The following is a 144,179-nucleotide window of genomic DNA, read 5'->3' on the forward strand; positions in this document are numbered from 1 at the left end:
GTTCTGTGATTCCCAGATTTGAGCCTGAAAAAGCTCAAATGCTATAAAAAGTTATTTCTAATAAAGTGGATTTCTGGAAGCGTTTGAATTGCATGAGTCTATTCTTTCGTGATGTGTGGCACAGGTTCCCACATGCAAGGCTTTCCCAAAGCTCTGGCAAACATGTTTTTGACATATCTTCATCCCAAATAAGATCCTATCTACAATAAGACTGGCCCAGCTATAAAATATAAATAGAAGGTTTAAGGGACAAAAGTAATGTATTCAGAAGTTAATTCTTTTGGAAAAAAGCTTTTAAAATGGCAAGAAAAGTAAAATATAAAGAGGCAGAACACCCTCCAGCAACAGTGGAAACACTAAAAGGATTATTTATCATAGGTAAAAGACATTCAAAATGACATGGCAAAGCACAATAGCCCCTAGTTGCACAGGGACTGGGTTACCCAATTATGCAATTCATATTGGAAACAAATGGTATCTTATAATGCTCATGACATGTTAAATACTCAATTCTGAACTGCAAAATGCCTGAAGTTTTTAACTAGAAATGCAGCTGTGTCAATTAGATGCAGCACATAGCACTTACACTTTCTAGTAGTACAACTGGGGAAAAAAACCTGTGAAAAATAAGACTGTATGAAAATTAAACCAGCTGATAACTCGTGTACATGTGTGGCCTGCAATTTATCTTCAATTTAAAAGGTAGAAAAAAAACAAAACCAAAGCAACCCAAAACCTTTCAGACATTCTTGCATGTTTAACTGCTCTGAAATCACTTTCTTTATTCACTCAGCATTCAGATTACTTAATACTCTTCATAGCTTTTTCAGGTAATTTTTATATAAACATATAAACAAAACAATAACATTTTAAGGTTGGTTGACCTGTTTTCTTTGTCCAATAGTGAAACTGTTCATTTAGATCTTTCTTCAAACTCTCACTTTCTCACCAGAAAGGCAAAACACTTTCAATAAATCATTTGGGATTCCCGAAACTTGTGTTTGTTGTAACTAATTTCTGCAAACACAGAAGCAGGTCAGTTAGCTCAGCTGCCTCAGAAAGCTTCAGGTGTTCTAACATACAGGATGAGGTATATCCCTAATGTCCCATTTTTTCCCATCAGGCCTGTTTCCAGTTATTGCCCTGACTCCTGTTCCTCACTGTCACCATGTGTGTACTCCATGATGCTGTGTTACAGTCTAGGATGACTATCCATTAATGACAACACCATGGAGCAGTTGCAGCCATTATCATTAAAAAAAAACACTAAAAACAAACGAAACAATCTAAAAATTACTCTACTTAGGACTTATCTTGATGAGTAGCACAGATGTCATATTAGACATGTCATTCTGCTCATCCAGAGAAGGGAAAGACAGCTGCTGAAGGCTCTTGAGCACAAGTCTTATGAAGAGTGGCTGAGGGAGCTGGGGGTGTTCATTCTGGAGAAAAGGAGGCTCAGGGGCCTTCTCACTCTCTACAAGTACTTGAAAGTAGGTTGTAGTGAGGTGGGGGTTGATCTCCCAAATAACAAGAAATAAGACAGGCAGAATTGGCCCCAGGCTGTGCCAGGGGAGGTTTAGATTGGATATTAAGAAAATTTCTTCCCCAGAAGGGTTTATATATCCTTGGCCAGATTTCTGCTTTCTTCAGATCTGCTAACTGAGTACTCCGACAGCTGCAGTGCCTCTCCAATTTTATTCCGGAAAGGGATAGAGGAAAAAAACACACATACTTCTCTTCCTAACTACTGACTGGATGGTGATGATGCTCAGATCTGCCAATGGTGATGATCTGAGGCTGGGCTGGTATGCTGTCTCTAATTTATTTTGGCCATCTGCTTTTCCTCCTTCTAATTGGTGCATGTTAAGAGAGAAAATATTCTTAAAGAGCATTTAAGATGAGGATGCTCCTGGACTCACTAAAAGCAGATTGAAATGTAATATTTGTTTTTCATTGGGCAGATCAATCTGTATCTCAGCAACCATTTCATATTTGGCAAGACTATTCCTTTTGCATAAAGCGATTACATATACTAAGGTTGTTATTGGTATGAAGGATGCATTAGTAAAAGTGAGAAAAGATCTTTTTTAGCAGGTTCTCCACACTTGTAAAATATTTATGTTGTAGCCTGCATATTCTGCAGTTTCTTTGTAAACATTGAGCTTTATGTGTATTATTAATACTCAGGAGATGAAACGTGTATTGAAATAGGGGCCCTGAACAGGGATTTGTATTCTCTGATCCTTCTCTGAAACAACAGCCTTAAGGTTTGTCCATTGACTTCTCTCATCATCTCAGGGGATAGCTCAGGAAAGGTGTCTGAGGTTTAATCTGCAGTACTTTTCTGACCCTAGCACCATGGGTTTGTTCAGGGGGAGTTAATTTTATTAAAGCCTGAACTCTCATCGGAGAAAAATTTCACAGCCGGGAAGAAGTCTGCCTTCTGATCCACTGCCACTTTGCAGATTGCAGGAGTGGGAGACAGCTAAACATTGTCAAAATAAAAATAGACAATGTAATTTTTGTTTCCCCTGCACTTTCTGGGTGGGATTCATGTTTTCTAAGTTAACCAGCTGACAGTGCAGGCTGAACTGACCACCTAAACAACCTGTGTGAAGAGAGGGACATCCACACAAGTGACTTGATTTGCTCTCAGAGGTGCTTCTCTTTCTCTACCAGCTTCACACAGGAGTCTAATAACTACCTTAAACTAAGCTTTAAGGGAATAAAGCAAAGCAACACAAATTATACTTTCAAACAATTTTTTTTTCTAGTGAGGCTGACATGGGATTTTCAAGCAGCACCAGAAAAATCTCTTCATTCGAGTAGATAAACACAATTTAGCTTTTATTCATTTCGTATCATGAATATGCTTTTTTATGATATAGATTAATCAACATTTTCTGATGAAGGAAAACCTAGCCACCGGTCATTATTTTGTTGTATTGTCTTCAAATGTCATTTTCCCCAGTAGTAATCTTAGCTAAAATGTCTTGTAATAATAACTACACTCTCCTAGTAGATGCGGCATGAAATTTCAGTAGCACATAGTATTTCTCACTGACGCCGTACTTGCATTTCTTATTTACAGTATTCCTCAAAGAATTATGGTTTGTTTTGTCTTTATCATCTTACAGGACACTGGTAATAGTGTATGGATCCTGTTGGAGATAGAGTATCATACAAGTATTGGATGAATAGCAAACAGCCTTGCTGGTAAGTCGTTGTATTCTTTCTGCTCTTTTACCACATTTCAGGTCCAGCAATGTGAAGGAAGGTTTACATCCTGTTCAATATGATGTTTACTAAAAAACAAACAAAAAAGGGAAAAGCAAATTAAATATGTTTTAAATATTTGAAGTTCCCTTCCCTTTCACAAGTAGCTTCAGTATTATTATATCTTTTTTCCCTCCTCTCTTAGAGAAACATTTTCAGTTTCCACTTTGTGCCATTGTGTATCATGAGGCTTTGCAGGTTGCTTTATCTGCAGGTACTCCCTCATCAGAAATGTCCAAAGTTCAGTTTTACAGGCTAATACAAGAGTCATAAAGGTTCTTGCTATTTTTTTAATCCTTTTTTTCCTTGTTGGGCTTTCTTTTCTTTTTTCATTTTTGGATTGATCTTATTTTATTCACTGTAGATATTGTGCTTTTGGTTTGTTTTTGATGCTAAAGAGTGTTTGTTGGCCTATAAACCTCAATGCAGTTTTTATTTGTAGCTGATTAACATATGTCAGTTACTAAAGGTACTTGAATAGAGAGTATCTAGAAAATCATACATTTAAAAGATTAGTTATAAAGTCACTAGTCAAAACCACCCAAGCTATAGCCCTATTGGTACCTCTGGTTTATTGTATGATGTTGATTGAGTAATTTCTGAAAAGCAGGAACTATGTTTCTCTGTGGAGATACAGTAATGCATGTACAGTGGTGTATGAACTGAATTACTCTTCTTTACATAATTGGAGAGCTCACTGGGTAGCTGTTAAGAATGATTAAACTCCATTAGGCCTGTTAAAACCTATTTCTTCTTAAAATATTGCCAAAAATGAATAGTATAAAATATAACTTTTTGTTTCTAGTGGAGTTGCTTTAACTCTTGCATTTTCAATACTGTCTGCAATGCTGATTGCTACTTCCATCCATTGGGTGTAAAATCTGCACTTGAAATGCTGTTAGTTCTGGGATTTTGTATCAAAAATGTGGAAAAGAGACCAAAGGTGAAATCACCAGGTTTGAGTTGCTAGGTTGCTGTATGAAGATACACATTCTAAAGACTGATGAAACACAAAGGATATTTTATTTGTTGTTAGCCACAGTGACTGAAATAATTAACACTTTGAAATGTCTTGAGTTGAAAACAAATAGGTCTCCTCTGTTAAGTCTCTATCAGCAAGAAAGAAACTATCTGGAAAAAATATTAGTGTTGTATTTTCACATATTACCTGGATATGTACCAGGAGGAGGGAATCAAAATCTGTTCTTGGCAGAAGGGGGATTATTTCTACAGATAGTGTTCAAAACTCAACTGGACAAAGTCCAAAACAATCTCATCCAGTTAGACTTGCTTTTGAGGTAAGGATGGACTAGACATCCAGAGGTCCTTTCCCACATAACTTATCCTAAGGGTCTGACATTCTATGTAGCTGGGTGAGATGTATGATAGTCAGAAAACTGTTTTATGATCTACACACACTAAGGTACTTTACTTAATCTTCAAGAGAAATTGCATGATTTAATATTCAATGGATGAGTGCAACTGAACTCTAAAGATGCTGAGGGAAGTTGGGGAGCCAGAAGAAAGGAAGTGGGATTTCTTTAGTAAGGTTAGGATCCTGCTGCGGGAGATAATTAGGTACCTAATACCATAGATGTACACATAATTTGTCCTGTGGTTTTAAGATTTTCTTTTAAATGCTTTTGTTTTAGAGTATGACTTGCTCTCAGAAGTCTGTATGATCACTGACTGCTTTGATCACTGGAGGACACAGATTTTTACATGCTGAGCAAAACTTCAGCTCACTTGAGGAATCATGACTGATTTTACAGAGGGAACTCTGTCCAGTCTTCCTAGCAGGGGGCCATAAAACACACAGGGGAATATGAGTGAAGAATACTATGTTTCTGTAAAAAGGAAAAATGTCATTTTGCAATGTGGATAAAAGTACAGCCTGCAAAATGCAAAATAAACCACCTGCTATGCTCAGTTTTGTATTGGTACAACCTCAGGAATATCCATTGTGGGACACTTAAAAAATGCTATGAACAAACTGGACATAGACCTATGAGGAAAAATAAGGATGAGTATGAGAGGTTAATGAGAAAGAATGAAAAGAAAGGTGGAATTGCTTGAGCTGGTTTATAGTGATGAACTTCAAAGAAATTATAGGCTTTTAAATAAAGAAATAAATGCTTTATTGTCTCCATCAAATTCATATTGGAGAGAGAAAAATGTTGGGAAATTAAATTGAAGTCAGTTCAGGGCAGGTAGCAGCAGAGAGCTTGGACAGATTGTGAAAATATAGTGCTGGAATATGCTTGGATATATTGTGGAGGGCTTTTTGAATAGGTTGAAGAATCTTCAGTCAGATATAACTGATCCTTCTTGGGATGTAGGATTAAGTCCATCTCCTATGGTCTTTCCCAGCCCTACATGTCTCTGGTACACTGCCCCTGAATCCAGAGCAAAAATTACCACTCAAGGAAACAGTTGTGTAGAAAAGGTGGAGAGGGGAAGGGAGGCTGTGGATAAATCCACCTCACTGCTGTACGTTATAGTGGCCAAAAAATGCAACCTTTACCTGGTGAAATCTGTATTGTCTGTCTCAGGAGGAAAGAGCATCAGCTTGGGCTTGGTGGAAGCTGAATCCCTGACAGGAGACTCTCATTTACAATCACCTCAAACTGCACTCTCAGTGTGTTGAAAAACATAATGACAATATCTGGTTGCCCTGTTTGCTTTAAAATGGTGTGGCTTAGATACCCTAACTGAAACCAACAGCCCTTATATTCCATACATGATCGTATCACATTGACAGATCTACTGATTTGGGTTATAGATTGATGCTTTTTGCAGCAACCATTGCCATGTTGGGAATCTGAAGGCTTCTAAACACCCCACAAAATAGCTGTGATGGACGTACGCAGCAACTGTACAGCATGCGTGGGCAGAATATCTTTTGGGATGCACAAGAAATTATTACTGTGACTGGAGATGAAATTATTATGAACTCAATTACAAGAAGTAACAGTTCTGTTTCCAAACACTAGGAATCATAATCTTTTTAGGAAATAATCATGCTGTTTATATGCCTTACAATTAGGTGTATGGATTGGCACATGACACACTTCTCTGTATATCTCAACTATATAGAAATATAAGAAGTTACAACAGTTATTTTCTGTATGACTAGTAGAATCTGAACTCTTTTGAAAAAGGCTCTTTAGATCTGAGCTCCAGGTTTTTATATTTTGTGCTCTTTATCTGCACTTCACCAGCTTGAATAATACCAATTAGAGCTGCTGCTACACAGTCACCTTTTAATTTTCTGCTTCTCATGCCTTAACATACTCATAAATTTGGGTGTTGACTCTTCTGCTGGATTGTTTGAATAAGAAAAATCAATTTAAGATAAAAACAAGTGTTCTTTTTGTCTGCAAAAAATTCTGGCCTTAATACCCTTGATACTCATCCAGCACAGGTGCTCTACTATGTAATTATTGGAAACAGCTTGAAATAAAACACAGAAATAGGACTGGAAACCTTGAAAATATTGCCATTGCATTAGGTAAAGGCAGTTGCAAGATCGCACATGTATCATGTTCCAGTCTTTCACTCTCTGATGATGAAAACTAGCAGTAGTACAGCAAAAGACCATAAAATTGCTAATATCCACTCAAAAAACCTTTTATTGAGTTGCAAATTATTGTAGAGTCAAGTTAGAAGAAGAGATTCTCTCTGCAGAAATCACAGGCAGCCACACCCGAAAAAATTCCAGGACTGAATCCATTCATCAAAAAATTTACATTATTTCCATTTCCTCATGGGTTAAATAATAATAAATATTGAACAGAGAGACTCCAGCTGCAGCTGGAGCATTTTCAGTAAATAGTTAAATACAACCCACAGCAGAGTCTGGAAGCTCTCTCCAATACTTGAATACTGCAAGCTGGTTCCTATTTTATAGGAGACCCCAGGTCAAGGAGAAATAATTAATCCTGCTTTTGATGGAGAAAAACTTGTAGCTTATCCCTGGAAATGTTTAAAAATGCTGTTTTACTTTAGAAAAGTTACATTCATCATCACTGCTGTTTTTCTGGCATACATGGACATCTTCTGTCTGGTGTTGAACAATCGTTTTCTCCAGTCCTGAATCACCTATAGAAGTCAATTTTTATGTGAATATTTGTTTGGAATTTGACTCTTCGTAGCTCTCTGAAGAACCACTGCATTTGTTTAGATCTTGTGAGACCCCAATGTGAGTACTGCATCCATTTCTGGGGTTCCCAGCACAGGAAGGATGTTGACCTGTGGAGCGAGTCCAGAGGAGGGCCACCAAGACGGTTAGATGAAAAGCTAAGAGAACTGGGATTGTTCAGCCTGGAAAATGCTCCAAAGTGACCTAATTCTGGCCTTTCAGTACCCAAAGGGAGACTACAAGAAAGATGGAAAGGGACTTTTTGAAAGACCATGTACTGACAGGACAAGGGGGAATGGATTCAAACTGAAAGAGGGTAGGTTTGGATTACATACTGGGGAGAAATTTTTTCCTGTGAGTGTAGTGAGGCATTGGCACAGGTTCCGCAGAGAAGTTGTGGATGCCCCTTCTTGGAAGTGTTCAAGGCCAGGCTGGATGGATGTCAGAGCAACCTGGTCTAGTGGAAGGTGTCCCTGCCCATGGCAGGGGGGGCTAGAACAAGACGATTTTTAAAGGTCCCTTCCAACACAGGCCATTTTATAGTTCTATGATTCTAAATGGTGTTTAAGTAGAGAAAGTGTGCTGACAGTATAAATGTTGGGTTCAAAACTGAGCAGTAAGATGGTTCAGTAATATAGTTTCACCATTTTTTCCAAAGAAAAGTTTCTTGTATCTTCTGCCTTTTACCAGCTTCATGGTTAATGGCAAAAATCCAGATAATGAAAGTATTCATTCAACTTGGAGAAAATTGGGGTTTCGTATATTTTGATGGATTTTTTTTGCCAAGTAATAGTGAAACAAACTGTTCTTGGATGTGTGTTATCTATTAAAAAAATCTGAACTTTTGTTGCTCATGTTAGTCTTGTTAGTGTATGATAGGCGTAAGGTACAATTCCAGAATTCTTGCTTTTTTAAAGGTGTGTTTTAATTTGTGTTTGTGTCTTCTTGAAAAGAAATAGTTCATTCTGCTGAAAGCAATACAGCCCTTAACCAAGTACCTTCCAAGAGAATCTGGGAAACTATGTGTAAGGTGATAGTCTGCAAATTTTTTGGTTATCTTAAAAAAATGGTCAGTTTTTGCCAGAATTGCAAGAAATCGGAGCATTCCTTAAAGGAGAAGTGAAATAAGACAGGTTTTGTGTGTCTGCTAAGTGTTTTGCCTGTTTCAACCCTGTAGGAAGAAAAGGTAACCTAAGGAGAAGTGATAGTATTACATAGTGGTTCACATCCATGCAAATGTTTAGAAGAAACTGACTCCTCAGAATCATGCAAGACCATGTTGGTTTTAATAGTACCATTTTGTGGAGCATAGTCTAGAGCTTGGTAATCTGAGAAGCAGAAGATTTCAGTCAATGAACATGCTTTCTCCATCTCCTCCTGGAGATTCTCTATCCAAAATGAGGGAGGAGAAACAAAATGTAACAGAAATCTTCTTTAGATTAGATTTGTTCCTCCTGGGGAAAGACATATATTCTAAAGTGGTGCACTTAATACAGGAAGTCATAAAAATGTGCAGAAACTTACAAAAGAGAGTAAAGTGGGTTAGTGGTGTGTTGGATTCATGTGTTATGAATACCTACAAGTCTGTAGGTATTAGCTGAGATGTTAGGTTAATTCATAAGTAAGAATGGCTCAATCTCACAAGACATCTGTTTCTGAAATTAAAAAGCTAACAACTGCATGATTGCCCAGATAACAATCTTCATTTAATAGAGATCCATGATTCAAAGAGATATGCGAGTTAAAATCTTCTAGGGAGCACGAAGCAATTAATAGTTGGAACTTTTTATAGCACCTTTTACCCAAGGATCTCAAAACATTTACTGGCTTTAATTAGGCCTCACACTCTGCAATATCTGCCTGGAACAGAGAAATGTTATTTTTTAATTCTGCATATAGAGGAATATGAGACACAGAGGTTAAATGACTTGACAATGATCATGTAGAAGCAAATAGTAATGATAGGAATAAATCCCAAATCTCCTGCCTTTCAGTCCCATGTTCTATCCATTAGCCAAATTTCTTTCCTCTGCAATAAACTCAAGGCTTTTTCCTATCTGTTCTGTAACACATGTGATTTTGACTACAGGATCAAAGCCCAGGCAATTAGAAAGGCTTTCACCCTTTCCAGAAAGAAAAGAAAAAAAAATTGAAAAATCAGTAAAAGACCACTTTCTGCTCTTGGGTAGAGGAGAAACACTATTTACTGCATTGAGAGCTGTGAAAGATATGGAAGAGCAGACTCCAGAGGTAAACACGTTGTCTTTGGAGATAATGAATAAGGGTTTGTGTTTCTGCCTAAGAGGAAGAATAGGTTGGGCTGGGCTTTTTTTGCAGATAATATAAAATGTGAAGAATGCTTTCTGCAGTATACTCAGGAATTCAGTGTCAGAAAAAAAAAATCAATCTTAAGGCTGTGAAGGAGATAATCTCCTCGGGAAAGATAATATGGAATCATGTCACCCAGGTATAGGCCCTGTAGCTGGGAAGTGTTGCATAAGAGACCCAGGCATCTATACTCATGCAAACTCTTACATGCTAGAGTCCTTGGCAGGAAGCAGGGAGAAAGAAGGTCAATATGCTTAAATTAGCAGATAATAGAGATAATTCTGTTGTTGTGCTTCTAATAGCAATTTGAATGAGGATATTGGATAGATAATATGATTTGTTTCTTGTAATTTAAGGTACATTTTGAAAGTGGTAGGAAAAGGGAAATAAGTAAAATAACTACACTAACACTAGGAGCCTAAATAAAATCTGTGTGCTTTCACAGCAACCTAATTTAAAGAGCCTGAAGTTTTTATTTCTAGAACTGGTTACTTGTTAGATGCTGATAATGATTACTGATAAGGGAGAAAGAATTCAGTTCAGTCCTTATATAGAGAAAATCAGGTGGTTCAAGAAAACCATGATTCACCTGCCTTACTGGAGACATTTCTAGACTTATCTTTACATCAGACTTGGAAGTGTGAATCCGTTGTTTTTTTCCCTGTGACTCTCACTAATTTTGCCATCATAAGCCACAATAAACACTATAGCTGGCCAACCTGTGCAAATATTTTTTTACCATTTTTCAGCACCAGGAGATCCTAAGAAGTTGATGTATCATGGGAAGAAATGTTCAATCAAATAATGAGTTTAGAATAAATAATGAAACACTTCCATTGATTGAAGTGTCCGCCATCCAAGTGATCCTGAGAACAATTACACAGTCAGGTTATAACAATGTTTCCCAGGCAAAACAAGCCAGCACATCCTCATTTCAGAGGTGATGCTGTGAATTCACTCACAGGGGTTTGTTTCTATAGGTTATTTACCAAATGTTCCTTGGTAATCAGCTAAAATACTAAAGGTACAGGTTAGGAAATTAGAAACTGTTTGCACTGCACTTAGATACAGGAAAAGATGGCACTGAAGTGCTTTCACTGTTCACACTTCACAAAATCTGCCACACATAGACTTGACTTTTAAATAAATAACCAGTCTTTACAGTTCTCATCAGGCAGATGCAGCCATTGCAAATGATTTTGCTCTGTGTTACATTTGTCAAAAGCTGTCAGAATGTAGTAAAAAGGTGTTTATACAGAGTAATATGCCGCTTGAACTCCTGTATGTCTCCTAGGCTGGAGATTTTAGATTGCTGATCTGTAAGAAAGAAAAAGTTCCAAATGGGCCTGTTATTTCCAGGCTTTACTCATTTATATATGGTTCACTTCTACACATTTACATGTCCGCAAATTACAGTCAACACTCAAGCCTGAAAGCGGAACTGGATCAGATAGGAAAAGACCAATCTGCTTCACACTAGGCTACAGTTGTGTAGTTAGATAGTGGGAATTGTGTACAAAATAATCATTATTTTAGCCATGATTTTGCATGCCTTTAATCATGTCTAAAATAGTTTTGTTTAAAAACGAATTTTGTGTCAAGGTTGGAGAGAAAGGGGAGGATTTGGGCATATGCTAAACGAACAAAGTTTACAAAAAATTTTCATACACATACAAATTTGCAATTCTACTATTTTCTACATTGTGTCTCTGTTCCATTCATAAAGCTTACCTGACCATAAGAAAAAAAAAAAAGAAATCAAAACAAAACCAAGGCTATTGAGTTCTATATAATGCACCAATTTAAGGTGAACATTTAAGAAAACAGTATACTACAGTATTTTCATGCATAACAGGAAATACTATATTTGTCTGGAAAACGAATAAGAAAGTTACATCCTACTAGTGAGCAGCTACATGTTGGTCCTGTAGCTGACTAAAAGAATGTTATAGCCAACATAATAGTACAAGTTTAATTAATGCAAGTTTTGTGTGAATATTATTAACTGAAAATTATTTAAGAGCGCCATGAGGTAGTGTCAGGCAAACACGGAAAGAAGAAAACAATTGTCAGGAAGAAAGAGAGTTCTTACCATTATTTTTGGCAAGCTGGTTTAGTTGCAGTCATAAACATGTTAAATAAGGAATGAACTGGTGACAAAAAAATGATACCTTCAAGACCTTATATGAACCAATCTTCATTAGTGTGAAAAGTATTATATATGCACCCATGCTTGAAACTAGTATTTCTTATGTTTTATGGGATGAAGCATAAAAATGAAGACTCAAAAAAAGTTACTAGGAACTGAACCTGCTAACACAAATTTTTCTCTTCTAAAATTTGGAGCACAGGGAGAAAATTGCATTTGTCTTTTGATAACCTCCGAAGACACTACTTGATTGTCCTAATTTTTCTGAGAAAACCTTGACCATGTTGCAGGGGCAGAAAGGTCTCAGGAGTCCCTGAACTGCAAATTACTAGAGATTAGCAGTTCACTGTGGGATGAGTTCAAAATATTGGATGGATCTGCTCTATTTTTATATCTCTGCTCTAACTATGGTATGATGAACATTCATTCTCCACTGGAGAAATTAAGACTGCCTTCCATTTGAAACACTCACTATTCTCCTCATTTCCTTTGCCATTAGAAGAAATTGGCGAAGACCACATGGTCCAAAACCTTCATATTATAAATAAATTTCAGAAAGAGAATTATTTTATGCCATAAGCATAGGTCAGAATTCTATAACTAGATTTGTTTTGAGTTTTAGTCTTTGAAATGTAAACTGTATACTAGACATGAAAAATATAGACAAATGCTATTTTATCCTGCTGGATAATTTTTTTTTTTTTTTTTTTTTTTTTTTTTTTTTTTTTTTTTTTTTTTTTTTTTTTACTGGAGTAGAGTTAATTTTCTTCAGAGGAACTGGTATAGGGCTAAGTGTTGAATTTGTGCAGGGAAAAAGTTTTGATAACACAGGGATGATTTAGTTATTGCTGAGCAGTGCTCACACCAACCCAAGGCCTTTTCTGCTTCTCACCCCAACCCACCAGCGACGGGGCTGGAGATGCACAAGGAGTTGGGAGGGGACACAGCCAGGACAGCTGACCCTGACTGTCCAAAGGAATATTCCAGACCATATGGTGTCATGCTCAACAATAAACTAGGGGGAGACTGGCCAGGGGGCTGCTGCTTGGGGACTTCTTGGAAATTGGTCAGCGGGTGGTGAGCAAGGGTTTTCATTTGCATCACTTGTTTTTCTCTGTTTTCATTCTCATTAGAACAATGGTAGTGGTAGCAGCAGTAGTACTAACACCAGCAGTACTAGCAGCAGCAGCACTAGTAGTAATAGAAGTAGTATTCTATTTTGATTCAGTTATTAATCTGTTCTTATCTCAATGTATGAGTTTTCTTATCTTTACCCTTTGAATTCTCTTTCCCCCATTCTGCTGGGGTGGGGAGTGAGCGAGTGGCTGTGTGGTGCTTAGTTGCTGTGTGGGTTTAATCCATGACAGCTCTTTTTGACACCCAATGTGAGTCTCAAAGGGTTTGATTTAATAACAGGTTGACCAGAGTGTATTAGAAGGGATTTATACCTGTTAACAGTTTTGGGTCACAATATTGATTCTTCTGTTCTTGATATTGTTTTATCTGATCTGTACCCTGCCCTTTTTCTTGCTGTATATGTTAAAAGTTGGTGTTGGCTTTTGCAGTTTGCTGTGCCCTGTAGTGATTAGTGATGTTTTGCCAGGAAGATTTTTTATTAAAACATTGACCTTGAGCTTAATCTGGTATTTGGGCTCTGTATCATTTCATGGAGACAATTAACAATTATGCCTTTTCCTCATTTGTTGGGGTTTTTTAGTTTTTTTGGTTTTGTTTGGTTTGGTTTGTTTTTGTTTTTTTTTTTGTGGAGGTAATCTAGAATGACATCTTTGCTACTTTCTTCTATGAATGCCACAATAACATCTCAGCATTTTGAACTGAGAATAGTTAGAATACTTCTATTGATATTTCTTAGGAATACTGCTTTGGTTTTGCCTAAAGTTAACAAGCAATTTAGGAATATCACCCAGTCCTTATAGAGTATAGTCATGGGTGGCACAACATGTGGGAGAATATGGGCAGGGGTCTCAAAGGTGACCCCAAATGTTCTGAAACTTCATTCAGAAAAGCTACAGGATCCAGATAAAGTGATAGAATATTTGCAAAAAAAAAGGTTTTGGCTATTAGAAAGAGGCACAACACTGCTCAATATTATGCATCACCCTCAGTGAGAAGAGAGGGAAAACAAATCAACAAACAGTAGGGCTAAACCAGACCATAGACCAGTCACCTTTATGACTAAAAGGACGAAATGGAATCACAGAATGGGTCTGGTTAGAAGGGACCACAGTGGGGTCATCTGGTCCAACCTCCCTGCTCAAGCACAGCATCTAGAGCACATTGCACAAGGTTGCTTCTGGATGGTTCCACAAGATCTCCTGTGAGGGAGAAGAGGAAGGCAACTCATTTAGTAAGATATGAAGGAGGTTTTCTTAAGAGGAAGAAGGAGAAAGAACCAAAAGACACAGCCCTTTCTGCAGAAAAGCAGAAGGAGGAAAAGACTAAAATCATAAATGTAACAGAAACCACCTCATTCCTTTCTCTAAGCGAGCTGTGAGATATGTGAAATGTTAGTTACTGATGATGGAATATTGGGACCACTAGTCAGGAATTAGAGCATAAGGAAATCTGGCAGCTGGGATCACTTGATACGAATAAAGCCATTGACTAAGACAAAATAACAGCCCTTGTCTTCACCAATTAACAGAAGATAAACACAAGGTTTCTTAAGCGTTGTGGGTTTTTGGAGAATGCACATTCCAAATTACAGTCTGATCATAAGCCTTCTCTATGGAGTGACCCAGAGGATGTGTGACTTTGAATGGGCCTCTGAGCAGCAGCAAGCCTTTAAAAAAATCAAATGGGAGATAGTTGTGCAATAGTACTTGGGAGAGTCCAGACAAGGAAAAGTGTGAAATATGTGCTTTGCACCTCAGCCAAGGATAACAGACCCACCTGGAGCATCTGGCAGAAAATGCCTGGAGAGACTGAAGGTCAGCTGGTAGGGTTTTGGTCCAGGGATGTAAGGGATCTGAAGGTTGTTTGCTATTTTTCTTTTCATCAATATTATTATTATTATTATTATTATTATTATTATTATTATTATTATTATTATTATTATTATTATTACAATTCAATTATTAAACTGTTCTTTTATCAACCCATGAATTTTCTCACTTTTGCCCTTTGAACCCTCTTCCCCCTACCCCACTGCAGTGAGGAGTGAGCAAATTGTTGTGTTGCAATTGCTTAGTTGAAGACTGGAGATATACCACAAAACTCATATATACAATAAACCTCCAGAAAGTCTGCAAATTAATCTTTACAAAACACATCCATGTTTTATATTTTGTCTTCTATCATTGTAATAATGTGGGCCTTTTCAATTTCCCATGTAGCTAAAACGCACTACTTTGTGCAGTGATTGCATTTGAATAAATTGTTTTAAGGTTGATAGTATTTTTTTGCCATTACTCTAGGTCCTCTGACAGAGGATGATGAATAACATTGTTAAAGAGCATTTCATGATGAACAACCTCTTCAGAGTTTCTGTTATTTTTTCTTATCTTTAATGGGCGTGTTGCTGTTCATAATTTAACTCCCTATAGGGATGGGACCTGGATACATAAACTTTGTTCCACATTCCTGCCTTCTTTTGAGAAAGAAGTGAGTGTACATCTAGGGAATAAATTTAAATGTGATCTGCAGACTGGAGGGCATAGGCACCAGGACCAAAAATGATACTGCTGGTGAAGCCAATGTAACTGAACACAAGAGCCCACCTTCAAGATGGCCACTGCTGAGTCAAAATGATTTTTCTAAAATTGTGAAACTCATAAAATTCAATGCAGTCTTCCAGCTTGGACTGTTCTAATTTCACTGGGGTCATCAAAGCAAATTTTGGCAGTTCTAATCTCTTGCAAAGTCTTGCTGAATGTTCAGTTAAATCTGTCATTAGGGAATAATTAAAACATTATTATTATTGTATTGTCGTGAAGAGGCATAACTTTGAGTATCAATTTAAGGTTTCACACACACTCTAAAGCAGGAGCAAGCAGTTATTCTGAGGATTCATATGTACATTTCAATACTTCTAAAATAATGGGATTTAGTTCTGCGCTTTTTTTTATGCCAAAATCTAGAACTTTTATTAAGCTCAACCCTCAAATATAATTATGCTTCCAGTTCCAACTGATGGACTTGAAATCTTAGTTCCAGAGAGGGCTCTGTAGTCCCTTCAATGTAAGAAAATAAATCTTGGGTAGTAGATCATGTACAAGTGACAGAACCAGCGGCCTCAAAGTATTTCCATTGTAGGAAATTAGAGTTAATAAAGCTTAAATCTCCTCTATCCTTTGTAGAAGTTGGACCGGACAGTTGAGGAACCTGATGTACTTCTGCCTCATATTTCTGCAATGAGTACCAATGAAATAGAAATATGATGAGATGATAATTTCCTGAGGACTGGAACTGGATGACCTCAAAGCCTGTAGAACTTCAGTTTGCTACCAAACCTATGACATCCACATATAGTAATAGTCTCAGGTTCTCATCAGTCTTAACCATAATTTATTGATTTCTTATTTTCTTGAGCAGGATAGAAAGTTGTTCTGGGGTCTGAAACTGCTATTTCCCAAAGGAAAACATACCACACCTGTTGAGAAAAGAATAGGTATGGCAAGAACAGCCTTCCAGTACCTAAAAGGGGCATATAAGGAAGGCTGGAGAGGGCTTTTGGCAACGGCAAGCAGTGACAGGACAAGGGGGAATGCCTTTAAGCTGAAAGAGGGTAGATTTAGAATACATATCAGGAAGAAATTCTTTAGATTACATATCAGGAAGAAATTATTACTGTGCTGAAGCACTGGTACAGCTTGAACAGAAAAGTTGTAGGTGCCCACTCCCTGGAAATGTTCAAGGCCAGGCTGGATGGGGCTCTGAGCATCCTGGTCTAGTGGAAGAAATCTCTGCCCATGGCAGCAGGGCTGGAACTGGATGATCTGTAAATTCCCTTCCAAGCAAAAGCATCCTGTGAGTCCATGATTCTCTGAAAATTATCAAATACAATTGGATATATAATTACAACAGATATTCAGCACAGACACTCACTAGCAATAAATTCAACCTAAAATGTCACTTATAATGCAGTCTGTTTATCCAGAAAGTAAAGCAGTCCATTCTAATGGTGTGACTGTATGAGACAGCATTGTCCTCTTTGTCGTGTGTTCACTGAACATATCAGCTCATTTAGCTCATACAAACTCTCTGTTTATTCACTCCTTTGAAGCTTCAGTAGCACATTCAGCTGTAACATGCGTTTGAAACATGATGAAAGTATAAGGCATTCTTGACAGAAGTAAAAGTATGATTAAAGAGGTTGTGCAGTAACTGTCAGTCACATTTTGTAAAGTCATTATGCTGTTGCAGACCTCTGTTTAAGAGGCCTATCTCATTATGAAAATATACATAGCTATAATTATCTGAGAAAACAAAAAAGGAGTTGTTTTGTCTTTTGACTAATTTGTGTGTGTGTGTATACACATGCTTGAACACCTGTTTGTCCCTCTCTGTGTCCGCTTTTCTTTCTCAAAATGTAGTTGGAAATGCAGGTCTCTAAACCAACCAAACCAGTCCTAGACATGAAATAAATTCTACCAGATACTTGTGATTAAATCAGATTTACATGACCGTTTGTTGGATATTTTGATTATTCCAGATCATGGATGCAATAAGGAAAATATTTTTAAAATCTCAACAACTCAAGAAAATATTTCTTAAATAATAGTAACAATGAAAAAAATGTGAAAAGGCTATTCAGTGTGGGTATTTCCTTGAACAGCCACCCTTTGATACGAAGCTATACATGTTTAGATGCTGCCTTAGGAAGGGCTAAGGGTCAAACCAAAGCTACAATGTCTGCAAAGGCTGCACACAAAATCTTATCTGTTTAAACAAAGGCTATTAACAAGAAATCTCTATTTTACTACCTTTGTTGTTGTTCAAACTGACTTAGATTCTATCAAAAGTAGGGCAGAAAGGCTGCTTGGCTCTTTCTGTAGAAGAAAACCTGTCTAGCAGGCTGAATTTATCCATCTGCATTTCTCTGAGACAGATGACTGCAGAGGGAAAAGAAGTCATATTTTACATACAAATCTCATACAAATTTCAGACCTCCACAAAAAGTAGCTCAAAATGACAACACTCTGTAAAATTCTTATAGATAAGAAGTTAGAGCCACTCACAGGGCAAAGTGAAATGGAGAACTTTTCAGTTACCCTGGTGACAGGAAACTTCCTTTCTCAACAACCCACATGTGCATTATTCAAACCACAAAATAATGAACCACAGAAGTGATGTTTTGATGCTATTGTGAGGGACCTCTGGAGATAGTATAATTCACCCTCTCTGCTTAGAGCAGGTTGTTCAGGGGCTCTCCAGTCCAGGTTGGAATATACCCAACACCCCACAACTTCTCTATGCAACTTGTGTTCAACCATTGTCACAATGAAAATAGCATTTTCTAGTTTTTAAATGGAACTGGGTGTATTTCAGTTTCGGCCTCTCCTCCTCCTAGTGTGTAGGAGCTAATGAGAAGATCCTGGCTTCACATTCCTTACTACTCTCCTCACCCCAATCCGGTATTTATACAGATTTCTAAGATTCCTCTGAGCCCCCTTCTCCAGGTTGTGAAGTCCCACCTCTCTCAGCCTCTCCTTAAAACATCAGACTGTCCACTGTCTCAAGTCCTTTGCTGGACTTGCTCCTACATGTCTTTGTCTCTCTTGTACTGTGGGACCCGATGGACACTCAAGATGTGACTTCAGTAGTGCTGAGCAGAGAGGAAGGATGACTTGCCTCAATCTGCTGGTGACCCTTCTGCTGTAGTGAAGAGACTGGAAGGGCATATCACTAGCTCTCTTCAGACTTAGTGTCCACTCTGACTACCCAGAAACATTTCTGCAGACCTGCTTTCCAGGTCATTGGTCCCAGACTGCTCTGGTGCATAGGAATAGTCATATTCAGGACCCTGATTAGGCATTTCTCTCTGATGAACTTCATGAGATTCCCGTCAACCATCTCCCTCAGCATGTCCAGGTCCCTCTGGATGGCAGGACAATCCCCTGATGTAACAGAAACTCTTTAGAGTTTTGTATCACCTGGAAACTTGCTAAGGGTGAGCTCTGCTTCATCCAGGTCATTAATAAGGATGTTGAATACTGCTGGCACCTGTATCTACACCTGGAACAAACCAGTAGTGACTGGCCTCCAACCAGACTCTGTCTCTGACTTCAACCCTCTGAGCCTGGCTATTCAGCCCGTTTTTGATCCCTCTCAATGTCCACTTACCTAGACTATGCTTCATTAACTTTACCATGAGATTTTTAATGGGATATACTGCCAAAAATCTTATTACAATTAAGAGAAGCACCAACCAGTGTTCTCATCCACTGAGCCAATCAACATGTTATGAAAAAATATCAATCTGGTTAAGTAGGATTTTGCCTTCATAAATTGGTATAGACCACCCTCAATCCCCTTATCCTGGAAATGGAAGCCAATCACCTCAAGTATTCCTCCTTACCAACCTACAAATGTGATCCCCTATGTAATGGTAGTGCCTCAACACTGGAAGCTAAGAGTACGAATTTTATGACCTAGGATATGAATGTGTGATTTGGTGTGGAAAATCTTGGAAGGCACTCCACATGTTTAAATGTTAGTGTCTTGCTTTGGAGGTAATGCATTCAACATCCAAGAGAATGCAAGATCTATAAAAAGAATTCAAAAACTGGCAATTACCATGATCATAGACAAGTGGAGATAATGAAACAAGTTGTGTTTCAGTTTGGATCTGAGATTACTTTGGTTGGGGTACATCAGATAAACTATTCAGAATGTAAATCAAAGGACTTTTTCTTGTTAAAAATAAATGAAAAATTACTAATATTTAATCAATTTGGACTGAGTTTAAAAGCCTTTGTGATTCATGGTAGAATTTAATTTATCAAGATTTTTGTGAAGGACTGGATTGAAACCATTACTTAAAGCAGTGAAGACGAATTTAGTGTAACTACTAAGATGGGTAAGGAACAGGCTGATGGGAGAGTTATAAAAGGTGTGTTGGAAAAGGGGCTCTAACTGAGAGGAAACATATCCATGGAGTAGGTAGTTAGGGGTGTATTTTCATTTTGTAAATAAATTGATTGCAAGACCAGTCAGCAGGCAGAATATCGTACAGGGTAAATGGGATCATTCTAAGGATGGGAAAAAAAAAAAAAGGAGGACATTTGATAGTAAAAATTGAGATTTAGGCCTCTAGGAACTTGGAATATAAAGTCCACTTTAAACTGGATGCTTTTATCTGGAAGTCATAAGCAGAATTCTGCCAGTCAGTCACAGGACACCCTTCAGTACAATGTGTAATACGACCATGAAAAATACCAGACTTGATTCTATAGCCGCATGAAAGAAAGTACTAACACCACCATCATTTGAAAATTTTAGCACATTTGCAACAGGTATTCCTCTCCTAGAATATTGTGCATAGTTCCCAATTAGGACATTCATATTTAATAATTATCAATGCAATTGGAACTGAAGAAGAAATGGCTATGCAAACAATATATGGAACTGAGAAAACATTAGTTAGATTCATTGGAACAGATCTTCCTAAAAGTTCTGCTAAGGCACGTGAAGAACAGGAGGGCAATTTGAGACCAAAGTAACTTCACCAAGGACAAGGCTACCCTGGCCAGCTTAGTGGCATTCGACTGTGGAGTGACTACGTCAGTGGACAAGGGAAGAACCGTGGCTATCATTTACCTGGATTTCTGTAAGGTCTTTGACAAGGTCCCCACAATATCCTTCTCTCTAAATTGGAGAGAGACGGGTTTGATGGGTGGACTGTTCAGTGGATGATGAATTAGTTCGATAGTCACATCCAGAGGGTTGTGGTCAATGGCTCAACATCAAGATGGAGATTAGTGACAAGTGACGTCCCCTAGGGATCTGTACTAGGCCCAGTAATGTTTAATATCTCCACCACTGGCATAGACAGTGAGATCAAGTGGCATCCTCAGCAAGTTTGCAAATGACATATAGCTGAGTTGTGTGGTTGACACACCTGAGGGGCAGGATGTCATCCACAGGACTTGGACAAGCTTGAGCAGTGGACTCATGGGAACACTGTGAGGTTTAACAAGGCCAAGTGGAAGGTTCTGCATCTGGGTCAGTGCATTCCCCAGTATTAACCCAGGGTGGGGGATGAAAAGCTGGACATGAGCCAACAATGTGCTCTTATAGCTCAAAAAGCCAATTGTAACTTGGGCAGCACCAAAAGAAGTGTAGCCAGGTCAAAGGATTGTGCTTTCATGAGGCCTGCCTGGAGTACTGTGCCCAGCTCTGAGGTCCTCAGCACAGGAAAGACATGGACTTGTTGGAGCAGATCCAGAAGAAGACTACAAAAATGATCAGAGGGCTGGTGCACCTCTCCTGTGAGGACAGGCTGAGAGAGCTGGGGTTGTTCAGCCTGGAGAAAAGACTGCTCTGGGAGGGCATTTCAGTACTTTAAAAAGTGTTTATGAGAAAAATGGGGACAGACTTTTTAGCAAGGTGAGACACAGGAACAGGTGGCCCAAAAAGGTAGTAGATGCCCCATTCTTGGAAACGTTCCAGGTCAGAATGCACTGGGCTCTGAGCAGTCTCAGAAGGTGGAAGGTGTCCCACCTTATTGCAGGAGGGGTTCAACTAGATGACCTGTAAATGTCCCTTCCAACAATACCATTCTATGATTCTATGATATCATGAACTCTTTTATCTGAGTTTGAGCAATTTACAAAAGGAATTATAGAGCAGCCTGAAAGAGCAGGGGAAAAAAAAAGGAGAATCCAGTCCTATTTTGTATGCTTTTGAGGAGAATTGATCGAATCCTTCACTGAAGATAACATTACTTTCAGCAGTTCCCTGAAGATTTTGGTATCCTTCTTGTAAGATGTCCTGTCAGTTGATCTAAGGAATATAGCAGGAATGGACCATTCACTAAACTCACACAATAATTCTTGTGAGATAAAGATATTTGCAAAAATTTTAGTCATGCAGCTACTCATCAGTGTTGCTTTACTGTCTCCACAATTTTGAGCTCTGGCTATGATTTTGGGATTCACCAGAAGGATGGTTGACTTCCTGGGGTTGTGGGCTCCTTTTTCTATCTTTCTGATACATTGCGGTAAGAGCTCACGACATAACAGATACAGGAAAAGGAGGAGTTAGAGAAAAGAACTGGGGAAGGTTATAATATTTTTTCATTAAAAAGATAGGTCTGTACCTCTGCTCAAAGTTAAGAAAAGTCCTAACTGTCTTATGTTTGCACTGAAAGAGATCTTTCCATAAGAGTTTGTTAGTTTGTGTCAGGTGGACAGTCACGCAAGCAACAAAGCCCTGTTAGATCACTCGTTAATCTCTTTGATAATGTGGTATTGTTCCCTAATGTACAGTTACTCACCTTTTGTTCAGCCTACTTTTAAATGTCAAGAAATGGGGTTTATACTATTCCCCTTTGGAGATTACTCTACAGATTAATAGGTCTCAGTCTCTGTCTTCTTTTCCCACTTCTCCTCTCAATACTCAGCCATTATTTTCCATTTCTCAGTTTTATCCAATAACTCATAGCCATATCCTGTATTACACTAAATTAACTCTTACCTTTGTTTTTTTTTAAACTAAAACCTTTCAAATAGCTTCAGGCAGCTATCATTTTCCTCTCCACGTCTCAAGGCATGTTGCTATTCTTAAAAACCCGTGAATAGAACACGAATGGAAGAGAAACATGTAGTAATTAGAGGCCTCTGGTATTAGATTATTTTTTCAGATTACTATGTGTAAACTCGTGTTGTAAATAAGAGATGGTTTATGCAAAAAGTGAGAATGGAGATAATGAATTGCTTACAAAGGTGATTTATACAGTAACAACATGAAAAATTGCATTTTGCACATCTTCTACATAAAATTTGCACACATCCCATAGAAACCAGCTAGTGCATCTCAGCAATTTTGTCCTGACTTAATCAGCACACACAGCCTCAAGTGAAGACTTCCTGAACTTTTACCCCTTTTCTTACTACCTAATAATTGCAACATGTAAATTGCTTTGCTTCAAAATCTACTGTTGTCACAAATTTCTTATTCTCCTGGAATGAAATTAAAATCATTCAGTCTTAGTACATAAAATTCAAAATTAAGTAAGTAGAAAAACAAGCTACTACAATTTTCCCTAAAATACAAGCAGTTTCTAAATACTCTGCACACACATTGCAGTAAATCCTAACCTTTTTTTCTTTCAAATACAGATGGGGATGTATCATTGTAATCAACGGGAGAGTATTTATTTTGCTTGTTTGGTGAGGGTAAATATATAATAATATATTATATTATATTATATTATATTATATTATATTATATTATATTATATTATATTATTATTATGTATATTTTATAAACCTAATTATATTATAATAATATATTGTAATATTATAATTATATTATATTACGTTATATAATATAATTATATATAATATACATAAAATTCTTCTGGTAAGAATACAACACCTACCACCACCTTTTGCAACTGCCCTCATTTTTTTTCCTACAGAAATCCCTGCTAACACTCAGGCCTTCAGATGTTATAAACCTTTAATAGGAAAGCCATGTTATAGTCTTTTTTTAAGGAAGCATAGGATTCTTAAGTTGTTTTCCTTAACTGTCTTCTGTGGAAAGATGACCAGAGGTGACAAAATAGCAGAACCAGCATCTATCTAAATATATGTTTATACACAAATATAGATGTGCATGTGCTGGTGCATGCATATATATACATATATATATGATGTAATACTGTATGCAATTTTAAAGCCTGATTCTGTTGATTGTATAAGCTAAATCAATCTCCTCATTAAATCAATTTCAAAGGGAAATGAATATATTTAAAGAGTGAGACATGTCTAGCACTTCTCTTGATGAGCTAAATCCATTTTAAGTATACTAAAGTCATCAGAGTTACTGTGGGGATGCAGTCATCTCAGTGTTTGCATAGGATTATAAATGTATCGGGCATTTGTTAAGTATTGCTCCAACTAATTACACTCACTACTTTTCACTTGCAAATGCTGGAATAATAAGCTGTGCTCCAGCACTCAGAGATAATGCTGCCATTGGTTTGGACTCTGTTCCTGTGGATATATGTGCCATAAGAATGAAGGATGTAAGCAAAATATATTTTTAGGTACTGAAACAAGCTTTGAACAATAGGTTTTGAGGAATGTATATACCAGGAGCAAGATAATCTTACCCTACCAAATTCTTATTCAAGTTCGTAGGGAGGCAAGAGCCTTTTGACCTTTACATGCCTGCCTTTTCTACCGCTGTATAGAATCATAGAAGGTTTTGTGTTGGAAGTGACCTTAAAGATCACCTAGTTCCAGCACCCCCTGCCATGGGCAGGGACACCTTCTACTAGACCAGTTTTTTCTAACCTGTATCCAACCTGGCCTCGAATACTGCCAGGGATGGGGCATCCACAACTTGTCTGGGCGACTTGTGCCAGTGTCTCACCACCCTCACAGTGAAGAATTTCTTCCTAATATGCAACTTAAACATAACCTTTTTTAGTTTAAACTCATTACCCTATTTCTTTTCACTACATCTGCCGCTCAAAAGTCCCTGTCCAGCACTTTTGTAGACTTTTTAGGTACTGGAATTTCCTATACGGTGTTCCCAGAGACTTCTCTTCTCCAGGCTGAGCAGCTCTGACTCAGCCTTTCCTCACGGGAGAGGTGTTTCATCCCTGTAATAATCTCTTTACTTCTCTTTACTTCATATTATCATGCTTGTATTTTGGTGGGGATGAGTGATGGTCGTAGTTTGTCAGCTGTTACATGCTAGGCAGCTTATTAAAATGGGTGTGAGATCTACTAACATTTGCACATGGATAAAAGTTCCGGAAAATTCTTGTTTGGTCTCAAATATTTGGTCTTGGTATCTTTGGTCTCAAATATTTGGTCTTAGTATCCTTTTCTTGTAAAATTGCATTTAGACTGAGAAAACTGCACAATATCCTGAACAAGGATCACATAGTGGTCAATAACTGAGACATCCTTTGCAGAAATACTGGTACCAGTCAGGAGCATTGTGGCTTAACATTTGAAGGGAGGATCCAGTGTTCAGCATAAGTAGTACTTTGTCCAGTATTGCAGAAAATCAGAAATGATGTCTGCCTGCCTCACATATTGAGCTTACAGTTTCAAGGTCAGAGATATGACTGAGAGAGCAAGCAAAGCATGATGTAAATATTTTTTGGCTGGATTAGTGAATGTGGCTCCTATGTTTAAGTAGAAGTTTAAATGGTTTGTATTAGGAGAAAAAACCAAGCAAGCAAACCCAAAGTAGAGATAATTTAGTCAATTTCTGATTTAATTTTTATGCAGCTTAAAAGTATTTTAGTGTGGTTACTTAGAAGAATAGGTTTTATTGTATGCCCATGCTCATACTGCCCACTACCCTCATCCTCATCGGGCTAATTCCAAACCCTGTGATCAATCTAGACTATCTACAGAGATCTACAGAGATCTACAGAGAGAGAGAAATAGATATTGAGTCTCAAGTTTAAGTATAGAAAGGAAACTTACAAGGTCCTTATAAAAGAAAAGCTCCAGGATGGCTTCAGTGAATCTTTGTTACGTGTCCAGTGTGGACATCCATCTACAAACAGCATCTGCTTCCTGGCCCAGCAGTGGAAGGGGAAGGGAGTTTTGATCGGGGTGAGAAGACACCAAGGACTCTATGAGGAACTGAAACTCTATATCCTGCTGTACTTGAGAGTTGCTGGGCACACATTCGTAGGAATACATGCTACGTTAGTCTTGTTCACTGAGACACTTGAGTAAATCATCCCACGGGAGTTAGCATGTGAGAAGAACCCAAAATCTGTGGTGGCCAGGACCTGATTCTAAAAAGACAAAAAAAAAAAGAAAGAGGTGATTTATCTTGACAATATTCAAAGTATTTAACTGGGGAATGTAGTTAACTGTTTCTTGAGATAGCATAACAAAAAGAAATGTCAAATATTGAGGCTTATAGGAAATGATGCAAGGGAACTATCTTGTTCTAATCTCATTTTTATTTCATGCATGCAAATCAAAAGCTTTCTCTGATATTGTTTCCCACTGCATTTCCATTTGGAAGCTAAGGAAATATAGGGTCGATGAATAGACTCCAAGGTGAGGAAAAAATTGACTGGATCACCAAAGAATGGAGATCACCATGCATCTGGCAGACAGCAATGCACAGAACATCCCAGAGTTCAGTACTACATCCCATACTGTACAACACCTTCCTCAAAGACCTTGACAACTATCTAGTGTACCTTCAGCAAATTTTCGGGTAACTATAAACTTGGAGAGAGGCTGAAAGCGAATGTCTGAGCTTCCAGCCAGAGTGGCCTAGAAAAACTTAAGGAATAATGTAACAAAGACATTATTAGATTCAACAAGAAAAGTGGAAACCTCTACATATATGGCACAGTAGTCCTAAGCGTCTGGACAGGATGGCAAGAGTCTGACAGAGTAATAGTCCCACTGAAAAGGGCTTGGTGTTTGCAATGGTCACCAAGGTCAAATATGAGCCACTGAATGTGTTTCCACCAGAAAATGGAAATACTGCATATTGAAAAATACGGCCACCAGATCAAAGTAAACTATCATTCTCTTCCCAGCACTGGTGAGATTTCACAGAGATGGTACTCGGTCCAACTCAAAAAGTAATGTGGAGAGGGGTTGTGAGGTTCAGCAGAAGCCAAGCGCACATGGCTGGTCCACAGGCAATAATACCTGGTCCTTTTTAGTCTAGAAAATAGAGTCAAACAAGTGAATCTAACACCAGCCAAGAACTGCATGGAGAGGACTTTCAGAGAAGATCAACCCAGACCCTTCCCGTAAGTGAAAGATGGCAGAACATAGTATAATGGAATAACAACCACACACTGTGGCTTAAGAGGTTCGGATCAGATATTAGTTTAAAAAAAAATCACTCGGAAGGTAGTACAGAACTGGAACAAGTTACCCACTGAGGCCATGAGATATCCACGCTTGGAGGGCTTTAGGACTCTACTAGACAAAGTCACAGGGTGTGCCACACCTAGTCACAGGGACACTGTCACTGATTCAGGCAGGAACATGAATTCAGAAGTCTCCTCCAGATAACCCTTCTATGAATCTGTTGATGTATGAATCTGAGGTCATCCTTCTGCAGTGAATACAGTGATTCTCAGTGGAAAAATTGGTCAAGCCAATAATTCCTGTTAAGATGGAATTTTCCTGCTGTGAAATTAGATGCTTTACATTTTTAATGCATATAAATTATGTCAAATCTTTGGGTGAGGAAATGAAACCAAATCACAAAGCTTGGTTTAAATATTTGGAAATCCTACCTGTGAATATATTGGGACATAAACTCCCTCGGCTAAGGTGCAAATAGGAAATGAGCAAATGGCAGAGTCTTAATTAAGGAAGAGTAGAACAGTACTTGGAGAATAAGATTGTAAGTTCTTAAAAAAAAATAGCGCACCTCTGACCTGTTCAGATTCCTTCAAAAAGTTAATAATACAGTACATAAAGGTGACTTAGTGGACATAACTTACTTTGATACTTCTTCATACGGAACTCTCGGAGGGAATAAATCTCCACAGGGTAAGGAGCACAGGCTTGCAGTGGATTAGAAAACACTTAAGTGAAATAAAACAAAATGAATGGTTGTGAAGTGAAGGATTCTTCTGTCTCATTCATGCTGGATCCATTTCATAGGCCCAGGTGATGTAAGGAATGGATTGAGAGTGAGAGCAAAGTATTAACATATGGCACTAGGCTGTCTTGTGATGGAAAGGATCATATAGTACCCTCAAAAAAATAAATGTATTAACACTCATCATCTATACTGCAGTAGCCTCTAGTAGCCCCTACTGTTGTTGTCTTGCTGAGTTAGCATTTACACAATGCAGCAAAAGCAGTGTTTTCTCCAAGTAGTTGTCTCCCACAAAAGGAGTGGCTTCAAGGCTGTAGGTGAAATTCAGCACTAGCAAACATGGTCAACATTCATTGACATGAAAATGAAATACCAAGGCAGTTCTAATAAAATTAACTTTGAACTTGTGTTCAATTCTGCATTCTCCTCGGTTTTAATTTTCTCTGTTCTTGTCCCTTCTGCTTTCTTCCTCTTTAGGAGGTCAACATCTGACAATTTCCCCAACAGCTTCTCTCTTTCTCGGCTTTATTTTTCAAGGTGCAGGTAGTTCCATTGACTTCAATGTTTAAGTCCTTCTTTCTGTTTTTTTTTGTCATTCATCATTCCTGAAGATCAAGCACTTCTTTCTTCTGTGATCTTTTGCTTCTTTATTTTTGTCATCCCATACACAAAGACCTAAGTCACATCAGCTTTGTTTTGATTTCCTCTTTTCAGCCTTAAATACAGCTTCATAACCTGCCTGGTTCTACCAGGCTTCCTGAATAAGTAGGGAAGCCACTTTCTGAGGAATTTTAAAATTTATTTACTTCTCTTTCCTGTTTATCATAGTTGCAAGACACATTCTCTGCATTTCTGCTTCTTGCATCTCTCTTCCTTTATCATGTAAAGTTTCAGAGGTTCAGGTGACTTTTAGATAACTCTTAATGCAGATGAAGCAACAACCCAATCTTTCTGCACAGGTTAACTACTTTGAAAAGTCAATGGAAGCTAACACATACCTCTGAAAACTTCCATTTTCACTAGGCATCTCCCTCATTTCATTTTCTGGAGAGTTTTTCATTTGTGTACTGAAGGTACACTGCTGTGAAAATCTTGCTGTAAATGTGTACCTGCACAAGCATGATAAAGACAAGGGAAAATCTGTCTGTGTTTACTTGGAGCTTTCGATTTTGCCAGTGATGGTACACACAGCTCTTTCGACAGGGAAACAAACTGTCCTTCCAGAAAGACTAAAGGTGTAAGCTTGCACTCTCAACGCCTCAGTTTGCATCCATGGCAGAAAATGACCATGTTACATTCTTAGGCAGTTTCCTCAATACCTAATTAACATGAAAAAATAATACTAAATTATCCCAGCTTTTGAAGAACCCAATTTCAAGTGGACAGAAGGAATTAAGGCACTTACCCTTAAACGTAACATGGAAATGATAAATTTAATCTACAAAGTAAGAGGAGTAATTGAGGACATCTCCTCAGTAAGGCTAAGTAAAGACACAAACAAAGAGAGAGTCAGATTTACCAATTAAAAAAAAAAATTCTTCATGGTACTTCTATCAGGATGAATTTATTTGACTGTTCCTTCTTCCTTGTTTTTTCTGATAAGAGTTTTAAGCATCAATAAAAATATTATTTAAGTTGTAGGGACAGTTTAAACTAAGTGAACCCAGCTGAAATTGAGAAGCAAATTTTACTTCTCATAATGAGTCTGATTACCCATGTAGATATTTATCCCTTTGTGCTGATAAAAAAGAAATCTCTTTAGCTGGTAGATATTTATAATGACAGCCAAGATAGGGCATTCCTATGTAAAACTGTAAATTGTTTGTGAAATATTTTTTTCATATAAGATTCTTTTCTCCTTGTTTTTCCCCAAAGAATTAAAATACAAAGGAAGAATAGATTACATAGATCTCAGCTGAGGAACATTCAAGGTAAAGAGCTTTATTTTGTCACATGAATAATCTTACAAATATTTCAACATTCACATGCTGAAAAGGAAAACTTTTATTTTACTTGTAGTATTGTTGAGACAAATCAGGAAGTTAAGAAGGTTTCCTATTTGTTCACAATCAAGGAAACTTGCTGAAAAAAAAGGAACAATGCTTTGTAGCAAGGTACTGCTACCTGACACCTCTTTTCAGTGCACGACGATAGAGCTGTTTCACAAGAGGCTCCCTGACTGACGTTTGAGTGGGTGCAACATAAAATAAGCCTTGCTTCTATCTTATGGGTTGCAATGTTGTGGCAGACTTTGGACGTCTTCACCTCAGAAAGTATCTGGGGAGGGAGGTAGCTTGTTATGCCTCTGACCTCAAAGTCAAGTCAAGATCCAATTCTGCTCTTCAGTGCATCATTTCCACCACTTTCAGCTTAGATCTTCCATGGGATTTAGCTGTATAGTTTTAATTTGGATTCATAAGTCTCAGTGGAAACCAGTTTTCTTAAAGATTCCTAGGTCTATCAATTGTTTTAATACTTACAAACTTGGCTACTGCCTCTGGCAAGGTGATTTGCAGTGCTGATGTTGTCATCTGAAGTGAAATTCTGGAATTTGATGAAATTTAGGAGCTACCTGTAATTACTCTGTAGGCAGTTCTTCATTCACTTATTTGTCTAAACATCTGAAGTTCAGGCAGTATGAGTGTTCTTCAGCCACTGCAGACTGAAAGCACCAATTTTTCCAGTAATCCAGACACAAAACCAAGAAAGTTTTAGTAGTAGCAGTCATTACTGTCACTGTCATTAGTGCCACTAATAGTAGCAGGGTGAGATCAAGACGAAGAGGTGTTTCTCAAAATTTCATTATGGCTTAGGTATTTCCTCTGCAAAACAAATCTCAGGACCTTTCAGTCCAAAAGGGAGCATTAATTTTAGGTAGGTTAGAGGTAAAACTGAGTTTGGACTGCTGTGGAAAGAGGAACACCTCCTCTCTGGGCTTTTTAATCTGTACCACAGTGGAATCGGGAATGCAATAGGTGAAATAAAAGAAGACAAGATGAAGCACAGCTTTGCATGCCAAAGATAAGCAATACTTACCTGAGAAATGTCCATCCTGAGGTTTTGAATCTGCTCTCAGAATAGCTTATATGTTTTACCTTCAGGAGTTGCTGAATGAAATGCAGAATTTGTATATTTAGCATGTTGTTAAAAAAATCCTTACTACAATCCAGAAACTAAAAATGCCCTTGCCTCAAGCTGTATCTCTCTCATATCTGTATGGCTCACAATCAGCTACAAAATCTTTTTTTAGACATAATGGAACATCGTAACTGGAGCCTGAAATCTCTAAGCCCCTCATCTGCCTGAAGGCCTGAAGTCAACTTTTCAAGATGGAATGTGACCTTCATTCTCAATAGACCTTCATCTTTACGCAGAATCTTTCATAGCAGTGGCAATTGTTCACCATGATACTTACTGCGGAGGAAGTAGAGAAGAGAATACACCCTGTACACAGAAAAATACACCCCGTACACTCACATTGCCATCCTTCCCATTTTATGGAATAGAGCACAAACAGAGTGAACAACAGTGCTAAATCAAGAAGGACATAACACCCGCTGTTGTCACAATTCAAACAGCCACAGGACAATCTGTTTTAAATTAGCACAAGACAGATTTATAGTAAGTCTAAAATGCAGTGACTGACTTATGGAAACAGGCTCAAGCCAGCTTTAAGACAATGCAGGCTTTAGGGTAGCAGTGGCGCCATGAAGCCTACTGTGAGTAACCACCAGAGTTATCTTGAGCAGATTTCCCGGTCTGTGTTGTTGTGGGGTCCCAGCTGCTATGTCTGGAAGGTAACTCAGCAAGTTAGTTCTAGCCTTTCTCAGCTAGTTACATTCTAGCCTTCCTGGGTTGCACTGCACATTAAAACATGAGGGATTCTCTCAGAAACCTTTAACCATCTCAATCAAGACAAAAGTGCAACTAGGAAACCTTTCCACCAGGTGGCAGGTAGTGTCAGACACTGGGATGATCTCAGCATCAGGCATTGTTAATTTTAACACACATTTTCAGCTTGAAGAATATTTTTGTTTTGGTTTTAAACTGTGATGTATAGATTAGAACTGAAAATGGCTTCTAGAAGGAGGTATTGACCCAAGCTGGTTATGACCTGGTTACTGTGACAACTGACTTATGGATATAGTAAGAAATTTATAATTATGAAGGCACAAAGTCCACTAGTTTACTATTTGATCAAAATGTTCCTTTCATTACCCCTGTTAAACCCTTGTGTCCAATTCTTGCATTCTAGCCGGTGTAGGGTCTAGTTATTAAATGACAGCAAGAGGGTGGCTCTAAGATCGTGGGGATAGCAGTGATGGTGCTTATGGATTGGAAATGGATGTTCTTTGACAGTAGCTTGGCATTACTCTGTAAAATGCTTGTACGAGGAATTAAGAGAGATTATAAATGACTGAATTGCAATTCGCATATGAGTAAGGGTTTTGGCAACAGCAGGGGGGTGATGGGATAAAGATAACTTCTGGCAGCACTCCAGAGAAAGCTCTATGCATGGAAACAGGCTGAAAAGCTGTGAGAGGAAAAAAATAACCTCAGAGTCAAGGGCAAATCTTGGAATTTCCATCCCTGAAAGCAAAGTGAAGAATGACAATCACAGAGCTAGGGACACAGGAAGGCAGTAACTCTTATTCCATATTGTGCCTTCAGGCTTTGAAGGATTCAGTAGGAAAAAGTTATGGTGTAGCCAAGAGATGACAGAGCTGAGACAGGCAGATAAATGGGAAACTAAAGGATAGAAAAGTCAAGGAAGACATAGAAAAGGCTGTCATCTAAGGAAAAATGATAGCCTATATAAGCTAACAGTGGCAAGAAGCCTATAAGGTATTTCATGAAATTTTCAGGATCTGGAGCCTTTTCAAGAGTTCATTTAAATACCAAACTTACATCTTAATATTTCACATTTTTATGAAGGCTTAATTATGACAAGAATCTCAAAATCATTACATGTAATAGTCTTGAAAATTTGCTTTGACACTGGTTTTTTTTGCATATTTTAAAATTAGGCAAAAGGTTGACAATGGGCCAAGACATTCCTTGCTGTAACCAGGTTCATTTAGCAGACTTATAGACAGTCATTCTGCTCAAAATAAGAAAGGATAATTGTACATAACCATTACAAAGCATTTTTATCTTCAAAAAGCTTTGTTGCAATGATTCAGTCTTCACAAATACCCCTAAAGAGAAAACGTGGGTCAGAGACTGCTCAGAGGTTAGAAAAGTGTTGTTGTTGTTGTGTAGAAGTTTGAAGTCTGTAATTCTCAGTGTCTTGGTCTGAGATCAGTAGATAAATCCTGGCTCATGCCATAGGAAATCCTATAAGGATATGGAAATCCATGTAGGTAGCTGGTTCTGAGCAAATAGAAGACATGCTTTCAAAAGTCATCTAATGTCTTACATGCTGGCTGATCATGATAGCCACGTGTATACCAACAAACCTCTAACAGAGAAACATTCCCAGGCACTGGATTTCATCTGTCCTAAGATACAACAGTTAGACTGGGGGATAAGTAAACTCTTGTTCCCCAAACTCTTTCTGGGCACAGTTCAGGATTTATTATGCATCTGGGACCACAAGCAGGTTGCATACAGCTATTCTCTTCACAAACATAGACTGTTATTCCAGTTGGGATTTCCAGTCGGGATCTGAACCAAGGATCACTCTTGGACAGATGCTGATGACTTTTGATGTCCAACTGTGACAATGCAATGACCATTAGTGTTTACTGAACACTATAATATAAATTTTACATGTATGTGTATATGTGTGTATATATATATTTATATATATATCTCCTATAATAATAGAACAGCTTTTGTCTCTTCTTGAAAGTACCTAGCTTCATCAGGAGCTGCTGTTGTATATTTATGCACATCCATCCCTTTCCTAAATGAGTCTTCCTGCTTCCCTTAAAGGGAACACCTGAGAACAGCCACGTATTTTTTGCATCTTGTTCTCCAAAGATTCTTTGCCCATCTCCATCATTAGAAACACAGTAAGAGACAACTCCCTGGAGACAACCATTCAGTATCCTGTGATTTAAAAAAATGATGAACACATTTCTTTCTATCTGTCCAGTATGGTCTGCTGATCCGTGTTTTCTTGCTCTATAACAAGAAACATGTTCATGGTACTAAGAGTGTCCTCAAAATACCTTTTTTGTTTTTTGCTATGAAATGACCCACCTTCACAACCAACTTAAAAGAAAAAAAGACATTGTGGTCTTGAATATTCCTTTAAGATGTGGTTGAAAAGTAGAATACAACCTGCAAAAATTCCCCCACCACAACAACCCCCTCCAAGTGGAGCTGCCAGAAGCTGCTGTACAGGAGTTCACACTTTTCTTCTGTCTCACACTTCCAGCTCCTCCACTCCCTTTTTCACCCAGCCTTGTCATCCTTGGTAGACCTGGTTTCTCCTCTGTCACCTGGAGCAACCACTCTGCATTCTGCTGTCTCGTAGATTCAGCAGCAGGCTTCAAATCTCTGTTTATGCGTCAGTTCTCTCTCTCCTGCTCCTCCTTGCTTATTTATGATTGAAGCGTGTGATTGTGTTATTTACAGTAAGTCTGTAAAACGCTGTGGAAACATTTTCCTGGACAGAATATCTGAACCAAATAATTGCATTATAAGTACTCCTCAGATTCCTTATGGGAGATGGAAATAAGCATAAATATGCAATTTACCTTATCTTGTTATTTCCTTACCTTTGTAATCTTAGGGAAAGAAGAAGATAAATTTTATCTGACTGCAAAACCAAAGGTCACACACTTCTGAATACTAAAAATGTTTTTGCAAGGAACATTTCTGTGGTATTCAACAAGACACTCAAACCTGGTTCCCAAAGTTCACCATTAAATGGTACTATGATGATTTTGTGCCTCAGAGGACTGAGTCCAAACCACTGAAATGAGCAGCAACATCTCTAAGTTAAACCTTATTGGAGAAATACTGTATTGTGGTTGATAATAAGGCAGGCTACAAATCTACTCTTGAATATAGCTATGAACCCCTTCATACATGTCATTTTAGAATCAAAATATAAAGACAGCAATATTTACAAAAGGTCATTAGCTCCAGAGGAAAGTACCTACAGGGAAGCAAAATGGAAGTGGAAATGTCAGAAGGAAAATGGCAAGGAAGTGATGAGCACAGGTCAATCAAATGAGGAAGGAGGACCAAAATGTTACTTCAAGACATTATGAATAGCACAGCCTGGGAAAGTGTCTCTGTGGCCTAACGATTCCCTGTGAGATGCAGGACAACAGATCATAATACTCTGAATCTTGCTGGCGGATGCAATACCCTGTTAGGGAGAGAATCCAGCATCATAAGTTGTCCATCAAATTTACTGTATTTGAGTGAGATTAAATTCTACAAGGAAATGAAGGGAAATGCTAGGAGTGGGTGATTGCAAATGTACCACTAAGCATGTAAAAGGCAGGTTCAATCTCTGCAAACACTACTTTGTTAATCTGTTAAAGTGGCGTTGGCACGTCAGCATGTTAAAGCAGGGCCAAAGAAGCACACTTTTTATCTTCGTCTCTTTAAAAATTCAGTGGTCCTGGCACTGTCATTTCTCCCTGCAAATAAAAGCCTTCCCCAGCTCATTTACTCTTCCTTGTGCAGCATGTGAGGCAGAGGGAGTAGTTGGCCCTTGCAAATTATAAAACCAGCCTTGCCAAAAATCCCTGTTGAGCTGCTGGTCAAAGCCTAATTCTTTTGTTTTCAAAAAAGCTGTCAAGTGCAGCTGAACCATTTCTTCTATAAAAATGAGTTATCTTGCAAAAGACCTCCTTTTTTGTCATTGTTCTCATATATAAAGTTAGATTTTTTTATAAATGAGCTTGTATGATGTATATTCTACCACAACTGTCTGTATTATTTCTAGGTGCAGTTATTAATGCAAAGAATACAAAAAGAAAGGGTTTATTTTTATATCACAGAGAGTTTCTTCAGGAAAAACACATAAACCTGTTCTTGCAAATTTAGCCATTTCTTATAAAGAAGCCATATTTCTAATATATCTGTTATCACTACTGAAATAAAAAAGATTTAAGCATTACTTATAATTTCCGGAGGTGGGTTTTACATTGGAAATATGAATATTCAGCGTCATCTACTTGGTTAGTAATAAAAATGTCATAATTATAAGTAAATACGCTCTCCATTGCGGCCAGGAAACACAATAAAAAAAATAACTAAGTAATATTCTTAAAAGTGATTGCTGATTTGAGCTGCCGATTTGAATGTAACTTGGTATTGAAGTTCAAGAAAAATCTCTCAAAATCCTAAATGACCTTTTTTTATCTAAAAAATAATAATCAGATAATTCCAGGCTTTATAAAGCATGTGTCCTGACTGTGGTGGCTGAAATGAATTGCTATTAAAAATAAATAAAAAAGGCACATCAAATTTCCAGCTATACCTGTGTGTGAAACCAGTGTCTTTGTAGCTGGCCATCACACATAGAAAAATAAATGCAACCCTCTCCCAACTTCAAAAAATACTGAAACAGTAAAAATACAGTGGTATCACGTAGTATTGGCTACTGAATACAGTATCAAAATTCATGTATAATTTATTACTGTGGTCCCCCCATATGCACATACAGTTTGGGATGGCTAAAGGTGACTTTAATCTCATTCCTTTTTGAAAGCACGGCCCTGTTGATTTCCTAAAACTCTTCTAAGACTGAGGAAAACAGTAAAATACAGTGCTGAGGGGTGGTAATTCATATTTTGTTCCATGTTATTAGTCAAGGGCTAGAAAAAAGGAAATTTGAGTGCTTCCATGACTCTCTAAACTGAACACTGTGCTAGCAGCATTTCCAATTATCATGATCTAAGATGGGCAGTCAAATTTTTGAGTACACTTTTCTTAATCTTTTTTTTTTCCAGTCATAGCATTTCTTTTACACCGGTCCTTTTATAATATATAAGACACAAATACCCACTTGCCATCACTCTGAACCAAGTTTCCCTGTCCCAAAAAGGGTCATTCTGCAGGAATTTTGTCTTAGTGATTTGCCTATCTATTTGTCATTGCAGAACTGAGCCCTAAAACAACAAATAAATTGAGCAAATGGAATACAGGCTGAAAGTTACATTAAAAAATAGTATGTGAAGGCTGCTGTACTTACAGTTATGTCAAAATAATCTTACACACCTGCTAGTCATTTTCTACAAGTAACATCATGGAAAGATCCTAAATTTCTACAAACACCTGAATTAATAAAGCTTCATACATCAAATGGTTGGATATTTTGATCTTATCATCAGTGTTGGTGAAGAAACGCAGGTTCCAGAAGTGAAGAAAGCTGACAAATAATGAGTTGGAGTAGTAGTCCTAAGTCACTGGCCCAAAATCTTACCTCAAAGCACAAGATCAAATAACCTAATAGCACATGGTACACTATGATACCGTTCCACAGCTGTCAACGTGTCCCATTTTTACAGACTGGGCTTTGAGCTCCAGTCGCTGTTGAGTGTATTTTCCATGAGGGCATCTGTGACTCTGAAGTCCCACTGATGCCTTAGTCATGATAAGATACTAGGTTGGTGTTAATCGTGAGGAAAAGGCTGCAACAGAGGGAAAAGGGGAGGCCACATCAATCATATGCATAGATAACCTGCTGAATACAAATGGATGCAAAAACCCTCCTAAATTTTCCCTCATGCACTGTATGCAGTGAAAAAAGTTCCCTACCCATCTACCTGTAACAATCAGACCAAAACAACTCTCTACTATAGCTCATTCAGTGCCTTCTGTAAGTCTTTCACGTAGCTGGATTAAAATGGACTCATGTTATGCTTCAGTGATATATTATTCTGCACAAATATTTCAATAAAATAAAAGCTGACACTAATAGAAATTCTGGTAGTCACTGACAAGCACCTGCAACACATCAAAAGGAGATAAAACATGAAATCAGCATGCACCTCAAATGCTTAGGAAGATATGCAAATGTCAGAGAAGCTACAATCAGAGCCATTGCAAAATCACAAGCAGCAGGAAGAAAGAACAGGGTTTGTAATCTAGTCATCATGCAATGATTTTCTTCCTGCTGCAAAGCTTGCTAATTACAAATCTATCAATTATGATGCTCGAAAAGCCCTACCTCCTCCTCAATGATCATTTTCAGAGGCCAAATGCCACTCATCTCCTAGAAGGATAACGAAAATCTTTGTTGTGGTTTTCAAGTTTAACACCACTCACCTTTTCTGGTATCCTGATAGGATAAGGGGGAAGTGATAGGACACAGGGTAATGTCTTCAAACTGAAAGAGGGCAGGTTTAGATTAAATATTAGGAAGAAAATCTTTACTGTGGGGGTGGTGAGGCACTGGTACAGGTTGCCCAGAGAAGCTGTGGATGCCCCATCCCTGGAAGTGTTCAAAGCCAGGTTGGATGGGGCTTTGAGCAACCTGGTCTAGTGGAAGGTGTCCCTGCCCATGGTAGGGGGACTGGAACTAAATGATCTTTAAGGTCCCTTCCAACTCAAACAATTCCATGACTATGATAGGGAACGGGAGTTCCCTCAATACAGGACTTTGACCTGCATCTACTATTTGCATTCCCATGAGCTCTCTATAGATTTAGCCTCATTTCAGAATCTCTCTGGGAGAATTCCTGAGCCTGGAGAGATTAATGGCAACCTCACGGCTCTAGTTCCCAGCCTGAGGTATGGAGATGGCACACAAGAGAATTGTAAAACAGAATTTGGGCTACACATATACCTTAATTAACAGATGCAGAGCTCCACCACAGAAATTGCTGCATTTAGTCTTAAGTGAAAATGTTCCCGTATATGTTGCACAGCTCATAAAGTGTTTTGGGGCTTGGGAAGTAAAAGTTTGCATAAATCAATGTAATTTTTTTTGTGTGATACAGCCAAAATTACATACTTGCACTCGAAGTCTGGAATAAAGGAAACATTTTGTAGGTTAATTTCTTAACTCTTTTATTAGGACAGTGCATGCTTGCTTGTAGCATTGCATATAGGGGATGCTCTGACAGAGCAGATCACTATTTTACTTCCCTTGGTCGAGAACCCCATCATCAATTGAGCATCCTTAGATCCAGCAAGCAGATGTGCACTTACCATGAGCTGAGCATGGAGGTTTGACAGATTGTAGTAAACATCCATTCAGTATGTGCATGGGAACCTTTCTGATAGATGGATGAAGAAAATGGGAAATGCTTATTCAAAAGGGACAGGAAATAGCAACTCTGCAAAGCACTGTTGAGACTCCTTGATTATTCCTCCAGCAAGCATACAGTTTACAGCAGGATTTTACTAATGATTCTCTGTCTAATTACCATCTGTGGTAAAATAATTTGGCTTATTTGTAACACTGAGGTCAGGAAGAATTCTCTATATGTACAGTCCTTTTGAGTGAACTTTGTATTAAAGAGGAAAAGGAAATACTTTAAAATAGCTATTTAAGTAACCCAGTGTCAGCCACTTTGCATTCAAGTGTTTACTGCCTAACAATTTTTCCCTTCACTAGACTTTACCTATACTCTAGAATGGACCTACAAGAGAGCTTATTGTCATCATTTTTTTTTCCTTCTTAAATTACTTCAACTTGGCCAGCCAGCATTAGATTTTGCTGAGGTATAGCAAACGTAAATTCTCCCACTTCCTCTGTGATGGCCTCCCTAGTATTTGTGCATGTGTTTTTGTGTGCGTCAGTAACACAGAGGAAAAAAGCCAAAACTGTAGTTTCCCCTTCACATACACAACACCCTTCTCCTCAGCCGTCCTCTGCTTTTGACATATTGCTGGGACAATTCCAAGGAGACTTGTTTCCTTGTTTTACATTTAAGTAGGATTTTCAGCCAAAGATTTTGTGACACGTACAAGTAACGTGTGTAAGGGTATGGTGCCTCATTCCTTAAATAAGAAATAAACCAAGGTGAAACACACTAAAGTACACTTACACAAGAAAATGTAGTAAGTCAGAGATGGAAGATGGGGATAACAGAGCCTGTTTCTTCTCCTAACTGTAATTAGGAGAGGAAGAAATGTCATTTCTGACAGGGGAAGATCAATTCAAATCCTTTGATTTTATCATTGCAGGCTTGGGAGGAAGAAGGCTAATTATCTTCCCAAATTAATAAAAAACCTGGTATCTGAAGTATACTCTTTCCTTGCTGTATGCTACAACTATATTCTCATTTAACAACTTCTGAAGTCCTTGGCAGCTCTTTCCTAGACTTCAGTCAGATCAGGCACTTGCTATCAATGAGAGGATTTACAATTAATGTCTAGTGTGGATAAAGTAGGACATCCATAATTACTCCTTCTTGTTACAAGTCATTTGCTGTTTTAACCTTTTGATTCAAGGGTGCTGAAGAATGCAGGCTGGTCCTCAAAAATCAATCCTGACTTAGAATTTCATAATCCATTTCTACTGTGGGAGGGATTTGCCTGAAAACATATGAAGCTTTTTCAAAGAAAAACAAGTAGGACCCTTTCTTGCATTCTTAATTTTGTTTTTGTCTAAAGCAGGGAAAATATATTTTATTTGGATTTGGGTTGTGGTTTTTGGGTTTCTTCTGTAAACTATTTTTCACAAAAGGAAGAAAGGCTGAACACTGAAAACACCATACCTTGCTATATACCTGACCAATGCATATAACATCCAGTTTGCATCACTCACCCAGTGATGAAGAAAGGTATCTTTAATGGCAGCATGCAACTACAGGATAGGATGTCAAACACAACTTGCCATCAAAATTACTAGCCAGCAGAATCTTAATGCTTAAATCAGAAATTAAATCAACCCCAAACAAGTTTCCTAATAAGAAACACCATTTTTTTCCCACTCTAAATCTTTTTAATGGATCCTCAATACTTTAAGTTGACTGGATACAGAATTTTCAACCTATTCATCAGGTAAAAGCCAAAAGGAAAAATAGATCCTTTTGCATGACCAAAGTAAAATCTCATTTAGTTTCTCCTAATTATAATACTTTGGACAATAGCCATACTCAAGAATTTCTCTTTCCTCTGGGATAAATTGGCCTCTAGTCAGCAAATGTAGAATTGAACTGCTTTGTTCTTTTTATATGTAAATCTATACTTGGAAAATCATCAACTAATTTTAGTCTGTTTGGGTCGACATGATCTTTGTGCCAAAAGTTATATTTGCATTCTAGTTTGGCTTCCTCTTGTCTATCAGAAAACTGATATATACATACATACATTAATGTATGTGTTTATGTATATATATATATGTGAGTGTTTCTATTTTAAATATGTATGTGTGTGTTTAACTAAATGCTGACTAGTCTTCTCTAGGGTATAGAGCTTCCCACCACACACAATTCATGAACCAAATACTTTTAAATGGGGATTTCACTAATAGCTCTCTAATCTCACCACATCAGCATTAAAACACTCCATTGTTTATAGCTGTGTCCATGTAATCAACAATCCTATTTAGCTTCACTTCCTGTTAAATGTAACTGGTAATCTTCTCAAAATATGGAAATTCTGGTTTGTATCAATTAGAGGAGGACCTGGATTTGGCTCAAATACAGTTACATAAACCCTGGAAAAACTGTTGCAGCTAAGTGAAGTCCTTTGTTCTTTGGTAGCATACAATAAACACAAACCCCCTCTACTTATCACCTCAAAATATTGTGGCCTATCTTTAGAATTTTAGAAATATTTTAGTCACCATCAGCTCTCTGTATCTCATTGTTATCATAACTATTTCTATCAAATCAGACTTTTATCACTTATTTATTTATATCAAAATTATCAGAGATTTCTATCTTTATCTTCTCTAAAGAGATTACTAAAACCCAAACATAAATAGAAGTAAAAAAAAAAAAAAACCACTTAAAGTATTTTGGAACTGAACTTTATTCATTATCAGTAGTATTCTTGTCCTTTTGAAAAAAGAAATCTCTCTGAGAATTCATATCAAGTGTTCGTAGTGTTTCTTAGTTGCTTATCAATTCTATAGTCATTCTTTATTCCAAAACCCAAAACCCCAACACTGGCAAAGCATGCCTTGTTTGTTGGGTGTTTTTAAATACTATTCTCCTTTGCAATTTCCCTCCCAATTGTCAGGCTTTTTTGAGAGATTTGGCTGAAGAGGTGGTTGGTGTCATTGAGAGTCACAGCAAAAAATAGAGGAAAGAGTTTGATTAGGCTGGGTAGTTATGTTGTTTTTTTCATTTAATGTGTTTTGGTTTGCTTTTTAGTCTCAAACAGATCATTTGCAGCATTCTTTGGCAAAACATCCTGTTCTAAAGATGTAATGCTGAGAATAATGGTTTCAATGAAATGTAAGCTCAACTGATGACCACACTTCAGATATAATTACAAATTGATATCTCAGCTACACATCTTCTGAAAGCTGACAAATCTTTTTAATTTCATGAAATCCAGGTCATCTTATGAGAATACAGCCAGAATGCAGAATTCTACATGGGTTTGACATGAAGCCAGACAAAACAAAGGCTTTGACAAGGTTTCTTATTTTCTATTTCAAAACTAAAACAAAACAGAGGGGAAGGATCACCCACCAATGCAGATTAAAACACTGAAAAATATTCAGTGTACTCCTCACAACAGAAATTTCTCAGCTATCTAAAACCAACCCCCTGGAGATGATTGGTTCCATGTAATGAAACCAAATAGTGAGATAAAATTATCAACACTAAAAAAATCTCTACTATGCACTTAAGGCAGCATTTTCTAACTTTATTGTGTTTTGTCAGGTACTGTACAATGTCTTCATTACCACAAGCAAAGAATTACACAATTTCTAATAAATAAATTCATTGGTAGGGGTAGTCAGCACCTACAGATACAGATTTCTTGATTTCAATATTCCAATTATATAAAAATCTAGTCTGGACTCACAGAATCTCATCCTGTCACTGGAAACTCGAGGGAGATGTTACCACACAGATCACAGAATGGTTGAGGTTGATAGGGACCACTAGAGGTTGGTTTGTCCAGTCCTTGAAATGAAACATACTTGGGGTGTTGTAATACTCTTCCAGGAATATAAACAAATATTTTCGTTGAATTCCATACAGATACTGGATAATCTTTAAATAACCCCATTTGTGATTATTAGCTTTTGTAGCTTCCTCCTTTTGTCTTGTAACTCACAGTGTCTGTCACAAAGATTTACAATATTTATCAGTGTGGCATGGAATTTTGTCCTGCCAATCTGAAGTAGGGCTACCTGGTCCTATTGTAATAAAATAAAGGATATCACAGTGAAATTAAATGTAGACCCAGGCATTTGCTGCAGATAATTGACTCCTTTGTTTTCCCTTTTGAAGGGCAGCCATAGGACATCACAGGAGAGGAGACAAGGAGAGAAGAGCAAATAATATGTTTTCCTTCAGCATTTTAGTGCTCTTTGTACATTTTTTAAAAGATGCTTCAGGTATATACACTGTAATATAAACACATATTGAGTGGCTGGTCCATGAATAGCAGCAGTGAATTGCATTTTGTGTATTCCAGATACATGAGACAGGGAGAGAGATTCATTGATTGAGTCTCTGTATTTTAAGTGTTACTATATTTACTAGATAACAAATTAGAGATTTGTTAGACAGCAGGCTAAGTAGCTGTCTGTGAACCATGTATTTATTATGCATGGCTCTTTCAGAGTCATTAGAAGTTGAAAAGACCCACTAGGATGTGAAGGGGAATTCAGCTTGGAGCTGCTTGGGGACCACAGTGATGTGTCTAAGTAACAGTCAGAGTTAATAGTCCCCCAGTTACAATTCTGGGGCTTAAATATGAACTTTTCAGAGATGTTTGCAAACATCAGTATTATTATACAGATGGATAGACCACTGCACAGAGAGTCTTTACAAAGTTTCCATCGGTATCTTCTACATCAGTGCTATTGGAAACATCAGAGAACACAGTAAATCTGATTTTCATCCCTTTTACTCACCTGCTAGATAGTACATTATATCCACTGTGTGAAACTTCCTGAATGGAATGTAATGGTGTCTAGACGCAAAACTGTAGACCATTTCATTTCCTTCCCTTTCCATTCTGATATAACAGGGACTTTCATTTCCTGTCTCGAGCAATTCTGGATCCCTGCTCACATTGGTGATGCTCAGCTCCAAAGATGGCAGCTAGCTACAGGCATAAAATGATGCTGCTGTAAAAGTTAGTAAGAAGTAGGAAAGGATATTGTGAGTCCTAAAGTTCAAGCAATTCAAGCAAAACAAGAGGTCACAGTGAGCAGGAGAACATATTAATCATGCTTTACTCTTGCTTGTTTTTCCTAACTAGAAGTCATCAAGTATCTGATTTAGTGGATCACTTGGAGGCTAGATCATCTGGTATTATCACTGACTGACAGTTTTATATGGACAGATCTTAATGCTGACCTTGTCCTTCTTGTAAATGAAGTTATTGTATTTAGAAGGAGACAGATCAAGTAGTAGGACTTTAGTGTTAGTATCTTATAAGGAATAATAAATATAAGAAAAATTAGAAAATTGTGATGGTTCCTTTCATCATTCTCTGACCCACACTAATTCTAATTTGAAAAATTTTCATTGCATACCAAATTAGGAATGCTTCTATCAGGTTAGAAAAAGGGTCCCTGCTTCTCAGCATGCTGGCTCTGAGAGTGGCCTGGAGCAGATGTCTGGGGGAAGGGTATAGGAAAGCAAGCTGATACTCTTTCTAGGACACTCTGCTAGGCTCCAACTCTTCATGGGAGATTTTATTTCCCTCTGGATGACTTTGTCAGATCTGGAAATCAAAATTGCTGATTCAAGTGTAAAATGGGGATTTTGAAGTTAAAGAAAAATCTAGCTGGAATCTCTTTAGAAGTCTCTGCAATACTGCTGCTCCAGTGAAAGCAACCAATTTCTCTTGAAATCAATTTGATTTATGTATGACTCTCTGAAGGCAGAATATGCCCCTGTGAAATTTCTCATCAATATATCAGTGGGTGCTCTCCCAGAAAAACAGCTTTATTTCTCTGCGATCATAGAAGCATAGAATCACTTAGCTTGGAAAAGACCTCCAGGACCATCAGGTCCAATTGCTGACTGCCAAGCCCACCAGTAAGCCATGCCAATCTGCACATCTTTTGAATACATCCAGGGATGGTGACTCCACTACTTCCCTGGGCAGCCTCTTCTAATATTTTTGATATAAGTCATTGACCTTTTAGGCCACCTGGGCACACTGCTGGCTCATATTCAGCAGTTTTCAAAGAGCATGTCCAAGTCCATTTTCACATGGCACCTTTGAGCCACTGGGCCCCCAGTCTGTAACACTGCCTGGGTTTGTTGTGACCCAAGTGCAGGACCCGGCGCTCGTACATATTGAAGCTCACACAACTGGCCTTGACCCATCAATGCAGCCAGTCCAGATCCCTCTGCAGAGCCCTCCTGATCTCCAGCAGATCAACACTCCCACCCAGCTTGGTGTCATCTGCAAAGTGACTGAGGGTGACTTCATTTCTCTCATCCAGATTACTGGCAAAGATATTAAACAGCACTGGACCAAATACTGAGCCCTGGGGAACCCCACTAGGGACCGGCTGTTAACTGGATTCAACTCCATTCACCACTATTCTCAGGGCCTGGCCATCCAGTCATTTTTTTACCCATCCAAGCCTGAGCAGCCAGATTTTCTGTGAGAATGCTGTGGGAATGATGTCAGGGGCTTTACTAAAATCCAGATAGACAACATCCACAGCCTTTCCCTCATCTTCTACATGGGTGTTGTGGTTTAACCCCAGCCAGTCACCAAGTACAACTCAGCTGCTCACTCACTCCCTCACCAGTGGGACTGGAGAGAAAATTAGAAGGGGAAAATCTGGAGAACTCATGGGTTCATAAAGGCAATTTAATAGGGAAAGCAAAAGCTGTGCACATAAGCAATGCACAACAAGGAATTAATTCACTGCTTCCCATCAGCAGGCAGGTGTTCAGCCATCTACAGGAGAGCAGGGTCCTATCACAGGTAACAGTGACTTGGGAAGACAAGCACCATCACTCTAAACATCCCTCCTTCCTCCTTCTTCCTCCCACTTTATACACTGAGAATGATTTCATATGGTGTGGAATATTGCTTTGGTCAGTTTGGGTCATCTATCCTAGCTGTGTCTCCTCCCAACCTCCCATGCACCCCAGTCCCCTCACCAGCATGGCAGTGCAGAAAGCAGCAATGGCCTTGGCTCTGTGCAAGCCCTGCTCAGCAATAGCCAAAACATCTCTGCATTATCACCCTGTGTTCAGCACTAATCCAACACACAGCCCCATGCCAGCCACGGGGAAGAAAATTAGCCCTAGCCCAGCCAAATCCAGCACATTCCACCTCTTACTCCTTATCATGCACATCATGCCCAGGTCCCACACTATTCAATACAACTTCATTAACCATTATCCCCATTCCTATTCTTTGCTTTAATGCACAAATATTGTTCCCTTAGTCTATGGACTACCCCTGGAAAATGTCGATGAAACGTCCACAAAATGTCTGTTGAATTGGTTTATGCTTTTCCGGAACATTGTTATATTAAAAACCTTTTCAGTGGCATCTGTGGGATTAATAAAATCTGTCATTTGCAAAGATCTTGTTTTCATCACAGGTGATAAAATATATAGAATTTTCTAGTATGCATATATTGCATTTAGCTCAAGGTACAGAGGACATTTTTAAAATAAAGCTTAAATGAAAGAATTGCTTCAGCCATCAATGAAGTGTGCTTTTAGGGGTGAAACACAACAGCTGTTTAACATCACAAAGCAATATCATTGAATAATTTAGTTCACAAATTTGAGAAGAAGGGAATATTTATTCAAGGGAAACTCCAGATGGAAGTTGGGGAGGCAGATTGTCATTCTAAGACAGTGTTACAATTTTAACCAAAAAAAACTCCCAGTAATTCCCGCAATATTTTTTCACAATGTTCTGTAAAACGCTAGATAGCAACAAGAATTTGCCCATTACAAAACATATCACTATAACTCTGCCATTATAAGACCAGGCATTACTGTCCATTTTTAACAAGACTCAGAAGAGTGCCACAATTTATATCAGAGGACATGGGGATATGAGATTAAATACAATGGATCAGATGATTAATCTGTTTAAGGCAAATTTTTTTTCTGCAGTATTAGCTACTATCAGATGTTTTCATAGCTAATACTAGACATTAAAAGTATCAGCAATATATAATCTGCAAACATGGAATAAACTATTAAACAAATTTAATCCTAATCCTCACAAGTTAGCTACAGACTTAAATTTAGTGTATATAAGTTTTCTAGGTTAAATTTCTCTAATGCCACTGTGAATAATTTCATAAATAGCAAAATATTACAGGAATATGAATGTTTGCAGCCACTGAGCATATTATACATAATGCCCTTTTTTTTATATTACTGATGACCTTGTAGATATGTGCAACATCGGCTGATGAGAACTTCAGTACGCAATTTCCTTGCATGCAGAATATGATCCTAGTAGGGTATGCTTCAGTTTGATAAGCCTAAAATGAACCTTTATTGTGTCTGAAATTTGAATGCTCTGGAAAATTTGATTGTATGTTGGGTCATCTGTAATAGACTGGTTTTAGACCACTAAGAGCTTCAGCTGGTCATACCCAATTTTGCTGTTTTGACAGGAAAGTGCATCTTTTTAATTCCCAAACCTGTAGTAACCAAGTCAATCACCAGAAAGTTATTTAAATAGAAGTCTTAAAAGCCTTGAGGCATAGAAAGTTACTGTACCTTATGGATACTTAGAAGAGATAACAGTAGCAATAGAGCTGTAAATCAGACAGAGAAAAGAAAATTTTAGAAAAAAAATGACATGTAAATTTTCTGAAGTACGGACCAAAGAAATCCCCAGAAAATTTTAAAGAATTTTAAGTATATCTGAATAAGGAAAAGGAATTGGAGAGGGAAAGAAGTTCAAAGTCCAGGAAAGATGAGATGAAAATGGAAATGTAACCCATCTATTCGGGAAAGTGCACTTAAGGATGTATTATAGAAATTCTTGTTCTGTTTTGAAATCCTGACTTTGAAATCTGACTTTTGAAACTGGTCCTTACAAAAATGCACTTGAGATCTTTTCTGTTATGCAGTGTTGCATCTCATTAAAATGAATTGATTTGGGATCCTCTGAGTTCCTTGAGCTCCTCCCTTCTTTAACGTTGCTGCGAGGTGTGTTGGGCTCTTGGGTTATTCCACTTCAACCTGTTGCAAGTAGAGTTTGGAACTTCTGAGGGACTTTGTAAGATCAAGGTCTTACTCTCCACAGGATCCAAGGTGACAGTAAAACATGCTTTCAGGAGAAAGGTCTCTGAGTAACTAATAAAAGTAAATTTAGATTTTGAGGACAGCTAGCATGAAATGTTAAGTGCTAATATGACCACTTATTTTCTGCTACGTTAGCCAAGAGGGTAACTTGTGACACAGATTGTTCTGACATGATACAACAGTTCCTGGAAGGTACTTCATGCCCCAAGGAGCTTACAGTCCAAGGTAAGCAGCAAATACAACAGCTGGGGAAGCAGAAGGTAGGAGTGAAATCATAATCAGTGAGATAAACTGATGAGTCATAGCTCATCAGCTCATAATCCAAAATATAAAATGTTATCTAACACTGTCACTATGAGACAATTCATCATGTATGCTCTGCATTGTTCTTTAAGTCTTGCAAATATGGGCAGTTATGGGCTGGGGGAATTTTCATCTACTCCTATTGTTGAGTGAAATTTTAGCAATCAAAGGAAAAGCAAAAAAAAAAAACCAAAAAGACCTTATATGCTCTATAAAGACATAGCAGTGATAGGAGGACCCAATGGTGGTTGGAGCCCAGACCATTTTATATTTAAAGGACTGCAACTATCACTTGGCTTTATCATCAGAATAGAACATGGCACATACACTGTTACCAAGCAATTTCAAGAGGTGATCTGACGTATTCTGCCCTCTTTTGAAGTTTCTGAGAGCTGTCCCCAGACAGATCATACCAGCTGCTTCTGGAATACTGCTAACAAGTTATAAAATGTGAAAAAACATCCATATGCCAGTAGGGGTGTTATGGCTTCATGTATATCTAGGAAAGATCAAAGCAAATCCTTTCTATAGGGAACCTAATACAGCTGCCAAGGAGGTATATCCTGTACCACAAACTCCTAAACTGAAAAACACATGTATCATAGAATAACAGAAAGGTTTGGGTTGGAAGGAACCTTAAAGACCATTTAGTACCCAACCCCAGCGATGGGCAGGGACACCCAGACACCCAGTAGTCGGCAAAGCTGTAAGAGAGGGCCCAGAGGTTCTGCTCAGGAGGGTGCTGACCTGCCAGAGGTGATGAGATGTCACTGGAAATGGTCCAATTCCCCAGCATTTTTGTGATATGATAACTGTGGGAGCCTAAACTGAAACTGTCTAGAAATATGCTAACTGACAGAAATACACAAAATTTTTAGGCTGTAAACATTGGCTGCTAGGAATCACTTGCTACAGTAAATGCAATTCAAAAGGTTTTGCTTTTCCAAATTGAGTTTGCTGGCATCTAAGTCAGCTATTGACTATGAAAATATGCTTCAGATGCGTCATGCGCTATGTAAATATGAAATATTTTCAAAGGATTTAAAAAAGAGTGTGAGCATACTTAAATAAACCTCATAAAGAAGAAGCTGAACAATCAGTATTGCAGTTTTTACACTGGTCTCTGATAAGAGTGTGGATTATAGATGGAAAAAAAACACTTAGAAACTGTTACAAGAAACCAAGTTAATTTTCCAAGAAAAATAAGTGACTCAGTTCAGAATGAAGCATATGGAGGTTCTGGTGATAATAGAATAAATGTGGACAGGAATCCCTAATGCTGAGTTGGAAGTCATGGAAAATGTAGAGAAAAACAAGAATAGCACATGGAGTACGTGCTGAAGACCAGCACAAGCTAAGAAAATGTCAGGTATATTGGAAAATGAAACAAGCTGCAATAGATTTCACCACTTTTCAAAAGTTTCACACCATTATTTCACCATCATTGTATTTGGCTGTGGATAGCACAGTGTTAAAGAAGTGCCCTGCAAGGGGGCAGAGAGAACTGTGACACAATTTGGATCAACTACCAGAAATTAAGTGGGACATTTAAAACTTTTAAGACAGTTGCTAATACAGAAGCCATTCTGTTGATAGAAGCATTCTAGAATCTTCTGTAGAAGAACTACAGGTATTAGAAGGATAAACAGGTTAATTGTGAGCAAATGCTTGTACTCCTTAAAGGAATGTTTGTCTCAGCTGTACATGTAAATAAAAATAGAAAAGATGCAACACGTACTAGGACTAGCATAGAGCAAAATCATTTGGGGTTGAAAGTGCATCTTACTGATGTTCTTGATAAAACTACCTTCATTGAAAATGAGAGTTGAGAAGAGTTTTAAAAGGTGTATTGCTGGGAATGAATAGGCTGTTAGCATGATAATCATAGCTATAACAGCTTAAAACATCTTCATGCTGTGTAGAGAGTTGTCCTTACAGGAAAGGGAGAGTTAAAAGTAGAGATTCATAGGCTCATACTGTTTGCAGGAGGAATTGAGGGCAAGGCTGAAAAGATGTAGCTGTTATTTTAGAGGTAGGGAAACCTGTGCCTCACTAGAAGAATTAAATTAATATTAAAAATATTATACCTGCATCTTAGGTGTTATGTTTAGGAGGACTCTTGGTAGTTGCTCTTAGTAAAAAAGATTTCACGTCTACGTAAATTCAAGAATCGCTATGGGACATCTGCATTCACCAAAATGACATCTGTGTTTTCTGAGCTTCTCAAGGTATTTTTCTTTACAACATTTGATCATCTGAAAGATTGCACTTTATCATCTGGGGCTCCAAGGTGCTTTGATATGAGTCAGACACAAGAACAGAAAACATAGGCAACGTGTCTTCATATATTTAAGGTCAGCACTTCTGCAACAGCCCTACAGACAAAGAGGAAACACACATTCCTTGAAGTGCTAACCCTAACAGACATTCATAGATAATCTGAAAGCTTTTGGTCAGCATTCTAGTGTATATATCTATTCATTGCACTGGATACCACCTTAGATTTTGACAAAAGTCCAAAATTAAAGACACATCAGCCTTGAGGTACTAACATGATAAAAAACAAAGCTGCTTATGAATATGTCCAAAGATAATCTCAGGATGAAGAACTTATTTTCTTTATTACAGAAAGTCTCAAAACCTGTGTGTCAATACCAAGAAATGAAAAAGAGTCATTGACCTTATCTTATAGGAATAAATATGCTCTGAAGTCTTGCTAAACAGGCTGGAAACACAGGCTGTGTTATAATAAAGACCCTGACAGAGCAGGAGAAAGTGATAATGAGAAGAAAAGGCATCCTAAATTTGCTTTCAGAAGAAAAAATTTATTCTCAACTAACTGTCCCGAGCAATTGAACCCAGAAGTTCCCACAGCACAGCACAAGACTGAAGTGTAATTTTGCTAGATGCAATGTACTTCACAAAGTTACACCTCCCAGCAAGACAAGTCAGCAGGCACCATCCTGTTCACTGTGACCTGAAGGTCATGTTCTGTTGGAGCAGTCCTGTCACTGCATGGCTTCATCCTCTCAGTTTGTCCATCCTGCAGCAGGTTAGAAGCTGCTGGAGATCTGCACTAGTGCCATTTACTGTGCATTGTGATAGAAAGAGTTAGGATCCAGAAACGCTATTTTGAACTGACTTAGCTATTTGGTGAGAATTTAGAGGAGGAAGACTGGATGAAATTAGGTTTTGTTGCTTTCTAACTGAAACACCAAAAGAATGAGGCCGGCTGGGGCTCTCAGAATGTGACTCAGAGTAGTTCCTGAATAGAGCTCCCAATTCCTCTGCCCCATGAAATCAGCTTTCACATGCAGGGAAGAAGCTGGGTGTGCATGTGGTGGCCAGGAACAAAGTTCCATCTCCTGACAGCTTGATAGTCTGTGAGGAAGTGTGGTGCCTCCCACATGGGCTTTGAACTACTGGGCCGCCAGCCCATAACCTAATGCCTCCCATTCCTCATGTGATGTGCAAAGGCAACTATTACTACAGTAACTATCCAAACAGATGATGACGGGAGCTTTACACGAGCAGGGAAGAAAAATGGATCAAGGAATAGGGCAGCAAAATCTTCCTGTGGTGTTCACCTCTTGTACTCCTTGATCATTCTCTCTTTAGCTACATTTCAAGGCGCAGCCTGAGTCTTGGTGTGCAGAATATCATCCCATGAGGCAGTGCTGAGACACATCTACGGAGAAGAGTGAGCCCTGCCAAGAGGATTTTCCAACATTACGGCAAGGTAGGAACTCTCCGATATGGCCATGCATAGATTGCACAGCACAAAGCTAGATCATCTTTTCTTTCCAAGTCTTTCCAAATTGTCTTCCCCTAAATCTCTAATTCATTTTTCAGCATTATATTCTGGGTTTTAGTCAGCTTTATCATACACGGTCCATTGTTGTTTTAATTAACTCCATGCATTACCTTAACCAGCTGAGACTTATATTTTGGACTCATAGCAAAGCTAAGCTTGTTCACCTACCACATTTATCTTAGAAGCAAACTAGTCATCCAGTTTTTAAGGGTTGGGTGACTAGGAAAAAATACCATTTCAACCAGTAAGGTATAAAAAAATCTCTACACCAGAGCACAAGACAGTAAATCAAACCCACAAACCACAAGGAACCTGAGATATCCTTTTGATCCAAAAGGAGTAACTCGAGGATTGATGCTTCCGTATTGTCCCTGGAGCAACTATTTTCCTGGGATTTTGCTGAGAAGATTACAAAAATAGTGGGGCAACTGTAAAGTACATTTCTCAGTGTTGTGATATGTCATCCTTCAAGTGCTCATGTTAGGAATTTGTTTGTCCACTACAATTCCATCCCATCCATGTAGGAAAAAGAAGAATCATATACAAAATTTATAAATAAAACAGAAAACAAATAAACAAAACCCAACTGAGACCCAAAACCATTTCTATCACAAATCTCTATGTCTCCCACCATGACTAGATCGGTTCCTGTCCTCATTTTCACAGGCAAAACAAGAGGACTGTGGTTAGGGAGGGTAATTGGATCAGTTTCCCCAAAAAAGAAATCAGAGAAAACAAGCAGATGGCTAACTCTTACACAGAAAGATGTTTACCACTTGATCTGGTGTATATGATCCATCTTTTCCCTGCTCCCACCACCGCTCAGCTCATCTTCTTAGATTTGAGCCCTTCATTTTGTGCAATGCCTGAAATTAGACTTAGCTTTAGTAAGGCCATGTCTTACTGAATGAAGCATCTGGTATGTTGAAATCAGTTGAAATGCTCTTGAATATATGAGATGTTTAGAACTCCAAATGCTCTGGAGTTCACGTACCACTATAGCTACAATGAAATGCAAAACAGATCTGACAATACACATCTGACATTCAGCCTGGGATATCTTAGTGTCCATCTTTCAAAAAAAAATAGAGCAGCAACCCATCATATTAATTCAGGATTCTTGTAAATGTATCAAGTTGGACACTCAAAATAGCCTTTTTTTTTTTTTTTAGATGTCTTGGCCTGTGTTTTACATTTTGTATGCAGTTTAGAGCAGCTGCAGTAAAAGAGGTCTAATATGTTGGCTTGTCTGAATAGGGGTTGGTTATATAAAACCAAGGATATTGTGCTAGCAACGAGCTTCTTGATTGCATGAAGAAGAGAGTGGCTAAAGAACAGAACGTTTAAATAATAAGTACCAAAAAATGACTCAAATGCAATGATGAATATACCATAGCTTTTATGTGTGAGGAGGGAGTAATGTTGAGCTTGTTCTCCTTTAGGAGCTGTGATATCATGGCAAAAGTATTTAGACCAGAATGAGAAATGTTTTGAAAAAAAATCACATAATAGATTTGTGTTGTTAGACTAGATAGAAATGAGAGGAGAAATCTTTATGTTGTGCTAATTCCTCTTCCAAAAGCTGCAGAAATGTTGTCATTGATCTTAGTGGAATGGAATATGATGGTGTGAAAAAGAAAGCTGTGGGCTGCTTTTAAGGAGGTATTGTTTTACAGGAGCAGTGAATAAACAAGACATCCGTTATAAGGATTTTGAGTCAGTTTTTATTGTCTAAGAATAGCCAAGAATCTTAGTGCTTATAAAAGAGCTCTTCACTGCCTGAGCTCTCCTCCTTCCTGCTTGACTGCTTAACTCCATACAAGAGCCAGAACAAGACTCGAGCTATGCTAAGCCACATTTGAAATCCCTGATTCAATGTTTTTAGTGTGTTGAGACAGTAGTGCACAGGCCTTTTTCTGGCTTTTATGCATAGGAAATAACTTTCACTGTATTTGGAGAGAAAGGATGTTGATCTGCTTCTCACATTAAAATAGTAGAACAACACAAAAAACTTCCACCTATATATATATATGGATCTGTACTTTCAGTATGTCCTAGTTTTCAGCCCAGAGTTCTACCTTGGTGAATACTGCTGGCATGATGTCCCTATGTTTCAAATTTAGGGCCTAGAAAAGTCTCAGTGTATCCTCATATTCATATAGATACTTCCCTTGTAGATATCTGGTGTGTGACTCAGCTCCAGCTTAAAACAAATATACTTGTGTTTCTGCTTGGAAGTATCTATGTGTACATTACAGGCTTCATTCAGCTCCCCATGTAGAGGTCTCAGACTCTGTGTGATACCCTTTAGGGTCTCATCAGGCTTCTAGCTACCACTCTAGGAGACACAACTCTTCTACAATGTCTGTGTCATGTCCACCAATAGTTGGTGTCCAATTTGGCTGCCCTAGGACATGTCAAATGTCACAGGAAAGTTTGAGCAACCAAATTCAGTTCTACATCTTCACTGAATATAGTAAGCTTAAGTTCCCAGTACAACAGTAAAAACTTGCAGTCAAGCATCCTATTCGGTACTGAATTTTAGTCCTGAATTCCCTTTCGTTGTCTCCAAAGTTGTGTTTGTAGGTCAGGTCTGAATTCAAAGAGAGCACATACAAGCCCAGACATCACAGCTCTGGCTAACAGACATTATCAGGATACCACCACAGGATAATTGAAAGTTGACAGATGCTACTTTACCCTTTGCTCTTCAGCCAACTGTGGGGATCACAGGCTGATGGCTGAATGCAGAGAGCCTGTCACTGTGGAGTCAGAAGTTGAAGGGACAGGACAGTTATCAAGTAAAATTTATCCAGCCTTTTTAGTAATAAATACAGGATTTTCTATTATGTTTTAAGAGACAGACATGACTTATACCCAAATAAAACATAAATCCTTGGATTTCTTCCATGAATTGGAAATCTTCTGACAAGTTGTAATGCAACTGATGAATGTGGTTTTGGTTACAGAACTAAATGGGGTTGTTAAGGGTTGTTGTACATGTCAGGAGCTGTTGTTTTACCTTGCAGAGGGTTTTGTGTCAGTAGGAACTTAAAATAGTCCTTGTCTACTCAGTGAAGCACGTTATCCCCTCAGCTGAGCCAAAGCCGCTCTGGGGCTGCTCTAAGTGAGAACACAACCATACTTCTCATTTAGTGGCAAACAAAAAATGTTTAAAAAGCCAAATGCTTTTCAGTGGTTTGTTTTCTAAAATCAGGATCATTTATCCATCCCAACTACCATCACAGCTAGTGATGTATAGGAGAGAAGTGCTTTACCATAGTACAGAAACTCGGAGGTGTGGCACAGCTGGGATGAAGCAAGGCTATATTTTTTGCCATGAAGTGCTTTATAGGATGAAGCCATGACTTAATGTGGAAGTTGCATGACATATTGCCATCAGGATGATTGCCATAAATAGGTTAAGACATTTCTATAACTTCACACCCTTATGGCTTCCACCTCATCCTTTCATTCCTGCTTATCCCCCTCCCTCCCTGCTGCTCCTGCTGACAGAGCTGCACCAGGGGAGCAGCATAAACCACATCCCTCGTGTGACCCAGCTTAAAAGTAAACTTGCTCTACCCAGGATGTTTTACTGAATAAGTTTCCAGATAAGTTATGTCATTTATAAAAATGATCATATGGGATCAAACCACCTGTCCCTTTAGCCCTGTATCCTGTCTCTGATGAGAGACAGTAGAAAACTGCCCAGGAACCTCCTGCTCAAGGAAAAATAGTGCTCATTTACCCTAGCAGTACATTGGGCATAGCTGTAGGAATGACAAAACACAGTTTATAGATGGAAATGGAATGATGCAGAAAGAGAGGGGCAAACCCACCACTCCTTGTACCACTTCTTTAACTTTTTGGCCAAACAGGACATAGCTAACTCACAGAAAAGAGTTGTGTAAGCTGTTTACTACTGCTAGTATTTATTCCAGGTTAATTTTTTATTTTTAAAAATATTTCTTTTCTAATTATTAGGATTATGAAAATTAAAAGCATCCACATATCTTTCTCTTCATCTGGACTAGAGCGCAGACACTAAATCATATTTTAAGCAAAAATTCTAGTCAAAATTCCTGCAGGTTTTTTAGCCAAATGTATTTCCCTAATTGAAAAAAATCTTAAAAAACATTTATATGTGGGAATTGTATCACTCTTTGAGTCATTACAGCCAAATTTCTTGAAAACTCTATAACATTTTTCAACAGCCTTGACTTTGAACACCTCTTGTTTCTGCATCTTGGAGCAAAAGTTCCAGAACAGAAATGGGAAGGGTTAGGAATACAGTTTTGAAGGTAACTTCTCCTCAAGGTCATGGGTCAAAGAAGAAGCCAGAGCAATGTGGATGTTATTAAATCTTCTGTACTGCAAGCAGCCTTCTAAATATGTATATATATACACACAGTCTGGCTGCAACCTGAGTATATTATCATTCATTACCCGCCCACTGGGGACCTTTGGGATAGTCTCAGAGAAAAGAAGAACAAGAATTGTAATAAGACTTCATGACTATGATGCCAGGAGAACGGCACAAGCCTTGCTGAAAGTGCAAATAACAATTAGCTCTTCAATCTCCAGGGAGCCAGGGGGTAAAACTGATGGAACATCTGAGAAATGCTTCCTGAAGAGATAAAAAAATTCAAAAACCTTAAGGAAATTTGCAAGACTGAGATATTTATTTCGCTGGTTCTGGTTTTAGAAACTAAGAGGAAAGGTTACGTTCAGATTCTATTAATTTAAGCCTCTAGCACTGTTTTTTTAAAGGCAACATCGTTCAAGGTCAAAATTTTGAATCCTTGGTTTTGTCTGTCAATCCTTGCACAAACTTCCTCTGTAAGGCAACATGAAAAGTGAAGAACAATATAAGAAAAAACCAAATACTTTTTCAGCTTTGAAAATGAAGTCCTGACAATGAAAATCAGTTACTCTACCAAAGAGAAATATTTCTAACGTGATTTGTCAAAAACATGTAATACTTTGATTCAACACCAGGAATTATCATCTAGATAGATGCTGCCTAGAAAGGTAGGTTGTACATGCTGTTCTGAGACACACCTCAGCTATGTTTCCATTTCTGCCATTGCATGAAGCTCTGTGTAAAAACTAACACCATTTTCTTTGCCACAATGGGAATGGGTTCCACATACTGCAAGGAGCAATCCAGATGGAAAGGGGTCGTATTGTCTCTCCAGAGCAAGGGTTCAAAGCATGATATCTAGAATTCACTTCCTGCTGAAGTGAAAAAATTCATGGCACTGAAAATCACTGCCATGGAAAATTAAAAAGAAACACACTTAAAAAATCAAGAAAATAAATAATAGAAATCACTGAAAAATACATTGTTAAGAACAGGCATGAATATAGATAAGCAGGCATCACTAACTGACACGTCAAAATCATGTAAGAATGTCACCATTTTTCTTCTGCTGATAGATACTGAACACCAGAGTAAAAAGGCTCACCTGCTCTGTTAACCCTGAATGTTGCAACTAATTCACATCCTAAGCACAGGGAAATATGCATTTTTTTTAAATAAATATAAGTACCAGTGAGAGACATTAAGAGTTAAGCTTCTGAAATGTAAAGCAGCACAGGGACAGCACCTGTTACTGAACTAGCTAACATTTTCTTTCATAGTTTTTCATCACCACGTGCTTGAAACATTGCTGTTTTCACTTGCTTTTTCCTATGCTTGGCATTTGCCTTAAGTGCTTATAGATGTAGATTTGAACAGATTGGTAGCAACAAGAGGATGATATGGTCTGCACTTGGTGTTTTCTTTCAGGCTAAGGATTTATTATCAGCAGAGTGAATTTCGAAATTTAACTTTGTGAGGTGAACTTCAGTATCATTTTGCTAGCACATTAACCAGCATTTTACAAAGTGTTTCATTATGAGATTTGAAAAATTAAAGCCATGACAGGGATTTCTTCCCAGAGATGGGAAGAAAGGAAGGGTCATAAGAACAAGGAATGATATAGATAAATTAATTCATCGACATCCAAGAAAAAATTAAAAAAAAAAAAGGATATAAAGGATATATACTTATCATATAAATGAAAAATTACCTATAAAATCTATTTTATTTACCTGATGCTTTCCTCCAATAAAAGTCACAGTAGCATAGCTCAGGTAATGCAGTTATGGTCTACTGTAAATAAAAAGAAATGCTCAATTTTTCCAGTCTTGCCATGCTGGCCAGTGTTGACTGCGCAGATGCTGAGTGCAGTCTCTCTGTTGTTTGGTAGAAACCAATACCTCTTAAGTACTTAGCCCTGTGTGTCAAGATTCAGTCTAGAATTGATTTCCTTACAACTATGTTATAAAATCCAGCAAATAAGATTTTCTGGAAGACACGTTGACAGGTCCTTAACTAGATAGTGCTATTGAATGCCAATATAATTAGCTGGGCAGATCACACAAATTATGCAGACTGCAATTCATTTCTGACACTGCTCGTTTTATCAGACCTTACTAATTTTGCTCTTGTCCCTTCTGTCTTATCAGCTGAAGACTAATATTGTAGCTACCTGGACTTACACAGCTGATAAGTCTGATTGCCATGAGGTGACATGAAGTCCATTCAGAAAAATGCCATACACAGTGCCATAGTTATTGCTACTTTTCATAAAGCTTTGCAATGATAGGAGAAGGGGGGATGACTTTAAGCTGAAGGAGGGAAAATTTAGATTAGGTATTAGGAAGAGATTCTTTCCTGTCAGCATGGTGAGGCACTGGCACAGGTTTCCCAGAGAAACTGTAGCTGCCCCATCTCTGGAAGTGTTCAAGGCCAGGTTGGATGGGAGTCTGAGCAAGCTGGTCTAGTGGAAGCTGTCCCTGCCCATGGTGGAGGGTGGGGTTACAACTAGATGATCTTTAAGGCCCATTACAGCCCAGATCATTCTAGGATTCTATGAAATTACCCTAATATTGCTTTTTCCTATCATTTTTTTCAAACTTGTACTATTTTTAGAGGAACTAGAACTATAAACCCTGTAGATGACTGGTATCCACTGTTTTGATTTGCTGATTTTTCTCCTTATGAGTGACTCTAGTATAAAGATAAGGAGTGCTTTTGCAGCCAGTCAAATTCCCTTCCATATTCAGAGAAATTCAAACAGAAGACATTTAAGAATTATGGTGTTAATTGTGGGTTATTCACCTAGTAGAAAATAGATGAACCTGAAATTAACAAATAAGACAGCTACTGAAACAGAGGAGGTACTCAAGGGAAATACAGATGTTAGTGTAAGACACTTGAAATCTCCTGAATTTTTTTTTACGTCCTATTTCAATAATTCTACACTTTAAATAAGTGCTTCTACATCCTAAATGATTATTTCTAAGGCACAAAGAGAAAAAGTATATTGTAGCTTCAGAAACTTCAGAACTCAGAAACTTTTTCACTCAGAGAGTGGTTGGGTGCTGGAACAGCCTCCCCAGGGAAGTGGCCACAGTATCAAGCCTGATGATCAAGAGTTCAAGAAGTGTTTGGACAATGCTGTCAGGCACATGGTGTGACTCTTGGGGCTGTCCTGTGCAAGACCAGGAGTTGAACTCAATGATCTTTGTGGGTCTCTTCCAACTCAGGATATTCTATGATTCTAAATATGACTGGAATAACACAAAGAGTAAAAATAATTTCCATAAGAATATTTTTTTGCTATCAAAAAAGTGATGGGGTTTTTTTTCCACATCATTCCTGCAACTGGGAAAAAATTTTAGGAAGCCAACACTTGTGATGCCCAAAAAAGAAAATAAAAAAGTGCTAGGGAAGAGATCCAGGAGAGCTGATTTATCTGGCTTACTGAAATAAGAGAGAGCAACAATATTCCTCCTATTTAATCTTGTAACCTTCCCTGTCTAATTTCTTCTCCAACCAAGCCCCTTGACTTTGTCCTTTTATCTGTGGTTACCTGCATTTGCCTGGGATGGTATTAAAGGCACAGAATGCGATTCTGGTTTCTCTGCATGTTCCATAAATCCTGCATATGCAAAGGTTTGCTTACACAGTGTAACTATACTGTATATGTGAGATACATCAAACCACTTTGCACAGCAAAACAATTCTGCTTTCAGTTATTTTAGCCATGATGTTCTGGTAACCCCTCTGGAAATGCAGCATGGACTATAAAAAAGAACATTAACTTTCTTATAGAAATTTAAGCTTCCCTACAGAAATCTTTCTTGAAATATGCAATCTTTATTAAATTCCTTTGACCAACTTAAAATTGCACAGAAAAGACCTCAGTTATTAAGTATTTCATGTAAAGGGGATTATTCCATCTCTTTGTCTTAAAGTCTTCTGTCTTAATTTTGTCTTAAACCCTTCTAAAGATTTCTATTCGTTCCAGTCCTATTAAATTTTAAGGGACTCTTTTCTTTTGTGACAGAATGAGCTGTATAGACAGTTAGCTGCTCGTTGTGCAAATTTCCTTCTGTGGAAATGTTGCTCAGTAGGACACCACTTTCCAGAGCCTGTTTTGTTCGTTTCAAACCGCTCCCCAAAAAGCCTCACATTAGTAAGGTTCAACAAGCCCTTCCCCCCATTCTCCTCTCTTCATGCTTGATCACATCCAAATTTGCATCATTAGATATTATCTTTCCCTTATTTGCCCAGGACTGAGGCACAGAACTGCAGGGTTAATGAATCCTGATTAACTTTGTCTTCACTGATTTGGAAGGAAATGTCTAATAATGAGATTTCTTTTTTTTTTTTTTTTTAACCTTTATATGCAACTAGTATAATTGTGTAGAAGACAATTTAGACCTGATGTTCTGATATGCATTTGTAGATCCTAAATTCTGAATAAAACCCAAAGAGTGGTCATATTATGTTCATTATGTTTTCCTGAAATATCTTTGCAGTGTCCTCAGTAAATTGTTCCACACATCTGATGTATTTTTTTTAAGAAAATTTTGCAAACTTCAAAGCTTTTGGCTGCATCTGGTCTAAATGGATTAGGTATGACTCTTTTTGGCCAGCAAACATCACTTTAATCAGCAAGAGTGGTTTTGAAATAAACCAGTTATTTAATAAAAAGGGGTGTTTGTAAGGAGGGTGAAAGCTGTGTGGGAAGATTAAATCCAAGAATATCATCTGTGCAGATCGAAGGTATCCCCATCTTGATGCTGAATCTCTTGACAGTCCACCTAGACAATACCTATCCTCCCATGAAGAATTTAACTGTGTTTACAACCCTCTGAATCCAGTATAGACGCCTTGAGTGTTTAAAAAAATGAACTAGTATTCATGGCAGGGGGTTGGAACTAGGTAATCCATCTTTAAAGTCTCTCCAAGCCAAACCATTCTATGATTCCCTGATTCTGAATTTGACTCCTTCATGTCCCAAGGTGATTTTCCATTTCAAAGAAAAAACCAACAAACCCAAAACCAACCAACCAAAAATCCGAACTACTAAATAACAGTTTACAATACACAGTGTCCTTTAGCTATACAAACTCTGGCACTTACCTGCAGAAAGCTTAGGTAGAAGTAAGCCTGCATAATGTCAGAAACATGTGTATTTAACTAGTTAGGAGATTGTGAAGACCAGAAATCCTGCTTTGGTTTACCTAAATCAATTTGAAACTAAGCCAGCTAGTTCAGACCAGATGCATTTTTTTAACCCTTGCTGGAATTGCTTTGGCAAAGGTAAGCAAAAGCCTCAAGTAAGCAAAGCAGAGGATAATGGTAGTTAATTTATTTGGCATGCTTCTACATAAGAAGCTCATGTTGCCTGTACCACAGTCATCCACAACAGACCAAAAATATAAAGGTAGAGCCATGACACCAGCAAACCATTTCTGTTTACCCAGTTTTCTATTATCCTTTTCCCTATATGCTTTGTGCCTGAGATGTGATTCATGGGGTTTGCTGCTGGAAGGAACAGCTAGATCACAGGCTGCAGTCTCACAGCTCTACAGCTGCATTACCATGGCTTAACAAATTATCCCTGACTCTGAGCCACTGGCACAGTTGCAGAGCATGCTCATGGCCCACCCTAAAACTGATGTAATGCACTGAAGCTTAAACTTCACTGAAAGACTTTTAAGTTAAGTTCCTTTACCTTGCAATTGGGACAGATTAGGAGCAAGCACATGGGCAGTTACCTTCCAAAAATACGTCTCATCCAAGAGACAGTAACCTATTAGGCTCCCATAACTCCTCAGTGGTCCAAAGCCATAAGTCTTGCCTCCTTTATAGCTTAAGCCATAAAATTTCAACGAGTTGCTCTGGTATTGGACTTCCAGTAATCTCTCTGGGGCAGGAAGCACCACCTCAGCTGCAGTGCTGAGCTTGGTGTCACTGCATCCCACACACTAATGAGCTCATTCAGAACATCGTGATGTAAACCAGACTGTCTATGAGTTAGGGGGCAGTTTTAGTCTGGCATTTCAGGAAAAAGCCTGCTATAGTCACATTGCATGTCAGCTTTTCCTTCCTTCAGTCTGCTTTCTTGGAGTCTCTGAAAAGACGGGCTTAACTGAGACAAGTTTGGCACAGACGTAAGGGATCAACTTTATTTTTTTCATAAGATTCATGCAAATAAACAGCTATGTAATGGAGTGCTGCCTCAAAAATCCCCCTGCTGAGAGGAGAACTGTGCTTTTAGGTCAACCCTGTATTAGAAACTAGAAAATCCACTTGGGAGAAAAAGTTGAAAATGATCTGATAAGGAAAGACTTTGCATCTTATTACTTCTCAGTGAATATGGAATCTTATCTAGTGCTTGAGATAGCACAAAAATATGAGTGTAACTTCTGTAATAGACAAACCTTCGCAATATGTTTCTCCAATTTAGATTGCTTAATAACTAGCATAATGGCAGGTATCACATTGTGGCTCAGTGTTTTTTGCTGGCTCTCCCTGACCTAACAGATGTCACAGTGGCATCAAAAGCAGTGAGAGTGCAAGCTACACATAGTCCATATCAGGACTGGCAATGCAATTTGAAATGCCTGCATCACTTGGACCACAATCTTGCTGCATGAAGTCAAACAGAATATCCAGAATTCTTGGCAAAATTTTTGTTACTAGTGATGATATCAAGCCTGAGCTACAGCCCTGGTGCATCATAGCCTTGCCTGTGCCTGGCTGCTAAAGCTGAGTGAGTTGTTTCCCAGTCAGAGTGCCTCATTTTCTCTGACTTTGCAAGGCTCCATTTCCAGAGTGCCACCTGGTAATGGATTTGTCATTCACCACAAGTGCTGGAAACATCCCCCAATAAAACAACCTCAACAGCTTCAACAGTTACAGGGTGCTCCATGAAACATGAGTGGACAGTAGAGAATTTGGCTATATTGTATCCTAAAAAATATCTGTATATGTAATGTTCTTAGACAAGCATTACTTTTTCCTGCAATAGAATACATATGTATTTTCATCCCTGGAAGTTTTCCAGGCCAGGTTGGACAGAGGCCTGAGAAACCTGGTCTAGTGGAAGGTGTCCCTGCCCATGTCCCTCCAGCAGGGAGGGGTGGAATGAGATGATCTTTTTGGTCCTTTCCAACTATTCCATGATTCCCTGATTCTATGATTCCTAATGCATGTATAATTTCAAGAGATGGATACACTGGAATCCTTTCTGTATCCTTTCTTTTATTTTGAATAATTGAAACATTCTTTTCTGTATATTTTAGTGTTTTAATATTACGAACTAGAATTACAAGTGTCACTGCACGTGACCTCTGAAGTGGGTATGATGACTCTGCTAAAGAAGATTTGAGCAGTTGCTTATTGTTTACCTCTCTGCACTATTTTCAGATGCAGGGTTAAAATATGGCTGTTTGGAAGGGAATAATATGGCTTTGAGGAGAACTAATCATACAGATAGGAGCATAAGGTCAGCTGGAAACTGCTGCTAGGAGCCTTCAAAATTCGAGTTACTTTAAGTAGGTGGTTCTCATTGTATTGTTTAACCTCAAGGGGCAATTGTTGTGGAATGCAACTGAAATCAGTAGCCTATAATAAGAAAAATGTGTTTAGCAAACAGATGTATCTGAGAAATGGGAGGGGCCCTATATGACCTCCAGGCATCCTCCATGTGAGTGGATGGAAGGTAAAACATCCAAGTGCACACACAGATGTATTAGCATCGATTTGGTCTGAGTCCGTAGAGCAATGGAAAGAACAACTTTTATGTATTACATGTGTCTCCAAAATGTACCAAATGTCCAATCTGCTAAAGGAGTGGAAGGAAACTGCCTTGTGCACTTGGTGATTTTGACATGCTGCTATTTAAAGCCTGTTAAAGCACTTTTCCAAATGCTATGGAAGAATCCACCTGGTATCGTTAGAATGAACAAACCCTTGTAGGGTAGATGGTGTCAAGTTTTGCGTGTCACATCTGCTTCCAGGCCTGTGGTAGTGATTTTTAGATTGATCTAGAGGCGTCCCGTGTGTAACAAATTGTTTCACTCAGTATTCATGGAGGGGTGGCAGCTGCTGCTGTCTTTCACAGGACAAAGGACAAACTTGTATTTCAGTGGTGATGTCAGCAGATCTGAGGTTTCTAGCTTTCTTGAGATTTGCTGCCAGTTTGAGTCTTGTCAATGAGAAAGTCTTCTTACTGCTCCTTTTCCTCCTCTTTCTCTACAGTCATACTGTGGCATAGCACGAAAAAGGTTATCAAGAGAGCTGAGCAAATGGATTTATACTGAATTTTCTGTTAACTGGGTACAGTTTTGAAGACAATCCAAGTCTCTAGATCACTCTCGTCAGTGATGCCATTTGCATCTGCATTCTTCCATGATATTTATAACAAATTTAGCCAGTACACTGGTGCAGGTATCAAGAAGACCATTAACAAACACTGTTTCAACAAAGAAAACTGGAGGCATATTTCTCCAAGGGTTCAGAGATATTTGAATTTCAGAGAGCAAAGACTTTTTGTCACAAACACTGTAACAGCAAGAGCACTAGATGCCCTTGAGGTTGCCTTGGCCTGGTCAGAAGACAATTCAAACCAAAAACAACACATCCCCCCAAAATATCCGTTTTATTACATCAAAATCAAATCTTGCAGATGTCTGGTGACCTAAAGGAATATACCTTAGAGGTGCAGTTTATGAGTCTTTGAAAATTTCCTCAACTTTCTGCTCAGCAGTGTCCACACTACTGTCTTCACCGGGACTTCCCATTTCATCCTGAGGTGCCAAAATATTGTTTTCTACTAAAAGCAGATTTATGAATCCTACTTACCCTCCTTCCATGAGAGGTCAGATTCTGTACAAAAGTCATACTTCTATCCACACTAAAAAGGTCTGCTGCACGGGGGTTTGGAATACATCTCTAGCAGTGTTCAAGGCCAGGTTGGATGGGGCTTTGAACAACCTATTCTAGTGGAAGGTGTCCTGGCCCATGGCAAGGGGGTTGAACTAGACGATATTTAAGGTCCCTTCCAACCTGAACCATTCTGAGATTCTATGATTTTATGGCATACTGAAAAGAAAACAAAGGCTCTTCTTTGCAGTATTGCAGCTAGCAGCTGTGCTGGAATAAGTACCGGAAATGTGGGGATCTTGAAATCAGGTCTTTGCATCTTGTGGAATTAAACCTGCTGCCAGAACAGCTCAGACCCTGACTGCTGTACTGCAAGCAACTGGATGGGTAAGGAAGGAATTTTAAGCAATGAAAATGGGTAGCCTGTGGGCAGGTGATTGAGAACTAAGGCAAGTCAGGGCGTTTAAAAATGTATTTCCAGTCAGTCTGGAGTTTCCGCCCTGTACCACATGGACCACATCCATAATAGTGAGGGCTTAGAATACATTTTCAATGTGTCTTTTGGAAGATGAGTTTACAGAGTAAACTTCTGAATCTTCCAAGTAAGAGACAGTGGGCATACAACAATGGAGAGGAACAGAGATTTGAAATGAGTCACTGTCATGTCCTCAGGAAACTCTCCTGTAAGAGCTGCTCCATAACCTGGCACTCTAATGAAACTCTTAGGTAAAAAGTGAAGGGTTTTTAATGTGTTTTATAGCTGCACATGCTCATTTCCAAAAAAAATAAACTTTGTAAGACTTTTTCCCAAAGATCACAGCATACAGAGATGACTCGTGGTTCAACTGCGTATTTGCCTATTCCCCTGCCCTTTTAATTGCAAAACAAGACTGTGCAGGCAGTGAGGGGAAAGAATGATCTTCATATTCTTCATTACTCACTTGTAGCTTCACCTCCTGTGAGTTATGACTCATTTTCTTACTCCCAGGACATCTCTCATATAAACTGATCATATAATAATTCACTAGAGAGCTGAAAAATTAACTTGTCTTCTTAATACACAAGTTAAGAAAATAGGCTAATATTTCATTTCCCTAGAAGAAACCAATGCAATAGGAGCAGGCAGGTCATACTCCAGAGTGTAACCCAAGTGAACATACACCTCAGCCAGACCAAGGAACTGGTAATAGAAAACTAGGCTGTTTGCTGCATGCTCCTGACTTACCTCAATATTTGTTTCTTACCCTATTTGATTACTTCCTCTCTTTTTTCACCGTGCTTTTAGAAGTTACTTGGCTGTGGCTGCACTGTAAACTGAAGCCTCTTTCCAAGTATGTGTGCATGGAAAATGTAGTCGTTTGGCACTGAAAAAGTCCCACAAGAGACATCATTTCTGCAGTGGAGACAGGTGCTCCATATTCCTTTTATTTTTCCTTTCTGTAATGTCTTGCATCATTCACCATGGGATGGAGATATTCAATTGACCTGCTGTTGGTTTAGGATGACAAATTAATTTCATGTCAGCCTCAAAACAGCCCGTTTACAGGAATCACCTGGGACCACCTCAGCCAGCATGGAAGAGACATTTAACTCTTGACAGACAGGCAAAAGTTTCTGAATCACGTTGCTGAGCCACCTGCTCAGCACCCATGGCTCTGTGCTCCACACCATCAGGGAATACATCTGGTGACAGAACTCAGCCCTAACAAAACTTTAGATTAGCTTCTGAGCTGATATTTTCCACAAAGGCGAAATTCAAGAATAAGGCTTATTGTGAATGCATACAGCCTTGTCTCCTCCTATTTATTATGTGCTCTCCCCGGCATGATTACATACAGCAAGAAGAGTCTTGCTGCTTCACAATGAAGATTGCTGTGACAGGGGAGCACCACTCACCAGCACAAACCCATTAAGTTTTCATTAGACCCCCTTGCCCTCTTTTTCATCTTTCTTGTCTCCTGCCTTCTCCGTTGTCTTTTATATTCTCACTTACTCCTACCTGGTAAGGCTTCATTGCTCTCAAGCCACTGCAAGTACCTAACTTCACCTTTGTCTTGGCAATCAGTTTGTTGTCCATTTCAAACCACTTTCATAGGCAATGACCGCTGGAGGTTATGGTCTGTCACATCAAACCCTAACTGCTGGACTGGCTTGAAAGGTAGATGAGTGCAACAATGATCTGATGCTGGAAGAAGTTTGTGCCTTTGTTTACATGTGTAGAAAACATAGGTGAAAGTAGCACTTTTACCAAAAAAATTGTTGCCCTGAACTTCTATTTTTTACATATATATATATATATATATATAAGTGTAGAAATTCTTATACAAAATAAATTATTGTAGAATCATAGAGTGGTTTGGGTTGGAAGGGACCTTCAAAATCACTTCGTTCCAACTCTTCTGCCACGGGCAGGGACACCTTCCACTAAAACAGGTTGCTCAGAGCTCCATCCAACCTGACCTTGAACAGTTTCAGGGATGGGGCAGCCACGGCTTCTCTGGACAGCCTGTGCCTGTGCCTGACCACCAAACAATTATACAACAATTTTTATACCAAACAATAAAATTCCTATTATCATTTAAATATATCAGTAGTAGGATTGACCCATAAAACAGTGTCCCAGGAGGTCCCAAAGACCCTTACACAGATTTTGGCCACATCGCACTGTACAGACATAACAAAAGACATGGTGGCTGAGAAAGGTGCAGAGCCATATGTCCAACCCCCCGTGTCCTGGAGTTTATTGTATCATAGCTACTGGATGCTCTGTGCAGTGCACACACATCTCCTGAGTAGAGCACAACAGCTGTTTGTCAACACACAGCAATAATAAACTGTCACCCAGGCACAAACAGGAGGAAAGCTTCAGCCAGCTCACACTGCGAGGGAAATGTAGGTCAGTGGAATATCATTACTGAAATTGCAACAAATCTGGCACACTGGGGCTAATAAAATTCTTCCTGTACAAGTTCTACGTCACCATTAGTGACCACAAGTTTTCATGCCAATGTGTCCTGCCTTTGTACTGAGAAGTTGCCTTTCAACACTGGAAGGGCACAGTTCAATACTGGATTGCATCACTTGGTCCATTTCCAATTTATTTACCAAATTACAGCTTTCTTCAACCCTCTGGATGTCTTCCATGCGTGTGGTGCCCGGACCTGAGCCTTCTTAGCTGTCTGTTATCTAGCAGGATCACAGCCCTGCTAGAAATGACCTATATTTGGCTTGTTCTCCAGCATTTAATTTTGAGCAGTAAAAGCTAATTTTCTTTTGTGCTAGAAGAACATATGGGTTCATTGTGAGGGAAAAGAATTGTTTGAGTGCTCTATTGAAGTTGGATATTTTTAGGTGCATGTAAGATCAAAGCTCTGATATCTCTTGGTGCAGTATTACATGTACCAATATGTAACGGCAAAAGAATCTTTTTCCAAGTCTCCATTCAGAGCATTTTCATTACATTATAAAGCTGCCTTTGACATTTTTGTGTCATCTACAGCTCTTTAATGCAGCATTAGCAGATGTGAAGTGTGCCAAGCCCATTTAAGCACAGAATGTGTAGATACGGAATGAAACAAGTTTTATCGAGACAGCAAACTTCAAGGTTTCCAGAGGCTGAGCTTAGATAAACCTTATTAAAACATGATAACTGTTGAAATAGAGTTCAGATTTTTTCAAGCAGTTTTTGGTAAAACTTGTTTCTCAGAATTCTGAAATACTGGTTAAGGGTGTTTCACACATTAATTTGTTCTGTCTGCTTCAAGTCCTGGCTTCAAGTCAACAGAAATGCATCCAAGCTGTCAAGTTTACATCTAGGCTTTGCCAGAGTGTGAAGTTGTTTATATCTAGAGTTCTGGAGCCAGCTGACATCTAGACACTTAGGAAAATTAATTCAAATTAATAGGAGGTGTGAACTTGGAGCATCACAGTTCAAGCATCTTAAAACCCCATGTGGAAACTCTTATTCAGATGTAAAGTGTCCTCAGTTCTGAATATAATCTTCCTCTCAGATGAGCTATATCTAAATTCACAGCTAAGATCTAGTATCATCTTTTAAAGCAGAAACTGTTGACAAGGAAATTTCACAGGTGCACCAAATAAGTGATAAACAAACTACTTCAGATTTAGGACTGGTTTGGTTGTCATAAAGTCATGAAAACAACTCAGCCTTTATCCAGTCAAGGAGCTTTCAGCTACTACAAGAGAGATAAAGTAAAGGTCATGATTTATGGCTCATTAATGGTCATAGTTTTAATATAAAATTATCTGAAATAGCTTTGTTTTGTGTCTAACAGATCTGAAATCAATTGATTTTCAGTAGCAAGTTCAGTATTTTTCCAACTAATTTGCTAAAAGATACAAAACTATAGTCAGCAAATACTACTGTCATTCTTTCAGTGCAACTGCTATTTCTCTCCTATCACAGACTAGTAGGCTGACTAGTTCATTACCAATTGCGTTGTTTCCTGATGTTTTAAACACCTGAGGTGGATCTTTTTTTTGTTTTGAACATTAAGATTGTACAGTGAGCACACAGATAAGCCTTACCTTCTTAGGGAAGAACTAGCTTAGCTTTTGTAAAGGGAAATTCTGTCTTACTACCTGCTGCTGTTTTGTCATGAAGTTTCAAGCACCTCAGTAAAAAAGGATAGAGTGGTCATAATGTATACAGATTTGGAAAAAAAAAAAAAAAAAAGCCTACCTTTGGGGACGTCAATGTGTCAAATATTATTAAAGAAAGTAAGTTGCTATGGGAATAGAGAAAAGAATTCTGAAAGGTAGGAAAAGGATAAGTAGCAAAGGCTTATTAGTTGCTTTTCAGGATGGAGAATAGTCAGCATTGGGATATCCCAGAATTGGTGTCAGTTTTATTTGATATTGTCATCAATGCCCTTGAGGAAGCAGAAAACAGTGAAATATTTATGATTACGAATTAGATTAAGCTCTATCAGGTAGACAAATGCTTTATAACCTAACAAAACTGAGCAAAGGGACTGCAAGCTAGCAGATGAGTTCCTATATAAAAAAGAATACAAGGCAATGAATGAATCTAGAGAAAATACTGTGAAGCACAAAAACATGATGCTGAACTCAGAAAAATTGCAAGGAGATATCAGAGTCACTATGGATGTTTTCCTGAAACAATAATTTCAACTGGTAAAGAGACACAAAAAGGTCAACAACATTGTCATGAGAAGATAAGACATGATGCATTATATCCCTGCTCTGTAAAACTGGTGTGCACTCACAATGTGGATACTATATTCAGGTCTCTTTTCCCCAGGCCAAGAAGGGGACAGTGGATATAGACCAAAACCAGAAAAGGGCAACTAAAATGATCAGGGGATCAAGTGACTGCTTGAAGTCACGAAGACAGTAGGTAAAGTGAATTTAAATGCTGCCATTTAGCAATACAGGAGCTGGGGGGACACTTAACCAGAGCATGCAGAAGATGGGTTTTGCATGGATAAAAGCCCTTCTTGAGCCTCTGAGCAGGAAAGCACAGCCACTTTCTTAATGAGTGGTCATGAAGGCAGATAACATTAGCAGAATCAAAAAGGGGCTGAACAAATTTGCATGAAGTCTCTGAACAAATATTAAGGGGAAATATACCTAAGTAAACCTAAATATACTTCCCTAACACAGCCGTTGCAGATGCCTGGGAAACAGGAGAAATGAACAGCCATGGGTGGCCAAGCTTATGTGCTCTTGTTATTCATCATCACCTGTCACTCCTGAAGCTTCCTCATAAAAGGCATTTTAAAAAATTGTCCTCAAAGTTTTAAAAGCAGTAAGTATAATTACATGCCTATAGAGTACATACTTTTACAAGAGAAGAGTGCTTGCTCCTCACCTGTACCAGCACACAACCTGTCTAGATACCTTAGGAAGTGCACTGTCTTTGTACCTCTCAGACAAGTTTACCAAGGTCTTATTGGAGATCTGCAATTGTGGAGAATAATGAAATCTCACTCTGACACTGCCTTCTTCTTCCTACCCTGGAAAGCCTCCAATGTTGTCTCTCCTTGTATATCCTCCTCAGCAAGAGATTACTCTTCTCTCACTGTCCTCTACCCTTATGAAGATACTCAGCAGGAGACAAAATATAACAAAAAATGTGTTTAAAAAACCCCCTAGAAAATGAAGAGAGCTCTGAGAGGTTTAGGAATCACAACTTCCCTGAAAAAAATTATCCCTTTCCATTATTTTCCATTTTCCATGTGTATCCTGTTTTCATTCTTTATCACAATTTTTATCAAACTGACCAGTACAATTTTATCATCTGTTTTTTTCAATACCTCCTTTGAAAACAAAAAAACAAACTTTTTTCCTTTTCCCTGTTCTTCCTTTTCCACATTGGCATCCTGTTTCTGTACTGGGGACTCTGTTTTAGGAAAAAAATTATTCAACATAATTAATAGTTTAACAATTTCATACTTCAGTTCTTCTGGAACTCTTGGGTGAATACCATCTGGTCCCAGTGAAGCAATACTGTTAATTTTATTGATTTCCTCTATAATTTCATACTGATAGTCTAATTTGAAACAGATATTCAAATTCACCTCTTTTTAAGGAAAGTTTCTGGTGTGGCAATCTCCCCAAATCTATCAATAATGATCATGGTGAAGATTTCTTTTCTTTCTCTAGCCCAATCTTCTCTGTATGATCTTTTTATTTCTTGATCATCTCAGACCTAGAAACACTCTGGCATGCTGGGAAAAAAGTTTTCATTTTCATGGTTTTACCAATGCATTCTTGATTTTTTTTTTCTTCCTCCTTTTGTCCTGCTGTACTATACTTTTATATTTAACTAGTCCTTTTCTGTTTCCCATTTTTGGAAGGTTTCATTCTGCTTTCTGAGGATTATCTTTTCAGTTCAAATAGGGGTTTTCACCTTAGTTGTTTTACCACATTATCTTTGGCATTTTGGCCTTTTTTCTTTTCTTTTTTTATTCTTTTTCCTTAATCTTTCTATTCTTTTTGATAGGTTAGCCCTTTCACAACAGCCTCTACTATTCACCCCCAACCACGATGTGAAAGGACAAAAAATCCCACATCCAAAATAGTGTCTGTGGTTTGACACAGATACATATAAAAAGCTCCCAATTTCAAACAGAACTCATAGGCCGTACAGAAATTCCCTGCTGAGATTTTAAAATGATCCTTACACTTGCCTTACTATGGAAATCATCTTCTTCCAAGGACCAAAATTAAACACTAATAGGTTCCCTTTTTAGTTGTTTAGATATTTGATGGAGGTGCTGTTTCCATAAATACACACTACAATTGCTTAAAATTGATTCCACTGCTTATTTAACAACTCTAATTTTCACTGAGTGCAGGGCTTAAAACGCTAGCACATGTCATGTTCACCTGGGTCAATTTTAAGAATAACTTGATCTGCTAGATTTGCTCCCTTTTTAATTTAGCTTTCCTGGTGTAGGTTGAAACCTGCCCTTGAACATGTGTATGGCTCCCATTAATATCGATGGGAGCCATGTGTGTGCACTGAAGGACTAAATACTAAATTTACCCCCTAAGCACTTCCCCCATAATGACTGTCTTATTACAAAGTCATTCTTTAATTACCATTTTTAGCACAATTTTTTTCTTTTAATACAGTCTAACTGACACTACAACTAATTCTTTGAAGTGTCGTTGCATAGTAAGAGAAAATACCATTAGTATTTTCTGGTGTTTCCCACAGTCAAACTGCTTTACAAATATTTACTTACTTTTTCACATAGGATGTTTTGGACTGCAGTGGTGTAGCTAGGTGAACATTTCCCAATTTAATGTTCTAATACTTGCCTACAGCTAGTGCTCCAGAAGTATGGCAGAATACATAATTTTAGATTGCCTGTAACTTCTTTTCTGATTGAACTTCATTTCGCCTCTTTGTGTTTCACAGAGCTCCGCCACAGCCACATCTGTGTTTTCATTCTGAATTGGATTCCTTCACAATCATAGACACTGCTTGCAATTAAACGCATAGAACCTGCTGCTTTAATTGAGTTCAGTCCAATTTGTCACTTCAAACTTCAGAAAATTATGTGGAAGGGAAGATTTACTTACCAGTTTGATTCAGCTAAAGTTGACGGAAAACCTTTTGATCACTCAGCCATTAAACACATTTCAGGGTTGTGCCAAGCTAATTGCTTGAGCTTGCTGAAGTTTATTTGTATTTAAAACAATCTACGTTTATATTTTCCAGGGCTGTGCAAACCATTATCTTTTCAGATGCTTGTGTTTCCTTACTTAACAGTTTCAAGGGTCTGATTCTACTCTTAAACACCCAAGATCAAGCAAAAGTCTCTCCCTTTGGGGAAAACAAGGAGGAAAATTGTGCAGTAGCAGGTGCCAACCCAAATTTGTATGTCACTCTGTTAACTGGAGCAATCAGAAAGTGACAGAGCCACAGAAATGTTTATTCATTACAGAGAGCACGCTTCTGGTTATGACAATAAATCTAAGGGTGCCTCAGCAGCTGAAGTGTAGACATGCCCTTTGGGATCCTGCTGGACCGGGGTGGAACCATCCACTGGGAGCACAGCTGGAAATTACTAATAACAAGGCCTCCAGCTTTAGGGGGTCATGATCAGTAATGTTTCTGCCTTGTTTCTAAGAAATATAGCGGGGTTTTTTAATCCCTTGATTCCTGGATAAAACCAGTAATGGGAACTGAAAATTGGTTTTGCTTTGGTATCATTACTTGAAGTAAAGGAAAATCCTATGTTAAATTCAAAGTGCAGGGAACAGAGTCTTCATCTTTAAGACATCATTACAGGTCATGAAATGCCAGCTTAGGGATATTTTGTTAAACAGTATAAGAAATATTCGTGTTGTCAGGCCAGTTCCTTCAAAGATACTCACAAAATAAAACTTCAATACTTAAACTGTGTACATCTGACAAGCAAATTGGAGCTCTGAGCATTACAGAAATACATATGATAATCTTCCAAGCTGAGATAGGGAGGTGTGAAATACATATGCAAGAGATGGAGGTGGAGGGGACAGTCATTACTATTGCCCATATTTCCATTAGATATATTTCCAAAAATGAGGACTAGAAACTACTGTCACTTCCTAAATTGCAAGGTGAAGATCCAGTCCGTTTCTTATCTAGAAGTGGGCTACAAATCTTAAGGTATTATAACAAACTCTCACTGGCTTCCTTTAGAATCAGTTATTCCATTCAAAAAAATGATTTGCATATTCAGAGCTTGAGGGAATTATCACAAATGATATAGGAAGTACAGATTCTGTTCTCTTCCTAAACAGGCTTGTGTGGTTTTCAGCTGATCACTGAATTTCTCTGCCATACACCCTTCTTATCTGGAGAAGCAAAATTCACCAACTTGCTACCTTGGAGGTTAGTTCATAGGGTATCAACAGGTCATGGAAAGTTTCTCAGCTGTCGTAATACTTCAGGTATCTTGATACTGCATGAGGTGATTCAGATTGGTTAAGTAAGCACTTTCCATCACAAAATTAATTTCCCCTGTAAAACTGACAGCAACAATACAGATTAGAGCTCTAAAGTTCAAAAGGAGATGTGGTCTTGGCCTGCTTCACTTGAAAAGAGGTTTGGTCTCTAATAAAAATAACCCATCTCATTGTCTAGTTGGTCCACAGCTGCTGTGAAAGCACCCTGATAGACACATCAGATCTCAATGATTCAGCAACTGAACTGGCAATCCTCCCCCTGACCCTTAAAAATTTAGCATAAAAATATCATGTAAAAAGAAAGATAATTCTTGACAGTGACATTTCTGTGACTCTCTTCTCCTTCCTTGATGAAGTATGAAAGCATTTCATTTGAACTGCAAGTAATCACCCTTTGGCTTGAATATTCTCCAGAGCAATGCTTTCTCTTCAAGGATCATTGTAGTGGAACAGGCTGAGAGGAGCAGCACAGAAACACTTATTTCAGTCAGAGTTCCTTAAATTTGTTAGAAAATTTACAGTAGTTCCTAGATTGACCTGCATACCCAAAGGTCTGTGCAGGCATATCCTTTAATTTACTTTTACGGATGCAAAAGCACAAATAAAACAAGAATGAGTTTTATATATTGTTTCAGGCTGTCATTTACACTGTGTTCTCAGTAAGGTCCTCTTTATATTATTTTAGATTGTAGTGTTTATATTTATAGCACTGATTTCCTGGGCACAATCCCTTAGGATACACTTGACCTAGAGCATACCTCTTAGAAGTGAGTTTTTGAGCATTTAACTGCTATCACATAGGTTGGCTAAATTACCATAAGCAGAATAAAAAGACCAAATGTGAGTTCCAAAGGCAATTGTGTTTTGAACCCAGGGAAGCATCTGGTAAAGTGTTTTTAACAAAATAAGTAAGTGTTTACAAGGCACAAGAGAAGGAAAATAAAAATCTGGCTGCTTCCCAGATTAGCAGCCAGCTCAAATTGGTGAAGACAAAATAAAAATATCTTTCAGCCTCTTATAGTAGTTTTTCATTTCTCTGAATATTTCAGAGTCTCAAAACTGTCCTTGTCATGATTTCTCAACATCCTGCTTGGGTTTTCTTTGTTTGTCTTTATTTTCTGTTATCCTTTATATAAAATTCACATCAACATACTAGCAAAAAACTTATTTTGCTACACTACCAGTGCACTTGTATGTCTGGACTAGCATATTTTTCCTTTAGAATTTCCTTGGTGCAGCTCTGTTGTTAGCCAGCCCAGTAAGCTTATTTTGGTGGGAGAGTTGGTATCTCATGTACTCAGAGCAGATCCAGATAGTTCAGTGGTTAAAATGTCAATCTGTCTGCACAATAACCCTAACTCTTACAATTGTAATTATACCTTGCACTTAGGAAGGTTACCACAAGATGCTTGAGTAAAATTGTAGTTCAGTAGGCCAAGGGGGAATTACATTAAACTGAAAGAGAGTAAGTTTAGATTGGATATCGGGAAGAAATTCTCTCCTGTGAGGGTGGTGAGGGAGGCACAGGCTGCCCAGAGGTTGCCTCATGGGAATGGGTGTTTTAAGGTCATTTAAAGAATCATAGTGTGGCCTGGGGGAGGAAGGGAAGGGATGAACCACCACACTGCCCACTCCCTGGAAGTGTCCAAGGCCAGGTTGGATGGGGCTTGGAGCAACCTGGTCTAGTGGAAGATGTCCCTGCCCATGGCAGGGGGGTTTAAACTAGATGGTCTTTAAGATCCCTTCCAACCCAAGACATTCTAGGATTCTATGACTCTGTGATATCAGCTGAGCAATACGGAGTTGAAGTGCTTAGCCAGATGAGTTTACTGACGTATCAGCCAAGGAACATACCCTGTAGGGTCCCCTGTCTATGAGCAGACCTTCTAATGCAAGATCATGCTAGAGGAAGAGGCGCTGACTTTGGGACATGGCTTGCTAATGTTATCCAACAGTAAATGTACCTCAAAGCTAAGTAAAATGAGTCTGTTGCTACACAGCCCCTACTACATGACTACAAAGGAGCCCATCCCCACTGTATTTTATTTTATTAGGTACTGTAGGTTTCTTTGTGTGTCTGTGTGTGTGTACTGGAAGATATTTCATTGTGTATTGAAGTGGAAGGAAGAGTTCTTTGTTTGGTATTGTGTTTTTATTAATGTGATTAGTAATTTTATTAGCCTCTATTGCAGACTGCTATCTCCTGTGATATGATAAACACTTTCCTATACAAAGAAAAAGAAAATACAGGATAAGAGAGACAGTCTAGGGATCCACTATAGAGAATTAGATCACTTTTCCAGAGAATTTAACATATATATGTGCATGTTTGTGTGCACAATTGTATGCAGGAGTTGTCGTGGCTGCTTTAGCATAAGTGTCCTAGAACATGTTCTTCCTTGCTTTCATGTTTAAGAAGAAGCAAAAATTAAAAATGGTTTACTGTACCAAAAACTGAGCCTGCACTGATACAGTTGCCTACTTCCTGGTCTCCTTAGAGGATGAAGGTAGCTTTCACAGGAGCTTTCCTACCAGTGAGAGAAGGTCCATGACCACATCAGTCAGTGTTCATACCCATAAAAGTTTTTGTGGAGTCTGCACCTCAGACAGACTTCAGTGTATCCCATATACCTCTGGGTGGAGAGCAAGGACTCAAATGCAAGCTCTGAATACTTTCCTTCTTACAGCTCCTTCTTTCTGTTGGAAAAGCAGTTTTAGTGACTTCTAGGCAAGTTTTTCTTGGAGATTCTATGACACAGACAGCTGTAACACTAGAAGATTTCAAGATAACAGTCTTTCAAAATAAAACCTGACACTAATCCTAAAGATAGGTTTACAGAAAAAGAAAAATCCTGACTTCCTCCCACTACTGCCTTAAAACCGCTAATCTACCGTAGAACATGTAGTTCATGCTCTCCATAGTCTATAAAATCTTGTCTGCTGAAAATTCACCAAATACTTAAATTACCCTAGGGATGAAAGTTCCAGCAGAATAGGAGATATAGAGAAGAAAAAAAAAGGTGAAGTCAGAGGTAACATCACGTATTTTGTCTTCTTGGGATTATGTTGGTTAGTGACATTCACATTTTGGTTCCATTAATTTATATGTATAGGTATATCAATTTATATGTTTATGCAAAGGAATTTGAGGTGTATATATAAATACATATATAAGATGAAGGCATGAAAGGCCCAATTCCACAGCATAAAGAAAGCTTCAAATTTATTTCATGATCCATCTAAGAACAACAGGAATAGGGTTAAAGACACTGTGCTACACCTGTTATTTTACTGTAGCCATCCTGAAATGCCTGTTAACCTTGTTTGTTAAATCACATTTTAAAATTTCTGTATGGAAGTGTTTCTGAAACAGCATAATTTAGATTTTCCATTTAGCTTCCTCAGAGGGGAAGTTGACTGCATATATCTGCTTCCCAAATTATTCTTTTTCAAAAGAAGGCCGTGGGCAGTCGGACCACATAATGGGAGTTGTGTAATGGGAGTTATAAGGGCTAAAAAGCACATCTAAACAAATTATACCTTTAAAAAAACACACAGAAAAAAATAACCCAAACAACACAGAAACAAAAGTCATTAGTCTCATTAATTTCATAGCATTCCTGAAATAACTGACAGTAGCAAAGGGACCAGTGCTGATGAATTATTGCCCTGATAAGGAGCCTAAAAGGGATGTTGCAGAGAGACATGGAAAATTAATTTATCACTTTCTTCTTTGCAAGAAGTGTGAAGCTGCACTCTTTGCACCTCTGGCTAATTATTACAGCCCTAAATTGAGGTTACGAGGAGGAATAAGGAAAAATTTGTCCAAGAGAAGAGTCTGGACTGCAGAAAAGAGAGGATGGATATATGAATAAATGGATAGATAGATAGATAGATAGACAGATAGATAGATAGATAGATAGATAAATAGATAGATAGATAGATAGATGGATGTGTGGGTGGATGGATGGATAGATAGATAGACTCACTGACAAATCTAGGAAAAGACATGGATAGAAAACCTGGCCCTTGTGAAGTGTATTGTGTTTAAATGAAAAGGTTTTGATAGCAGGGGGGCTGCAGGGGTGGATTCTGTGGGAAGACAGAAGCTCCCTTTTCAGCTGGCTCCAAGATGGACTTGCCACTCTTCAGAGCTGAGCAAATGAGTAATGTCGGTGGTGCCTCAGTGATAACATGTGGAGGAAAGGGCTAACAATGTTACTAAGGGAGAGAGGGGGATGGGAAAAATGTGAGAGAAACAGCCCTGCAGACACGAAGGTCAGTGAGGGAGAGGGAGGAGGTGCTCCAGGCACCGGAGCTGAGATCCCTCTGCAACCCATGATGAAGACCAAAATGAGGCAGCTGTATCCCTACAGCCCATGGAGGAACAAACAGGCTTCCGTCAGGAACTGTGGCTTATGGAGAGGAGCCCACAGGATCAGGTTTTCTGGAAGTGTCATTGACCCATGAGAGACCAATCCACACTTGAGCTGTCTGTTCCTTGAGGACTGCAGCCCATGATAAAAAGCTCTCTGAAGCAGTCCTTGGAGACAGTGGGAAGAACCCACCTTGGAGAGGTTCATGCAGAACTATGTCCGGTGGGAGGCACACCCTGCTGGAGCAGGGGAACAGCATGAGGAAGGAGGAATGTTATGAGCTGACTGCAGCTCCCTTCCATCTCTCTGCACTGCTCAGGGAGGAAGCAGTGGAAAGGTCATGAGGGAAGTTGAGCCTGGGAGGAAAGAAGGAGTGATTTTAGATTTGTTTTATTTATCACCATCTTATTTTGGTATTAATTACCAAGAATTTAAATTAGTTTCCCCAGGAAAAGTCTGTTTTGCCTGTGAAGGTACATGGTGAGTGATCTCCCTGTCTGTATCTCAACCCATGAATTTTTACTGTATTTTCTCTCATCTTGACAAGGAAGAGAGGGAGGGCATCTTGGTGGGCTCATGGGGGTAAACCATGGTCAATCTACAACATTATGTCAATTAAAACCTTGTTGTCTGGTTCCCAGAGGCCTTCTCTTAGTGGACAGGGAAGAAACAACCTGAGGGATAAATTGTCTTTTTCAGCTGACTCACTGGAAAGGCAGGCAGGCAGGGGGCCCCAACCTCCCTACCCCTTTGAAGACAGACTTCATGAAGACAGATCTGTGCACCCTTAGTCCCTGTTTCCCACATATACAAAGTGGTCACAGAGAATGTCTGCACTGTTACACATCAAGACTATGTTCTACAGGCAGACTTGCTGGTCTTGAAGGGTTATTTCTTCCTACCTTACCTGGAGTTTGGATGTGTTTGAAGACTTTTTTTGTAGTTCCCGCCTTTCAGCAGGTGTCATGGATAGAGCCAAAGAAGAGAGTACTCTGGAAGGGTTGCACAGTTTGGTAAAATTTGAATTTCACTGAAAGCCCATTTTGCCCATGACTAGCAGTAGATACTGGGTGCTCAGGGAAAAGCAAAAGGACAAGGCAAGCATGGAGCTGTCTTTGCTCCAGCTACTGATGATCTGCAGCTCAGGAAATGCCAGAGCCAGAATAAGTTTCTGTACGTCTAGGAATCATCAAGGTTCCCTTTATAGTCAACAGAAATAATTAGGCTTTTCTAAGGCCTAATTACCTCTCCATAAGGCAGCTATTTGAAATCAGTCAAATTAATCATTCCCTAGGAGGACTTATTTCTTTCTTGTGACTGTAAGGAAAAGATGGTGAAAATGTGCTTGCATGCGGGTGTCGGCCCTGGAGATGAGTGAAAGTAAGGTGAGATGACTCCTCACTTTCTGTGAGAGCTGTAGGTGGACAGGCAGCAGGGTGGAGATAAACCTTCTTGGAACCCAAAATGTTCAAACCAGAGCAGAGCTTGCAGTATAATGATTTCCAATGGCTTCCCTACACAGGTGCAAAACATCAAGCAATATTTCAAAGCCATCCTTGCCCTGACCACATCAGAGAAAAACTGGTAAAAATAGCTATATATTGTCTACAGAAATTATATAAAATATCTCTTTCTGTAAAGTAGATGGGGAATGAATACCAAATTGGCAGAGTACTCTGTGAGGAGTACACAACTGTTCTATTCCTTGAAGTTGCATGGGGGGCATGACAGGGATCTGTGTTTCATAATTCATCTGAGACTTTGTCTGCACTCATGGCAGAGAAGAGATCAGACATCTTCAAACTCTGCTGTTCCATTAGTAGTTCCTCTGATCAGCACTAGTTTCCCTTCACTCCCTCCCTCCTTTTCTCTGTGTACTTCATGAGAATTAAAGAGTGAAATTCCCTCTTCCTTAGCTCTGAGCTGCAGGAGGGCTCACTTTCCCAACCAAAGGATGCACAGTATGGGGGTATGCTCTGCTGATCTTCTCCTTTTGAATGGCTTTTGAAAGCTGATGATGTGATTTGAGCAGAATTTTGCTCTAGGACTTTTCAGGATCTGCTGTCTGGTGAGTTTTGTACATGGGTGATTAGAAAACAAATATTTGGAGCCAGGTGGCTTGTTGGAGAAAAAAATGTTGGTATAAATGAGGAAAAAGAGCAATTATTTTAAAGTTTGCTTTCTCTCCTGTGGCTAATTCACCCAATTATAAGCTGATGACTGTTTGCTTGGTTCAGGAAATGGGTCAGTGAAAGGTTTCCTACAGGCATGAAGAAAAACTTGCACTTACTTTAGATAAAGAAAAACAAGCAAAAAAAATTTCCACCAGCAAATTGTCAACAGAGGGAAGTCCACACAGTTCAGCATTGCTGTCCTCCAGAGATCTCACTTGTAAAATAAGCTCTTGAAGTTTGAAACCATCCTTTAATTGTGTGTTTGGGAAATGCTGAAAACCCTGGATTCCCAACCCACATATGAACTTTTACGTAGCTGCAATGTGGGAATAATATGATAACAAATTAAGTATCTGCATTCTTGTTTGACAGAGTAAGTGGGATTCAATTAGCTGAAGTGAGACTTTTGTTTGCCTTCAGCTTTGACTGGCAAAGCAAGACTAACTTGATTTGTCCAGAGGCAAATGCCACACTGGGGTGTGTGAATAGGACGAGTGGCTTTGAATTGAATGCTTGTTCATATTTTCTTGGCTTCATTCAAACCTAAAAAATCCACAGCAGTAAGAAAGAACAAAAAAATTAAAAATAATATTTCTCTGGCATCATTTGAAAAGCTTGGCTAGTTTTCAAGTGAATGCTACAATAATCCAAGCCCATAAGAGATGAACAGAAATGTGAAGAGGCTGAGAAACAATACACTGCCTCACCATGATTTCAGCTGCCTTTGCTCTCCCCTGTACCAACTCTCACTCTGCAGTCTCAAAGGTCATTCACAAGTTTGTCTCAAATCTATTCGCCTCTGTAAAAGCCGTGTGTACAGAATTAATCTCTTCAGTTCATTAAAGCACACCAAGGTGAAGATAACTGATATTGTACATAATTAACTTCTTTTTCCCTGTTCCTTAATAGTTGAGATTATGGATGTTGTTTCCACAGTTTGCAGTAATGAAGCCTGAACTCTCACTTTCTTTAAAAAATAGGCTGTAATAAGGCATCTGCTAGATGGCTGTAAAAAAAATCTGCTAGATATCTGTGTAGATAATTCCACCTTCCAGTGGAGCTGGGAGGTTTCTTCTCCACAGCTATGCTTTGCAGGCTAGACTCAAGTAGATCCAAGTTGATCATGATAAAGCATCACAGAAATAGGTTGTTCAAGTAGGTAAATTTACTTAAAATTACTGAAATCTACTGCATACACCTCAATGTGTCAAGAAGTCATAACAAATCCCATAGCTCCTATGAAAAAATAAGCAAGAAAAGGAACCATTGAAGATGTTGCATTATTATTTTGGGGTCCACCTAGACTAGGTCTGGTGGAATAGAGCAAAGCACACAGACATTTTAATTGCTTCTAAGAGTAGGCATTCCATACATCAGTGTGCCTGTCTCTTGCAATTCAACCACCATTGCTATCACAGGGTACCTGCTCCAGAGCAACAGAAGTTGTGGCAGGTGTTCCTCTGAGCTCAGTGACTGGCCAGTTTAGGTAGCTTTACTTCTTCCTGATCATTCTCAAGCTCTTTTTAGTCAAAACAAGATCATTAAACATTTAATTTGACATTTATTACTTTTAAATATTCATAAGAAATTGAATATTAAGGTCACACTTCCTGCAGAATTCAAGCCTGACTGAACCTCTTGCTGTATGCACGTGAAAGCCAAGGTGTACTAGTTTGAAAGCAAACCAGTGAGAGACTCAAAATCAGGACTACAATTTAATAGAAAAATCTAAAAATAAGTGCAGTAGTACAGAAACACTGACAGGATACAACCTGACACCCTGTCAGGCATGGTGGTGGTAGCAGTCCAATTGGTGGCTGCAGGCCCCCTGAAGTGATAGTTGTGATTCTGTTGATGTGGTGCTCCTGTTGAAGGATCTGGTCTTCTTCTGAAGGTCTAATAGTGGTTATGTAGCTTTATCCTCTGGGAATCCAGTAGGTGAGGGCTACTTGTGCTGTTCCCAACCCCAGATTATATCCAGGTGGGAATACTTGGCTCCTCCCCCTGGAAGGAGCATCTCACAATGGGCTGATGTAATTCTATGAGTCATGCAGGGGGTCCTCGACTGCCCATTAAACAGAGATAGCCCCCGGAGGGAGTTATCAGAGATGAGTCATGGTAGGAGATAATGAGCACTGTCCTACCTGCTTCAACAGCTTGTGAAGCTGATAATAGAATACATGCTTCTGTTTACATCTTACGTCGTAACCTAGAACACAAGGAAAGAGCAACAGACAGAGCTGTGGCATGTTTTATGCAGATTCTTTTTGTGACTAGAAGAAATTAACTTCCTGTCTTCTGGAAGAGCTGATGGGGCAGCTGGAGTTGTCCTTCCCTAATGAGATCACCTTGTGGCAACCAGCTAGGAGATCTCTCTGACCAAAGGAGTTTGTTTAAACACTACTAAAACCATAACATACTTTGCTGTGTTGTTGGCGGGCTTCGAACACACAAGGGTGTTTTTGCCAGCACAGAACCTAAACCCCTACATAGTCTGGAACCTGGGCATAGGAAGCTAAGTAAAAATCCTAAGGGTCCCGTGATTTATGCTGGCAAGCAAATGAATTGCTGGAATAAAAACGTTGCATAAAGCCTAATTTGCCTTCGACCCATCTCCAAGCAAGCAATGCCAAATGCCATGATGAAATAAGGATGGAATCAAGGAATCAAGATGTAAAATTATCTCTCTGGCTTTATTGCAACATTTTCCATGAGACTGTATTCTTCTACTCTGTTTTCTTATTATCACTCTTTTTAGTGCTCTCATATTATCTAGCTGATTAAGAAGTATTTTCCCTTCATTATAAAACCAGCACTCACATGCCCAATAGCTTTTTCATTGCAATAATAATAAAAAAGGATAGTTAGAAAAAATGCATGAAATAATATTACCATTTTTTTTCTCTGATGAGCAGTAGACTGTTTAAAATGAGGGGGATGATGTTCTCAAGATTATGAAAAGTAGGTTCTAAGCAGTGGAGAAGAGGATGGGTGCATACTAGAGTAGGCATGAAAACGGAAAATGATTAATCCCGAAAGCTGAATCTAAGAACAGAAATCAAAAAATATTCTACTTTAAAAGTTGTTTGCTATCATCAGATTATGGGATTTCTAAACCTTTTCAAACAACTGCAAATGAAGTTCCAGAGAATGCTGGTATGGAGGATTTTACAGGCAGCTATTTTGTTTTAGCACATAATTATATGTAATTTGTCTAAATATTTTGTTAATTGTTTATAGTCTTAAAATATTGCAGTGTGTGCATTCCTTTTCAGTGTTTTCCATTCATCCTTTAAACAGGACAGAAAAAGTCATGTCTGGGTTCCTCTTGAAGATAAATTCCTTTTGTACATGATAACTTAATTCCCTTGGCTTAAAACACCTCAAGTTACAAACCATGTGCATTCTTCAGGGAACACATACACGCCTACATACAGAATATATCAGATGCAGTTACTTTAAAATAATCCTGTAATTTTTCCCGAGCAGTGACAGATTTAAAAAAAAAAAAAAAAAAAAAAACAGACAACAAAAACCAACAAAACCAAACAAAACTGCTCCCAGGAAACATTTTGATAAGAGCTTTAAGTTGATTACTTTTTATATCCAGTGTCCTGTCTGGCTGATAAGATCCCAGTCTCCCTCCTTTCACATTGTTCTATCTTTCTGCGCTGAACCCATCTACTCAATGTCATCTTACAGTTGCTGGCATGGCCGTGGCAGTGGAGGGGGAGCAGAGAAGAAACAGGAGGGTGGCACAGTCTAGCACCAAATCAGAGATTAGGGGTCAGTCTGCCCACACAGATAACCGCTACACTCTCAGGAATTAAATTTGTTAATCTTCGGAATGCTGTTCATCTTTCATTAATCATATAAGCTATAACAGAGCCTTTGATCTAAATGCAGTGTAGCCAGAAACCTGCTGCTTCTTTTGGCTCTGATCTATGAATTTGAGTTGTCAAGAGGAATGCCCTTCCCCCCTTCTCTTATTCCTGTCTCCTAACAGTATCCTGCTCTATTTGCAAAGAAGTGGGATGATTTCATGGCTAAGTCATATTGCTGGTGTTTCAGCAGTCTGCATTTGGTGTATAACCCTTGGCAAATGCTGTCTGCCACTACCAACAGAAAGGTGATTCTGTTGATTGACAGGAGTCTATTCACTGCTGATCTCTGCTGGACAGTATCTGAAGTGCTTTGTTTGGTAGGGTCACTTCTATCAACTGGGTTCTGACAAAAGCGTGCTATTCCCAAAAGAGGATTGAGTCCTGTCCTGGGTTATGTCAATTCCAAAACACATGGCTTCCTTAATGCACAATTGGAATTGTTTGCTGGTCTGTATTTTGTAAATACATGATATGAAAGCACTGTGAAATTAAATCACAGGATCTCAAACACCACTGGCACTCTGACATACAGTCATTATATTGTTATGGATTAATGTGGATTGACACAATCAAAATGCAGTTAAATTGGATAACTAGTGAAAAAGAAAAATAAAAAAGGGGGGGAAAAGCAACCAAACTCATTGTATGTGTACTTAGGCCACAAAATCCCTGCAGATATTATCTTGGTACAGCTTCACTGGTTTCTGAGCACCTCAAAACTTCTTTAAAGGGATCATGGACCCGGCTCCCCAAAAAGTGGTCACAGCACCAAGTCTGACAGAGTTCAAGAAGCATTTGGACAATGCTCTCAGGTACTTGGTGTGATTCTGAGGGCTGTCCTGTGCTGGGCAAGGAGTTGGACTTGCTGATCTTTGTGGGTCCTTTCCAATAGAGGATGTTCTACCGTTCTGTAATTCTGTGATTCCAGCCCTATTGCTGATTCCACTTTTTTGAAATGTGCGATGCATAGGGCAGGATGAGAGGGTCAAGAAGATGAAGTGATAGGAGAGAGAGAGAATGTATCATAGAAAATTGAGGAAGAGGAAAAGTAGTACAGATATATGTGACAGCACTAAATAAATTGAGCTGGTGCCTTTCATCATAGATGCTGAGATGGAAAATGATCTGAGACTGACTCAACTCATCAGCTTCTGACACCCAAAGGACGCTCCACTCCTGCTTGTGCACTTTCTGCCACCTTCATGAAACTTCAGCCTTGTCTTCTGTTCCACCAGAGGCAAACTCTATATTCTGAACTGTCCCCCTTAACTGTGAGCTATTCTTATCAAATGTTTTCTCTCCAATCTTTCCTGTATAGATAGAAGTGCTGTTCCTCTAAGAACACTGAATCTTGATATTTAATTCCATATTTTGAGCTATGTTCTTTAAAGAACACTTTTTTGATCATATTCAGCGGCTATAATAAATAGAGGTCCTTGTTAGAACACTGGTTCATGGAAAATATATAGGTGTGCAGTCTCTTACATTTTCAAGTAATATAATCAATATTAATTGTTGTACTGTAAAGTAGGATTTATTTTTCACTGTGAATGGAGTGGAATGGAATATGAGTTTCACTAAATCTTCTCTATTCCAGTACAGTGCAACAAAAGCCAAATTAAACTGCAGCTTTGAGAATTTCTGCAGATGGCATAAAAGGAATATATAAGAACTTAGAAAAAAAAAAGTCTGTTTCAAAAGTGTCAAAACATAATTCAACATGTTTAGAGTGTTCTTGTAGAATGGCAGATAAAGAGAAAGTAAAATCAATTGATTCATGAGACCGAGTTGGGATCATCAGGTTTACACTTTGCTCTGACAGTGTTTCTCTGAGTGACTTCTGGTGAAACTAGTTAGTTTCCCCATGACCCAGTTTCCCAGTCATAAAACAAGGAGCAGTTTTGTGCCAACAGTACCCAGCAGTCGTGAAGATCATTTCTACAAAATGCTTGGATAAACACAGAGGCATAAGAGTCCTGTAAGGTTGGCAGTGAGTTTTTGCAGTTTGCCTGAATCGAGGAGAGACAAGATGATGTGAAGAACAGAGGTGTTGAAAATCCTTTTGGAGGGCTGATTTCATTTTGCCTTGTATGTTTATAGCACCTTCAAATTTAGAAGAAACTAAGGGATAGGTTGATTTTTTAAAAAATATCTGAAGTACATTCGTTAGTTGGGAAAAAACTTTCCAAATGTTCAGAGGTACTGACTTAGTGTTTCTTTTACTGAATCAGCAGCCTAAACACACATGTTTGGAATATGGTTATTTCTCATCTCTATTTTCTTTGGAATGCTGTCCTACAGTCTTTCTCATGTAATAATTCACTACGAAATTATTGATCTTTTATGAGACTAAGGTAAAACCCAAAATGGAAAACTAGGAGTTGCTGTAATAAAGAAATGTGAAAGGACAAAGAAAGGGAGAGAAATGAATAAAAAGAATGAGAAGAAAAGCACAAACAGAAAGATAAAGAATAAAAAAGCTGGGATTTTGGAGGTGAAAGTGCTTTTGAAAAATGGGGTAATTGATAAGATACATTTGCTATTCATTGGGATAATGATTTACTTTTTGTCTTTACACAAGGCTTTCATTGGCAACAGGGCATGAGTGACTCTCAGTGGCAGCATGGTTAGTGTCAATGTTATGTCACCATGGTTCACTGACCCCAGTCCAGAAATATTATTCACCCTTCCCTAAAAAACAGTTTAAAATTGCTGACAAATGATAATAAGTTCTATGAACCCATGAAATTTATGAAATTCCATCAGTTTCCTCTTTAGAAGGGCAAGGTCCAGAATAAAACAATGAGAATTATGGCTGGGGGAAAAAAAATCTCATAGAATGATGGAATCATAGAATGGTTTGGGTTGGAAAGGATTTAAAGATCATCTCTTTTCAATCCCCACCCCTGCCACAGGCAGGGACATCTTCTATTAGACCAGGTTGCTCAAAGCCCTACCCTTGATATCTCAAGTATGAACATTTTGGAATTATAAAAGGCATCACTCTAGATTGAGATCTGAATCATCCATAAATCAGGGCAATGCATCTGAGTATATTAATCTAGTTCTTATATTTACAATATCTTATTAATCTCTCTTCTGTATTTACATATGCAAGAGAAAAATTCAAACCATTTTAATTTTATCATATAGTAGGTAAGTTTTTATTATAATTTTTGTTTTGAAATAAAAATTGGCCTTTTTTTTTCTTCCTGAATTTTGCTTTTGGCCCTTTCACATACCACCTAGCAGCTCTCATGTAAATTTCTACCTTCAGAAAAGGTAGAGATGGTAGTCTCTTCTTGGAAATGACAGACAGCAAAGCTTAAATCTCTTCCTGCAGCAGACTCCTTGTTAGACAGAGGGAAATTCACTCAATCTCTCTCCTGGTACATTATAACATGTTAGATGATCAGAGGTGAATCCTTGGCAATTGCATCCAGAAAAGATTTCGGCACCTAATACACTGAATTTTAGTGCTGACATCCTTTTGGGCCATTCAGAAATCAAATCAACTGACAAGCTGTTGACATGGCAGCAGAGTGGCACAGGGAAACCTGACTTTGAAAACTGCATGGAATCTGAGGTTTCTAGGACTGTTTCAACACTGTGGCCCACCCACAGCGCAGCCAGGGATGCATCCATGTGACTCACAGAACCAGGGCAGAAACTGGAATGAGGGCTACTCGTTCCCACAGGGTTCCCATGTCTCTGAGTCATAGGCTTTACCTCTGGCCATCTGGAACTTGGTTTCACAGAATCGTGTAGAGCCATAGAATCATAGAATTCTTGAGCTGGAAGGGACCCACGAGCATAATTGAGTTCAACTCCTGGCCCTGCACAGGACAACCCCAAGAATCGCAGCATGTGGTTCCTTCCTGCCTGTTGGTGTAATTCCAGCAGGGAGATGTAGCACAGTTTAGTCTGTACTCTGGCACCCTACAGATCTGTGAACTGTGTTTTCAACCAGGGAAGTCATTTAACCTAAGTTTCCCACTTGCTGAACCAGGCGGAAGTTGGACATCACCCTTGCTTATCCACTTGTCCACAGTAAAGAAATAAGAGAGACAGTTTTGGCACCAAATTGCAGTCTCATATTGGCCGAGGCCAGCAGTGATATGTCCAAGAGGCAGGAGTTGAAATCTTACAGCAGACTTTCTTTTTGGCTCATGCAAGCCTCTTCTGGCCCAAAGTTGTGAAATTTATTATTATGGATTGAATTATGCCTGGCATCATTAGAGATATTTTTTTCCTGTAAGACTTTTAGGATAGAGAGAAGCTTTGAAAAGCCAACAGCCAAAAAAATAGGAAAATTTGTTGTTAATTCTTCTTTTAAAATTTATATTATTAGTGGTACTTGGTCTTATTATGCTATTTATTTTTTACTTCAGTCCAAGTAGTCAGTGAGTGAAAGTACTAAATGAAGCAAAAAACCAGAAGAATTCTGCTGGAAAACAAGAGTTTATTCAATGGGGGGAAAATAGGGACAAAAGTTGGTCCTTCCATGTGTTGGATACACTCCAGAATTATTGTTGGAAAGAGAATGGGTCACTTCCTTTAAGTCGAATGACAATGGAGCTAGAAAGCTGCATGATTAAATATGGTGATGTGGCAAGCTGTGTTGCTGGAGACTGAGTAAACACAAAACCAAAGCAAAGCTCTGGGAGGCCTTCTTAGAAAAATCCAGTGATTAAGAAAATTATTATCAGGAAAGAAGTACTGTCATTACATTACTCTTGAAAGCTGGATCAGGGAGATGAGAGGTGTGTTCCTCTTACATCAAATGTATTAAAAGCAATAATCATTGTGAAATATGGCTGAATACAGCTTTGTCTTCTAATACAAATGTGCAGACTTGTGGAAGCTAAACTGAAAAGGCAGCAGGCTTGTTATTACTTAAACGAGTAAAAAGTTTTCATTAAACTGACCTTAAAAGAGCATGGAACATAAAGGAGCACACAGTGAAGATTTGCTCTGAGCTGGATTGGAGTGGGCAGCAGCACTAATCTGTGTTTAAGTGCTGAGTTAGGGATGTTCACTGATCAGCTCTGTTGCATGACTCTCAGGAGGCTGAAGCTGATCTCAGCTGGTTAATAGCCACATTAAAATTGGAATGTGGGCCATTGTAAAATGCTCTTCATTGCTTACCTCTAGCAAAACAAATGATGCCTCCTTTTCTCGATTTGCAAGTGATTTTTGATTATGACAAGCATCTGAGGCTGACGGAAGTGAGACTTCTTGCATCAGGATTCATGTGGCAAAAGGTGAAGGCAGGCTGAGAAGGAAGTGTAAGGGCAATAGGGATTATTTTGAAGCACTGTTTGCAAAATTGGTACAAACAATAAGGCTTCTTATGGCAGAAAGTTATGGCCTCTAGGGAATATTTTTTGGAGTGTGGTCCTATTTTACCCTGTTTGCCCTCACATGTTAACATGGAGATAGCATGTGAGATACCAGACTTCTTACTCTGTCTTTATGATAAATGAAAGTATTTCTCCCTCCTGCCTCTTTTGAGAATAATTTTATAGAAGTTAAATATTCCTAGAAAGATGTATACCTTTAGTCAGGATCTGGCCACGAGTTTGAAAATTGAATTATTTTAAAATGTTGACATGCAACAGATATAATTGAAGTGTTAACATATTTACATGGGGTTGTGGGTTCTAGTATTGTTGCAGTTTTCTGTAAGCACTACTTATACAAGGAACTGCATTTACAAAACAATTTGTTATTTTGACTTCTCTGACCAAAATAATTAATAAATGTCACTAGATTTTATCAGGGCCAAAGAAGAGCTCTGAAAAACACCCTCTTCGGGTATTCAGGTCTGACCTGTGAATGTCAAGGCATCCAGGTTCATCAGTGTTTTGAAAATGTAACGTTGTGTAATTCAAGTCATAGCTTTAAATTCCCACTTTTTATCACTCACTAAACTGCATCCCTTGTAGGAGAGACAGGATGTAGCAAGACTAAAGCTAAACGCTTCCACACTCCTCAAAAATTGTGAGAGAGAATTAAACTGAAATCAGTTGTTAGTTCATTGAACCATAGGAAGACATTCAGCCTTAGGGCATTTTTTTATCCCTGACTGTAGCCACATGAAATTTAAGTATCTTATCTAGCCAGAGGAGATAGAGACAGAAATGAAACTCCATAGGACAGTATCTCAGGTTGGACAGAGCTGGTTGTCTGTATGTAGCTATCTCTCTCCATTAGCCAGTTTGGATTAGATTATTTCTCTGATAAGTATTTCTGAAGACTTTGGATCTGTTGACTTGAGATGGTACTGGGGGAGAACATAAACTATCAGGCATAAGATTTGTCTCCCCTAACTTCACATATCTACAGTGTAGGAAAGTATGTAAGCTGGTTGACTGGATCCCTCCAGAGTGAGTCAAGAAAATCAAGATAAGATTCATCTAACAGATTTCAAAAGTTTGTTTTAAGATTAAATGATTCTGCTTCTGGAGACATGTTTCCTCTACATGAAGTCCGAGGAGTACAAAAGGAGCTCATGTTGGCTAACTCGGGTGAAGATATCTACACATTGTGGAAGTTTGTGTTTAGGCAAATACTCCTCCTCTGTAGCCATATCTATATTCTCTAGATAACAGACTACAATAGCCTCCCTACTTTTAAATGCAGAATTCAAATAACTTCCAAACTTTGCTTGTTTTGGTAGTTCAATAAAGCTGTTATCCCTTGTGTAAATGCTTTATCCTGTACTTTTAAATTCATGCTATTTGTTCGATAGATTGTGACATATCCTCGTACCTACAGCCTGTGTCTGTATCGAAGCACATGTAAGTACACAATGCCCAACACACAAGCCCAGCTGAGGCTTAACATACAAACAGTGTGAATGCTGCAGATCACCAGTTTGCAAAATGCACTGTAATCAGGGCATAATTTAGAAATGAGAAATATTTTGAACACCTGCAGCCAGTGTCTGGGAGATATTTCTTCACTGCTTTCATGCCAGTCTGAATGAAGAAAAGTCTTGTACACAGCACAAAGTACAGAACAGGGAAACGTTAGATCGTATTTTAATTCAGAATTGTTTTTTCCTGCTACTGTCCCAAGCTCTGGAGGTAAATCAAGTGTCTAGAACATTTATATAAAATCATGCTTAGTTGTTCTAACAACTAAGTTGTCAGAACTAGTTGTTCTGACAAAGTGGCCATGTAAACCAAGGCACTTGCTATTGCCAGCATAGCAGCAGCAGAAAGCCACAAGAATGCTGTTTTCAGTGTAGTCTATAGAAAACCACTTTGGGGTGAACTTTTGGCTCCACAAAAGCGATCTAACCATTGCTGAGGTCAATGGGCCAAGTTTTCACCTTCTTTATCTCTTTCCCTGTCCCTGCAAGTGGAGGACCCTGAATGAGTATGTTAATTAATGTTTGCTTTGGACTTAGGAGAGGCTGTGTGCCTCCAAAGGGCTCATTAACAGTGGCAAACATCAGAGCCATGTCCTCACTCCTCAGCCCTGGAGGCACAGCTTCTCTCCCTTCTTGTCCATCAGCTGCAGTCTTTCCACCATCATCTAGGTCACCTGGGCTGTTCAGCAGCAGTACTTCCATCTAATAAAATTCATTCTCCTGTGGCAGATATTAATCAAAATCCTCCTGCCATCCTTATTTCAGACTTCAAATAAGTTTTAATCTGGTTTTTCTTCTTAATGCTCTAGTAGGAGGGAGGGATAAGATTAACAGGAAAACCCAAACTATGTGGAAAATGGGCACAAGAAAATAAAATTCTGTGGCAGGGGGTAATAATTACAGTAGTAAAATGTATTTCTAGATGAACTTCAATTTTAAGTATTAGACCTGGGCATTAATATATCCCTCTGCAGCCATGTTCCTGAATCCTGGGAGCAAGGCTGTTTGCAGGAGGTGCTCAGGAAGCCCTTAGCAGGAGCAAGGCTAGTGAGAGCTGTACAGTGTTCCAGCATTTCCCCCAGCACCTCCATCTCTTCTGATACCACAAAGGGTCTTATCGGGTATTTGAGCGAAAAGTGCTGGGTCGGAGATGACAGAGTAAAAAAGAAAGAAAGAGAGAAAGAGCTTGCCAAGCTCAAGGGAGTATACAAATATATTATAAACCTCTGGAACACTCAGTAATTAATCCTGAGCAAAGTCTCACTTTATATCTTTTTTTTTTCTTGTGGAGAGAACAAGAAAACAAAGGCTTGAAATTCCCTCCCCCCACTAAACACAGTCACTAAAGCAAAAAGGAGTTTATTTTAAACCTTGACATACATAAAGTTATCTGCTATTTACTCACATATCATAGAATCACAGAAAGGTTTGGGTTGGAGTGTGCCTCACAGGTCATGTATTTCCAGCACCCTACCGTGGGCAGGGACACCTTCCACTAGACCAGATTGCTCAAAAGCCCGTCCAACCTGGCCTTGGACACTTCCAGGGATGGAGCTGCCACAACTTCTCTGGGCAGCCTGTGCCAGTGCCTCACCACCCTCATGGTTAGGAATTCTTCCTAATATCCAACCTGAACTGCACTCTTTCAGTTTGAAGCCATTCCCCCTTATCCTATTACTCTATGCCTTCATCAAATGTCCCTCTCCCACTCTCTTGCATAGCTCCTGCTTCACCTTTGAAGCCTTTCTTAAGAGTAAGAGACCAACTTGCCTCCTACTTTTTGTTTTCTCTCACATAGTGCTTTATGGGTTTTAGTGAGAATTTCTGCAGCAATCCAAAATACTGCTTGTCCTTGTTTCCCCATGCAGTTCAGTGTCCTGCAGTGGCTCTCGCTTTTAGCCACACATGCAGCAGGTGATGTCTGTATCAGCCTTTTGTGCTGCTGAACCACCTGGGCTGTCTTATTCTCTGTTCCCTGTCTTGAGCTTTGTCCTCTTCATTTAACTATGGGATGATAAAGCTGCAGGATGTGTCTTAATGCAGCTGCTCCCAAGGCAGAGCAAGACAAGCCGATGTGGTTATGTGACACTGGGAAGTTTGTCAGCCGTGATGCAGCAGCGAGATAGCAGCATTCAGTGTCCCTGGGCTGGCACTGGCTCCTCTTCTCCAGGTCCGTGCTGGCTATCAGGAAATGCAGGCTTGGGAATTTAGTCCATTTCGTAGAGATTTGTCTTGTGCTGAAATATAGCAACCCCTTCCCCGGAACCGCCTCTGAATTTTCCTCCTGTGTTGTTTCTCAACAGCATGTTTGAAGACACGTGTATCTGCAGAAAAAGTTGCTGATAGTTTAGTCAAAAATACAGATAGAGGAGCAGCTCTGTGAAATGTCAGCACTCCCTCCTGAAAATAAGCTCCTCTTAACATCAGTCATGTTTATCATTTCCTTTACACTGGAAAAATGCTCTGAATTGGGCCCCTCTTATGTTCAGCAATGAGAATAAAACACAACCCTTGACCTGAAAAAAAGAAGATTTTTGCAGGCTGAATAACTAAAAGGCAAAAGAGGCAGAAATGAGCAGAAAAAGGAAGGTTTTCAAATGTCATGTTAGATTTACAACGCCAGTACCTCTGATTCTTGTTCAGTCTTTGTTGAATCTGCCTTCCTTTTGTTTGTCCAGGGGTATATTCCATTGCATACTCGGGTGATTCAGGGTTTGGAGGGAAGGCTGAAATCTGTGGAGTTATTTTAAGACAAAAATTCACGATGGTTAATGGAAAAGGAGAATTGGGCTTTAGTTATTACTTAATTTTGTTCTCGAGATGGCCCTGCTGTATGTCTGTGCCAATGTCACATTTGCTAAATAAAAGCCTCTACATCTGAAGTGGTTTAAATAGAATAATGCCCAAAGAAATTTTAAACAGACCAAAACAAAGCAAAAAGCCCAAACCAGATTAAAATAGCATAAGTAAAATAAAATTGAGTAAGTAATAATAAATAAAATGAAATAAATATAAAATAAAATAAAATCAGTGCAGAACAGCCTATTATTACTACCCAACACTCAGAGCAGGAGAGACCATTCTTCTCTTCCACCTCAAATTACCTGGTATCAATATAAACATAATGATATTCAGTATCCCATTAGAAATACTGAAACAAATACCTTTTTATTTTACTCACACAGCACGAATTTATAGATAAAGCTTGCTAATAACTAAAGATTTTTTTCCTCTTAGTGATGTTAGCACTGAATATAATCATTAGCTTCATTTTCAGGCAATGGAAAAATAAGTTGAGGAGAAGCTGATGCATTGGTTCATTCAGAACTAAGCATACATAATGGTATTTATTGTTACTTGAGGTGTTACCATAGCTGATTTTTCTGGGAGATCCTGTAGTGTAATGATCCTGGGTTTACTGAGTTTATACCCTTTCACTCACCTTCCCAACTATAAAACATCTCCAATGACTCGCAGAGGGGGTTTTGTGCAGCATTTAGTATTATGTACTTGGGTATTTAGTGATGAGAAGCACTAATAAAAAAGGGATAATAGGAACAGAACACGGGACTTCAATTCAAAGAATTTCAGAGAAAAAATGAAAAATATTGCCATTGATTGCTTCACAACTAATCCTTCAGGAAATATATGCAGTTGAAAAAAAATTTAAATCACTAAGTTAAAAATACCATCTTACTAGATACGATTATGTCAGACTGAGAGTATTGGGGTTTTTTCTCACAATGATAGCATGGTCAGCCCTGTAAAATGTGCAGTATTGGTCAAAAAGTCTTTTCTACACCATGTAATGATGCAATTAATGATGCATCTTGACTCCACTAATTATTCAGGACAGAAAAATAAGGAATTGTCAAAAGTAAGAAGAAGAGCTGGAGTAATGTGTAATGATTGCTTTTAGCAAGCTTTTTAGGGATTAGGGATTGTCATTTTAGTTGTGTCTTTTTCTGAGTACATTGGCTGTGCTGAATAAATAATAAAATAATTAAGAAGACCAAGCATCTAAAACATGAAGGAGAGCAGAAATAATGAGGAACAAAAAGGGAAGATTGTTTTGTTACTCAGTTACATTTATTACCTCATGGGAATTGTGATCTTTTAGGGGTTTCCTATATGAAAAGTAGATTTCATAAAAGTAAATCTTCAATTAGGCTACCAAAAAATTATTTTCCAAGTCCTGTGTATTCAGCTGAGTGAATGTTGGTCAAATTACATTTGTACCTAATGAGAGAGAAAGTTCATGTTTGAGAGAGAGCAGAGGACGTAGACTCCAAATCGTGATGGAAAAAGGAAGTTATGTTCTACCCTGCTTCGTACCCAGCCTTTATCACTGCACGATCTGAGTGCTTTCCAGTAGAGCATTAAGCGCTGTGACTAACAGCTGTCACATCAAGAACTGTTCTCCCTGTCACTTTTCCCATCACCACTCCCCTTGAAAAGTGGGAGCACTTGATGTGCAGGAGCACTTGATGTGCAGTTTAATTTTGGTAAGTTTGGGGAGAGGGTGTTGTGTGTCGTTTTCTTTCTTTCTCTCTTTCTTTCTTTATTCTTTCTTTCTTTCTTTTCTTTCTTTTCTTTCTTTCTCTTTCTCTTACTTTTTCTTTCTTTTTCTTTCTTTTTCTTTCTTTTTCTTTCTTTCTTTTTCTTTCTTTCCCTTCCTTCCTTCCTTCCTTCCTTCCTTCCTTCCTTCCTTCCTTCCTTCCTTCCTTCCTTCCTTCCTTCCTTCCTTCCTTCCTTCCTTCCTTCCTTCCTTCCTTCCTTCCTTCCTCTCATGCACAGCCAGCTCTCTGTTGAAGTTGGAAACAGATTATGAGGTCTGCAGTAGTCCTGCAGAAGTTTGTTAAACTCTCATACACTCATCAGATCCTAAAGGTAAAAAGTTTCTCTGTGGACTAGAGGGAAAATGACAGAATTTGAGTCTGATCCAGGACTCTATGGGACAGTGGTAACCACAGATTGAATCACAGAAGTGTTACAATCCTGAAAATCCTATTGGTAAGGTTGCGCATGGAATCTGGGGAGACTTTAGGACTGAGTAGGAACCCCAAAGTTTGGACTCAGTCCTAAAGTCTCATACCAGTCAGAAGCAGTTTTGCTGCAGGAGGAACAGACTGAGGATTTCACAATTTGGCTTTGCTAATTGTAACACTGATAAAACTCAAAGGTTTGTAGATGTTGATTCTGTTATACTCTGTTCTCCACAGATGACAGTGCTGATGTTGATTTGAACTGCATTGGCAGTCCTAAATTTGTTTCTCATTTTAACACTCAGATAACTGGGAGCAGGACCAGGGCATCTGGGTTTTAGATTTTCCCTGAAATGTGGTTGTTGAGATTTGTGTTGTTGATTTTTGAAAGAGAACAAAATATATTCAGTCAAACTGTAAAAGATTAAATTACCAATTCCAGTGATTTTTAACCTTCTTTTATTTCAGGATTAACATCTTGAGTTGGAGATATTCCCCTCTAAGAGATGTTACCTGTTTGCATTTCACTTGATTTCTCTCAGTTTCCTTTTGCAGATCTGTTAGATCTTTTCTACTGATCCTATTGTGGTTTGTGGACTGGTTTTGAAAATCAGTTAACTGTCTAAATTAAGATTTGTTCAGAGATTTACTGTAATGATTCTATTGAAATTTCTGCTGTATTTAATTTTATTTAAATTTGTACTGCCGAAATGATGGTTTCATGTGAAGCCATGTTTCAGTTATGTACAAAAGGAAATTTAAAAATATAACTTCAGTGCAGCCTTTTAATATCTTGTTGATATTTTCAGGAGAGCAATTAATGATTTTCGAATAGTCAGAGTTTTAGAATATTCCAAATACTTCAGGTATTTGGATCAATTATAAGGAGGAGGATGCAGCTTCCCCTCTCCTCTTCCAGGACTATCAGGAAGGTTTGGGGATGAGTAAGGCAGAAAGAGTAGGTGACGGTATTTGCACAGAAAAAGAGGCATGTGTTGGATGCAGCCATGACCCCAGGGTATATCCCATGGTTCTGGTCCTCCAACTCCTTCCAGGATGTGTGACTTAACTCAGTATTACTGATAGCAGGTTTAAAATATGTTGCAGTGAAGAATGGAAAATTAATTGCCATACTGAATGATGAAGACTCAAAGAGAACTGGTGGAGGGAAGAGGGCTGTATAGTGAGCTGGCAGATAGTAGGCTAGAGAAGCACATAATTATTTCTCATTGGGCATTTTGGTTGGAGGGGGAAAGCTGGCAGCTTTTTGTGATTTAGTCCCAGCTGGTTCTTCTAGTGAGGCTCCCAAAGAGACTAGAAAGCTGGCCCTGCTCACTTGAAACTGTTGTGAGTTGGCTGATATGCATAAGTCAAAAGAGGCTGTTCAAAAAGCAAAATTTTGGAGCCTAACACAGGAAATTTTAATAACTTCCAGGCTAAATCTCATGGCTTTGGCAGCTCAGATCATCAGTTCTGGAGTTCTCGAGATTGGTATTATTCTTGCCCTGGAAAAGCTTAAATACATACTCACTGCTGTGCACTGGATAAAGCCCTACAAACATTATACCATGTATAGACTTAAAAACGTCTGTGAGTCTTTGCAGAAATGATGTCTACACTATAACATTTTTAACAGAGGTGCCAAAAGTTTAAATGAGATAATTTATTTAAATGTTTATATTAACAGAAAACTGAAGGGGAAAAAAAGCATTTAAAATAGTATTTTTCTATTATTTCAGTTGTTACACTGTCCGTCTGTGACAAGGGCATTGATCCTAGATGATCTTTAAGACCCCTTCCAACCCAAAGCATCCTAAGATTTTATGGTTCTGTAATTATTTTTTATGTAGGATTTTTCTATCCATGGTTGTGTCTGATTCTCCTGATATTAATGTAGAGCAATCAGGGCTCATTCTCCTTTGAAAAAAGTTGTAACCATGTTTTATTCCCTGTGTGGTTACCACTCAACCAGCATGTTTCCAGTTTGTCTCCTGTCACTTTCACTGCACTTTTAGTCCCCCTTAGCTCTGTCCAAGCTGCTGCAAATAAAGTTATCATTATTTCTGCCTGGAAGTGGCTATCCCCTTTCTTCTCCCTCCTTTTTTCACCTTTATAATCATCTGCAGGATCCGGTTGCTTTGCACTGATTTGAAGCACATTGTTCGTGAGCCCACATAACCCTCCCTGGCAGCATCTCACTTCAGCTCTTGTTATTTCATGTGTGCTGTCTCTTGCATCTTGTTTCACTCTCATCTCAGAACAAGCTTCAAGCATTGCATCTCCCTCTCTTTCATTTGTTTGTTTTCAGGCTTGCTGCTTCTCAGAAGCAAACACCCTCCCTCTTAGCAGCCCTCCCTCAGACACTGTTGATGTGGTAATAATTCACTAGTGCAAAAGGTATATTATAATATATATCTATTATACATTGAATTACTAATAAGAAAAAATAGAAATCATAATGTGTAATTAAATATGTATATAATATCTATATTATAAATTGAAGATTAAAGAGTACTAAGAATAGCAGCATAATAAAATCAAACCTGTGATCTCTCATTTCTCTTACCCTTTCCTCTCCCATTTCTCCAAGAACCACTTGGCCCTGCTCCTTCATGGCAAGGCAGAATTCTATATAAAAGCAATACCAGTGTGCATGGCAGGGGATGGTGGAGGAGGGCAATCAAGCCCTAAGATTTAGAATTTGGAAACTGATCTATAAGGACACTCCTTTTTGCATCCTAGGAAAATTCTGAGAGTACCTTCTCACTTAAAGAGCCCAAATTCCTGTTGAATAAGAGTTACTGCTTGTCCATCTGTTTGCTTTTTTTTTTTAATTAGTAAGACTGACAAGAAGCTGCCTGCCACATTTTTTGTTGAATTCATTCTATTTATCATGGGTTGGCTGCAAAGCAACTCCCTGCTTCAGTCAGATGGAGAGACCTGGCAGATGGGACATCTTTCAAGTCGTTTTTACATGTGTCTGTGAGTATATGTGGCCAGAATAACCTTCACTGTGTCACTTTTATTTAAACACTTTTTTTTTCCACCTTTGACTGTAATATATTGAAAATAATACAACTTAAAAATATTCTGCAAATACAAATGCATTTTCATAGCCTTGATGCCTTTTTAATATGTCATCAAAGTTTATTTTGCTAGCAATAAAACCATAAAATGTGATAATTTATGGAAGCAGCAGTGTCAGTGTATGAAATTAAGGAATACGTGGTGAATGGTATCAACAAGAGAACCAAGTCGTAGCAAACATCCCAAATTTTATTATTTGGAACCCTGTCAGGCTCTGCCCTAAGGCTCTGACACAGCAGCTGTAGCTACTCAGTAATGCTGAGAATGGCCAGTCTGCCCAGAGGCATTCATTTTAGATTCCCCTCTACTGGTAGACTTTTTCCTTTATTCAAGATGTTTGTTGCAGTGAAGTTTTCCACTTGACTCCACCTAGTTTTATGTCCTCGGTGAGGAACACAGGGTGGTTTAAAACTGTGATCTTTCCCCATCCTCCTTTCATGGCTGCCTAGACTTCTTTAAATTACACACGGTCCTTTCAGGCAGCTGGCAGAAGCAGAAGGATCCTTTGGTTACCTACAAAATACATGAATGTGATGGTGTAGGCATGTACACACCTACTCACAGTGCCACAGCAGGTCTGTACATACATTGTATGTTCTGTAAAAAGGAATAAGCATAGTAATTACTTGTAAAATACATAGCTGGTATCGAAGCAGAACACCTTTTCCATTCAGAGCCAACAGTGAAGGAATGCAAACCCTAATCAGTTTATTTGACTGAGCAGAAAGCTGACAGGTCATCATTTTTTTTGAACTGCAGATGTAAGTAGAAGTCACAGAGATAAAGATTGTATCGCCTTGAATTGCTGAGAGGAATCTGGTTGCAGCTGACCTGGAAATCCCAGGGTGATTTGTCCACTGGAAAGTCAAAATCGTTTGTGCTCTTTTAACCTTGAAAAATAATACAGTGTTTCATTTAAATGTGGTGGCTTATGGCTGAAAGAAAAAAAAGCATTAGCATGTCTCTTCATTCTTAAAAGTGTTTCCAGTGGATCTACCCAAAGCCTGTTTGCAGTATTTGAAACTCCTGTAGCAGGGTCTATATACAGTCAGTCTTTTTATTGCTTCACTCTGCTTAAAAGATACTCATCACTGTCGAATCTGGTTTAAACAAATCAAAACAAGGAAACATAAATCTAATCAAATGAATTACTGAGGATAAACTAAAGTGGATAAGGACTTTTTGCATAATATGCCTATTATGCCATATCAAAATAATTGATTCATACTTAGAGAGTGGTAAAAGTTTTTGTCTGAGCATTTTCCTTCTATCCAACAAGAAAAAGGGATCATACATTACTACTTGTAAAATTTGTTTTTTGTCACAATGAATGGAGTAAAGGATTATTTTAAGATTACTAATAGTCAGATACAGATAGAAAAAAAAAGTAAAAAATTAAATTATATACCTGTACACATATATATTTACATGCTTGTACATACACATGCACGTATATAAGATAAATATTTATTTTGCTTTTTGTCTTACAAAAAAACAGTGGAGAAAAAAAATGTTATACTTGAAATATTTCCAATAATATTGAAAACTCCATAACTGCAAATACCCAAAGTTGTTGAGAGTAGCTGTTGTTCGAAGAAACATTTATGTTGAATCAAGGACTTTGCAGGTTCTCACATCACCTCATCTATGGGGAAACTTCAGGGGGGCACAAGCAGCTGGAAGAACGTCAGCTGGGGCAGCTGACTCCAGCTAGCTAAAGAGATGTGATAATAGGCTTCCCAGGGAAGTGATGGAGTCATCATCCCTGGAGGAACTTAAAAGACCTTTAGATGTGGCACCTGGGGACACAGTTTAGTGGTGGGCTTGGCAGTGCTGGGTTAACCATTGGACTCAATGATCTGAAAAGTCCTTTTCAACCTAAACAATTACATGATTCTAAAACTGGATTTGTTTGGGGTACCTCAGCCTGTAAGTATAATGGTATTATAAAACTGACATAACCTTTTCGCTTTCAAAAGTTCATTCTGTAAATGTAGCTTGAGATGCGCTTTCTTCAAGACTACAAAAACAAACTGAATGTAGCAGATAATTAATATATTTCTAATCACCGCTTTTTAGAGACTAAAGATGAAAACTGTATTATTTGAAAATGTGTTATCCGCTACAGTTAAACAATACTTCTTCAAGATGTACTAATCTTTGTCAATGTTAAATGGATGATGATTAAAAAAAGTCAGCATCAACACATCAGGCAGTTTTCTGAATAGATGTGTTTTTCTAGTGTGGGCTGAATCATTAAGTATAAACCACTCCATATCCAAGTAGAAGAAAAAGGATGGGAATTGTAATTTTTACAGATGCAAAACAGTTGTGAATGAGAATCTGTATGATCCTCTGCTCTCACTTTCCAGCAAGGAGTGTGGAGACATGGGGCAGTCATCCACCATGTGGGGAGTGGGAGGGCTGAGAATCTCTTCCCTAAGCCTGTGTGACATGGGAGAACCCCAGCCAAGGCACCAGGACAGGAAACTGCCACTGCACACAGACAGCAAAGGTGGGGCTTGAATGAGGTACAAGACCCTTGGCTTTTGCCCAGTGCAGAAGTCTCTCACCCATTGCAGGAGAATCAGGGACAGATCAGGGATGGCTATTTTCTTGGATTATTACCTGGATGTGTCTGGAGGTCTGGGGTCAAGGACTTTGAGAAAATCCAGTGCTGGGGAATGGATGGGCTGCCAGAGCTTCAGCAGCAGGAGGGACACGCTCAGTACCTCCCTGCTTCATCCCTCAGTGACATAACTGTCTATAGGGGACCTCACACTGGTAGATCTCTCCTTCAATTTTGTGTTATCCTGTGGCACAGCACTTACTCAGTAACTTCAGTGCAAATTCTACTACCTCTGCCTGTGTGTGTTTTGCTTTTCAAGTGGGTGTGCTGTAGCTTGAATTAAACAGTTTAACTGATGAAGGGCTACCATGAAATCTAGATACATTTTTTGAGGACCTAATCATGCTAATGGTTTAGTCTGAATTTATCTACTGTCTGCTTCCAAACACAGGCTGATACAATTTGTTTAGTATTATTTGTTCTAAATAAGTTCTTTACAACTGCCTGAAAGGGGGTTCAAGCAAGGTGGGGGTCAGTTTCTTCTTCCAATTAACAAGCAATAGGACAAGAGAAAACGTCCTCATTTTGTACCAGGGGAGGTTTAGGTTGTATATAAGGGAAAACTTTTTCACCCAAAGGTTTCTCAAGCACTGGAAAAAGTCTGCCCAAGGAAATGGTAAAGTCACCATCCCCGGAGGTCATTTAAATGATATATGTATGTGGCACTTGGGGACATGTGTTAGAGGTGGGCTCAGCACCTGGCAGGGATGGGTTAATAGGTGGACTTGGTGATCTTAAAGTCTTTTCCAACTTAAAAAATTCTATGAGATTAAAGATCAATTTACAGTCAGAAAGCTCTTCCTTCTCTCAATGCATATAACCTATGACCATGTCAGCTCTGCATCATCTACCGGTATACTAAACAGATCAGGAAACTCTGATTCCCCCTTAAAGGCATATTTCTCAATCCTAGATTATCCTTTTAAGCTAATTCCCAAATCTTTCTTAATTAATATCTTTTTTGGAACTGTGATTGCTGGAAAAAGTCCAGGAAAAAAACTCACGAGTACTATCAACTTAATGACTAAGCATACAAAGATTTTATTTGTATTCTTTGTTATAGCAACTCATAGTTTTTACTATTTTTTTTCCAGTTGGTTAGCCACAAAGAAGATTTAGATCTTTCTGGTCATAGCCTCACCCTGCCTTTTAAGTATGGTCTGTATCGCTGGTTTCTATGTGCCAGGACTTTGTGTTAGTCTGAATTAAAATGCACTTTTTATTAAATGAATAGCTCTTAACAAAATACTTACAAGGGTCAGGATAACTGAGACCCTCCCTTTCTCCTAGTCTACTGATTTTTATCCCTAATGAAACTGAGTGGGAGATGAGTTTTAATGGTTTTCAGTAACTTCATTTCACTATGTTCAAATGAATGCTGAACTTCATTTCCTCTCCTAAAGATGATGTAATCAGGCTATCGAGTCTACAACTTGGTTTGATGGTAGATAGCCTTGATTATTATTAAAGCAAATAGTTTAATATCCCTCTGAGCCACAACCAACCTGCCTGAAAAGAAACAGCCACTGGCTGTAATGTCAGGAAAGCAAACTGAGCTGGCCTCCCCACTGTTAATTTGGAGGGAAAAAAAGAAAAAAAGAACAAAAACAAGAACAAAAACAAAAACAAAAACAAAAACAAAACAAACAAAAAAAAAGATGACTTGCAGCTTGCCATAAATTTCTGATTTCTACTGTTTGAATGTTGCAATTCTTTTCCTTTTACAAAAGTGTAAGTGTGATCTGTTCAAACTCCACTCAAACTTCCTTTGAAATGCATTTATCTTTTGAGGAAGGCTTTTCTTTACAATAGAAATATTATCCAGAGAAAACATAGTTATATACATTCCACAAATTTACAAGGTGATATGGTTAACATAGATTTTACTACCAGAGGTCTTGCCAAGGGCCATATATTTTCACCCTGATTATGTGATTTCCTCTTTGTTCAGCACACTCCAGTCCTTTCTTCCTTCTTGTCTCTCCATAGTCCATTTCTCACGCTGTTGGGCTGCTGTGGGAGCTCCCATTTCAGGCAATGTAAAGCCTATCACAAGCCATGTGCTCAGTACTTTCCTGGCCTATGGAGTGGCTGTTTGTGCTGGCACCTGAGTCTAGAGGGATGCCAGGGGTCTTTTTCTTCTCAGTGCATCCGGCTTCTGCACAGCTAGTGTTTTTAGAAGAAAATCCCATCTTTGCTCAATCTGCAGCCAGTCCTTGTCTTCAGGCACAGAGGAATGTACTTAGGATGATGCATCAGAGTTTCCAGAAGACCAGGATAGACACTATGGCTGGTCATCATTTAGTCTTCTCCTACCTATTGTGTGGCAGAAGGTTTCACCAGCACATGCAGTACATTTTTCTGGGTGTGCTTGGAGAGTGTAGATGCTGTGATGAGTCCAGTAGGACATGTAGGTAGTATAGAGTACAGTTAAGGACTTTCCAGTTTTAGAGAATCACACCTAGAGAAGACCACACCAGGTTTAGAGTAAAGAGGATGGTGTGTCCTTAGTGTAAATATGACAATAAGTCTGTATTTTTTGGCTGACATAAGACAGAGAGAGGTCTACAGTAGCTCTGCTAACTTGGCGTGGGGTCTGTTACCTTTGCAGACTCTAATTGCTTAATCATCACTCCTTGCTTCCATGCAAACCAAACAGATGGACTGCTTTGGGATCTGTCTGGACACAGCTACCTCTTTTTTACTATAAAATATTGTTTGAAGAATCTTGCAATTTATTTTTCAGTTCTCACTTAGTACTTTTTCATGCCTCACCATTTTTTCCTTCCTCATGCACTGCACTTCACATCTGTCTTTGGAAAGAGCTGCCTGAATACATCACACACATTATCCAGCACCTCCAAAAAGAACAAACAGAAGGCCAACTGCTGGAAGCGGGAGGATGCATACAAAATGAACTCAATGTATTTCTATATTGTAATTAGAGTTATTAAAATATTTCTGTATCCAACACCAATATTCCATATCATTTGTAGCAGCTTCAGAGTCAGGAGAAAATTTGAGGTTTTGCTTACAGATGGCCAGGGAACAGCAGCTTCTCCAGGCCGTAAACGCCTTATTGCCATCAACATGGTTTCTCCTGCTCTCAGTGCTTTTCTGAACTGTATAAATAAGGATCAGTGCTGAGAAAGGCTGTGTATCTTCAGTAGTCGTTGACACTTCTTGAACCAAGAGCCCTTGGGTCATTGCAGGATCTGGTTACTCACTGATCATTAAACTGATAACAACTGTCTCTTCCTAGAATTGGTGCTTTTTCTTGTAGTGCTGGCCCTCCAGTCAAAAAAATCAAAAGTAACAACAACAACAAAACAAACACCATAAAAACCCCAAAACCCAAACTAGGGAAAAATAAGGATAATTAATCTCAATGGAAAGAAATATTGAACTAGATTTCCTTCCTGTGAATCCTCATTATTCATATTTAAATATTTAGATAGGACTACTTAAACAATGAGTAATAGGAAGGCAAAAGATGAGAACTGTTGTGGCACTTTTTCACTGAACAGGTCAGAAGATTAGATACAGTGCAGCTTACTGTTCAATAGATATTAAATTCAACTCCATGCATGAAAGACAGACTTTCCCTTAATGATCAATAAGACACAAACTTCTAAAACCTGATTTGAAGTTATATATATATATATATATATATATATATATATATATATATATATATATTTTTTTTTTTTTATATTCTGGATCTTATCAAAAAAAATCCCTCTTTTTTTTTTTGCTGAATCCAATAGCAGGGTGTAGTCCCTGGCAGGTCCTAGTTACAGGGTTTTGCTCTGAAGATTTGATGGGGAAAAAATTGGGAAAGAGGACTCTGGTTTTGAAAACCTCTTCTCTTGAACAGACTCAGGCCAGAGGGCTTTGACATGCAATAAAGATAAAAAACTGGAATCCTGAACTTACAGAAAAAACTGAATTTTTTTCAAAGCCAGGTTCATCTCCCAGGACTAGTAAATCTCAATTGCCAGTCTAGTCAACTCCTAACACATTTTCCATTAGAAAAGTTAGTTAAAACGATAATAAACCATATTCTGTTCTATTGGATTTTTCCACCCATTTTCTCTGCATCATTTACCTGTTATAAATTCTGATATTTCAGAAATGTTCACTTATATTTTCTCCTTTCTAATTCCATCTTACTTCTACTCTGTGCAGTGGCTAAATATTCTGTTTCCTCCTCTTTTTCACACATTTTGAGCATTTGCCATTGATTAGCATATCTTTGTCCTTCATCAAGATCCCGTTGAAACCTCTGCAGAACTGCAAAACCTCCCATAAAAGTCATCTAGAGCCAAATTAGTGCCTTAGTCATCACTTTCCCGAGTTACTCAGAGGCTGTTTCCTCACAGATCAGTCCTCCTACTTCTTTAATTGTTTGAGCTGATGCCTTTGAAGTGCCTCCAGCTCTTTGTGGTTATGAGGTGTTTCCATTAAGCACCTTTGCAGATGTTGTCACCAGCACTAGGCACAAAGAAGATGTTGTAACCACCTTGTGTGGAAACATGGTGGTGATGCTTTTCATGCACTTTGGAATAAAGTCTTAATAGGGTTTTGGGGGGTTGGGGTTTTTTTGATTCTTTTTCTGCTTTATGTATCAATTGTAAATTTATGTTTAATTTACAGGCTAGAAATGAGCAAATGACCCAAGCACATTTTCAGCAGCTAAGGTGATGATATTTCATTTCAGTGTTAGTTGTTTCCCTTCAAATTGTCACCTGAGCTGCTGGATTAGAACTGCAGGTTGCCCTCAGCTTTCTGGTCATCATTTTGAGAACCTGGCTAAAGCACTTCACAGGATGCAATTTGCCACTTTCTGCCCCATGTTGATGCTTGTATCTGCTTGTCTGGTTTTTCATAAATGTTTGACCCACTATTTGACCTAGGTGACTAGTACAGATCATGTCTGAAATAAATACTTCATAAAATTTAAGGCCAGAAGGGAACATTATGCTCATCTAACTTGACATCCTACAAACAAAAGGCCATGGAGCTTGACAGGTAGCTCCCATCTTCCAGTTTAGCTGAAATATGTATTTTAGAAAGTCTTGTATCAGAGATTTGCAGTCATAGGAAGTCTGCCTTATCTCCAGATAAGTTATTCCAATGACTAATTGCCCTAACTGTCCCCCAAAAAAATTAAAATTAAAAAATTATGCAGCATATCCAGAGTCAATTAATTCAGCTTTAGAATCCGGTCATTAGATCTTCTTGTTACTTGATCTATTAGATTGCTATAATAAATCTCTTACCCATGTAAGCAACTGCACTTGCAAAGAAAATGACAAACTCAGAAGCTTAGATATATTATGTACAGATGTTTGTTAAGGAATAAAAAGAGGATTTAAGCTGAGGGAAAAGAAGTAAATATTAACTTGTTGATCTGTTTGTGGAAAATGCATTTTCCCCATAAGACTATTAAAAGGGTTGGATAAATTGCTCATCATAAATAATTGGAGAAGGCTGACTAATGGACCAAGTTGCCTTTGGCATTTCTGTCTTCCTGCTCCTTTTGGAAGATATTACTTCAGAACTCTGGGGGGCTATTTATGGTGCTTTGTTGTTTTGTTTTTTTTTTATTTTTCCCCAGATATGATTTGATTCCATGATGACTTTCCAATGACAGTGTTTTTGTTCTGAAAAGAAATTGTGAAGGAGAAAAAGAAAACAAGTGTTAATTTCTGTTCACATAAACTAACAGCATCCGTGATAAGTAAATTGGAATAGAAATTCATAAGTACAGCAGGGGTCTGGTTTTCCGTCATTGTAGAATGTAATTAAAACAGAGCTTCCATAGATATCAATCTGGAGTAATCAGAATGTTCCATCTGTTACTGCATCCATCTTGACTGGTTCCAGAGCTGTGGGATCTAGCTTCTTCCAAGACAACTGTTTCTTGACTAAAGCAAGCTGCCCAAGCAGTGGCCATTTCAGTTCAAATGCAGGTTACAAAAAAATAATCATTTACCTTGAGATGTCTCATCAGGGTAGGTCTTTTCTGCAATAAATGGGTTGAGTTTGGGCAGAGTGTGTTTTCTCACAGTCTGCATTTTCGTAGTTTGTTCTAACTCTGTAAAGCCCCTCATGTTTTGGCACAGAGCAGAACTGTCAGCCTCCAAACTCCATGCCAGCATCCCGCGCACAGTCTGCCAAAAGGCAAATGATTGCTTGAAGACCAGCAAAGTGATGCAGATGCTGATCCAACTTTGTGATTCCTTTGTGCAGGAGGGAGGATTGCTTTGGGTTCTCATTTGTAATAGCTCAAATACATGCCTTACAGCCCTGAGTGGAAACATAAATATGTGCTCCACTAATCAGAATGCCTAATTAGTTATGAGCCTCCATCCATTTGTGCACTGGGCAAAGAGGGCAAGAGTAAGCAGCCTGTCCTTAAGATCCCAGCACAGCACTTAAAATAGCAGGATACAAACCCATCAGGAACTCAGGGACAGGCTGAGGATTTCTGGAGAGGCTGGTGGTGCAGAAACGATCAAGATCATTTAGAGAACATAAAGACTCAGCTCTGGTACTATAATAAGATTAGGTGTCTGTAGTTCAGACATACCTACAATGAGTCATTAACAACCCTTAGATACAGCAGTGCTAATTTGCTCCCGTCATGTTTGCCACCTTTCACCAGACCATGCAATTAGTATGGGATGAAATACCTGGAAAGAATCTTTGATGAAAGCCTTATGAAAATTCTTAATGGGTGGGATTTAAACCAAATGGATTATAAGCTTTTATTAGCAGCTCACCTGTAAATTCTGATAATTTTCCTTTCTGTGAGTTTCCAGTGTAATATTTGCACACCCTGATTATAAATTTTGAGGAAATAGCTTATAACTGTGGTTAAAATGCAGCATTAAAGCAGTTAAACAGTCTCCTTATTAGCACTGGAACTATAGACAAAACATATTATACTTGGCTAATAAATTTATTTTTTATGTAATGGAAATGCCATCAAAGCATAGTTAATCTAAATTGAATTAGATTATAATTGGAGTTCTTGTGCACAAGGAATGAAAATTATTCTTTATTGTTGCAAACTGACAATGCAGCATTTATTACTCCCTCCTCACTGGCCTTCTAAGTGGCAGCTGTAATAGTAGTGTGTGCATCTCGTAAGTTGTGCATACAATATTACTGTGTCTCCGAGCGTGGAGCTCTGCAGTGAGACAGAAGGAAATGGATTGCTCTGGATGCAATTCATTACACCTTAACCCCACTCATTCAGAGGTAAATGTGTTTGAGAAACAGGCCCGTGCATGAGCATACTCGCTTTTTTGTCCTCACTTCTGGCTGCATGTTCTGGTGTGGGTGGTGTGAATCTGACTTCTCAGGTATCAGAGGAAGAGTTAAAATCCTCTTTTACAATGTTAAAGAAAACAGTCATGGCAGCCAGGTAAAGTCCTGTGTCACCCTATCACAGCCTTTTTATACCTAAAGTGGGTCTATAAGAAAGATGGGGACAGAGGTTTTAGCAGGGACAGTTGCAATAGGACAAGGGTTGAAGGTTTTCATCTACAAGAGGGTAGATTCAGATTAGATATAAGGAAGACATTTTTTTACGAAGAAGGTGGTGGTGCACTGGCACAGGTTACCCAGAGAGGTGGTAGATGTCCCATCCCTGGAAACATTCAAATTCAGGCTGGAGAGGGCAACCTGGTCTAGTTGAAGACTTCCCTGCTCATTTTAGAAGGGTTGGACTAGATTTCCTTTAAAGGTGCCGTGGTTCCAAAGGCTGAGTGTCAAATATTATAGCCCAGGGTTTAACCATATACATCCACTTACCAACTGCTCACCCAAGTAGCTGGACTAATTCCCCCAAGATTTTATATGTGAAATTTACTTGTCTAGTGAACACACCAGGATAAAGGGACACTCATGTCAGGAGTTCTGTGTCTTTCTGTCATCTGCAGGACTTCAGGAAAGTATTCGCACACAATTGTAATGTGCACAGATCCACTCTTACACTGCTGCACTGGTAGATTCACTGCAGAGAGGGGATGGAATCCCCATCCAGCACTGATGGATGTGCAGTGCTGTGCTAACAGGGAATTCTTTGTGTGTGTGTACGGTGAGGACAGGTATGTGAGTGCCATCAGCCACATGGCCTGCAGTCCTATGTGCACTCTGGTCCCTGCTTTAGGAGGAGAACTGGTGGCAGCAGCAAGAGGAAACCCAAAGCAAATAGCAAAGGGTAGATGTCCCCTTTCAGGAAACAAACATGCCCACCACAATGTCTTTTAGGCACATCATGAAGGAAACAATATTAGGATTGCTATGGCTAGTGACACTTATCCTGTCACCAGCATAACTCTTCCTCTAGTGTGGGTATGAGGTCAGAGAAAGGAGGAGAGCTGCAAGAGTGGTTCTCTTTTTTCCTTCTTTTCTGTTTCTCATTTCCCTATGCTAAACCAAGACAAATGAGCAAAATGCACTTCACCCACTCATAAAACCAATCAGTGCTGTAAACAAGGAGAAAGCAAGATATTAATAAAGTGCAACTCAGCTGAGAGGGAAGGGAACATCCCCTGTAAGTCTGTCTGATTTGTGTCATCTATCCCAAATTTACAATGTGGTAATTTCTTGTTGCTTATAAACCATTAAAATTTGCAGCACAGTAGGCAGCTAATGTAATTGTGCATGCAAAAGGTATAATATCTTGGATCCACAGGGAGACAGGCATACCCGTGTCTTATCTTTGCCTTCTGTGAGGTAGAAGTGCCCAGTGCTACTGGGCTTAGGCCCAGTGTGAGTTAGTTGAAGTTCATTACTGACAACCTGGGGCTCAGTTCCACTTATCTGCAAGTTCTCATTTAGCTTGAATCATCGCAGTATCAGAGCATCTTCCAGAAAAACACGTTAAGCAATCAGATTAGTACCCAGCACATCTGGTGTTATCTCTCTTTCCTCTTTGTCTCCCTAACAGCAGCACAGGGCAAAGAGGCACTTTATAGAGAAAGATGACATTGCTACCAAAAAACAGAATACATCCCAAGCCAGCCTGGACAAATGCTACTAATGTTTCAAAGTCAAACACTGAAAAACATAGAAAATCCAAAATGAAGGTTGCCTGTGAAATGTTTATTGTCTCATTTATTTAGTATTCATTAAATACACAAGCTTTGTTGGTAGGGAATTTTTTTTTCAACTCCTTATTTCATGCAGCACCATAGGTGGAGAGTGATTAGTTGTTTTTATCTTTATTATTTTAATTTTTATATGCATATATAATTATAACAAACATATTATGCATGTATATATAATTTTCCCCTTTTTGCGGCTAATAGACTACAAGCAAAGAATTTGATTTACCTGTGTTCTTTTTAGAGGTGTTCAGCAATTTTTGCTGTTGTCCTTGAGGAAAGTTAATTAACTGATATTTATGTCTTTCAGTAGGTAAGGGAGAGGCTTTAGCTCCCATTTTCCCTTGCAGGGCTGACGTTTCAAAGCATAATACTATATAATAGGGTTCAGATTCATCCTTTCTACTTTTGTCAGTCCCTGTTTGCTCTTGCCATCACCAATCCCAGCCTCACCAGATCCCTCTTTCACTTTTCTGCTTTACTTTGATCTGGTTTGTCTTTTTTCCATTTTGCATTTTGGCTTTACAGCTTGATGGTGTCATGGGGTCAAGACCAACATAGTTCCTGACTCCAACTTGGAGTAACTGAGGATAATTATTACAACAGAAGGTCTGGCTTTACCTTGCAGACTTCTTTTGGAAACACTTAGGCAATTTATCCCATGCCATGTTGAAAACCTACAAAGGAAAAAAAAAATGGGCAATGACAGAAAAAAGTAAGATTAAAATAAGAGTCAAATCCTCCTTTTGCCACTAAGAACAAAAGAGGTTACATGGACTTCAACAGAAGCAGGATGGACCTATGGAAGTCTGTACCGTGCAAATCCTATCTCCAGCTTGCTCACATATCCACAAGTTGCACAGCTGCCCAAAGCAAGAGGATGGCTCAAAAACTCATGAAAACAAGTGCTCCACATGTCACCCTCCCATTCACAGCAGTCGTCCTGTGGCTGCACCTCTGGCTATAGGGCTTCAAACTACTCAGCTGGAAAGTCTGTGCTGACCGAGCTAATTTAAATGTCCTCAAAAACCTTTAAAGCCCAATTAGATCTCTAAAATATATTTCAAATCCTTCTTGTTGCAAAGATTTGGAGTAAAAAAGGTTGTAAGAAGACCTGGTGGTCACCCTGAAGCATGTGAGAAGAAAGATGTGCTGATAAGGAGATGGGCAGAGCTTCATGTTGTACATCTGTTTTGATACCCAGAGATAAATTAACACTAACAGAGAAAAAACCCAGCCACTTTAACCTTAGTTTGGTCCAGCCACTGAAAAGCTAAGCATTGTTTCTGGGAATGGCTGAGCCCTAGTTTGGTCCCGGCCACAACCACAAACAGTGGCTGTGTCTGGAAGAAGCTTTGGCAGGAAGCTTCATGTCAGTAATGGTCCTGTCCCTGGAACCTCCTGCAGCACAGAGTTTACCCATCCAACACATACTTCTGACAAAATATGTCTAACCTCCTGTGGGATATGGGTCAGACAGAATTGGTCATGTGGTAGCAGCCCTGCATCTGCAGCCCTGTGGGGTTGCACCAAAAAGGATGTTAAGATGGAGTAGTTCAGTGAGCACCAGCAAAACAAATCTCAGACATCCCTTTGATAAGCTAGTGAGGGTGGGAAGGCCTGGGAAACCTCAAACCTCTCTGTGGCCTTCACTTCTCAGTGTCTCCGTTTAACCGCCCACACACACTACCACTGTCTGGCTTGTCTAATTTAGAGTGTAAATTCTTCAGGGCAGGGACTGTCTCTAACTGTTTGTTTGCATGGTGAGGTCCTGATCCTGATTGGCAGCTCCGAGTGCACTACAAATCTATTTTAATATAATCCCAAATTGAAAATTCTGTATCTCTGAGCCTTAGGGAATGTGGGACTATATTCGGGGAAAGCAGAAGCTCTGAAAAAATACTGAAAGGTCATTGCAGACAATGTGCTGAATATGAACTGTGAATGTGGAGCTGATGGCTAAAAGACAAGGCTAATTTTGCTCTTGGTCAAATTTGAACAGGACAATGGAGGCATCACAAACCATGTATTATTTTACTGAGGGAAGCTGGGGCTGGCATGGGTCTCCATTTCTCATGTCTACCCTTCCAAAAAGTTGTTGAGAAAATAAAAAGGATATCAGAAAGAGACAAAAATTATTTAAAGGCTGGAAAACTCACCAAACTTCAGTTGCTTAAATGAAGCATCCAAGCGAGAGTCATATTTGCCCTAGAATAGTTAAATAGATACTGAGAGAGACAGACACCTTCAGGGCATATTTACATTTGAATTTAACTAAACTGTCTTCTGGAGGAGCCTCCACTGATTAAATAGGGATGCTCAGGCAAGTAGGTACAGGTAGTTGCCTGAGTTTGGTACCATCAATCTTCTCACCCCAAGAAAGAATAATTTTGACACTGAGTGCATTTAGCTTGTGGAAAGAGGTTTAAGAGAGACTTGCTGACACTGTAAGCACCTACACAGGAAGACAGCTTTCAATAGGACAGGGCTCTTTCATCCCTCAGACAAAGGTATAACAAGATCCACTAAATGGAAGTCAAAGCCAGACAGATTCAAACTAAAGATAAGGTGCAAATTTTAGCAGGAAGAGTAATGAACTGTGGGAACAATTTACAAGGGAGGTGTTATATTTTTCACAACTTGAAGGCTCTAAATCAAGATGTGGTGTCTCTCTAAAAGATATGCTGTAGTTTAGCCATTAGTCAAGAAGCTACAGAAACTGCTAGGTTTTATGTAGGTTACACTAATCTAAATAATGATACTAAATATTCCATCATAACAAATTGATTTTGCATATACTGTGCCAGATCAGTGTTACTCAGTTAAAATTTCCTGCATTTTTATTGTCTGATGCAAGTACAAGGTACATGGCTTCCTCAGCACTCTGGCAGTAGGTATATATTCATCCCTCCCTACAGACTGTTCATAGCCCAATCCATCATCTCCTGAACTCGTCACTTCTCAGTGTGAAGGCTGCAATATTGTCCATTCACATGTATACACATTCATACATACATACATCAGGGGTGCCTTATGGAATTTTTTAAGAAGCACAGTTAGGCTCCTGAGAATGTTTTTTCAGAATTGAGGTCCTTGGAGAAATTGCTTGTATCATGGAGATGCTGTAACTCTTCTGGACTGCGCTCTCCACTCTTGGTGGAGCCTATGAAGGCAAACAGCTTAAAAAGGGAAAGACTAAAGGTGAGGAATGTGGTTCCCTGAACTTTTTTTAGTTGACATGCCTAAAGGAATCATAGTAATTACTTGCAATATTTTCCCATTCTATTGCTGCAAGATCGATAGCTGTAGATGGTTTTCGTTGTCCAGTGCACTGTTTTAACCCCAACTGGAAACTCAGCCTCACTCAGCTCCTCGCTCACTCCCCAGCAGGGATGGGGGAGAGAATCAGAAGGGCAAAAGTGAGAAAATCCATGGGTTGAGATAAAGACAGCTTCATAGGGAAAGCAAAAGCTGTGCACACAAGCAAAATCAGCCAAGGAATTAATTCCCCGCTTCCCATGGGCAGCTAAGTCTTCAGCCATCTCCAGAGCAGCAGGGCTCCATCATATGTAACAGTTACTTGGAAAGACAAATGCCATCATTCCAGATGTCCCCTCTTTCTTCTTCCCCCAGCTCCATATGCTGAGCATGATGCCATATGGTCTAGGATATCCCTTGGGTCAGCTGAGGTCAGCTGTCCCAACTTCATCTGCTCCCAACTCCTTGTGCACCCCCAGTCCCCTCGCTGGTGGGGTCAGTGAGGAGCAGCAAAGGCCTTGGCTCAGTGTGAGCACTGCTCAGCAGTAACAAACCCATCCCAGTGTTATCAGCACTGTTTCCAGCACAAATCCAAAACACAGCCCTGTGCCAGCTACTATGAAGAAAATTAGCTACATCCCAGCCAAAACCAGTACACCCAGGTGGTTGCAGAGAAACCTGAAATGTCCACTGAAGTTAAGACAAGTTGGTGTTTACTCTGGAGGGAACCTGTTCTGGGTGGATTACATGGTGTGCTGCTCAGCACTGAGGCTGTCAAAAGTACATTTGTCTGTGATATGAGGGGCTAAACTTCATTTTGCTATGCATGCAGGACAGCTGTCAATCATACATGCCTGAAAGGTGTGCAAGGTGTTCAGATAGGAGGAAGCCAGTGCCAGCTACGAAATGAGAACAGGATTTCAAGTGCCAGGATACTCTGAATATTCATTACTGCGGTTTTGGATTTGGTTTTGTTTTTTAAGAAAATGATGAATTTGAGGAAAATTGAGCAAATAATTGCTGTCTGTGACAGCTGCAATTAATGTGCTAATAAGGGAAGGTCTCTGAAGCTCTTCTTTTCAGAAGAAAAGTAGTTAAGAACTTTCAGATACTTACCCCGCTGCTGCATGTTGTCAGTGATCAGTCGATAGGAAAAATAGTTATTTGGGGAGCATAAATACTCTGAAAATTAAAACTAAACCACAAAGAAAAGTTTCCTGGCAATGCCTATTATTAATCCAGACAGACCACTATGGGAAGGAAGTTCATATGGTTAATTCACTAATCTAAGTACCAGGCATCGTGGACTTCATCACAGCTTCTTAAGCGCATCCGTCTCACCTTGGTGAGCCAGATCAACCTCTTGTTGCCCTCAGTTCCTGTGAATAGTGCTTGTTTTCCTCCACCCTGTTTTGCCCTGTCTGTAGCCTAAGCTCCATTGTGCTGCCCATCATTGCTCTGAGGCTGTATATTACCCAGGCCTCTTCAGTCTCAGGTGCTGCACATCACATTCATGAAAAATTATAGGAAAGGGTGCTGCCATTCATGCAAATGGAAACTTAAACACTACAACCAGCAGAAAATGTGCTTGGGCTTACACTCCTGGAAGGAAAAAAGCTTCTCTCCATGGAGAGAGTGAAAACAATTAGCAGTCACCATCATTTTCATCTCTATATCACAAAAGTACTTTGTGAAGGCTGATAAGTACCATTAACCCCATTTTAAAGATGGGTGGGAAACAGCATCATGCAGCTGCAAAGTGAGTTGCTCAAGGCCATAGAGTAACTCAGCAGAAGTTATGCAAATAGAAACCAGGTCTCCTGATGCCAAGCCTTGTTCCTTGGCCCACACAGATTCTACACAGGAGACCTGACCTAATTCCAACATCCGTGAAAGTGGCATCTTCCTTTGCAACAAGCCTAAGCAGGTATATGGAATGGATGAATGACCCTGCTTCTCCAGTGCTCACCATTCTTGTGCAATATTTGCTCTGCAGACATTTTTGTGAGCCTGATGAATGTTTTATTTACATGGAAATGTCTCAGCTAACACCCACAGTAAACACAAGGCTGTAGACAAAACGTTAATGCATCTATTATCACATAGAGTGGGCTGAAAGATATGCCCATGTCTGCTGTGAGCAGCCTTGTTCCATTAGCACTGCCGTGCTTCGCTCTCCGTAGGGGAGACAAGCCATTCACTTTCACATGATGGTGGCCATGATTTAAGGCCTCCCACCCCCTGAGGCTGCTTATTTCTCTACTGTATATTTGAAACCAATTTTAAATTATGTTTGCAAGCAGGACTCTGAGGAGGATGCCCATTGGTAGGGGTGGTGCATAGTAAATCAGATACCTGGGTTTGGCAGTGGTTTGGAGGTGTTGCAAATACCTGGTGTGCAGGCTCCTGATGCAGGCTTTGCTCTGCCAGAGACACATTATGACCATTACAATGGTGGGCAGGGAGCTGAGAAGCTGTTTCTAGTCCTGGCTGTGCTGTCATGTCTGCATGAATCACGTATGGTTGGATCCAGCCTGCTTAAGTTCAGGTGTTTCACTGAAGAGCCTGATTTCATATTCTCAGGGCTCTTCTGCAATTGATGGATCCATAAGATTTCAGTCTCCCATTGGAGCTGACTGACAAAAAAAACCAACCCATTACACTCGTAGTTAATCTGCTCCTTGCAGCTAATTGATTTGGTGCAATTCCAGTTTTCAACGTTTTACTTTCTGAATGCAGAGTGTAGGATTCCAAGGTCTCTCTCACTAAATGTAAAGATCATCAACCAAGCTGAATACTCACAAACTAAGGTCACTGGGACTATAACCTTCTGGGGATTCCTCTGTGTTTTGCATATGTAAAATGGGTATAATGACGTTATGCCTAATTCAGTGGAGACCAGCAGCACAAAGTGAGGGCTGCATTGCTGATCTATTTGTTCTACCCCGATTTTATGGCCTGATGCATATTAACAACACTTCTGTAGGGTACAAGTGAGGCCACTACTAGCTTATTTAATGATGGCCAATGCCACATGCTTGAGGTGACCAAAGGACACTCAAAATGTTTAAGATTAAAGGTATAGTGGTTTCCTGCATTGGAAAATACCAGCAAGAAATGGATGCACAAAAAGCTGCTGCCAAAATACAAGTCCATGATGGATGGAAAGTGCAATGGAAATACTAAGTAAAATATTATCATTTGTTATTACTGCCACAGTGTAATGTGGCCATTTTTTATAGCTGAATATGTCATTTTTTTAAATCCTTTTGCCTCATTGCAACTTTGAGGAAGGTATAGCTGATCTGCTGGCGGTGAATCTGTGTCTGTGTACGTACAAGTCTGTGTATGTATAAGTACAGGTACTGATTTGCATGAAAGAATGCAATGGAAGCCTTTTATATCTAATACAGGAGATAAAGGGAGAGGCTGCTTTGTCAGCAGTCTGAAGTCTTCTGGAATTTGGCTATTCAAGTCAATTTGTAAACATATTATCCAAGGCACAAAAAACCCCAAACCATTCACAAATAAAGTATTACCTTGTCTTTTGATAGCCTGAGGTGGGGATAAGATGTGGGGATGGTCTAACATGATTTGGAAAAATTCCCTACTAATGAGAAATCGTCTATATGACTCATTTCTAGTCTGTCTGATTTTTATTTGTGGATTATGTTTTCCACTGACTAATACCTATCTGTTTCACTCATTCTTATTTTAACTCTATTAACACACCCAGTAACTGTGCAGATATTTCAGAAAATATCACCCTTTACAAAATTCTAGTGCTTATTTTAGTAGTTTAATAGTGCAATATTTGAGCAATATCATTTACCTCAGTGTCAAAGTGTATGGTCCCAGATGTTGTTTACCAGTTTTAAATGTGTGTGATATGGAAGCACTTAAATTTGCCAGAAAAAGGAGAGTGTGTACATAAAGGGACAAAAGGGAGATGAAAAGGAAACCTCTGGGTCAATCTTCTGAACATTTTAAATAGTTATACACTAATGTAAGCTGTATGGGGAATAAGCCAGAGGAACTGGGAATCTTAATACATAATTAGAATTATGTCTTAATTGGCTTAGCGGAGGTTTGCTAGGCTAATTCACGTGACTGGAATATTGATGTAAAAAGGTATGGCTTGTCCAGAGAGGACAGTGAAAAAGAGAGAAGATGTGGTTTATAGATCAAGGACATATCATTAGCTCTGAGAGACAGAATTCAGTGTGAGACTTGCTGAAACCATCTTGCTGAAACAGAAAGCAAGCCAACAGAGTGATGGGATGGGCTAAACAACCATCAGATAGGCAAGTGAGCCCAATGCCTTGAATAGCTACCAGAAAATTTCAAAGCCCAGGGGTTGTTGTCTGTGGGGCACATTGACACCAAACTACAGTCAGAACAGAAATATTGCAAGAATAGCCAATTTCTTGGTTGCTCAGGAAGCTGCCTTTTGTCTCCAAAAGTTGGAATGGTTCATGTGAAAAAAAGGTCTTTGTAGCTACTCTTGTGACGAATAGATATTAATTGGTTGAGAAAATAAAGTAGAAAGACACAGAGAAGAGGATGAACACCCTGATTCCATTGACGATAGAGAGAAACAGAAAATAAAAAGCAAAAGGTATTTAAGAAGAGGTATATTAATAAATTCAACTGATTGGTAGAAGAGATCTCAGGGGAAGCAAATCTAGGGGGGGAAAGTTCAAAAAAGCTGATTAGGACAGCTCTGGGGCTCAAATTATCATGTGGAAGGTGTAGGAAGGTTAAGAGCTTGTCTGATGCATGATCATCTCCACTCTATGAAGTTTAGGAAGCAAATAAGAAAGAGAATGGTCAAATCAGTGGGAAATAATATAACTACAAGCACATAGAGACAAAGAAAGGACAAAATGTTATGCAAAGGATTTACAGCAATATAAAAGCACATTGGCAAAGTGCATTAGTAAAAATAAGAAGAGGAAGGGAAGAGCATAAAGAAATAACCCTGCAAAACGTGTTTATTTTTAACTTCAATCAGTTAATTTGTTCACCATGCAGTCCTGCAAACTGTTCTACTGGCACAAATGAGCAGTAATGCAAGGGAAAGAGGGAGGGCAAAGGGAAAGGAGGAGGGGTAAGCTGCCTAAAGCAGTTCTGCCACTAAAAGAAATGTAAGTGCAGGACCATTACTCAGTGGACAAAGAAAGAAGATAACTGATGATGGGGCTGACGCATTCAATGCCTTATTCTTCCCTAGAAAGATTAACTGTGATTGGATGACTAATAAAATTAATACCAGGGTCGAAAGAGTGAGAAACCAATAGTGAAACAAGGACGGTATGGTAAGCAATTGTTTGGACCAGTTAGATGTTTTCAAATCAGCAGATTAAATTGTATAATATTTAAGAAATAAAGTGTTTTGGTAAGAGTTGTCCTCGATAATTTCAGGCCATGATAAAGCCCCAGTGTCAATCCTCTTCCTTGACTTCAATAAGGCTCTGAGACATCAGCCTTTTAACAAACCTGGGCTTTAAATGAAGCTACAATAGAAATAGACGTGCTAAAAGAATTTTCTGTTTCTGAAAAGAGGTTCCACATGAAGGTTGGCAGTAGTCAGTTTTCGGTCTGACTCTGTTCAGTGTTTCACTGAGAATTGTGAGGATGAAATAAGCCCCATTTCTTAGTACCATAGATCACACCTAACAAGGAGAGATTGCAAACAGGTAGAAAGAGTGCTATGTTTGTAAATTCATCTTTTTAGATACTCTGAAAATGCTTCTGCCTATCTGTGTCTGTGAAAAACAGCAAGTTTGGACCTAAACTTGCAGCTCTATAGTACAGCGAAAAGAATAATCATGCTGAGATGTTGCTGGATGAAAAGCTGGGCATGACCCAGCAATGTGCATTCACAGCCCAGAAACTCAGTAGTATCCTGGGCTGCATCAAAAGAAGCATCACCAGCAGGGCGAGGGAGGCGACTGCACCCCTCTGCTCTGCTGAGACCCCACCTGTAATGTTGCATCCAGCTCTGGGGCCCCCAGCATAAGAAGGATATGGACCTGCTGGAGCAAGCCCAGAGGATGCCACAAAGATTCTGAGAGAGCTGGAGTACCTCTGCTGTGGAGACAGGTTGAGAGAGTTAAAGTTGTGCAACCTGGAGAAAAGAAGGCTCTGGGGAGACCTTAGAGCCTCTTCCAAGACTTAGAGGGCACTTATAAGAGGATAAGGACAAACATTTTAGCAGGGCCAGTAGCAACAGGACAAGGTGTAGTGGTTTTAATCTAGAGGAAGGTGGATTTAGATTAGCTATAAGAAAGGAACACTTTGCTGTGAGGGTGATGAAATACTGGCACATGCTGTCCAGGTAGGTGTAGATGTCCCATCCCTGGAAACAAGCATTCTATATCACACTGCATTTTTACTTTTCATCTCCAAGTCCTTTACAAAAGAGACAAGTGTTACTGAGTATGGACAGAACGGAGCACCCTAAAAAAAGCAAAACTGGATTAAAGAAGCCTGCACCAAAATGCAAGTTCCTTAAATCCTAAAGTTTTTTAATACACCCCTGCTTCTGCCAGGATAAAATATCTCTCCAAATAATTGCTTTTTGGATTTATCTCAGGGAGGAAAGGCTCACTAGTACATCCTGAGTCTGCAAAACTGCCTAAGAAGTGGTATGTGTGTTTTCTGGTACATGCTGCTTTCAGGAGGATCCCTGAATAATGTCCAAACTATCCTTCATGAGATACTTGGCAAATATGGTTCCAAGCCTGACAAGAAGCCAAAAATTAAGATTTTTTTCTTTCTTTCTCTTTCTCTTTTCCAACATGCTGTGCTCTGCTGCTGCACTCTGGTGATTTGAGCCAAATGACTTGATCTGTTTTTTGATGATAAAGTTTGCCTAGCTCTCTGAGTAGCTGTAGAGTGGGGGATGTCGGGAGAGGGGAGGGAGTGATTCTAAAGGTGAATAGCTCTGCATTGCACAGCGGCCAAGCCTAGCTGAAATTCACAATCATTGAGCTAGGCAGCACAGGAGTCACCTGGCAAGTGCATTATGGTATGGAGTCCTTTTTGTCCGAAGGCACATATGCCCCCATTCACAGCATGTTAACAGGCAGGCGTCCACAGCACTGCTTATCACGAGCAGTGGTGTGAAATCAACCTTCCTCAAGCCAACCTGGCTTGCCGACACCTATGCAAATGGCATTCCTGAAAGGCCATTGCCTCTCTGTGCCCATCCAGCTGTCCAGCCTGAAAAAGCCAAAACTTTTTCAAGGAGAGCATTTACATCTGCAAGGGTAACCACTGTGGCTCTCTTGTTAAGGCTAATGGAAAGGGATAAACTGTTGAAAGTGAGGGGAGGCTCACTGAAAGGCAATTATTGCTGGAAAGGTCATTTCCTTATGTGTACACCTGCCATATCTTTGTATATTTGTGTGTGATATCTCTTATCATGAGGAAAGGAGGAGGAGCAAGCAATAGATATCTATGAATATATATATCTACCTTCAATAGAAGATTAGGAGCAGAAGGACCTGGCAAATTGCCAAACAATTGATCCTCAGGTAATTTCTAGCCCAGTTTTACCAAATGGCTTCCACAAAGCAAAAGATCTTGAGTCTGAGTTAAAATGAACATATCTGAGATAGGTTTGACTCTCTAAGCCGTAGCACTATTAGCTCTGTTTAAAGCTCTATTTTCAACGTAGCTGTTGCAGAAGCAGAGAAACACACTGCTGTGAGCCTGCTGCAAATCCCAGAAGTTGGCAGCTTTCACAGCACACTGCAAGATTTCTGTTGGGTTTTTTCTGAAGTTTTGGCCTATGATTAATTGGTTTAATTTTTCTTAGTAAAGTTCAATTTCTGCTTTACAGGCACCATTAGTATTTGAGTGTCTGCTTCTGTGGTGATGGATGCCAGGTAGAGTTGGGTGGGTTTGGAAATGGTTTTCCTGTCCCTACAAAACTGTTCAGGTTTAAAAAAAAATTGAACTAAAGTCAAATTGAACTACCTGAAGCAGTGGGGGGAAGGGAGGGAAGGAGGGCAAAGAACATGTATCTGTTACGCCATTAGTAATTATTTGGTTCAGAAAAGCCATTTTGGACATCAGGATTTTCCTGGGTCTCCCTGAGGAATGTGTCTCTCCCTCAGCTTCAGGTGCCCAAGCTCTTTGTGTGAATAAATGCATGCTTATTGGAGCAAGCACTTCAGTGTGCAGATTTCTCACATCCCAAATTAGATTTTAAGCATGGGACTAAAGAGCTTGTCTCTTTTCTGGCCAAATGACTATTTCATTATTTATACAGCTGCAAGAGCACCTTGCTGGTCAGCAAATAGCCAGGTTTTTTTTGAGTGAGTGACTTTCTGCTTCGCAACCACATAGCTGCAGCCAGAAAGCTTTTTCTCACAAAACTGTAGGCTGAAGCTGATATGTCTTTTCTGTTACTGGCACTAGTTTCAGCAAACCAGTATTTTCACATGAAAGACAGAAAAGCAGATTCATTAAAAATTGCAGGTCAGCAGTTTTGCTAAGCAGCTGGTCCCATACAAATCCATGGCCACCGCAGTTTTGATTGTCAATGTATTATAATGTGGATTACCTGGAAGTACAATGAACATACACAGAGCTCCCAGTATCCACATCTAGCTGCTCTGAGGCACTTGAGAATTGCTGATCTAGAAAAACCTGAAGGGGATTGTATGTAGCAGGCATCTGATTTGGCCCAGCCAGCTCTGGGAGCTAAACCTTGTTCACAGAAGAGAAAAGCATTTACTCTCTAACTGAGAAAAGCAATTTGAGATTATCACATGTCATAAATGCCTGGAATCTTCAAGTAGCAAGATGGCCAGGTAAAAATATATTTTATTTTAAGTACATTGTTTTGCTCCAGTGATAAAATGCTAAAAACGCAGGATGGCAGACATTTCATGGGAATTTTTCAGAAAGGAGAACTGAGGGTTGCTGTTCACACCAGTGCTAAGTTCTTAATTCTGTCCAAATCCACATGATCAGAACTGCAGTGGGGCTGCTCATTATTTATCTATTATTTACTTCTCATGGGATTCCCAAAGCTTTTATTTTCACAAGATGATTGACTTAGCACAGTTGACTGCAAAGTTTTGATTGCAGTCTTTGCATTGCATTAGCACCTAGAGACATCAGTTGAGATCAGGACCGTATGTGCATACGAGGCTATAGTGACAGGCAAGGCTTGTCTGATGAGCTTAGGATTTATTTCAGCCAAAAATGCAAGAATGTGTTTTGATACTACTTTTTAAGGTGAGGAAATAGCAGGTCCAAGGTCATGCAGAAAGCCATCACGATTGACAGAAACCAAATCAAAGTTTCTGTAGTCAACTTAGGAGATAATTATTTTTTTCATTTCTGATTCATCAATAAGCAGAAAAACATAGATGAAAAGTACAGATGGAAAAACCCCTTCCCTTCCCTTCCCTTCCCTTCCCTTCCCTTCCCTTCCCTTCCCTTCCCTTCCCTTCCCTTCCCTTCCCTTCCCTTCCCTTCCCTTCCCTTCCCTTCCCTTCCCTTCCCTTCCCTTCCCTTCCCTTCCCTTCCCTTCCCTTCCCTTCCCTTCCCTTCCCGTTGTCTTTAACAATAATGTCACTTTTTTTGCTGTGTCTTTTTTCCATTGGCAAAGCAACATTTGAGAAACAAAGATAAAACACATGCAAAATATTTGTGGCTTATTAAAATTATCTCAGATGGTCTTAAGGATATATTTTCTCAGGACATGTTGATAAGGAAAACATAGCAGCCACTTTATTTGATTAAAAATAATTAGACTCATAAGTGTAAGCATGTTTCATATCATGAGGTGTAGGGAGACCTAAGCACTCTGGTTTAAAATACCAATAGCTGTGCAAATTACAGTCTTTAATGGGGTTCACTGAGTCCTTAATCACATAAAGTCCACATAAATTCAGTCTGGGAAAAACAAAGCTGAGTTTGAAGGACAGACATTTCCGTGGTAAACATCTCTAAACTCTTTTTACCTCATAAAGAGAAGGTCACCAAACCAAATCAGGAGATAGAGACCAAGGAACAGGGTCATACCCATGGAGTTTAAGGAATTTTAAGATAGCTGCTGTGAATACAATATTCAACAAATCCAGGAAAACTCAGCTGAGACCTAGACTTTTAGAGCAAGTTGTGTAACTCCAGGCAAGGAAAGATTCAAGGAATAAAATTTTTGCTGTTGACATCAGTGAGAGGAAGAATTTTATATTATGGCTCCCGATGTTTATTCTCTTTTTGTCCAAGTCTCAGGTCCATTGGGGATGTTTTGTGGAAGGTAGCTCTCATCTCCTTCAAGGAGAGGAAGGGGCTAACAGAATAAGGCTGAGCAAGAGGATGGATCTGAACTTGAGGGGAGATGGGGCAGGTGCAAACCTAGTTACAGGAAAATGTTGGGCATGGCCAGTATCAATGTGGGAGGAGCCACAAGGAAAGAAAGGATTTGACCCATAGGGTATGACAGGACCTGAGGGTGGGCAGATGAGAAAATGCAAGGCAGATGAGTGGATCCAAGGGCTCACAAGATGGATATCAGGAGCAGTAACTTTAATCTTTAGGAGTCTAGTGAGCCACAAGTCATATCTGTGTCCCTTACGTTTTCTGCCCCTCTACCCATGCAGGGATGGTGTCTCAGGTGACCGTACCTGCTGCCTGTCACAGGAATGGGTCAAGGATCAAATAAGTTGAACCATGACAGCTATCCCAAGAGGTTCTCCATGGTTTGCACCTTTATTCCTAATCCTGTTTCATGGCAAAGGCACACCTTTACTAAAGACTCCGTTGAGTACACAGTGACTTTGAGGTTACAGTACAGGCCAGTCAAAAAAATATCCCTGGATCCACCACAGACTTGGTCTAGGACCTTGAGAAGTCTCCTGACCTCTTCATGACTCTGTTGACCCATTTATAAATTAAAGAACAGTAATATTTATCTCTCTGTTGAGGTGATGTCATGAAGTGGAATTAATGAATAGATATCAATTCTCCTGGGATCCTGAGAGTACAAACTTGGTGCGTCTAGTTTTCACTCTGGGTTCCTGAAGCCTTATGCAGTTGCTCTGGCTGTCCATCTGTTTATCAGTTCCCTTACTAAAACCTGAGATCATTTTTGAATTAGTCATGTTGAACAAGAACTAGATACCTCCAAGAAAATATAATGAGGTACTGATAAGTTTCATGAAAATTAATGAGAAAGTGGGAGGAAAAGACTGAAATTAATACCCTCCAAATCTGGGAGCAACCTTTGGTTGGATAAGTTATGATGGGACTTTTTTCTGCATGATCTGACCCTGCACAATCAGCCTGTATGTAGTGACCACCAGTTACCACACTTATATTTTGGAACCAGTCACAGCATGTGGTGCCTTTTGCCAGCCGGTAATTGCTAGAGTTAGAAGAAAGCCTGGAGGCATGGAGGGTACCGAGTGAAAATGATTATCTACAGGATATCTGCAGGCTTTGGAAGTGTGAGCTGAGACCATAGGGGGAAAAAAAAGCAAAAGAAAGGAAAAATAATGGGGCTGCTGTGGTGGAGGGGGTCTATAGATAGAGTAGAATATAAACTCCAAGGTTTGCAGGCTTTGTTAGCTCTCCACTCAGAGAAATATTTGTTAATTGTTATTGGAACATCTGTTTACTATTTTAAATGTCTGATTTCAAGAATTTATCAAATGACAGGAAATGAAACAGAAGTGCAAAACAATTTTTTTTGTGACAACCAACATTTATTTCTGAAAACACTCATTAATAAGGAAAGCCTCAGAAAGACATTTCAAAAATGTGTATTTAACTCAAAAGCCCAAAATGTAGGAATAAAATCAGCTTCATCTTTGACACTGACATTCTACAGACAGCCTTGAAAACCTGTTCTAGGATAAATCTGAAAAACTCAATAGCTGCTAGTGATTTTTCAAGGAATCAAGCCATTGTAGTCATGGGATCGGGTACTGTTCCTGCTTTGACAAGGAAAGATTTGGGATGTCAAACATTCTGCATGCTGCAATGCATATCACATGCTCAAGTGGTGTTCAGTCAGTAAGGAAAGGTATTAGCCAGCAGCTTTATAATTCTGCACCTCCTTCGGTATGGTGATAAACAAAGACCAGCCCTGATGCTGTCTTCAAGTCTTCTGGTCTCTATATAAGAAGGGTTTGGTATGAAAGTTGAACAGTACAAGAGATAAAGCTAGATAGTGGTAGCAGCTGGATGGCAAGGTTTAACTTTCATGATCATAAATGCTGCTTTGGTCCAAGATCACAATTGGAAAAGAATTTGTGTGTGTATGGTCTTATAAATATTTTTCAATCATTATTACTAAATGTATAACTGAATTCTTAATGTGCATAATTGTCATATGGCAGATCTGGCAGAGAGGGGATAACAAGTCAGAACTACCAAACCAACTGAGCTACTAGAAAGTTTGCTATGATGATCAGATATCACAGATTAAATTGAATTTGGATAATCTAAACACCTATGAAAAACTGGGTCTGCTATGCTTTGTTCACACACCTTTGTTCATTCCCTGATTCTAAGACTATTCCTACTATCTCTTAGCTTTTTTTACTTTTTCACTCAAATTTTCCCAGGCTCTCCTGATCAAGAAAATTTATCTGAGAATGTTACCAAAAGAAAAGAGAACTTCAGAGAAGTCCTCTGTCTGGAATTTCTCTTCTTCAAACCTTTTAGCCTCTTCCACATGTCCAGGAAAACACTCACTTCTAAAATAGTCTATATCCTAGTCAAGAACTGGATCTGCCTTCCTGATCATCACTCAGCTAAGATCTACACAAGCCCTCTATTTGCATGGGCAAGCGCAAGGGCAGCTTTTTGCACAGATATTTCCATTCAACCCTGCCAAGCAACTCAGCACTGCCATGCCCTGGAGTGATCTACATAGCAACTTTTGTGTCATTGGGTCTTTCACATCTAAAAGCATTCCTATGCAGAAAAAAGCTGAGGGGCACTGTTGGAGTAGTCTGGAGGAGCTTCCTCTCACAGTGCTTATATGCTGTTTCTTTTGAAGAGACAGCTTCCAGCACTACCAATCTAAGAAATTTTCAACATAGTAATTAAAAGAAAAATGGGGAAAACCAGTAAATCAGCTACCAACACAATCCAAGGAGGTAAATTGGACTGTTTAAAATTGACCAATGAGTTTAACTTGAAACCCTGTGTGCATAGCATGTATGTGTGGATATATATGTGCATTTGCATACATATGTGCCTATCTATGCACAAATATATAGAGGTTCTCGGGAGTTTATACAGTATATTTATATTGTCTATCAAGACTAGTTTTGTATATTTAAGATGAGTTTTTTAAGTCCATGAATACAAGACACTCTCAGAAGTATCTGCATATGAACTTGAGCCAAGTCCTAAGGGAGATTTGTGTGGCATTTGCACACCCTGTTGACATTTAGAACAAAAGTCAAGCCCTGAAAACATAACAAAATTATGGGTTAGCTCTCTTTTTGGTGCCTGCATAAATTAGCAAGACTGTCATCCTTGTCGTTTAACACTATGGCTGCACCAGTGTAAAAATCTACATTAAGAGCACTGACCCACGGGTCACTGAACCTTGAAAACGAGGAAGAGATTTTGCAATGGGCTGCAGTGACTTTCCTTTAGAAATCTTAGCAGAGCTGCTGCAGCTACCATGCATTATGGGCCTTCCAACAAGGAATCGGTGGTAATGGAGAGGAAGAAAATTTGCCAGACAGTTCTTCTGTGTAGGAGCACATATTTGCCCTTATTTTTAATAGTGGCCCAAAACCCTTCTTGGAGTTCTAGATCTCTGCTAAAGGAAGAATGCAGTTGTCTAGCAATCTTAGCTCTGATAATATTTAATAAGTATGCTCCTGATTTTAGTGGTCAAAGGGAGCTTGCACAAAGCCACCTGTCTTGTTAACAGTATTTCCTTCTTTCTGGAATTCTCTGTCTAAATTCAATCTGAATGATCTGGCAAGCTTTGAAAGCATTCTAGTTTAAATAGGGTAGCCTGAGATTTTCAGCATCCTTGGTTTTAAAAATGTGCTTCTGAAAGGGCTTGGCTCCAGCCCCTTCAGTTGCCCAAATTATATTTATAGCCACACTTGGCATCTACCTGACACAGATCTCAAGGCAGTTTTAGAAATCACTGGTCTCCTCAGATTACAAAGAAGTTAAGAAACTTGAGTGTTCAGTAGCAGTTGTCCAGTTTCCTGATATGAAAAGTGATGCTCTGAACCACTCTGTCACTCCAATGTTAGAAACTATATAGTCCGGAACAAAACTAAACAAATCTATCTTGATTCAGTCTGAATACTACTGTGGTAGGCCTAAAGAAAAAAAAAAGTAGAAATATAAATGCAAGCTACTGATCCTATGGTTAGAGCATCAGTAAGGACATTTTAATGCTATATATAGAGAAAGTGTATATATAGTATTAAAGAGATGAGTGTATTTTATCTTCGGTCAATGCATAAAGCTGTCTGAGTGTAATAATAACTCTCAGCTGGGTCTACCTCTGCATAGACTGCTTACAAATCACTGCAAACATTTGTACAGAGCAAAGCACAAGACACTGAAGAATAGAAAGTAGCTGGAGAGAGAGCCCTGTCCTTCTCAGGGACACTGAAGAGAACCTTACACCTACTACTATGTAAAACCAAAATCCACAAGAATGGTGAAGTAATACTTAGCTCCATAATATTTATTGTAGCTTGAGGTCTGACAGAGCTTTATAAAGCTGATGGTGAAATGCTTCAATTCTTCTTAAAATACTCCTACAGTGGGAAAACATTTTGTATTAAATATTTTAACAAAATTAGCCTTTTTTCTAGCACGGGATAGCATAGACCTGTGAAAGGTTCAGAAAACATTTATTATTTAACTTTTCTGGATGAGGAAAACTGAGGTTCAGCAGTGCATTGTCTAAGGGCTCAAACTTCACTGTGCCACTCTCTGTACAGAGCCCTGTGAGAGCTGTGGAAAGAGGCCATGCAGGCTGGGGCACCACTCAGACTGTGCATTAATAGTTACAGACCAGAATAGTTTTCACTTGTCAGTAATCCACACATGCTATCTAATTTTGTGTTGTACCTTTACAAAAACACATTTGGGTTTGTTGTGGTTGTTTGGTTTGATTTATTTATTATTTTCTTTTATTTTCAATTTAGGGAAAAAATAGCATATTTGGAAACAGAATTAAGGTCAGTGTTTCCTCCCTCATCAGCCTCATGTCCCTGTTCTTTTCCCAGCAGGCTGATAGACTGGCTGTAGCCCTGACAAACCACTCTGTCCTCAGCCAAATGTAACAATCCCTGGAAAGCTCTTGGTCCAGATCTTGGTTTGTCTCAGGTCTCTCCCTCCATTACTGTCCTTGCTCAGGCTCAGCCTACTACAGGTGGTTCCTCTAATGAGAGGGAAGATTATTTTCCTTTCCATTCCCTTTGCACAGGAAATCACCCTCAAAGTATATTCCTTCTCTGATTTTGTTTACATGTCTGATCTTCTGTTCTGGTCAAAAGAGAGTTGCAGTGACAGGAAATGCTTTAAAAAGCAAGATGGCAATCATTTTAAAAGTCACTTAGCAAGATTTATATTTAAACATCATATCCAGTACCATACCCTACCTGCAGAGACATTTATTGCCTGATTACTTCATATGGATGGAGATAATCAGGAATATTAGACAGAGATCAAATGCTATTGGAATTAAAGCATCCCTTGCATTACCAGTATGCTCATTCGTTTAGTTATCTTTCCTTGAAGTAAGGAAATCAGCATTTCCTTAGCAGAAAGAAGGAAGACAGAAGAAAATCTGTTGTTTCCTATTCATTTAAAGAGCAGTCCTTCTACTATATGCCTTAAAACGTTCTGGTTACATCTTTCTCTTTCTTTTTATTTTTTCTCTTGATTTCCTTTATATTTTCCTTTTTTCTATTCCTTCTCTTTTTTCTTTTTTGTTTTCCCTTTTCCTTTCCATCTTTCTCTCCTCTTTTTCTTTTTTTCTTCTTCTTTGTCTCTTTATTTCTTTTTTTTTCTTTTTGAATATGAATAAAGAATTACCTATGGAGTTTACCATTGATTTAATACAAAAGTGGAAACCTAATTTTTAATGCTTCCAAAGAGATTAAATCTCAAAGACATGAGTGGCCACTACAGACTAACCTCAGTTCTGTAATTTCTTTGGCTTCAGTGCAGTTGTACATGGGATAAATTTAGTAATTATTTTCCAGTGTGAGCTAATAACCCATATTTTTTGTTTTACCCAACTGTCATTATGAAATTTCTCAAAATTCAAGTTTGAGGCATTTAACTGGAGGGACAGTACTTAGACAGATCATTATGTTCTTCCCTAATGTTTCCACTTCTATTTGGTAACTTTTGTATGATGGCTCCTGTCTGTGTCAGAGATCTTCAGGAAGAATTCTGCCTTGCTGTCTAGGAATATTTTGATAGACCATGGTTTTAGTCTCTCTCAGCTGTCTTTTTCCACAATCATAATCAGACTTGTCCTACTAGTTTAACCCTCTAGTCCCTGCAGAAATCCTAAAGTGCTTTCAACAGATTGGGGTTCTCAACAGCACCCATCTGATGCAAAGTTAAATGCCAATGTACATACATACATGCGAGATACAGAAAGCTTGATTTCTTTTTATTTGCACCTTCATTTGGCAACTTATTTAACAAAAATAAGCTCCTGTTTGTAGCAAGCATCTCCGTTGGCATAGAAGGGTGTCATCATTCAGTCTGTGAGGGAATTGCCATCCCTTTCCCCTTAAAAATAAGTAAAGAAGTAGTGAAATGTTGGAGTATCTCTGTATTTACTCACTCCCTATTTTTCTTACAAAAGAGGTGTGTGTTGATTTGTTTTACTGAGGCTGGATTTACAACTAAGATTCAATATGAATCCCAGAACAAACTTTGTTTCAACAGTGGTGTGGGTGACTGTGACTGAGGAGGTAGCATGGTCTGCCATGCCATTCGGATGGCAGGAAAGTTAGGGGTAATATACATCCTTTACAAAATCAGTTTATCTGGGGAAATGGTAGGTAAACAAGAACATTTCTTGCACAAAACATAAACTTGACTTCTTTTTATCATGTTCTAATGGGCAATATCTTTGTAATAAATATAGTGCTTTCCTCTTGAACTGTAAATTGTTGTGTAACGTGTTTGTCTTCCTGCAGTGGAACTCTGATTCTTAAAAGACTTTATAGGGTTTAGTGTACTGATGGCAAAGAGCTACTAGATTGTGATTCCTCTTATAAGAGCTCTCATGAGAGGATAATGACAAGGCTGATATCAGCAAAATGGCAGAGTATCAAAACCCCCAGGCTGCTGGCCAGCCCTGGGTCTCCAGGACTTTCACACTACCTGTACTCCTAGAGCCTGTGGCATTCAGTGGCCTTACAGGAGTGATGGCCATAGAATAAAGAATCACAGAATCACAGTTTGGGTTGGAAGGGACCATAAAGATCATATAGTTCCAACCCCTGTCATTGGCAGGGAACCTTCCACTAGACCAAGTTGCTCAAAGCCTCATCTGACCTGGCCTTGTTGGGGCTGGTCCAGCTGGCGCTGGTCCCACAAGCTACTGGGGAACATCATTAGGATATATCTAAGGGCAAATGTAACATATTAAACATTAGGAAAGGTTCTACACATTCAAGAGAGGAAAAAAAAATCCATTTCCACCTGAGCTACCTATTTCTACAGCCTATAGTTGACCTTGGGCATAAAATCACTGATGTTTACAATCTCTAAGTAAGGGATTAGATGGGGAGACCTATCAGTTTCACAGTATTATACTAGGTATTTTAATGCCTGAAGATGATGCAAGAGGTGAACAGGGAAGACAGCTTGCAGACAGACTCTTTTTCTCTCCACTAATTCTTTCAGTCCCCCACATTCCCTTGACCTGTGATCTTGCACAAGCTCCAAAACAAACTTGATCAGTGCATGCTTATACGTACACCATTACATTCAACAACCCCAAAGCATTCCCTAACTGGCGCTGCCAAGTGCTGGAGGTGGGGGAGGCTGTGCGTGGCTGTGCAAAGCTGTGAGCAATCAGACAGTTCATTCTTCTTTCAAGAAGTATTACATGTCCAGGCTGTGGTATTCTGGCTCCTTTCAAAACGTGTCAGCTTAAACAATCTCTGCAATACACATCCCTTTCCTCTCATCCTGTTTTTCCTCTGTGCTGTAAGAGCTGCTGTGTTTCACCCCCCAGTCAGCACTAAGATTTTTGTATAAATGAAAGTTACTGAAAGGATTTGTGGCCATTTCATTATCACTGCTGTGCCAGATTGTAGGGGTTGGAGCATTTTTAGTACCTATGGAAATATTGAGGGATGGAGGGAAGCAGGTAACAGTCTGAGCTGCCTCCAGCAGAGGGAAGTGGTACACACAGGCTTCCCAGCGTGCTCTATCCTGCCGCTGTGCAGAGCAGACAGCAGAAATGTCAGGTCTGGTGTTCACAGAGCTGAAATTTCACCCCCCAGCTCCATCATTCTCCTTGCCGACACAAATGCCTGGTGTAATTCCTTTTGTTTCTTTGTTGCATTGATCTCACTGTTGATGTCTCCCAGACCAAGCAAGGAGGTGTCTCCCATCCAACTCTCAGGAACACCCCCCTTGCAATGAGACTTCACGGAAGACGTTGGATTTTTAATCCTGGAGTGAGTGCTGGGAAATAGAGGTGCAGCTAGATCTCCAAGATCAGTTTTGGTTTTAAATGTAAGGTTTTAGTATTATATTTCAGAGGCTGTTTTAAACCAGGGCTGCCTTTTCTCTGAAAGTCATCAGCAGATATGTCAGAGGAACTTGTCTTGGGCTTGTGCAGGTGGTCCCAGTGCTGCCTACAAGTGAATCCCCACACAGATGCACACTCAGATCCCTGCACGCCAACACAGCTGGAGGCTGCCCAGACAGAGTTTCCACTCTTTTTTGTTTGCCACACTCACATCTTTCTGTCACAGGGTCCTTTTTTGGACAAACACACACACCCCTACACGAGCTGAACAAAAATGCACTCACATCTCATATGGAAGAAATCCTTTGACCAGTTCTCCTTGACAGTTATACAGTTCTAAAATACATGTGACTCTTCCCTCATCTTCTCTGCCTTTGGAAAGAGCAGAAGCCTGCTGGAGATTAATTCATGAGGAAGATAATGTCCTTTACCTACACTTCCTTGAACTGCCTTAATACTGTTTGCAAAGCAACCAAATGACTTTGTCTCATCCTCACCTCATCTAGAGCTGCAGGGAGGCAAGTTTTGCCTCCAGCTTTCAACCTTTTGATGCCGGGATTTTCCACGCTGAGATACAGTAGGTGGGTAACAAGAAGATCCTATTAAAGTGAAATGAAGTAGCAATAGAGCAAATAAGAAACATGTAGTACCTACTCATCCTTCTTTGCATTCCTTCCTGCTCACTATGAGAAAGAAAGAAGGGAAAATAAAGGTGCCAAAAGAGGAAGAGCAACACAGAGCAATAGCAGCAGTGACAATGTCTTGATTTTATACGTAGAAAATTAGTCCCTGCTGCTGAAGACACAGCTCCTTTAATGAACAGGCTGCTGCAATATCATTGCAACAACTAGCAACCCACATGTTAGATTACAACAGGTTGAGCCAGTACACGCTCCCCTGTGCCACACTCTGAAAAAAATAAATCAAATGTCTCTACCTGAGGCTCCTTCCTTTCTCATGCAGAGATCTCCTTTAATGCAGGCTTTTCATGATACCTTTCTTCACCAAGAAGGGGCTGACAATGGCTTATTTACCTACTTACCTGTCTTTGAGCTATGTGGCTTTTCTCTGAATAAATTAAACTGGCTGTTTCGAGTGATGCTTTCAGCCTCTTGAGTCTGGATCTAATTCTCAGAAGAGTTTTTGCTTAAAACCTGTTTTTCAAGTTTTCAACCAGGTATTGACTGTCTGTGAGATGCAGCTCTCTGAAAGGACCCTGGTGCCTATGGGTAAGGAAAAGTATCCTGTCTGGCTACCTTGCCTGCTTTTAGGTTTTCTATAAGACTGTGATAGACTAAAAGTGGAATGAGGGCTTGCTAAAACAAGCCCTTGTCTTTTTTCAGTTAATTGCTTTGCTTGTTTGCTGCTTCTGACTCCAGGACCAGATTTTCAGCTGCTGAGAGTTTCTTTAAATCCACTGCTAGAAGATAGGTTTATTTTTTAATGCTGTAATAGCATTTTTAATATTCCTGAGTGGATATACTCATTAGCTTAGCTTTGTGTGACTGATTCTGTCTTACAGGAAATGGTGGTAAATACTTGAAAACCTCTCATAGTTAGGAAGTTTGATTTTAGTCTCCAAAGTAGAGGAAAATCTTGATTTTAATTCTTGGCAAAGGGTGTTTTTGTCATGTATTTTCTATGATCTCAGCAGAAACAGAATTTCAGGGGCCAAATGCTCATTTGTATGAGCTGACTTATCTCTGAGGCAAGGAATTTTATGGTTCATCAGAAGAGCTGTCTGTTGTCATGGACATGGGGTAATTTTTTTCCCCTTGGGTGCCTAGGAGAAGAAATAAAAAAAAAACCAAAACAGTGAGACATAGAAAAACATGAAAAACATGCCCCAATATCATGCAAAAAAGATGCCTTTTCTTTTTAATGCACTGTAGAAAGTTCTAAAGTTGATGTCCCAGGCACATTAAAATATAACATATTAAATCTGGCACACAGCTACAGTAAACTGTTGTTTCTCTGTTGTTTGGTTTTTTTCCTATGCATTACCACTGTATTCAAGCATATTGTGTCTTTACATATGCATATTCTTGTGGAATGGGGAGAGAGGAAAGCATAAGGACGGCAGAGAGCAAAGAAACAGAGCTCCAGCAGTTTCACTGCTGGAGCTGTCATCAGGATCAGGGTGCAATACATGCCATCAGAGTTCTCAGCGATGCTCAGGGCACAAGTAAAGAGAAATATTCAGTCTCAGGCCCTTCTTTGGAAATATTGCCTCACTATTTACTACTGCGAGTAGCTAGAACTCACCGTACACCATGCTGGGCTCTTCAGAGCAATTCACTTCAAAATGGTCTCTGTCTAGAGATCTGCATGCCTCAATCCGAATAAATTCAGGATAATTCTGTTGCAGGTCTGATGCACCTGAAATCAGAATTTGGACCTAAATAGAATTGTTGTTATTAAATTATTATTATCATCACTGCTATTATCTCTATGTAAACAAAATACCACATACCATGACGAAACTGCTGCTTTTATCTTTCTTTGTAATGCTCTAAATCCTGTAATCTAATTGTTACACATCCTTGCTCAAAAGAAAGGCTCAAATATTAGCTTAAGGTTGTAACAGTAATTAGCACTGCAGAAGCTTAAGCTATCTGTGTAGATCACAGGGTTTGCTTACCACATACTTTATCAGTAGGTTAGCTTGGGAACCTTATCATCTGACACCGGGAATCCTGAATTCAGCTGATTTTTTAGGAGTCTGTCTGTTCTGAATGTTTGTTCTTTATCTCTTGTGCTGTGGTTGAACATGCATCAAACACAAAAAGGAATGTAGGGGGTGAGTGAGCAGGGGAGTGGGAAAGACCAAGTGTTCTGGCAGTGAAATGGTACTAAATAATGCCAAAATGTACTTGAAAGTGGAGCGGCAGTGGGATCTGTTTAACTGATGGTAGAACCAAGCCAGAACTAGGTTTTCATTCTCCACTGACAGAGCAAGGGTAGTAATTCACACTGGAACACAACATCTGTCAGCTGAACAGAGGTGAACAGAGCAACTCTGCTGCCATGTACACCAGGGAAATTCCAGCACCAGAGATTTGGAGACTGAATGCTCTGGCTTTGACACTGTGGCAAACTTACTGTACGCCTTTACAGAGAGCATTTTAAATTGGACTTTTGAAATGTAATTCAGTTTGTCTTCTGGTGCCTCTGTTTATTAGCTGTGGAGAGGGAATAATAAGGCTCATTCCATAAGCTGTTTTCTGCTCTTCTCCTCTTTTTTTGCTCTTTCCTTAATTGTAACCATCTGAAACAAGGTATAGGACTAAAAGGACCTTTACTTTTAACAGAGTGGTTGTTTTATACTCTGAAGATAAAACGGAAGGAAAGTCCTCACTTGAGAAATTAAGTCGAACCCTGTCCCTCAAGACAGGATGAACAACCAAGTCACTCCATTAACATCTTAAATCACATCTCCCTCCCCACAAAATCACACCCTCCAACTTTTCTTTTCTTCTCCCCTTCAATAACACCATTTTCTCTTTGACCACAGCCCTTGGCATGTCTTCTTTTCCATTTTTGTCCATCCCTGTGCGCACCTACTCCCTCTACAAAGGTCTTTTCTCTTCTGCTGGCTGGCCAGGTGCATTGTTTGAAGATTCAAGAAGTCACTCACAGGTAGCTGAGCTGGCTGGTTTGCATGTACTGACCGGCCAGCTGGCAGCCTGAGCCAAGCAATTAGCTAACGAGCTTACACCACGGCCTTTCACTCACATGAGCTGTGCTTTGTCGTTGTCTCACACTCCACTGATTTTCATAATATATGTAGGATATTTATAACTTTTAAGCTTTTACCTCTCTAGGGAATGGGGTGAAATTAGCCACCAGGTTCAGAATACATTGCTGGGCATAGGATTGACAGATGGAGAGCCAGATGGACAGACAGCACTCCTATAAAAGCCTTATTTCCTTAGGAAAAGAGGCCGTTGGGTCTAAGCACTACTAGTATGGGGTTATAGGGTGGGTGAGGGGGATTATAACCCTCATTAACAGATGTCATGTGTCAGACACTCCTGCAGAGAGATGCAGAGGGAGAGTAAGGGAAATACCTTATTTTGCTTTGCAGGTGTGAGTTTAAATCCTGTTCTGTCTCAGGTAAATTCACAGCAGACTGGCACAGCTACACATGGGAAAGGGAAAGGGAAAGGGAAAGGGAAAGGGAAAGGGAAAGGGAAAGGGAAAGGGAAAGGGAAAGGGAGGCATATTTGTCACTAGCTCCATTAATCCTTTGTATATTGTCATTTAAAGGCATTCATGTGGCTTTTCTTGATCTGACCCCATAGGTTCATGAAAGATTTTCTGATGTTTTCTTTACCCAGCCCAATAAGATAAATTAAGTAGTATATTAAGTTTGTAGTCCCTCATCCTGAAAATTACTTGAACCCATCCTCTGACCCAGTTGCACTCTGAAAATGGCTGGATCAGGCATGATCAGGTCTAACAGGCTACATAGTCTATATCTGGGGATTTCAACTAAGAAAAAAGACCAGTTTTAAATGTACTGCTTAGTGAATCCTAAAACCCACTACTTAACATCACTTTCTAAAGCTGTAGTTACTAAATGTGAAAATGCTACAGCAAAAATTCATAGAATCACAGAATGGCTTGGATTGGAAGGGGCCTTAAAGATCATCTAGTTCCAACCCCAATTCCATGGGCAGGGTATTCCACCTCTGCAACCCTTCTGTGGGGTTTAGTAGTAGTGGTGTGCACTAGCAGTTCAGGTTTTGGTCCCTCTTAGACTCATGATTAACAGTCTACAGGATCAACCACTTGTTTTATTTAGCCATTTTTTTAGATGGTATTTTTTGTAGCATCCTTCCTTTGTAGCATCCTCTGCCCCACAGTGAGCTACCATGTGAGGTGCAGAATGTAAAGGAAGCGAAGGGTGAAATGCCTTAATTGGGAGGATTATCACACTCAGAGTTGATATGTGAACAAAATCTGGCTCCAGAGGTTATGGGATTCCTGCCAGGAAAGTGAGTGGGAACCCTTGGTTGAACCCAGTTTCCGGCTTGAAGACCTGTTGCTCAGCAGGCATGCTTTAAGCTGTCCTCACTGCTCTGTTCATCTGAAGTCTGGATGTTTGGTTGTGGATGCTCACTGCAACACGGGCAGTCCTGAAATAGAGAGAATAAAAAGTTTCAGAAATTAATGTCAATTATGACATTTCAGAAAGAAATTGTGTTGCTCATGATTTTATTTAAATTTGTAGAATAGCTATGAAAACATCTCACACTTTTGATGCTGTGCATGAAGTTATCATAGCCAAGTGTATCTAGTACCATAAAATAAGCACAGGTGCTGCTGGAGCTTTTCAGAACAACTTTCACTCCACACTTTTCAATAATACAATGCACTTTCAGTACTGAAAGCTTTGTAATCAATCCTTTTACTTTTCTTTCACTACAAAAGTTCCTCTTAAAAGAACACCAGATACAATCTTCAAAAATATTTGTTGACTTCTGAAGCATGTTCTGATGCCTCTGAGTTTGAAGTTACTGTAGAAAATTTACTTATGTAGGATGGGAATCTAAATAATCTTATTTTATCTTAAAGTATATTAAGGTCATATCAAAATTTCATTGGAGCTCTGTCCAAGGAAAAAGAACTTGCTTGCTTATGAAATTCTGTTATAAATGCATTTAACATCTGGTCCTGAAAATGTACATGATTGTTTCTTTGTGACCCCTTGCAATGAATAAAAGCAAGAGATGTGAGTAGAGATGTGCAGGATTAGATCCCTTACTTTGTGTAATTTTTTTTCCTATGGCATTTCAATGATAAAAGACCAATTTCTGCCCTTGCTTAACCTCCAGCAACCCCACTGATTTCCTTGTTCATTCCAGATTGTAATGAATGACTTTACACACTGGAGCCCTTTTATTCTTTCCCTTCCAGATTGAGTGTCTCAGCCCAGACAATGGGCCCCTGCCTCCAGGAGTGTGCGACTGAAATAAATCCACTGACTTGAGCAGCCCTGCTCCATCGCGACCGAGAGCCGAAGCTGGTCTCCAACACACAAACTTCCATGGAGCACAAGCCAGGGAAGAGCACACAGGTAATCAGCATTTTTAACTCCTTAGCATGGCTTGTGTTTGTACCTGCCCTGGCTCATGGTTTATACACATAGAGTAGGTATTAAATATCACTGTATTTGCACTATGTGTATCTATTTGAGATAATTATGGCTACTGTAGTGCTGGTGGGACTTGCAGTCTTTAATGCACTTATACTCACAACATCTGATAAAGTGGGGAAGTATTTTTATCTGTATATTATACAGAGGAAACTGAAGCCTAGACAGTTTTTTTGCTGCGCCAGGGAACTGAATCTGGATTTTCCAAGCTGAAAGCTAGCACTCAGTCTGTTGGTCTGTCTTGAAATAAGCAGTACAAATAGGCACAGAGAATAGCGCTTCTTGTAAGTTGGGGATACTGAACTACTTTGTTGTGATACAGCAGACATGATAAATTGCTGCTGTTAAACAAAGTGTTAGGGAATTGTCACGTAGCTACGGAGAGGCCACGCTGTTATTAAGGGTGCAAAAGGCATATATTTCAGCTTATTCTTCCATATCCATATTGACTCTGAAGTGCAAACAATAATAAAAACTAGATTTTGCCAGTAAACTAACACAATTTATCTGGAGGACAGAGCAGAAAGTGAGAGCAGAGTTCAATTCCTTCCTGCTTGTGAGTGGTGACGTATCAGCTGATAGAGGCAGCCCAGGTGGGGGACAGGGAATGTTGATGCTACTTACTGTTCTGGTGAGGATTCAGTGAGACAGGCTTGGGGTTAAGTCCTAAAAAATTGATAAGGATTGGAAATGTGTATCAGAACCAGTCATTGTACTCAGATCTGCTGTGTCAATACCACAAGATCACCTTTTTTCTCTGTTATCATACAATAATGTGGGTACTTTGCCATCTCAGAAGTCAATGGTTGATTCAACGCATGAAAAGGAGATGCCAGAAGTGAAGGTACTGAGGAAGTGGGGGCTTTATTCTGCTGGCTCAGATGTTATTCTCTAAAGGGGAAAAAGGATATCTCCAGATCTGTTCTTTTAGTAAGAGCAGGACTTTCCGGGATTGAAATAACTGGCTTTTAGTTTCCCAAGAGCATCTAGCATGTGAATGGGACTATTATTATGAATTTTGCTATTGCACAAGCATAAATCTGGAGTGAGTCACAAAGTTAGTCTAAATAAGTGGCCTTATTGGAGAATTAAGAAATATCACACATGTGTCTAAACCAGAAGATTTCAGCAGGAAAAAAGTCTTCCTCATGATGAGGTTATGGCTCGAATATGGTTGCAGATTGGCCTTCAAAGTTTTATTTGATATTGTTTGATATGCTCCAGTATTTCATTGTAATTTAATGGCGATTCCTATTCACACAGCTATTCTAAATAGGTTCTTATATGTACCTATTACCTTGGTAGCCAGGTTTCTATATCAAATCCTGAACATTCCATTATTATTAAAAATATAAAAGCCATCTATTCCATCCATTTTGTACAGTGAGGTGAACAAAATTGGATATGAAGTCACAGTGTGGTAATAGGGTAATTATTTTTTGGAGGTTCTTCTAATATACTTATGGTCAATTGTATTGAAGATGTATTTTATTACAGTTGTTCATGGCTGTTTTATCATGTGCTGTGAATTGGGAGATAGTCTATCCTATTCCTGGATTAAAAAACCCCATGCTTTAAATTTTTAGAGAGGAAAATATGTCTTTGAAAAGGTGTAATTTGATCCTCTGAGCAATTTATATCATTTTTGACGTGATCTGCACCTTCTTGATGAAGACCTTTCCTCTTCATAAGGCATCAATGGAATTTCTGGAGATAAGAGAGACCTCATTCTACTTCTTTAGACTGAATGAGCCAGCATTGCATTTGAAGTTCCCTGCATATGCTACATAGAGTATGTTTACACAACCACAGAGCATTTCAATGACAAGTGTCTTCCATGGAAGTGGCCTCCTGAAATGTTTTCCTTAGACATATTTACAGATTTAAAATATAAACAGTGCACAGGGAAAAAGAATGTAATAGGCTTAGGGACAGGAGAATAGAGACCTATATGCTTACAGGACCTTCCACCTAATTGCCTATAAATAATTGTCTTGTGCATATTACCCACATCAGAGCACAGTCTATAAGCCTGGATGTCAGCTGCAGAGCTCAGCTGCTGTTTGTAAATGGTATTAACTGTGCTCTTGATTTTTCTGTGCTTAACTGTATATAGTTTTGTTTTATTGGCACTGTACTATAAGCATATTCTGCACTATGCAAATAGAAGAGCTGAGAAGCATATGGGCCGAATCCTGCAACATTCACTCAGGCAAATGGCCAATTCACTTGATGAGAACTTTTCCTGAGTAAGCAGTAGGAGCAGACTTTCAGCTCCATCGTATGCCTCGGCTGGTTCTCAGGTGTGACAACAGACACTGGTGCTTTGCAAGGGAGGAAAGGAAGGGTATAAGACCCAGTACTGTGGGTAGGTGCTCAGTTCTGTCCTTCTCAGGAAGTGAGGTCCACTGAGATGCTACAAAAGGCACAGTCAGTATAGAATGACCCTCTCCAGCTTTTAGCAACCTGTTAAAAATTAGCTAATAAAAGGAATGACCCTTACAAAAGGAAAGAGCCTTCAGGACAAGAGGAAAGGGCCTCAAGTTGTGCCATGGAAGGTTTAGACTAGATATTAGCAAAAATTTCTTCACTGAAAAGTGATCAGATATGGGAACAGGCTTCCCAGGGAAGTGGTGGAATTACCATCCTTGAAAGTGTTCAAAGGACTTGTGGATGTGGCACCTGGGACATGGTTTACCAGTGGACTTGACAGTGCTGGGTTAACAGTTGGTCTTTTCCAACCTTAATGATTCTATGATTCAATATGTGATAACAGTTCCCCATCCCCAATCTGGACATAATCTCATGGTACCAGTAGTGGAGACATCTCTCTAGTCAATGCAGACAGATTTAAGCTGCAGGCATTCATGAAGTGAGGAGAAAGAGGAGAGAAATCCTGCTTTTGATAAAGAGCACCAGTGATTTCTGCTTCACCACTTTGTTCAAGAGCTTTGTCAGGGAGACATAATTCAGAGTGGGAACTTCAGGATTTAGCTCTGCATCCACCTGTGGTTCAGCCCTGCCATCTATCATACAGGATTGGGGTTTCACCCCTTACCTGTGTAGGTGGCTAAAAGCTCTGTCCCATTTCCTGATCTCAGTATATTACATGGCCCATGCTGTGGTGGCAATATGTTGTGGACTTCAAGTCCAAGTCCTACAAAAGGTCACACAGGTGTTTTTCTTAATTGACTCCAATTTTGTCTACACTGCCCCTCACAGCTTGATATGTATCAGAGAAGCTGGATTTCTTCGATCCAGCTACCATGGGAACAAGTGCAGCATTGATGCCGTAGCACACATTTTAGCATGATGCCCACACGGACCCCAGCTACACACTTGGGGCTGCTAAAGTGTGTTGAACACTGGGCTGTGTGTTCCCAGTGCTAGTGTCATCCCTAATAGCTACACTAATATTAGCAGTGGTACCCATATCTCTCTTTCTCCTGCATCCATTTCTTTCAGCAGTGCCTGATTGGAAACTTAAGCTGCAGCCCTTACTCATGTTCCTCATTCTCATCCTCATGCACCTTTAAAACAAAATGGCTAATTCAAATAGAGGCTTAAAGGTCATACACTCCAGACCTGGTTTTGCAAACCCTTTTGTACATGGCTTTTCCTCTTGTATTAAAAAAAAAAAAAAAGAAAGAAAAAAAGAAAAAAAAAAGAAAGGGAAAAAAAAAAAGATATTCTCATTAGGAAATGTTGGCAAAAAGGGTTTAATTACAGAAATCATTTTGCACCCTATGGAGAAAGCATGAAGAATGGCATATTTCCACATTTGAATTGCACATTCATCAAGAAAAGAGTGATTTCCCCTTAAGAATGTTCTGGAGGAGTAGAAAAGAGCATTGAACCCTGGGGTGTGTATTTTATAGTCTCTGAAAGGCAAATGGTTTCACTTCCATTGATTAAAATATATGAGTTTTTCCCTCTGGATTATTCTCCTGGATATAGAAAAACACCTAAAATCTTTAGTAGTGGCTGTCAAGCAGTGGAGCCCCTTAGGAGATGCCTCCACTAGGCAAAGGGCTCACCAAACCAACTGCTGCTGAACTTGGCCAGCAAGAAGCCTTTGACCACCAGATGTTGCTACTTTTTTTATTTGATGAATGG

Source organism: Aphelocoma coerulescens, chromosome 1 (assembly GCF_041296385.1).
Source record: "Aphelocoma coerulescens isolate FSJ_1873_10779 chromosome 1, UR_Acoe_1.0, whole genome shotgun sequence".
Taxonomy (NCBI): Eukaryota; Metazoa; Chordata; class Aves; order Passeriformes; family Corvidae; genus Aphelocoma; species Aphelocoma coerulescens.